Genomic DNA, 144,179 nt, shown 5'->3' on the forward strand with positions numbered 1-144,179 from the left:
CTAAAAATTTGCCTGGTACATCTTTTTAATGTTAGGAGTTACAATTCTGTGTGGGAAAAAAAATTGTTTTTCCAGCCAGAGAAGCAAAGAAAAAGAAGCCAAATCGTTCATTGGTCCTAGTAGCCAAAATACAGCTCCAGCACTGAAATGGAATGATCATTAAATCCATGAGTAGAAGTCATTTTCTACTCCTCCAGAAAGGGTCTGATTAGAGGCCAGAATGTATCATCTGCCTGAATGGAGGTTGTAGAAGGTGAGTTTCAGTCTCTTTTCCCAGGTAACGAGTTACTGGACCAGTGGAAATGGCCTCAAATTATTTAAAGGAGGTCTAGGTTGTATATTAGGAAAAAGTTCTTCACTGAAAGAATGGCCAGGTGTTGGGTCAAACTGCCCAGGGAAGTGCTGGAGTTGCTATCCTTAGAAGTAGATGTGTCGATGTGGCACTAGTGTATATGGTTTAGTGATGAACATGGCAGTGTGGGATTAATGTTTGCATTCTACTGTCTTTGAGGTCTTTTTGCCAGCCAATTGCAAACAATTCTGTGACTCTCTTTAAACCCCTTCCAACAGATGGCAGTCTGCAGTTATATTTTGAGGTTCTTTTTGTCTTTTCTATGGTGAGCAAAACAAGACGATGCTTTGTGCATAAAGTAGTGTATATGTAAGTAGGGTCACTGCTGTGCCTATCAGGGTAACTCTTATGATACATGGAGGTAACAAAATGGAAACTGCAGTTTAGAAATCCCATTTGTCTTGCTGTGAATGGAATTACATCCACTACAGGCAGCAGTTAGTTCTGTTCTGTAACACTCTTACAGAAATGTGACATTGAAAAACTGCAATCTACTAAGCTTGAGATCAGGGAGTTTAGAAAAATGTTAATTCCTGGTATGAAAAGAAGAACAAAGAATTTTTTACCAACTGCAGCCAAAAGGTCAGATTGCAACTGCTGAGGCAATGAAGCAAAAGCTTCCTTCATCTTCAGTTGCTTACACTCTTTATGAAAGCGTATTATTCTGTGGATACCTATTTCTCTCAGCACTGAGTTTCTGTCACAACTGAATTATGGATAGATTTATTTTAAGTCTACACCTTCATACTAGCGTCTATAGTCCTAAGACTGATGAAAAAATGATAAATGAACCTGATGTTGAAGTACTTGAACACTGATTTTTTTTCCCCTATGCTTTTGCAAGCATAAAGTAGACAGTTCCCTCATGAGGTAAATATGTATCACCAGTCCTCTTGAAGCTTTACCGTGTTGATGTTCAGGTAAGAATTTCCTGCCTACATTTAAGACAGTGAATGATGGGATTATGTATCAGGTTTTATAAACTGATTACCTACCATAAAAGGAGATGGGGCTTAATAGTGTAAGAATTTCCTTGTACTCTCATATTCTTGTCTGCATATGAACAAGCAGAGATTAACTTATTTTTTAGAGAATGGGTTTATAAATTTTTCATTTCTTTTCCTAAATTCATGCTCAGTGTAATTCCTGAAGGCAGCCAGAAACGTATCTCACCCATTGTGCTCAGCAGACCTAGGTGATGGGGACTGTAGGAGCTTATATCTTCCACTCATAACATTTAGAAATTGTGCCATTTGTTTTCCCTGGGAAAATTAATTACCAAAAAAACATATTAGTCAGGGCTCCTATACACTTTTACCTTAGATAAACTTGTAATTTGAGAACTTTTTTTTCACTGGAAAGTATTAGATTCAGAACTCATTTTTTTCATGGACAGTGAAATGTTCAGAACCCATATTTAGAGGATTATATATTGTTATTTTCTATTCCTGAATGAAAAAGCAGCTTCATATGAATGACTGAAGGAAGGAATTATATAAATATGGCTTGTATCCATGTCACATGACTCAGAAATGTGCCCTTATCCATCCAATGGTGAGGCAGGTGTACCTTTGCTCCTCATTTCCTTTCAGTTTGAAAGGAAAGAATCTGCCAAGAATCCCTGTTGTAGTGACCCTATTCGAGATTAAAAGGCATTGTAACATGGAGCACAGTGTTTGCCCAAGAAGCTGTGTCAAAATATTTAAACCAGGTCAATTTCTTTGCACAGAGAAAGATGATTACATCCTGTTTTAGTGTGGTTTAATGAGTTACTGCTTGTAATAAGTAAATACTATGAGTCTGAGAAAGTCTGTACAGATACTAACTTTTATGTCCTACATGTATTTTCTAGTCATAAGTCCTAAAGGGGGGGTTGGTAGTTCCTCATTTTGCAAGTAGAGAAACAGTTATTAGAGAAACTGAGAAATGGTGAGGAAGATGGATTGCATCAGGAGCATCACAGTTTATGATCTTTTCCCCCAAGTTCCAAGAGCATAATCTAAATATTTAGAAAAAAAAAAATCAGATTTTTACAAACCTCATCCTGCAAGCATTGAGAGGAATCACATTATCCTTCTTTGCTGTTTGAATGTCACCTAGAAAATACAAAGCACTTGCAGACAATATCAAGTAGTCACTGTGATTTACTTATCCTATTATAAATAGAGAAAGACATGGCATGAATTCCATAGTGGAAAGGTCTGAGCTATTAATTTAAAAATAAGCATTTAATAACTTTTCAGGTAGATACCTTGTTGTACCTGAGAAATATCCATATAAAGCTGGCAGACAACCCCAAACCCAAAAGTTATTCATATTTCTGGCTTTCCAGTTGAGACAGCCTGAGGCATCTGAAGCAGTATTAAAGACCTGTGGATGGGCAACCAAGTGAAGCTGGAAATACTATTCTTCCTAACAAGTAAAGCCTTGTAGATGTCTTAAAAATAATTTCTATGTGACTAAAGATAGATCCAATCCACTCAGAACTCTCACACATCACACAGGTTTGTCGTGTGCTAGCACCTCTGTGCTGCAGTTCATAATTATCATGGAGAAGGCAGCTGCAGATCTGGCTTAACCATTTCGAAAGGGTGGTCCTTGTCTTGCATCCACAGTCCTACAAAACCTTTTGAAAAGTCTAATCCTATACCTTTCCTAAATGAGACAGAAGTGTGCCCATAATTCAGCACATAACAACTGCAATGGCTGAGGCACTGCAGGGGCCTTCAAAACAGGTGTAGAACTTGAGTGATATCATTTTACTTCAATTGGCTCCTTCACCTGACAAGCAGGTAAGAAATCTGACTGCTGATCCTCTCTCAGGACTAAAGCTTTAATTAGTAATGAGATGAGTTAATGTTCTGGAATGTATGTGGTAGTTTGGCCTTAGTTCAAGATGAGCTCAACATTAACCATTTTTCACTGGCTGCCAAAGTAAAAAAACCCAGAAAGCCAAGACCAGAAAGCAGCATTTCAAGAATATGTTTAAAGAAAAAGTGTTTCCCATTCACACCTTGCAGATTATCTACCAAGAAATCAATGGTGCTAAATAACTCGTGTCAATTTTGGACATAGTTTACATTTTATAGGCTTGGATTTTGATTCTTATCTTGATTTCATGTCAATATAAGTCCTTCACTTCAAAGGACCTACTTGATTTAAATCTGTAACAGAACATAATAGGACCTATTTGCTTTTATCAAAGATCTTTTGACTTCACTGCTACCAGCCTTACACAGGAATGGTCAAAGGACTCCACCATAAACTGTAGGAGTACTTAATATCATTTCAAGTACATACCACATAATTGCATTGCTAAGACAAATTCATTCTGCAGGGTATGTTGGTGCTAACTGCAAATAAAAAGAAGGCAAAATAGAAAGCTCAAAAAAGACGTAAATCTTGAGTGTGTGTAAAAACTAATTTGAGGACCTCAGTACGTATATAGAAGAGAAAAAACCAAGTAAATTGGATCAGATATTCAAACCATTCCTTTTATGTCCCTTAGCATAATGGCAGTGCATATTTGTGTGTCTGTGTGCATATAGAAATAGACATAACCTGTGCTTATGTGTGTCTGTAGCCACATCATGTATTTATGTACTGAAGTTAAGAAAGAGGATTAGTGGATCTAAGTAGAAAAAAAAAAAAAGATGAAAGTCTGTCAGGTCTCAATTCCTTAAATTTTTTGCTACATTGAGCACAAAGGTACAAATGAAGCCCAGTCAGTTTACATTTTGGTAATGACATTGGTGTTTCTCTTATGGGAAAGGCCATTTTGCCTAGAGGAACTGAGAATGAAAAATAGCTCAAATTATTGAAAAATTATAATGAAGAATTTTTCGGTCTAAGTCTTTTGAAAGTCAATTTCGGTTTTATGACTTCAGAAGTATTTGAGAACCTCTTTCTTTTGTTTTAGTTTCATAGACCATTTCTCATGCCATAATCAGGTTTCCATGACCTGCTGGTCATCAGGGATGTGCAGCTGTTTGACAGCTTTGCTGTGCACACTTCTCAGGAGCTGTTCTCTTCTTGGTACCTTCTCCCTCTGCCCAGCTCTGGAATGAGGAGAGGAGTCTCTTGTCATCAGTAGATGCCTGTTCATCAAGGGTTTCACAATTTATTCCTTTCTTCCTTTCTTCCATACTCCCAGTGCTTGGGAAATTTTGGACAATGTGATTTCTATATAATTGGAATGAATCAACGTAAAATTATAGAAGAAGACAGAAAAATGGAATATTTAATCTTCTTCTGTCAACTGTTATTGTTAAAATATTGCCTCTCCCATTGTTCCCTCTCCTTTTACCAAGCTCTGCCGTTTTTCCATATTGAATGGCGAAAATGTTTTTCTTTTTTTTTTCTGGTCCGTCAAAAACACAGGTTTATACTCACTACTTGCTCTGAAAGATGGGCCTTGGGTAAAGACATAAATTCCTCATGAGTGAAATTAGTAATAGTTTGTACATCTTGCCTTCAAAATTTGTTTTCACAGATCACCTGATCTCACTGCGCCTGCTTGTGGTTAGATGGCTTGTGCAAAAACCCTGAATAAGTTTCTCTGGCAGAAAAATAATTATTTATAGCTTTGTTCATAAGGAGGAAACAGAGTGAAAAGGGAGAAAGTATAAGAGACATCAAAGATTATTTTAGACATCTTGTGTGCTGCCAATATCATTCTGTGTAACTTTCACTTTACGATTCATTACCATGAGTTCAGGAATTCACAGATGTTTACAATACTAAAAATGAGCTAGCACCAGCTTTGGGGTGCACTGACAGAGCTTAAGAGTTGAGGAGACAGAATATCTTTTGATTCTATAGATTTATTTCAGTAGGAACTTGGCAAATGCTGGAAGAAGGACTGATGGCCTCCATGTTTGTAAGTGCTGCTACTCCGATGTGTTACAGTGTCAACTTACATTTATTTTTCATCATATTTGTTGTTCCTTGGATGAAAATATTACTTGCTGAATAATTAACCGACTATATATCCTGCTACTGTGTTCTCAATGTGGAAATAATGACTATTGCTTGTTATAAGGAGGCATAAAAATTAAAACAGTTTCAGGCCCATCTGTAGTAATAGGAGTGAGAGAGCTGAAGCCTTGTCACACAGGACCTCCTACTTTTCACAGTTTGGGTATTTGCTGGAGGGCATAATGTCATTGTTGATGGCAGTACTCTCAGTGACTGGCAAACAAAAACTAATGTAGCTTTCAATGAACAGTCCTTAGGGTCTTGAAAGATAAAGATGATCAGAACCTTGAAACCACAGCTCAAATGAGAGATAATAACCATATGAGATCTTGGCTGAGAAATTAGGTCAGTTTTTCTAGAAGGCAAGATAAAGGCAGATAAAGCTTTTGCTGGTGCAAAATAGCTGGCACACAACTGGCATGATGACGATGATTCAGGGTCAATTAGCACTTTTTGAGGTATGGCTGGGCAAGGGTTGGGAGATTTTATGAAACAGGGACCATCTCCAAAATTATTATGCATGAGGGTGAATGAGGTTTTGCTTCTCTCCTCTCAGGGCAGGCCTCCAAAACTGTTCCAGGAGTTTCTCAAACAACAATAATATCTTAATCCCTAATTTAGTGGAGTGAGACACAACCCACCTCAAAATCATGGACCATCAGTTTCACACTGCTAACATCCCACTATGAAGGGCTGTAAATTAACCCTTAAAATACTTCAGACCTTTAAACTTAAGAAAACAGCAGGAATGAGAAGTATGATTCTGAAGCACAAGGTTCCAATTGCATGGACTTGGAGGACACCCAGGACTCAGCACTGCACAGAATGACTGTAGCTTTCTAGGCTCTTTTATTTAGCCGTGGGTTAGTGGTCTGGGAAACTTTCACAATGTCTATACCAAAATGTTTATTGAAATGCCCAACTCTTTGGTAGATTTATTTTTTATCTTCTCTTGCTTTCTGGGTAATTACACTATTTTATTACTATTCTTTGAATTTCACTTATTATATACTTATTTATGCAGCCCTAGGTAATCTTTAGGAGCAAGCATCCTTGAAATTTCATTTCACTAGCAAGATATATAAGAACAGATTTTTATATTCCTCCTTTTCCCACCTACATATTCCTTACTCTATTCCCAGTGAACATAATGCTGACATTTTAACTGTATCACTTTCCTCTTTGTACATTGGCAGTAGTTTGCATACCAGCATCACATATTCTAGAAGTCCCTTCTCTGTTTCTGGAGAAAAGACATTGTCATACCTCAAAACTTGTCATTCTACGCCCTTAATTATCTTCAGCCTTTTGCTAAACAACATTAAACATTTCTTCCCAACAGCACTTTCCTTCCTAGAATGAGAGATATAACTAACACTGATTGGACTGGTAGCTTCTCCTAGACTTGACCTTGCAGCTCAGAAAATGCCATTACCAGTGCTTTAAGACACAAATAAAAAAGTCTTTTCATGTGGAAGAACATTTCCTGACTACTATACCCTCATTTGCCAACATGTGATACTTGGGAACCAAGCTGCATTACCATACCTATAAAAACAGCAATCATAGCAGTGAAAGCAGCCTTGACTGCCAATATGTCTTAGTAACCTTTATATTATAGAAATGTTGTTACTGCCACAATAGGTTAGGGTATGTCACCATTTCTATTATGTTTGAAACCACATTTTTCAGAGCTTTATAACTTTCATACGGTGATAAACACTGAACTGAATCTTTATGTGTGGCTTGTCAGATTAAATAGATGAAGACACAGTGGCTGGATCTTGCGTGGTATATTACAACAAAATGGTAAAAAGAAAGACAAGAGCAAGTAGATTTCTTTAATTTTTGAAAGGACGAAATGTAGACATTACTAAAAGGGAAATTTGAAATTAGGCTCTGCATTTTTGATATTGCAAAGAAGATTACTCTGTTGTCTCAGTGAAGTAGAACTAAAGTCCAAGAGCTCCTAAGACTTAGAATGGTATTACATTTTACTTCTCTAAACAAGGAAGTTATTCTCTACTGGGGAATATTCCTTGCAAGAGCTGGCAGAACAACATATTCAGAACTGTGGGCAGGTGTTTCTGAGGGATGTCTGGCAATATTGACTGGAATGCTAACAGGCAGACTGCCAAAGAAATGGGAAAACTGCATATCCAATGAAATAATGTTAATAAGCTCTTTTAAGAGGGTCATGGCATTCCTCCTTCCCATGGGTACCTCTCTGCAGTTTTCTGTGCAGTGCATGAACTGATACAATAAGCCAAGATTACAAATATGTAACCCTCATCATTAAAGATGACAAAGCAAGTGCTTCGAGCTAAAATATTAATTTCAATTCACAAACCCAGGCAATATTTGGAGAAGTGAAAAAAGACATTTAAACAAGGCTATCAGTTTGCAGCAGCATCCTTGGATATCATGTCGCCAAGGTAGTAATCCATATCCAGCCATTAAGAAGGCAAATCCTGCAATCAACAGACTGATAAACAGATGCTTTTTCCTGCCAGAAACTCCTGCCACCTTTCCATCATGTCTTTGTGTATTCATTGGTCCCTATGCTAATTCCCAGCTGAGAGAAGTAGCACTCAGCTTAGCCTCTCTGTGTTTGGATGTACTTATACCCACATCCTGAATATCTGTTGGTATCCCTGAGTACGTTCAGGCAGCAAATTAATTCCAGCACAAAAACAAAGTAAAAAAAATCTCTCTGCTCACAACACCTACATGATACAAATCTTAACATGATACTTCCTTATTTTTCCAAGATTTCGTTTGTTCTTTAAAGTCGAATAGACAACAGCAAGACACAGCTTATTATGAGGACCATTCTTAAAACTGCAACAGTGTCCCAAACAAACTGACAATATTATAAAGGAACAAATTTTTCAAGGGTTTGTGGGAATATGTAAAATAGTAAATAATAATAATAGTAATAGTAAAATATTGTTTGACTATTTGATAGTTAAATTCTGAACTTTCCTGCAAGTCCTTGTCTAAATTTAACTTTACATTTATGAAATGTACAGTGTTTTTAAAAGATGAGTATTTACACCCAGAAATATTGCTTGCTCAGGTGAGAAAAGAAAAAACCTTGAGCAATGACAGCTAAGCAGTAGAGATCACATCTAGCCCAGCAGTGTCTAATGCTTGAATTCTCAGCCCAGCCTTGAGTCCATGCTGGGGCATACACTGTGCTTTCTCTTCTGTAGCTTGGCTTCAGCATGAAAGGTACTTGTGTGGATAAGCCAGGGCGAAATTAAAATAGGACTACATAATGTACTGGAAAGCATATCTACTTTGTTGGTCAGCAGACATACATTTTTCTACTTACCATTTATGTAACCACAGAGAAATCTTTACAAGAAACCTGTAGATTTAAAAGTTGTCAAAAGTAATTTTTTTTCCCCAATAATTAATGAGATTTAGGAAATATAACCTGCTCATAGATATTCCACTGCACAATCATGCTAAGTGCATCCTTATGTGTTTATATATACACTATTTGATTAAACTTGATTTCTATTTTAGTGGAAATTATTTATATAAAATAATTTTTTACTGAAAAATGTGCATTTGTATTGGAAAACCGGATGCAGAAGTGAAATTTATCAAATAACAGAAACTTACCCTATGGGTGGAACAAAACAATAATTTCTATTTTATATTTTAAATAAACTGTTTGCAAGTGAATCAGAAGCAAAAATTATTTGGAGAAACTGGTTATAGAGCTAAAAATAAATATATGTTTTACATACATTTACATATGTTTTTCAGCCTGCTACAGGCAGTGTATAAACTAAGACGTGAACTTTAACTAATATAGATATTGAACATTATTCACCCATTCTAGTAGTAATCTAAATTTGCAGCTGTCTTTGCATTAAAAATTAATCTATTTATGCAGGAATTAAATAGTGTGAAAAAAACACTGATATACTCATAATATAATTTTGCACAACGTATTAATGAGAAATGATCATCAATACAAATCTAATCATTAAGGAAAGAACTCAACAGAGAAATAAAGAGAAAACAGAGCAGGTGAGAAAACTAGTAATGTGGGTTTATAAGATTTGTACAATTATGTTTGTCTCTTTGGTATAATTACAAGGTAAGATATTAGTATACATCATTTTTATTGAGCTGGAAGGAAAGCTTTGCTCAATATATTGTACAAAATCGTCCTTGCATTTCTATGTGTTTGTCATTAAGAAAATGTACTTCTGAGGTTAGGGTTGTGATTTACAGGAAACAAATCTAATCAGATTGTTTCTTAAAAAGTTATATTGTGTCTATTAATAGTGCAGTCACTGTGAAAGCTGGATTGATCACAATAAGGAATGCTTATCTATACTTACTAAATGAGGTAACAACATACAAAAATATTAAATCTGCATTACTGTTCCTCATTTCCCCAACCCTTTCCAGTATAAGTTTAGCATCAAAGGTGGTCCTTTTCTATACTCTTAATGATTAATTCTTCATTTCCAGACCAGTGGTGTATTTGTTTTCAACCTATTAGAAAGTCTTTAATTCCAACCCCACATATTTTATTGCAATAGTATTGATAAACATTATCTGAATAGTGTAGCCCTGAATTATTGAATTTTTTTTTCTTGAACAACAAGCACTAGAAAAATCAGCATATCAGTATTTTTCCAGAGAAAGATTTAGCAAATACATGTTCTCTTTCATGATGGCATTGTTTCTTGGTGAATATGGATCCTGAATCCAAAATAAAAACGTGTAAAATGACATTTTTTTGTATTTCCATTCAGCATCAGCTATAGTTCACTTACATACTCTAGGCACAAAAGTGACATGAGAATTAAAGTGCTAGACAAAATGTATTAATACATTTCATTAAATACTGCCCTCAATTTCATGAGATGTTTTCCCTACACTTCTATTTATCAAAATAATTGGAGACCCAATGGTTTTTTTGTGTTGCATTTTCTAAATAGCACTTTTGCCTTGAAGTTTCATCAATGCCTAAACATTTGAAATTAAATTCCAATAACCTTTTGGGTTTGTTTTAGTGTGAAATATTCCTGGGTGATTTGGCATACCAATGGACAGGAGGTGGGTAATGTTCTATTGGGAATATGTGTGAGCACTCATTTTGGCTGATCTCATTCAGTTTTTGTGCAGCTGTTGGTGTAGGTAGAGCCTGGGTGGAGCATCCTTGGAGATTAGTGGGAGTCCCATGCCAATCTCCTTATCTGAGAGCTGAGAGAGACTTGTCTCTGTGCTTAAATTCTGCACAACAGAATAGCACCATCAGTGGATAAGGAACTCTTTCTAATTCTAGGAAATACTGTGGTTGGATAATTCTTCAAGAAAATTTTCTTCTTTTATGTCACAAGCAATTTTGAAGGAAAATAAAAGGAAAGGTATCTTGGGAAAACTAGAAACCTTTTGAAAATAAAAATTTACCCTACCCCAGGATATTAACACTTATTGAGGCAGGGGCTGTTCCCGTGCTTCTATCTAAAGGGAAATTCTGTGCAAAGTTATATTTGATGATTAATTTAAGAAAGGCCAAATTATTTTTCAGCATGTGTAGTCCAAGCAAGACTGCAAGTGTTTAATAAGTAATTAAAATCTACATAAAAGATGAGAATTTGGAGATACAACTGATTCCTCATAAAATGTTTTATTAATTGAAAGGCTAACCAAATTGTCAGACACTATGAATATCTACATGAAGATCAGAACAGCTGTTTAAGATACTTCCTTTTCCTGTTCCACCACATCAAGGTCAAAGCCATTGTCCTCACCCTTAAGTCCTGTTGCAAATGTTTTATTTCCTTTTACTTTTTGCCTGCCTTATGCCTTCCAATTTAGTTATTTGTCTCTCTGAGGTATCATCTGCTACTTCCTTTTCCCATGGTCAGCAGTAACCCTGGCAAGACATCCATTGCCCTGTAAAGCTGCCTGCCAGCTGCCAGCTGGCCAATCTTCCAAAGTGATGATGAAAGCATATCAACATATGCTTGACTTCTAGTTTTGTGACACATGACTACATCCCTGTACCAGCAGTTGTCTCCTTTTACGTTGTAAACACTTTGGGACTTCTGGGGTAACACATACATTTAACTTCAGACAAGAAACTTCCCAGTAAGAAAATAAATTATTGAGGTCGCAAAGTCAAGGATTCAAAAGATACAAAACTCCTCATTTAGATTAGTTTTCTCAGCAGATTATATACTTCTGGATGTAGTCTTTTATTACATAATCCCTTTTTTTTTTTTTTGCACAGTTGCTCCTTTAATTAGTGCATAGTATGGCTAGAGCTCCAAGGATTATGTAGATTATGTAGTAATTCTCTAAAACATTCCTGTTTCATCTTTAGCAATAACTTATGTTATTTTTATATATTATATATATATATATTTTATATATTAACAAGTATGCAATAAAGCAGGAGTTTTGAAAAGAGTAGCCAGAGGAGGGCAGATATACACTGCCTCGAAGACCTGGGTGTTTTAACTGGCTGCTACAGGGCTCCTATATGACATACAGCAAATTACTAAGGCAGATTAAAAACTCTTATTTTTCCTTATTTTCTGGGTTGTTGGCTTGAGATCCTCACTTGCACGCAGTTAATGCTCACAGCTTTCGGCCAAGTCAGAGCTTTAGCCACGCAGTGACTGTCATTCCCCATTTCCTCTGTGATTCTTGCTCCATTTTTGTCCCACTTTCTGTTCCCAGTTCCTGTCTTCTTTAAAAAATCCCCATTTCAGCCTCCTATTCTTCCAGCCTGATCAATTTCCCTTCAATGCCCAGGTCCCATTTCCTTCCTTCCAATTCTCTCTCCAGTCCCTCCAGTCTCCCTACTTCTTTGTCTTGTGTTTTCCCTCTCTGCTCTCAGACCAGCAGCTTCCTAGGCCACAATGCCTGGATATGAAATTATTTCATGCTGAATTGGAATACTGAAAATGACAGGTGAAACTTGATTAATGTATTAATTGGGTTAAAACTGTCATTCAGGACAGATATCACCCAAAAGAATGAAAAATAGTCCTCCTGACTAGCCCTCATTTGGTTTTGTTAAGGTCAGGATAGTCTGGACAGAGTATTAGAGAGGAAAAAGTTCCTGACTACCTGAGGAATCACCGTATGGGGAATATATCAAGGGCCTGTGCTTATTAAGTACTTATGAAGTACTTTTAATCTGACAGTAAACACTATTACTCATGACAATCAGCAGACTCTAATATAGCCCAAAATTATATGTATATGAATTACATTAATGAAAACGCTTATTCATTGAACAATAACCAACTACACTGTAATGGGAAGAAAACCTTCTCTCTGAATTAACACAAATATGTTATCTTGAAGTTAAATACACATATATGTTTCACACAATATATCAGGATATGACTTGATCTGACCTCCTTACTTTCCAGTATGTGCAGTCCTCCATTTTAAAGCATGTGATGACTCAGAAAATTAGGTTCATCAGCTTCTTAGGCTGTACTTGGGCTAAACTCATTTCTCCTCAGCATATAGAAGGGTAAAAATGAATGTACATTGATTACTAATGAGTCAGCAGTATTGAAAACCCTTACTGTTATGCAGAGTTAAAGTAAGAACTGAGCAGAAAGCTGTATTGGGGTAGGGGGAGTCTAGCTCCTGCCATAGTTAGGAAAGTCTAGCTCCTGACATTTGTTTCTTTAAAATAAGGAGCAAGATGCAGTTGACCTCCCACAAAAGATGGCAAAAGGCAAAAACTTCTCAGTCCACATAGTTTAACCAAATCAGAATCAACGCGGCTTATTGATTTATTAACAACATGTAATTAACCATCAATCAGTGAACTTTGACAGCAAGATCAATACTTGCAGTGCAACAGATAAAGCACAATACAAGACATAAAACATAATATTAGATGCTTATAAAGATTAATATGCACCTATGAATGTCTACTGAAATGTAATCCTTCCCAAAATTCTCTGTTTGCTTTGTGGAGAAGGACCTGGGTATCCTGGTGGACAGCAAGCTCTCCATTTGCTGGCAGTGCCCTTGTGGCCAGGAAGGCCAGTGGAATCCTGAGGTGCATTGGGAAGAGCATTGCCAGCAGGTCCAGGGAGGTGATCCTGCCCCTCCACTCAGTCCTGGTGAGGCCACATCTGGAGCACTGTGTCCAGTTCTGGGCTCCTCAGCACCAGAGAGATATGGAGCTCCTGGAGTGGATCCCACAGAGGCTGACAAGTATGATCAGGAGAATGGAGCATCTCTCTTATGAGGAAAGGCTGAGAGAGCTGTGCCTGTTCAGTCTTGACAAGAGATGACTGAGGGGTGACCTCACCAATGTCTATCAGTATCTGAAGGGAGGGTGTTGAAAGGATGGAGCCAGGTTCTGCTTGGTGGTGCCAAGCAATAAGAGGCAAAGGGCAGAAGCTGATGCACAGGAAGTTCCATCTGAATATGAGGACGAACTTCTTTAGTCTGCAGGTGACCATACACTGGAACAGATTTCCCAGAGAAATTGTGGAGTCTCCCTCACTGGAGATACTCAAGAATTGTCTGGACACAACCCCGTGCAGTGTGCTCTGGAATGACTCTGCTTGAGCAGGGAGGTGAGACCAGATGGTGCTCCTTTCAGCCTTGCCCATCCTTGATTCTCTGATTAATTCTGTGATTCTATTCTAATACCAATAGTCACATTTTTCCTCCCAGCAATATAAGTTGCATGCACATCCCATCGCAGGAGTATGGATTGCACCCTTGCACACCTCTTCAGGGGGAGACCTGGGTGTTCTGGGGCTAAGTGTGCCCCAGTGCTCTCAGCAATTTGTAATGAGTGCAATGGTCCTGCCAAGTCACCCAAGTCTCGCATCCCTGAGGTGTAAGTCCCATGTCCTGCCCCCTGTCTTGTCACCACTATCTGGATGCAGGCTCCTCAGAGTGTCCATATAGCCTTAGTAGAGGTTGTGATGCTGGCAAGGCACCTTCTGACAGGTTCAGACCAGGGAATTTAATCATTCACATTTATGGGAAGAGAGGAACAGTGCAGGCCAAAAACTCCAAAATAAAATAAATAGAAAAACTCCAGTTTGTTTGCTGAGAGAGGAAATAATGAAAATGTGCACTGACATTTTTCATGTCCTGAATCCAAATGATTTTGCCTTCTATGCATATTTTAACATTTGTCTTTTAACAAAAGCATTTGGTTTTCAGTCACAGTCTCAATTATGTAGCTAGGAATGTCATAAAGTAGCAGTAAATGCACCTGTTTAGAGACCATCTAGATAGGGAAGTTGGGATGCAATGAGTTTGAGAATGAATTTACAATGCAATAATAACTTTAATTAGCAGGTACAAGGAAAGGTGCTGTGTGCCTCCATAAAGTACAATAGCAAGCACACTTCATATCTCAGCTTAGCACTGTAAAAGATTCTGTAGTTTCTTAACTCCCCCTGACAACATGTGATTCCTTCATATCTTATTTACTGTGAGGGGGAAGAAAGCAACAGATGTGATGAGATTTTAATTTAGAAGTACTGGGGAAAATGTAGGACTGAAAAACCTCTAGTCTGAATATTGCAAGCAAAACCAAATCTTTGATAGTCTAGGAAAAGAACAGAATTTTCTATGACTGAAGAAGCCTACCACAGTATGTAGCTGTTATTAGCTACTGAGCAAAAAGATGCAATTTTATGACATCCAGTAGGAGATAAAACTCACACTCAGTTTGATGTTTTCATAGTTCTTATTAGCTACCTAGAAAAAGGAATAACTAATGTGGAGGCATCCTGCAGACTAACTGAAGCGAGGGGAGCACCAGAGTCAAAGGTAAGTCCTCATGTAGGTATAATCAATGCTCGTTTATTGCAAAAAGAGTGACACATTTATAGGGTTATCCAGGGTACACGCAGTATGTAATACATAGTGATTGGATATAATCTTCTGTCCACATGGCAATTAACTCATTCTGATTGGTGTATAAGCTCTTAGCATGCTCTCTTGCCTAAGGCATCTCCTCCCAGCCTGTGGTTAGTACACCCTACTTTACTTCTTTTCTTGTTTATTCGTTGGCCTACTTCCCCATATTGACCAGGGGTCAAGGGCAGGGTGTCCTTGCCATCAGGCACATATGCAGGGTTGTGCAAGCAGGCCTCTAATATCACTGAATGTCCTGTATCCTCCAAAATGCTCTCTACAAGTAACTTCCTCCCAAAGCAACTGGTGATTACAAATTTTTAAATGAAAACATGAAACTTCTTCTGAGGATGTATTTGAAATACTTAAATCAAAGCAGTATTAGTTCACAGAAAATTTAAACCATGTATTAAGCGACTGAATGTACTTTATTTACAAAACAAAACTGTGTCAAGACTGCTACTGACAGACTGACTAGACTCTTAATGATGATGACTGCTGTTGCTAATAGCAAGTGGAACCATCATCACCAAGTGGAACCATCATCACCATGCACTACATATATAAACTGTGTACAGATGATATATGTCAGAACCTAGACAACAGATTACCTTCAATCTGGCACAGCAGTCAACAATGCCCACATGCTTTCATCATAACAAACAGTCTTTCATGCGTGGCATCAAGACCAGTCTTGTAAGAAGTTGCAGCAGACTGGGGTAAAAAATAAGTGAAAATCAGTGCAGAAATCTCAGACAACAAATTATACCCTTGGTTCAATCTGTGGATTACAGCATAGAGTTTGCAAAGAATCTATGAATGTTTAATTCATCAGGCAACAAATTGAGTGGTAAAACTGAATTTTCTAGTAAGTGGGAGGAAAAAAACTTTAAGCAACCACATGATATAAATTTTGCTGTTCCTGACATAGCTATTAGAAATGAAGAGGGAGATTCAGAAAGCTTCACTGATATAAGAAATACAATTTCCAACTTTGATATTTAATAGGAAGCTGTAGGAATAAAAATAACTTCAGCTAAAACTGCATGACAAAAAAAGGATCTTGTATTATATGAGAGAGTGATTCATAAAGAACAAAATACAAAGTGCCTACTACTTAAAACGATAATGATAATACTATTTAAAATATAATTATAGTGAATATGAATTTAAAGGTAGCCAAAACAGCACAGAGCACTCCCAATATCATCTCTCAAGTAACAAAAAGACTCACACTCCTCATCCTGGTTATTACAAACCCCGATCTTGTGAATTCAAGGGTGTAAGGGAATTTAGGTATCCTTTAAGGTCAAAGAAGATACAGGAATGGTAGCAGTGAAGAAATAATCCTATACAATTAATCAGAATTACAGGCCTATATATCCCCTTTGCTGAGGAGAAAATCTGTTTTTGCTTTATGACTATGAGGGAAAGGGATTCTGGAAGATCAACTTGACCCATTTTTGAGGCTGTACCATGACTTTTACTCATACACAGGAAAAGTCCATCACTGATTGAAACCTTGGATTACAGACCTTTAGTTCTATGGGCGTGTTTGACAACCAGCAATAGGCGTGTGAAGAGGAAAGAAGGGAGCAAGAGCCGAAATCCTGAGTAAGTGTCCTCAAATCATCTGTCCTGGCATAATAGTAAGGCACAGAAGACAAGTTTTTGTGCATAATCTATTTCATAATTTTTGCTCCTTGCTGATCATGCCCAATCATACATCAAATAAGCTCCCAATTTTACTTCAAGAGGTCTGATGATTTCTTTTCCTCAACTGATCCTTAGCTTTACACCTATAGGTAGCTATTTTCATTTCATTCACCTATAGAAGATAGAAACTGAGTTTAGTGATGTTCAGAACGTCTCTTCATGCTTGCATCTGGCAGCTCATTTTTCACTTTATTTGCACTGACATGTAAAAAACACAAGGGAATTGTAAGTTTTATACTTTCATGAACTGTACAAAATACATGATGGAGACACACCATGTTCTCTGATGCATTGTCAGTTGCCTTCAAGAATGCAACGAAGAAGTGAGTTTGCATGTAACTGTGGTGGCCTCTGTATGCCCATCAAGCTGCTCTATCACTCACCCTTCATCAGCAAAACAGTAAAAGAAAATAAGAAGAAAACCTCGTGGATCAAAAAAAGGTCGTTTAGTAAAGAAAAGCAAAGGGCCACACATAGAAGCAAAGGAAAACAAAATTATTTGTTCTCTACTTCCCATTAGCAGATGATATCCAGTGAATCCCTGGGAAGGAAGGCCTCTCTATGTGTAGTGGTTGCATTGCAAGACTAAAGTCTGCCTCCTCCCTTCTTCTACCTCTCTTAGCTTTTGTTGCTAAGCATGGCATCACAGGGCATGTATTATCCCTTTGGTCATTTTGGGTCAGCTGTCTTGCATCCCCTCCCAGAACCTTGCCCACCCACAGCCTATTGGCCTTTGGGCGTGTCGGTGGGAAAAGACAACCTTGGTGCTTTGTAGCACTGCTCAGCTGTAGCCAAGACATCTGTGTGTTAACCACACTCTCCTAGCTACACATACAAAGCACAACACTGTAAGGATGGATGAACATGCAGTCAGTATATGTCTGAAAAATAAAACCCAAGTTTAAGGTTTACTTGGCATGTTCGCGTAGAAACCATGTCATATGCAGTGACACTACGGTGAAGTGGGTTAATGGAGAGAATAGTGCCCACTCCTGTCCTTTGATATAGAGCTCTAGGTGAGATATTACTGTAAGTCATTCCTGTTTCTTGGATAAAGCACTGCCTGTGGGAGCCAATGCCTAGAGCAATTGAAGGTTTCCTCAAAGATATTTAAGGAGGTGGTTTTAGCATATCAGTTCCACAACGCATCTGCAGAAAAATGCAAGGCTGGTTTATCTGGGGGGATGGAGACATTTTGGGCTTAACTAGATCCCAAGGGATTCTGCCAGTTCTACCAATATCCAGTCTGTGTAAACCTTAAAGAAATCCTAAGAAGTCCTCTGATATCCTCCCTTGGGCTGCAAATAAGCTTGCATAACCAATTCTGTTTTGAGAGAAACATTTCAGAAAGCTTGGATAACTAACATTTTTCAGTGCAGGTTTGTTTTAATGAAAATATTTTGTCATCCTAAAAAGACAAGGCCTGCAGTTGCCTATGTAAAACTTCTTAATGTAAAAGTTTTGCGCAGACTGTCAGCTGTTTTCAGAAAACCAGGGCATATACGGCACAATGGGCTTTTTGCTCTTTTGAGATCAGCTATCCAGCTGTGTGTGTTACATCTCATCCATCTCAAAGCTGCAGATGCTCAGACAGATGAAACACCACCAATCACTCCAGTCAATTGAAGAAAACATCAGCTTTTCTGTTTTGCACGCTCATCTGAAATTCATATCTCTGCTGAGTTTGTAAACACTACCTTGTTGTATTGCACTGTTTGTTTTGTAAATTCCACTGTTCACGGTTTTATATTGCACTGTTACGTCTATATGTTGCACTGAGAAAATGGTTTGTTCTGTATTCCCCCGGAGCTTGTGAAGTTGGTTTAGCCCTCCCTTAGCCCCTCCCCGTTGGCGGCGTCCCATTGGTCGCGGGTCTGTTCCTCCCTTCCCCTTTCCCTGAGTTTAAAAGCGCCCGCCATCTTCTGTCTCTCTTTCTCCTTTTGCCATGTGCATGACACAATAAACTGTGGATCATCTTCCCACGGGAGAAAGCCTTCTTTGGTTTTTTGCCTTTGTCTTTGAGGTTTTCCCACTCCTCTCTGGTTCAGATCTAGTTGGGGAGCCGGAGAGGAAAAAGGGATTTACCTCACTACCTGGAAATCAAGCCAAAGACTTCCCACCAGGAAAAAAAATCCATTGTCAATTAAAAGCTTTTAGTCTAATGGGGCGGTTGATCTTTCAAACTACTATAAAGACACTAAAAATAAATCTTGAGGGAATTAGGTAGTTTTAGAGTGTCTGCAAATTCATCTAATTTAACAATAGATAAGACATTTAACAATCACCACAAGACAAAGGAATTTGGAATAGTATATAGTAATCTGATATGTAAAAATGAAATTAATTTTGCTTTCACACCTCTTCTTTAGCTCAGAAATTATGATCTGTGCCCCAGGCTATCAAGACATCAACATACAAAATTATTCACAAAGGGTTTATGGTTCAAGTGGTAAATCCAGTCATTTGCAAAATGTTGACCCAAGTGAGTCAGCACAGAAAGCTTGATCTTTCACTGTGATGGAAATGTAATTTTATGGATGTCAAGTGGAAGTTCAAAAGTGACATACAGTGTCATACAGATAAATAGTTTTGCTGACAGCAATGCTATACTTCATAAGTACTTGTCTGGACAATATCAACTACTATGATGATTAAGAAAGCTGATAGAAAATGCACATTTTATCTTGTTTTATGTATAATGTCTCTAGAATTAAAAATCAAGACAGGGCTTTTTAAGAATTGCATTTATTTCTCCTACTCAGTATTTCATTTATATGTAATGAAAATCTGTGGAGATTTTTTTTTTTTTAACTTAAAGCTATTATTTTCATTATTTTTTATGTACGGCTTTCATGAGATTAAAGGTAATTTACAGTCACTTCAATTTTTAACCAATGACAAATTGAAACTAAAATGCAGTGCAGAATTATGGCATTAGCTAGATTGTAGTTGCTAACAATAGTTAAAATGAGGGATCATTTTTATATTAAATAAATTTTTTCTTGTGACAACGTTATTGCTTCCAATAATTTATTTGTTCCTCCCTCAAATAGTTTCATATATAATGAAAAATAGTAAGAAAAGTAGTATGTAGAGCTTTCTGTATAGTGTAGAAGAATGCAACTGCTGTGCCATTATTGTATTTATGACAAAGTAATACGCAGAAATTACTTTCTTTAATTCTGTTTCCATTTTAAGCAACTAGATAAAGCCAGTCATCCAGTCAGAATGTAAGCTCTCTTGGCCATTTCTGATGCTTCTTGAATCCACACAGAGAAAACAACGAATGTAGGTGTCCAACTAATAAATAGGACAGAGTTTTATATTTATTGAAACATGTTGAATACCTAAGTCTAATCCTTCCAAGTAAGTGAAGCTAGTGATGAGATTTGCCTCCAGAGGCCTCTGTCTCATTCTCAGTTCCTACACGCTAAACACAGAGACACATAGACCTGTTACCTAATCTTGTCCTTTCTGTACACCTTACATAAATGCCTTGAAAAAGGAATACATTTAGTATCATGTTAATTACTCTTGCTATATTTATTATAAATTGCAGTTTTGCTGAAGCCCAATAGTTGTTGTTCCCGCTGCACAGGATATGGAATCAGACCTGAAAAAACAACATTCCACGTCAGGCACTCCAGTATATGTTATACTAAAAGTGTTTTGAACATTAAAAAAAATGCACACCTTATGTTATTTTGACCAATTCCCTTATTTGAAGGGTAGGGAAGGAGACTACACTGTTTCTGTTTGGAGACTAGATAAGCAAAAGTCTCCTGGGCTATATGCTCAAGAGGAACCAGTGTTAAGAAGATCCAGTGTGAATTCTGACCCAAGTATGATTTTTGGATACATTGGAGTGTGTATGGTCTAGTACTGCCTTTTCCACGGAGCTTCTCTATTTGGTTCATCCTAAACACACTGGAGATTACAAATCCAGGTGTGGGACTTCACGTTGCATTTTGGAAATCATCTGGGGAGAAGGATTGTTATCATCTTTCTATCCACCATCACAATTTGCAAGCTTTCCACACCTAGCAAAAGAAAGCTTTTCTGTCTCCTTCTTTGTTCCTTCCCTCCAAACATAATTCTTGTTCTCTCTTTGGCCTTTGATTTCTCACATAGAAACAAAAAGATAGAATAGGAAAACAAAGGGGGGAAAAGTGGAGGAAAAAACCTAAATCTTTGTGTATCAAGGCAAAACTAGTTTAGTTCTGATGTGTGTGCTAAAAGAAACCTAAATTTAATTGTTATAGTTACAGAAGTAGATAACTAAATATTGCCAACAGAATCCATCAGTTTCCTTATTCTCATGCCCTTGGCAATATATGAATTACCAACAGACCTCAGTGGCAAATCCTGTCTAGGACTATGTTTTCCCTGTGCAAAATTAATGATTTTTAAGAACCATGAAATGTGAACTCCTGCCTATCTCCTCCTCTTCACTCCTAAACTTCTGCCTTCCATACTGACTTCATCTTGATTTCTCTGCAAAGTTTTCAGCTTCCTGTGCTTGCCTGAAACTACAAAAACTTTTTGAGTTACTCCTTCCCAATTTCTGGTCTAAGTAATTTTAATTTCTTAAATAGTTACTATGTAGGCAAAGTAAGATGATGCCAATGCTGCTTGGGATTTTTCGCCAGACCAGCATTCACACTTGGGATAAAGATGTTATTCCACAAACATCCTCTTCTGCAATAAAGATTTTCTAAAGTTTTGTTTCCTAATTTGCCATAAATATTTCCACTTATATTTCAGCAATGTCTTTATTTCATTCATCACTGTATTTTGATATTTTTCAGATATAACCCCTTCAGAAAATTTGAAGGCATTTGTGAGCATGAAAGGTATTAAATTTCATCATAATTTCTTTCTCTTCGCACCTCCTCCATACTAAACCCTCGAGTCCATATGACTTCCTTCCCACGTGTTTGCGTTTTTCCATACCTGTGCTATGTGAACCTATCCTACAAAATGCTCAGCAAAATATAAGATTAAACTAAAGAGCAGAAATTGCAGTGGGGTGCAAACATTGCAACTTACATAACTCTGTAAAGTTTATACACTCATATATCCTTTGGGTATCTTTCAGTCTGTAAATTACATCAGTTCTGCATCAAACATCCTCTGAAATATTTTCAGAGTACTCCAAAACAGCTGGTTTAATATTTCTGAGTGTAATGCACTAGGCTAATGTATTCTTTGGATGTTCCATCTATTAGTGAAGTTTTCTTACTAAAGTATATTTTTAATAGAGAAGTGCTCTGGAAAACTCTGTTTCACTGTGCTAGACAGTTACTCCACATGACCCCAAAACATCAGTGTCAGTTAGAAATTGTCACAGTGATGTGGCTGCCTGTTCCAGCCTGCTCTAGCTTGCCCTGGCTAGCTCCACAGGCAGACGAGCACGGAGAGTGGGCCATTCCCCGGATCTGAGAACCAGGGATGTGGCTAGGGTCAAAACCCTTTGACAATCCACATGTCCGGGGAAGAGCAAAAGATGAGGGAGAGTCCTTTTGTGGATCTAGGAGAGGATTTATTAAGGGAACGGGAGGAAGGAACAGAAGCCAAATGGGACTAAAAGGAGGACACCACAAAAGGCGAGGAGCTGAGGGTGACAGCAACTTAAATAGGGGACCTCCCACAGGGGAGGGTACAATACAGCAAACAATCGCTACAACTGAGGGTTGTAACCTAAGGCGGGACTAATTATACATACAACCAATAGGGGGAAACATAGGCGGGGAGACATATGTAACATCAAATCATATACCAAGAAGGGGATGACCGATACAGAAAATACTGGGAGGACAGGAGGGGCTAGGAGGGGATTGACAACTGTGTGGGTGTGGATTAGGGAGACAGACAGGGAACAGTCTGGAAAGTGGGTTGGGACTAGGGTTGATTGATCAGGGAAAGGCAGGCATTAGGGCACTTGAACTACAACAAGGGGAGGGGTACAAACAAGGGAACAAGCCATCTAACAAAGGAAAACAGCAGTAAAATAACGCAATGCAACATAACAGCATCAGTAGATTTCCAGACCAAGTTTCTTGCTCTTTCGCAGTTAAACATGTAGGGGGGAGGAGTTTCTATAATTTATATGATGTCCATTTTTCCTTCTTTGAAAATTTCAGGAGGAAGCAAATATAAAGCAACACTCATAAGAAGTCTGAGTCTGAAGAAACCCTGTTTTTGTTGAGTGTTTTCAGCTTGTGAAAGAATTGTAGGTTTAAATTAGAACATGGTACAGGTTCTTTGCATCGAAGAGGATCAGTTTTATCACCTTTTAAAGACATTTTAGCAGCAAAATATATTCTTAACTATTTTTCCATCACTGAGGTTGCTAATAGCAATCTTATGATTTTCAGCTTATGAAAAGCATCAGTCTCAAGTGATTATTATTATTATTATCATCATTAGCTGATGCTCTGCTGGGTCGGCCTGTAGCATGAAGCAACAACAGCAGATGCAATAGATTTGACCATGCCTTTCTTATTAATATCTATAGTATTTATAGGATCTATTAAAGGCTAAGGCTCAGAGCATATATATAGTGAGCTGACTATATCCCTAAAACTGATTCACCACTATAGCATAAAATATTTACCTTACCTAAAGCTACAAATATTACTTGTTATTTTTTTGGAGCTCAAGCAAGATGGACTAAGAATTTCTGTTAATTGTTAGGCTGTGATAAAAAATATGGTGTGCCCCCTCCCAGAGATATCATATGCTCATGATCTCTCAGTCCCAGGGAAAACTTCAGTTGATGTGAATATATTCAATTGCTGCAAAGAATCACCTCAAATGGATCAACTAGAAATAATTACCAGCCCAGGAAAGTGATTAAAATAACTTAAAATTAAGATTTCTACTTGCCATGGTTATTTCTATGCAAATATGCTATATTTTTTCAAGCAACATGCAAGCCTTAATTAAAAACAGACTAAAGTCTTGAGTAGCCAGAAAATTTTAAAGTTTATGCTGTAAACATAATTACTTGAACCTCATTTGCAAACGAAAGTCATATTTTTTGCTTGCTCTATTTGTTTTCCCTCCCCTTTTCTAATAAAGGAAGATATCATACAATGCACTACTAAATTGTATGCTGAGGGAGGGCTTCAAATGATCAATTTCCTATATGGTGCCTGGCTGTTACAACTCAGAGTGGTATGCTATATTGCAAATTTATTCTTTCATGAAATACATGTCTTGCAATGTATGAGTTCGGTGATTCAATCCTCAGAATATGACATTAAAATTTGGGCAAAATTTGCAATAGGAAATAAAATTCATGAGAAACACTTTTGTTGACTGTATCTGCTCAGACATATTAGCTTGTCACTTTCAGCTCTTCTGAAAGAAGGGCTAATAACCCTAGAACTCCCTAGGATGCCATTCTTCTCAGTGTACATAGTGCCTTCTCCCGAAATGATGCATTTTCCATATGCCAGATAAGGTAGTCCAAGCTCATCAAAATATGATGTGATACCTGCAAAACTGTCTTTGGATATAGGTTGACTTTGGACCATAAGAGAAAGGCAATCAAAAGTTTAAGGCTCTTCATGAATTGTCTCTTTTTTGAGCCTTGTGTAAAACAGAATTGAATAAGGATCAGGAAATTATTGAGAGTTCAATAAATTTTATTGCTTACTCTCCATGTTTTTATTTACCTGAAACAATATGTTGGTAAGTTTGACTTGATTTGTGAACAATTTCAGATATTCCAAACTCTCAGTTTTCAGTGAACTTGTCATTTGTTCCCTACTTTCCCATTCCTGAGTTATATTAACTTGAAGACAGTGTGATACTACTTAATTATTGGACTGTGAGAAATCTGCAAAAACTTTTGGAAAATTCAAGGCATGGACAGTATTTTGAAACAACTGTGTAAAGCTCTGACACGTAACTAACTCAAATCCTAAAGAAGCACGCAGTAAAATAAAGAACTCCAGTATAGTGAATGTAAAAGTTGGGGTTTTTTGTATTTTGTTGTTTTGGCTTTTTTTTTGTACAGTTCTCGTCCTGCTTCAAATAATATAGTTTGATAGTTAACATTTTATGAATTAGATGAATGAAGTTATAGAAGAAAGAAGTTATATGTGAAGAACAGGCTAACTATCTAGTGCTAAAGAACCAGCTACTTCCAGAAAGTAACCTGTTTTCTGCTTTGTTTTCTTTTGACTGTCTCTCGAGGCTTGGAGATATGGAATGAAACTTTGTTTTAACCTACTTCAGTGGCTTTCAGAGTTCTGGTTCTAGTGTAGCTTCTGAAGTCTCCTTTCCTCTTCTTGAGATATTTTTTAATGCATTCGGAAATTATGAAGCAATCATCCTCTGATTCATTCAGAATAAAACTATATAATAAATTAAAAGTGTTAGTAAGTATGATCTGGCTTTGAGGCCAGCTGTTGCAGAGTGGATTGCATGGAGAAGCTTAAAAATATTTACTGTACCTTTAGATATAAGCATGTATAATTAAACAAAAATAACATGGAAATGTTAGATTGATATAAATGGTAAACAGATGGATATAAAAATAAAATTGTAAACTGTAGGTGGAAGAGATTACAAGTGACCTTGCCCCTGATAAATCACAGTCGTACCAATTACCAAAGAAGAGGAACAGCCTTGCCCTTAATGGGTGACAGCTGTGACTAATAAAGATAAGTGTGATAAAAGGAGTGGGTTGGGTGATGAGAGGCTCTTGGAGGAAGATGACCCTGAGGAGGTAGAGGAGCCCTGAGGAAGAAGGAATGATCCAAAGGGACACGAAGAAGAATAAAACAAGGAAGAGAGTTGCTGCAGTAAAAGATCTGCTGTGAGGTCAGTCTGGCTCTGATGGAGTCAGAGGCTGCTGTTGGAGCCTGCAGTCACAGCTGAGCTGGGTGAAAGCCGTGTTCAGTCTGCAAACTAATACTTGCAGCCATGGTCCACCAGGAAATAGCCACAGCCAGAGTCTGCAGCTGGACCCTGCAGTAGGAACTTGCTGTAGTCAGAGTCAGGATGGCAGAGCTGTAAAGAAGAATAAACCAGGACCCTTTTCATGTTGAATGAGAGTCTGTGTTTCTGCTCTCTAATAAGAGGGTAACTGTAAACAGACAGGCTGGTATTTAGTTTAGGAAATGTTATTGTTCAGTACTCTGTAATGTTGTTTTACTACATGCGATTTCTCACCTTTTCTGTGTGCCTATGCAGTACACTGATGACAAGAATTTGTCAATGCTTTTAGTTTCTCTAGATTGCTATTTCCAGACCAGACTGGGAAGTGTGACAAGTATGAAAGACCCTGAATTGTGCTGACTGAAAATATCTAGCTGGTCAGTGCTATGGGTGTTGAGTAAGTGCATTCTTTCACTCATCCACACAGACACTGTTGCTGCTGCTCAACATTTCTTCTGGGATTAGAGTCTGTGAAAGAGAGACCATAAAGAAAAACATTTCCTTAGCTGCTGTTTACATGTATGCCTGTGTTCAGTGATCCAGAACCCACATCTTCTTAGTGTTCTTAATCCTTTATACAAATTCCTGAGATAGGAATGCAAAAATAAATGGCAATGTTTGCTTAATTATTTTCCCCTCATATTAATAAAAAATTACTTAAGCAGGCAATGTTGAAACATGCCAAAAATACCTCTTCTTGCCCAGCAGGTGTGACGTATTTCAGTGTAAATATTAGAAGCACTAAAGTACTGGCTGAGGAAATGGAGAAGAAAAAGGCATTTGCTAGTAACTTGTATATTGTCACTGCAGAGTACTTGCAAGATTGTTTTCAGTATGAGAAGTAGAAGCTCAGAAAAACGATAAGTAAAATATGATGTAATTTACGGTGAATATAGTGTGTGCTTTTTATTGTTACTTACAACAAAGTGCATGTAAACTTTTATAGGAAGTTATATAAATAAAAAACCTACTCCTAGCCAACCAACTGGCATAGGCCATTTTGTTCATTAAATTAATGAACAAATGAAATTAATGGAAATGGAAAAAACTATTTTGTAATATTTTAAACGTTATTATAAAGTTATTGTAAGTATGTTGCTCCTTAAGTAATTCCAACTCATTCAGTCTAGTTGTCTCAGTAGTGTAGAAGACAACTTGCAGGGTTTTTCCAGATTTAAAATTAAGAATTTATCTTGTTCAGGCTTAAACATCCTATGCTATGTGATGTTTATCTTTGCAATAATGCAGAAGACATAAAATGCTCTTTAATACATGCCTCTAGATTAGATCATCTTACTGAGGATAAAAACAGATATAAATGCTCGTAAGGAAAAAAGCTTACTGTTAGGAAAAACTACTAGCACAGTTTAAAATTCTTTTCTGCAAAACAAAGACAGTGTGGAAGAAGTGGTGAAGTTTTGGCAATGCACTCTCACACGTGTGCACATACAGTTACTATCTAGTTTTATGATCCTTAAATTACTAGGATAAGGTACAGTTTTGTCTTTGCCATTCTTTTCCATACACTGGGTTGTGTAAAAGTTCCTCTAGCAAATCAGTCTCCAGAGTTGAAATAGTTTAAAATAGAAATACACTGAAATAGTTTGAAAATAGAAAATAAATTCAAGTTCCTGGTTAAGATTCTTTCTGGTTTATTCTTCTAACAATTAAATGTACAAATAATGCAATTGAACTTCATTGCAAAGAGTTTATTTTTGTCTTTCCTAAGAAGACATTCCAATCACAAGGTTTCAAAGCTCTGTCCCATGTTCAACACCTCAGAATGACATATTAATTAAGCTTATTCCCCTATTCTAAAAGTGCCAGTGTTAACTACTCAGTCAAATAGAATATTGTAATTTGGGCATTAATAAACTGAGCGCTATGACAGAGAATAAAGAAGTTTTTGGATAATGTAGGAGAAAAGAGAGATATATCTACTATTTATAGAAGGCACACTTCCTCAGCTATTGACAGCTTTTACTGTGGCAGTTGTAGATAGTATGTCGATCACACAAATTTATCGAGACATGCAGTAAAAGAGCATCAGTGGAATTATGAAAGTGATGAACACCAGGAAACATGCGAGGTATAATAAAGGTGGAAAAAGCAGACTTAGGGATTCTATGCATTCAAAAGCTTGCCTTGATAGAGATGTGAAAGCTATATATCTATATATTCCCAAAAGGAGTATATACCCTCAAAGTATGACTAAATGATGAATATCTCCTATTCTGTATTTTTCCTTTAAAAGACAATAAGTTATGTGCTACTCCTCACATGTAGAAGTGATGACACTTGCATATAATTTCATAACACCTGGAAATCCTAATTTCATTTAGGTATTTATCTAGAGAGGTCTAGTTTATTGCCATAAACACATTACCAAGGTACCAACTATATTTCTTGTAAAGTCAGGTGAGGTGATGAATGGTAAAAAATTGATCAGGTTTGTTGGCCAGAAAATCAAACAACAATTATTTAGGCGTAGCTGTTCTTCTTGCCATACTCTGTAGTTTGAGTTGCCTTTCTCTTGCACATGATTTTTAGATCTCGATATATACTCCCTATTTTTGTACTCATTTTAGGACTGCAGCTGAAAGACGAATGTAGTTAACACATTACAAACACTGAAATGGATCAGATTGCTTGTAGATTTCTTTGTTTGCTGGTTCAGTATTTAGATATTACTGGTTATTTCACGTTATATTTTTTTAAATTGTGTGTTGCAATACTGCAAACAGATATACATAGCATCAGGTTTTTATAACATACAGTCAAATAAATTTGCAGCCTCACTTACAAATTGTGATAAAAGCATCAAGAAGGCTTAAGGGACACATAGAGTCCATTGTTAGAACATCCTTTTTTTTACCTTTTATTCTTATAGTCAATCTCTGGACATCTTATCAAACTAAAGAATTTTGTATTTTTGAATTATGTAGAAGGAGTTTTTGATTAAGACACAGCTTTAGAAGAAGCATTGTGATAATGGCAGAATATGTTCTATTTCATAAATAAGCAAGCTAAAAGCATGTGCCTTTCAAAGCACATGTCAAACACTTCTAAGAATCAGCTCTGCAAAAAGAAGTTTGGTATTTTGAACAAGAATGGAGGACACAAGTTTTCTCTAGGATTATCTAAGATACCCCCAGCAATGATTTCTCCTAGAGCTGCTAAATATTAAAGAAGGACTGTGCATTATAAATACAAATTATTTAGATATTAAGACAGTTGATAACCTGCTGGGAAATAGAATTGTCAGATTACAGGAATGGAAGACTTTTTGGGGAAAGTGGCAAGTACTGTGTTAGATAATCCCTCTTATAAATTTGCTAAGCGTTAAGGTAAAAGCAAGCTCTTTGAATAGTAGTCTAGATTCTGCTTCTCTCAGAAGTCTTTTAGAAACAAGACTATATTTATTCCTGTTTTTTTATATCTGATGACATTTTATCAGTTCCATTCTACTCTTATAATTTCTTTGTTCCCTAATGGGTAACTCATACACCATCTGTAGGGTTCACTCAGAACACTCCTTTTCTTTTTTTGTGAAACAAACCAGACTTACCTCTCTGGTCTGCTCTTAACAAAATAAGCACTCCTTACCATCCTAGCAGTCTTTTTGTCTACTTGAGTCAGCTAAATGAATTTTTTCTTTTTAATTTGTGCACTTAAGAGTGCTCATGCTATACTAGGCTAATTTTTACCAATGCTTGCTTCCACAGTCTTCTATACTTCAGTTGCTTCTAGAAATTCAGCCTTGTTTGAATACTTCTTGCTACAAATTGCATCCTTATCACAAAAAGAAAAGCTAAGTAAAGCAAACCAATATAGATCCACAGAATGGCATCTTGCACCATCTAAGACACCGTGGGATGATAAAGTAAGAAACCTTTTTCACCACAGTATTAACACTACATTTTTGAATTATTTGGTAAAATTTCAAGTTTCAATACAATCTATCTAGCCACTGAAGAATATCTGTGAAGAGATGAAACAACCAATATATAATTTAAACAGTATATGATACGTAGTTTTAAAAGATAGAACTCCAACTGAGCTGGGTTGCGTTTCATTGACTCATGATTTAAGCTCTTGAGTTTCATCCTAGAAGACAAATAAGACTGCTGAGTCATACCTAGACAATATTTAATATAAAAACCAGAGAATAAAATATATACAGTGTAGTATATTTGTGTAGTGTCTTGTTTTAAAATTATGTTAAATTGTATTTTAGTTAAAGAGGAAATATTCTAAATACCATTAATTCCTACTTCAAATAAAAATAATCTCTTCAGATTCAAAACCGTATTTAGCTCTAAGAAAATTTGTTACAATGACTGGAATATTATGAGCATCACACTGGACATAAAAAGGCTTTAGCTCATCAAAAAGACAAATTTCATTAATGAAGTTAATTAATGAAAAGATCTCTGAAAAGTTTGGAAGACATTAACAGAAAAAATTGCTTTCAAGCAAAGCATTAAGGTCTTTGAGAACACCGCTGAGATGACATTTAGTGCTAATAGAGAGGTAACAGAGAGCATGAACTGAATACTACAAGTAGGCATGGGTTCAGTTGCTTGGAAGAAGGAAAATTTTTTCGCTCAGTATATGGTTTTATATAATAAAGAATGTATTATTTAATAGATTAATAGATTTTAAATATATATATTAACATATACTTAATATATAAAAATAATAATGTAATAACATAATATTATATAGTAATAAATAATAATATATGGTTTTTATAAACATACACCTAGTAATTCAGATGGATCTGGAGACTTTTTTTAGGTGATGTCTGTACAAATCAGGCATTCTAAAAGTATACAATGCAGATTGGGTAAAAGTTAGGCTGTGCCATGAAGAAGAGATTAGAGACAAGGATTGCTTCCTGGAACAGCAAGCTGTAAAATTCCAATGGAAGAGACACAACAGTCCTACATATAGCTAATGGGTAGGATATGAGATGTAACTATGAGAAAGTAAATAGATGATTTATCTTATATGAGCACAGTCAACACTCACATTCAAGTCTTGTAAGAATGAAAACACAAGAAAAAGATTAGTTGGAAAGGCATTACAGAGATTACTTGAAATTATATTGTCTTTGCTAAACATGAGGTTCCCAGAAAGGTACCAGCTGATGAAAAAGCAACCTCCTAAGGTTTTGGTGAGACCAAGAGGTAGTATAGGGATCACTTGAAAAATACTGGTTTAACAGAGAAATTGAAGTAAATTATTAGCATTGGTGAGGTGAGTAGCAAGGTTCCCAAACTGGAACCTCTCTTTATGAGTTGAATCTGATAAACTGGTAGGAGCACCAGTGGAAGAAGCGTTTTGAGAGTCCTGATACAGTGTCCTGGGATCTGCTCACAGATTCTTGAGAGCTGTAGAGAAATTGCTGATGGTGAAATTACTCATCTGCTACATTCCATGACAACTTGTTGCTTAGTTACTTGTGACACTTAAATGGATAAGAAATTGGTTGGACAGTCACATAGAGAGGGTAGTGGTCAAAAGTTAAGAGCCTTGATGGACATCCATGACACATGGTGTCCCTCAATGGGCCTGTATTGGGACCAGTGTTCTTTAATGCCTTCATTAATCACAGGGATGAAGGGATCAAGCAAGTTTGCAGATGACACTGAGCTGAGTGATGCAGCTGACACATCTGAAGCACAGGATGCCATCCAGAAGGGACCTGGACAGGCTTGAGCAGTGGGCCCATGGGAATCTAATGTGATTTAACAAGGCCAAGTTCAAGGTGCTGCATCTGGATGAGGGCAAAGCCTGGTATCAACACAGGCTGGGGATGAACAGATCAGAGCAGCCCTGCTGAGCAGGACTCGGGGGTGCTGCTGGAGAGGCTGGACATGAGTCAGTTGTGTTCTGAACTGCATCAAAACAGATGTGATCAAAGGGTCAAGGGATGCAGGAGCAAGACAAGGGCATGTAGTGACAGAACAACAGAGAATGGCTTTAAACTGAAATGATTATGATTAGATTAGAAAGAAATTCTTTACTGTGAGGGTGGTGAGACACAAGAACAAGCTGCCCAGAGATGCTGTGGATATCCCATCCCTGGGAGTGCTTAAGGCCAGGTTGGACAGGGCTTAGAGCAACCTGGTCTTGTGGAAATTGTGCCTGCCCATGGTAGAGATTGGAACTAGATGAACTTTAAGGACCCTTCCAACTCAAGCCATTCTCTGATTTCATGATTCATATGTGGCATGGAGGCTGCAGGAACAGAAAAGAAAATCCAACAGTTTTGATGCAGATGTTGGATACCTAAGAAAATTGCAGGCCAAGTCCTGGGCACTATTAGAGAATGAGATGTGAGAGGAATTTGTTCTTTCTGTCCACCCAGTTCTCACAGTGTACAGGTCAACTTTTACAAAGATGAATTTACATTTCTTAATAGTTCTGTATAGAGCTACCCAACATCAGAGAGATTAGTCAGACTTCACTTGTTTAGAACATGGTGTAAGTTCTCCAGAAGACACGCACTCTTGAAGACATAAAACTGTTCAAACTAAGAATCAAAGTATTTTCTTTAAAATTAGGAAAGCAATATTTTAAAAGATGACTGTAAGTCCATCTACTGGAAGCAACTGCACTAACTACATTTACCACTAGATTTGCTTCTTGGAATTAAAAGGTGGAGTGACTTTTTCCTTAACTTGTTAGACTTCTGTATATAAAACATCTATCATTAGTTTTCATTATTATGTCTTTTATTGTGGCTGTGGTTCATATGTAGATGCAGCACATATGCATCTGGTGTCTCCTTATAGACACAGAAATTCTGCACATTTTAAATGCTCAGACTGCTAAATGTAGCTGTTCAAGAATATTGACTTTACAAACTAATACTGTGAAAAATCTGATTTTTTTTTTTAATATAAAGCAGACTTACACTTCCTGTTCAGGTAGCTTCACTTGATTTTGATCCCACTGAATTTATTTTTACTTGCAAGTCAGGGGAAGTTTTTTATTCTGATTTAACTGCAGCTTTTTCATTCAGCAGTTTATCTGAATATTAACAGCTATGCTTAATACTTTTGGAAGCTTCAGAGTTGGCTTTACAGTAGTGTAATACCAAAAAAATTTCCAACAAAAATCATATTCAGATTTCTCTGGAAAAATCACATATGTTCAATGTATGCCTTCATTTTAGAGTTCAAGCAGTTTGTTTCAGAGACAAGAAGTTAAAAACTAAAGCACTACCAAAATGTTAATAACTATATGTCTCTCTCATTCTGTGTCTTTGAGGGTTTTTTTGTTTGTTTGTTTTTAGTTTTTTGTGGTGGTGGTGGTTTTTTGGGGGTTTTCTTTTTGTGATTTTGCACCCTAAGGATGTCAGAGATACTATTTTAATGTGCTTGTGGGGTTTTTTTTGTTTTGTTTTGTTTTTTTAAATTTTAATTAAGCACCACTGGAAATGACTAAATGAAGCCAAGGCAATGGACTGTGAGGCTTCCACAGTGTACACATTTTGCAGGGTGGAGTGCTGACAGCCCAGCACTCCCTCCAGGCATAGGGCAAAGCCAGATAAAGAGGAATAAGGGTGCTAAGCAATAGGAAGAGGGGACAAATGTACTAAAATGTAATATTTGTACTGAGAAACCACTGTGAAGCTACTGATGAGTCTCCAGACAAGAATCTGCTCGAGGGAAGAAGAAAGGTGGAGGCAGCATGCTCCTGTGGCAGGGAAATCTGTAAGTAGCGTTTTCAAAATATAGCACTCTTGTATACTACACCATTGTGGAGCAATCCCTGCAGATCCCTAGATGCCAAGCATGAGCTACTGCACTAACCAGAGACATGCTCTGTATTTCAAAAACATCTTATTTGATTAGCTTCAAAATTCAACAAGCTTCTGGGAGAACAAAGTCACGGTTATGGAGTGACTCCATTACTCTTATAAGAGAAAGATTTTTGCGAACATACAGAGCAAAGCTAATGAGAAATACAGAAAAGGAAGCACAAAAAAAAATCAAGCTCAGAGCATGAATCACTTTTCAACCCCAACAGTATAATCATTACTATAATTAAATCCTCATAATTTAAGTTACGCTTCACTCAACAGAAAATTGATGACTTATGTTTTAATGGGAATTTTACTGTATTCTGGTAATCTCTTTTGTATAAATTAAGTCTCTAGGGTGAAATAATCATTTTGAAGCACACATTTGTTTGGATTTTCTTTCATACTACAACAGCTCTTATTCTAAAAGTGGCTATAGCTGTCATAATTTGGGAACAAGGAAATGATTTACTGTCTGTGGTATTAATTAAATAAGAAACACACTGACAACAGGAGACTTATCAAAAAGGAAAAAAAAATGGAACACTAATCCCCAGAACTTACTGCTTATGCTTGAAGAAGAGTCAATTATTTTAGTCCAAATCCCTTTATTATCCATGCTCAAAAATCTTTTCCCCAACATATACTTGAGTTTCAGTTTGTTTATCTGGTATGCAGAAGAAAGCTGTAGTCCCTGGCTTGTTGCTGAGAATAGCAAGCTGCCATAAGTGGCTCTGGGGTTGTCCATACCTATGAGAGAAAAAAAGGTAAAGTTGTCATTGCAGTCCTGCCAGAGCAGGACAGCAAAGAGTAAGGCCTGCAGAGACAGTAGAGAAAACAGGTTTTCAGTATCCTAGAGTAAATGCTATGTATTTCACCAATTTTTGCCCACTCCCAGAGATATATTAATGGGCTGTACACTTGTGTACCATTGAGATCATCAAGCCTGACTGCAAACCTAACACTGACAAGTTCACCGTTAGCCATGCTCCTAAGAGCCTTGTCTACTCGTCTTCTTGCAATGAGATAACACTGCCTGTGGTACAAGATAGGCACAAGGTAGGGATGACATGGGGTTTGAGGTAGCTGTGATTATCTAGGGACGTGGCTAGAGGAGAGGTGGAATATTCCAGGTTGCTGGAATGGCATTAGATTACTGTATTTGAGAAAAATTAGTTGAGTCACTTTACTCTGAGTCTGAATAGGTCCTTGCTTTTCCCATGCTTCAAGGCCCCTGCTAAGGATACTACTTGTGATGAACGTACCTTAGTGGATCCCTAATTGATCAGGTAGTTGATGGGCTGTAGTCACTGCCAGACTTCATTTATGCAACTCTGAAGCTAAGGCGGCTGGCAGCTTGCCTAATGGTGGGCAACTGCAGAAAGAATGTAGGGAAGTTTCAAATTAAAAAATCATGTTTGTGTTCACTGAAGAGATTATAGAATGGCAAGTAAGAAGACATCTGGATTCAGAAGTCCTTTGCACTTCAAAAGCATTTAGGCAGTTCAGTCCTCTTTAATAACCGCTCTCTGAGCAATATTTGTATGTCATTTAACAGTGGACCTTGCTCCCACATTAAAGAGTCATGACTTAAACGAGATCTTCCTTGAAGATCCAGTCTCAGTGTGAACACTGGCACCTGCAAGTGTTAACTAACAGCAGTTAGTTAACGATTAAGGTCTTCTAACTTTTTTTTTTTAATTTTTGTACTCTGTGGAATTATCTAAGAAGTAAAAAAATTATGGAAATGCGTATGTCTTTCCAGAAGTTGTCAATTCCCAACAAATTTTTTATTAGTCCCCTCTGTGACCCATACATAATTGCTGCTGCACTTATGGAAGACTAAGACAGCATTTCCAGCCCTAGGAAACTGTCTGAATAGGGGGAATAAATGACCTATGATATATAAAGAGAAGATTTTAATTTTTAACCTCAAAAATCTACAGCTGTAATATCTCAAGTCAAAAATCCATCAGTTTGCAGTGGGAAAACCACAAAACCAAAACAACAAACAAACTTAGTTATTCCTCCTAGACACTGCAGAAAGGCATTGAGAAATTTGGAGCATAAAGAAAGAAGAAGAGAAACCGGTGAACTGAGACAGGACAGCAAGGAGAATAGATTTGCCCAAAAGTTTAGTTGGTTCCTCTAATTCTAATTTCCTTCCTTGTGAGTTTTATCCTTCTATATTTTCTGAAATAAAGAAATGCCTGACATTCTGAAGTACAGCAAGATTATAAAAACCTATCTAGTAGGGCCACCTGAGAGTAGCTATCTAGTTCTTCATCTTTATGATGGAAACATTTATATTCAGCATCAGTAATACTGAAGATGTAACACCTGTCTTTAATGGGGAAAGGAGACATATCTCTTCTAAGAGTTACTGCCAAATAGAGCATATTGTAGGATTCAGCTGTCACTAAGCCTGCAGGACTTAGGCTTTTTCATAATAAAATCTGCCTGCAAATTCTCTCTAGGCAAGAAAACCAACTGCTGCTTTACTTTCAAATTGTGAATTTAGTCATTTAAAGTTTCCTTAACTCGATTCTCAAATCTTTCACAGTTTGTAAGTATGTTCAGTTTGAAGTATGACTTCAGTTAGTGTGGCATGCTTCAGGTTGTAATTGGTGGCCAAAGGACAGATATTGACTTCCTTGTTAGTCTTTGCTAGTTAATTGCTTAGGGACATCATTTGAGAAAAATACTGTAAAAGAGATCCTCAGCTTGGATGAACTGCCTTTGGCTGTCACAGAGTATATATTTTTCTCTCAGTTAAGACTCTAATTTGATTTCAATAGCTCAAGAAGCCGTTAAATTTTTCTACCCTTGTGTACTACTAATTTTGCGTTTTCCAATTTAGTTTACTTGGACAGAAAAAGCTATGCTCAAAAACTTAGTTTTATTCTCACATACTGGGAGAAAATCACAGTACTTTTAAGTGTAACTCTATTAGTAAGCATTAATCCCTGCATTTCCCGTGCACAGCTAACTACATGACTAGGAGAAACAATGACTCCCAAATACATGAGGAGTTTCTTAAGCAAGCATAGCATTTTTCTACAGAGATGACAACAATACAGAAAGGTTTCCCAAAAATAAGAATAATCCAGAGCATTTGTCTGGTGTACTATCTCAGTAATGAGCTGTATGACATGAAAAAAATTTATGACTTCATAAAAATAAAAAATGTAGTCTCGGAACCTTTTCCCGGAGTTTGCTATATTGTTTTTTATCTATTTATTTACTTATTTCTGTGATAGGGAAAAGGACCTTTGATAAAAGACAGTTCTGCTTACAGAAGTACTGCTTACACAGTTGTATAATGAATGATTTTTACTCAAAAAAAGTTTAAAAGTCTAAATGCCTTTTTTCTCACTAATCAAGGTATGTCTAAAGCTAATCCATATGACTTTTTCCTTCAAGATTGTTGACCAGTGAATTTCTTTGTGCCGGGTAACACCTAATTGACATACTTTCAAATAATTAGTTCTTCATGGCAAACATGAAGAATATACAAGTAAATCTAAAGCTAAAGTCCTTCAAAAGATTAGAAGTTAATTCTTACTCATGTCACTCTTATAAATGCAAATGTATAAGAAAATATGTCCCCAGGTTTTTGACATAAAAATTTCTTAAGCACAAGTTGCCTCTGTTTAAATGTTCTTGTCTAGACTAAACTTATTTTATTCTATATAAAACTTGGAAAAACTGGGAAATCTGCTCGTCAGTGTTCATCATCTACTGCCTTCTTTTTCAGAAGCACCTACTCTGCCTGAGTGTTGACCATGTTTCAGCTCATCCAAAAAAGTTGTCATCCAAAGGAAGACAACAGCATTAAGTGCCTATTTTATCTGTTATAAGTGAACCTGGTGTGATTACTTCATATATGAATGTCCTGTTGAGATTTTCCAACATTAAGGAAGTGTTCTGTGGAATACAACGAATTAGATGTAGAATCCAAAGGTTTAGAAATTCTCCCGCTGGGGAGTCCCAAGGGAAATACAACATTGGTGGAGATTGGGGTGACTACAGTGATGAAACAGACCATTTGGGTTTCTCCAGGTGCAATCATTTCCAGAACACTACGGGGTGCAACACTCTTACAATAGGGGTACATTCCTTTCTTTCTTGCCCATTGGTAAAAAAAAGTAGCAAAGTCAAAGAATTTGTCTTTCCACATAGCCCATGCAGGAGACAGCTTGACAACGATCTTGAAGGTTAAGGGAAAGCTTCCAGCTGCTAAAAGAACAGACCATTCCCAGAAGCTGACCTGAAGACCGTGGAGTTAGTGAGTGAGGGGCTGACAGGCATCAACCTTTTCTACATGACCATACACCAAAATTTTGAGTTTACTCCGTACAAGCAGGGCAGGACAAAGATGTGGCATTAAAAAAGAGAAAGAGAAATGACATGGAAAAAAGGTACAGAAACATAGTCAAAGTGAAGAATTACCACAGAGAGAGGTTATGGGGGAGTATGTTAATTGTAATTGCCCAGGGTAAGATGCAAAGGTCTAAGGATTCAGAGCTTACGCTTGAGAAAAGCATAAGAACAGCATAATCCTGCCAGGGTCCATGGATGGATGGCAAATAAGGTTCTGGCCCAGTATTTTTATACTTACATATCTGTGTCCATCTAATCTTTTGTTTGTACTTTATCTGACTCAAACGCAGCATAAAGAATCCAATATAGTTTAAATTTTCCCCCTAATATCTTTTTAGGTTTTTTATGTAGACTAATGTGAACATTGCCTTTTTTAGGTGTAGAAAATAATAGTGCTCTGGAGCTTCTTTTTATCTTAAACCAGCAGCTTAAGTGTAAGTATTCAATGCAACATCTCTATATTCCTCTCTGCTACTAAAAAAACACTGTGTTTGACCATTTTATTGCTATTCCTTGTAGTGTGTTAGCAATTTTTTTTTTTTAATAAAAAATCCCATCTCTATTCCTTATAGAAGTTTTAAAGCAATTTCACAGCTGAGTGGAACCCTAAACAGAACTATCTTAGTGTAATGAAGCAGAAAACGATTTCTCCTTAACAAGACTGGTATATAGTGGCAAACAGCTCATAAAAATCCCATCTGCCACAAAATACTTTCATTTTAGTCTCTTTCACAGCTAAATCCTATGTTTCCTGTTTCTTTTTAGAAGGAAAAGAGGATATATAAAGCCTAACCCATCAAACTGTCCTTTGACAAAAGAGAAAGAAAAAAATAAAAAACCCACAAAACAATCATCTCATAAAACACTGGCACTAACTATTCCAAACACTACAAAAGTGTAATGTCACTTTTGGATCTATTTATAGTACGTAATTTCCCCCCCAGCCCCCCCTTTTTTTAATAGTAAAAAGGAAAAGCCAACTACTTGTACTGTAAAGAAAATTTTGATGATTTAACAGCTGACTACATGTTACTGGTTTTGTATTATAAAAATAGTTCTTTAGAGACTGCAATCAAATAGATGGTAATTAATTACCTGTAACTTGATCAGCTGTTACCCTCTTTAGGTATTTGTAATTAGTAGCCTCTTTCCCACTCAAAACAAATTAATACTCACTGACTAAAGTTCTCCATAGTATTTACAGATATTTTCCATCAGAAAGTACTGTAAAATCTCCCTGTTTTCTCAACAGTATCAGGAACTGTTGCAGTTAACTTGTTAACATGCTGTTAGAAACATGCTTTGCTGTGAGCATTGCACCTTTCTGTCAGATGGCAACAGAACCATCTCTTGTGCCTGGTCTTGCCCGAAGGGGTTATGTTTTTGTTTTAAAAAGACAGTAAATCGCCTATCTCTTTGCAGCAAGACACACTGCATCCTCAGAGTAGCAATGAAACCTTTTTGTGATGCTAATGCACAGCCTACTATCCGTGACTAGAAGCTCCTGAATTGTGATCGATCTTATCTGAAATGACATTCATATCTGCTTCTTCAACCTTATGGAAGGAGAAATAATTGTTTAGCCAGGCCTCCCTATACTTAGACATAAACTTCTGCCATTGTCTTCAAATCCACTGGTTTTAATGTGTCTTGGTGATTAATGCATTTTCTGGAAGATTCTAAATTTATCTAGCTAAAGAATCAATTTTTGAACAGCAGCATCAGCTTCTCCAGAGGTGAAATTTCACACTGGATGCATGCAGACTAATCATCAGACCTCGATAAGCATATAAAGTTACAGGATTCAAAGTTAACTTCTAATTCTTTTGAGAAAAGTTGGATAGTACTTGAAGTTGCTCTGAATGTAGCAAAGACATCCAACGAGACAGACCATTGAGACACCTTAAATAAGAGAGGGAAAAATCAATAGCATGTGTTTCATCTGTTGGAAACAGAGCGGAAATTGTTATGATTTGTTTATAACAGTAATGCATGCCACATCTTAGATAAGAAACATCATATTAAGAAGTTGTCAGGTGGCATTTAAAAGATCAAAATACTTGTTGCAATCTTATTTCAGCAATGAATACTAGCTGGGCAATCTGATGGCATTTAATACTCACAGACATCTTCCTACTCACTCAACTGATTTTTTGAGAAATTTAATGTACTCTGTTTCAAGGTGAGTAAAAAAGACATACCCAGAAGGCTTCTTTTTGACTTCCTAACAGCTGTGGAAGTGACATGATGGCAGGAGCTGAGGGTGCCTGGACGTTGTTCAATAAAGTGCCCTGAGGCTAGGAGAAACAGAAAGCTCTAGAAGGTAAAAACAGAGTACTTGATTTACACAGGCATAAATCCAACCAGTGGCACTGAATTAATGTAGATTCATCATTGTGTAAAAGGGCAGAGTCTGGCCTGTGCTTTATGATCTTGCTAAATCTGGTTCACTCTTCTTGATGACAAGTATTGGGAAGTGGTGGAAGGGGCCCATTGGACTGTGCTGCAGCCCCTTTTTTTCCTCATCCAGTTCTCACACCCTGTCCTCAATCCTCCAGCACAAAGTTCAGCAGCAACCTGACTTGCGTAAAAAAAGGAACAAAGAGTAAAAGGAGAAAATATTTGTCTTGTAACAACACAAATGGCTCAGTGAAAAGCTGCAAGCAATTTTGAAATTTGTTGCACTGCTTTTTTTGACATTGCTGCTAGTATATGAGTGGACACTCTGCTAAAGCTGTATGAACTGAGGTTAAAATTTCTTCCTCTTTCTTGCTGCCCTACCATTTTTTCAGCTTTTATGGAATCCTACATTAGTCTGGTCTAGGGGCAATAGTGGATTATTGCCTGTGTACTCACACACTACAAATGCAATTGTGCTGGGAGATGAAAAAAGAAAAAAGCATTGCTACTTAGTGAATTCAAAATCAGTAATGTGAAACACATTGCTAATAACATCGAGTAACTAATAAAGCCAGATCCTTGGCTTTTATTAGGAGTCTTTCATGACAGAGTCAAGTGGACTGTAAGAATTGATGCTCTCTTTTTGCAAAGATGATCAAAAGGCTGAAGGCCATCAATTTTAATTATTTCCAAGAGTGGTTCCAGGGCAGCTGTGACTGTCTAGACAACTGGTAGGATCCTAATTAGCCACAGTTTCCTGACAAAATTATTTTGGCCTTTATTGAGAATGAGTTTGCATCACAGTGCAGAACTGAGTCTCAAATCCAGTTGATGATTTATTGTTCTGGCCCATGTTTAGGTTCCTAGCTGTTTAAATGGGCAATTGAAGAAGTAAGTAAATGCTAGGAGTTAAAATGCCTCACTGGATTTGGACCTCGCCCTAAGATGCCCAGTAACTTACAATGGATTTTTTTTTTTTGCTGGACTTGAGCAAGCTGTGTAAAATGATGTAAATAATTCAAAAAACATTTCACAAACTAGCATGATAAGGAAGAACTTTCCTGATACCAAGGGTATTATGTTCTAGTTTCAATCCAAACAGCTTGATGCCATGATTTTAACAGGACCTCTATAGCTGTTTAACTCAGGAGTGGTAAGAACAGAAATAAGATTTTTAATGTAAGAACATTCATCTATGTCTATATTCCATCTTTGATGTCTGCTGGCAGCAGGTGATTAGAGAAAAAGCAAAATATCAGTATAAACAAAAAAATTACACTTCCATAAGTAGAATTTTCTTTCAATATCTGAAAACCAGAACTATTAAAATCTGCAAAGGTTTATCTTTTATTGCTTGGGATTTAATTAAGTTGGATTTTTTTCCTCTCAAAGAAATGAATTTTTTAAGACTGCTTTAGAGCGAGTCCAGCTCAAAGTTAGTGAATTACATACACATACTTGAATGAATTGTTTCCATTTCATAGCTTTTCCTGATTGCTGCCAACCACCCCAGTTCTACATCCTGCCCCCTCTGGCTGCTGGGACCTAGACCTACTGGAGTTGGACCTTTTCTCCTGTTGCTAGCACTTAGGCTGTAGCAATCAGACGTAGAGGAGACTGGATTACACTGAAAAAAATAAGAACAGGATTCAATCGCAAAATATGACAGTCTGTAGCAGGGCTCTAGGCTCAGGCAGAATAGCACACTGGCCAATTTAAAAGTGTCTTACTCCTTTTATTACCACATCTCCTTCATTCTCCCATGTTTGCTCCTCCATGATCTGCTCTCATATTTTCCTTTGCACACCCTTTGTGCTTCCCCTAAGCACCTCTTAAAAAAGCCTCACAAGTTCCACCTGATATCCCAAAATACTCACAATTATATCCTTGACCCCTTATTTCCAGTGACATATTTTGGACTGACCCTCTGAAAGGCTGTGCCTGAGAAAATCCTTCAGTGACCCATCAGGCAGCAACCAAAGAAGTTCACTGCTGTCTCCAATACCACCTTCTTCATATTACTGCAAAAGCATTTGTGTGCTTTCATTTTCCTTGTTATCTTTTATTTCTTTTATGCAAATACATAAATAGTCTGCAACTGGGTAACTTAAATCCTATGCTCTTTCAATCCATTTAGCCTTACATTAAGGAACTAAAAATTTTGAATTCTAATGTCACATGTCCATGAATAAATATGTTTGAAACAATAGACTCTTTGAAAATAAGTGGAAAATACATTAATTGACTAGCAAGGAAAGTTTCACTTGAATTGTCTGTGGGAGATTAAACACAAATATTAAAATAATTAAATTATTGCTGATAATTCTGTGGAGTAATTATCTAACAGAGCATTATGCTAAGGTTTTTTTGTAGTGTGCTATTAAATTCTACATATGTGACATTCTGAAAAGCCTGTATTCAAACCAACTGTTATAGATAAACAATAAAATAATGTAAAAATATCATGGTGCTCATCAAAGTAGTGATAAGGGAAATTCAAGCAGCCTACAATTCAGAACAGAGAGACTCTCCTCTGCAAAAGGCCAACAGAAAAATATGAACATGTAGATTTTGTGAACCTTGTCTGGGGATATTCAATCCAAAAGAAAGTGATTCTCTTTGTTGGAAATTCTAATCTCTTTTTTCCCTACCCACTGGTTAATGATAAACACAGTGAGAAGGTTCTTGATGCAAAAATCAACGTTTATAAAAGACACATTTTAAAATGCTCATCTTCATGAGTAATGCATTCTCAATTTTTCATTTACTTTTCTACTAGATGTAAAAATTCCATTAAAAAATTAAAGCTCTCAGCCACTGCTAACTAATCCTCTCTCCCTTACTTGATATAATGGAATGAGAATTTAAAATTCAGAGGATTATGAACAAATCCAGATCCTGAAGGTATGAATGCTGTTCCAGTTGACTGCAGTGGAAGATTCACATGTACATCAAAGGGAAAGATACAGCCTTTATCATTTAAAGATTTCTGCTAAAACTCCCTTTTTGCTAATGACATCTTTCTGTATTTCAAGCACTTTCAATTTGCCAGGAAACTTGTGCATAAACAGGATTTAAGTCATTCAGTTGCAACTCTACTTCCCTCTTTCTATCAAAACATAATAGGATTCAAAATAATTATGAGATTTCTCACTAAACTAATGAATTCAGGAAAAGTACTCCTACAAGAGTACACCTGTCTACTCCAATGCCTTCTTTCTATGAAGTAGCTTAATGTTATCTGAATTAAAGCAGAGACTACTTCCAAACATGCAGGACTCATTTTAAGTCAGATCACTCAAGAAGAACATCCCACGAATGCCTGACAACATTGACAAATTTTAGAAGTCATCCATAAGTGAGTGAAAGCCCATTCCCCTTTGTCTCTTCAGTGACTTGTTGAGATGTTGACATTGTGTGTAGCTACACACATGCACAAGTTTTTACTCCAGACAGAAGCTTGCTAGAGAGACTGGAGTGAGAACTAACACATGATTTTAAAAAAACCCAAATGAGATTTTAGTCTCTAACATCTGGAATTTGGTTTATTTTTCCTTTTTCAGTGTCTTCTTTGACTATGTATCTAAATTTAGGTGACCAAAGAGCAGTTGTATATACTTTTAAAGGGTGTCTCAGTTTCCATGATGGTCTCTGGAGCCCCATCATGATTAATATGGTAAGCAGGCTCCTCAGAATTACTCATCTCTACAAAATGTGGAAGTTGCAATTCAGTTTTCTGAACAAAAGCAGTTAAGTTCATTTGAGACGTGATATTCACAGTTGGTCGTGGGTAAACCTCCCTTGACACCAATGTCTGTATTGTCAGTGGTGTAGGTTCACTCACCCATTTAGGATGCCCTGGGATGTAAGACCTGGACTGCAAATGCCCTTTCACAGGAGCATGTGTCTCTACGAAGTCTATGCACAAGGTTGTGTCAAATATTCTTAGGAGTATTACAGGGCACTAAGTTTCTACATCCAGGCAAACCTTTATGCCCTACATCACCTCTGAGAATGTAGGAGTGGAAGTGACTAATTCTAATGAAGACAATATGGACATCAAGATAAAGATGCCTGAATCTCATCCTGAATGCCGTTTTAAAGTTCACCTGTGCAATCACAGATGTCATTATGACACAGAGAGAGAGAGAGAGAGAGAGACTCACACCTGACTCTAAGCAAGTCGAGCAGGAAAAGACCCCTTTATTTACATTACATGTCTATTTATAGAATTCCAACAATGAGCATAGATTGGACAGTGATGATGAGACCTCTTGACTCCACTGGTTCATCACATGTCCCTCAATTCTCTCTTCCTCCAAGGAGGAATGCAAAACATCCACTGTTTACCAGAATGAGTGTGAGAAAGTGTAAAAGAAATCTGTCAACATCAGAAGGCTGAAACACCAGGGCAACACACAGATGCTTAATACAATTTAGAAGTCTCTATAGGCTATCCTGGTGTACCTGCTTATTTTCAATGGCATGCTTTTTCCTAGACCATGTCTATGCAGTCTGGGGCATCTCCCATCACAATGCGTGCCTCACATATCTAAGTGGAAGTTGGTTATCCATACCATGCTACAGTAAAACATAACTGATGGGCATCCATCTTGTCTTAGACTTCCACTTTAGGAAAAGAAAAATTCTACTCTGGAAATGCTCCTGACTTTCACTCAATCACACAGGAATTCTGTACAACTAACTTACTAGCTTTTAGTTGCCTAGAAAGAAGGTTGTGAACATAAGCATAGACATCTAGCACCATTCCAAATATTCTGAATAGCCTGAGATGTGCACAGAGACCTATGAAACGCGGGCTCCCTTCGTGCAGCAGCATCTGCAGTCTAGGTGGAGTATCTCTGGGTTGTCCAGAATTGTATTCACTGTCTGGGTTTATTAATTTGAAAAGATCCATTGATACTAAGTTAAGTATCACACTAAAAAGATCTAGAAAACATTCAGTTTTGGTTTGATTCTTGATTACAAGCAAAAAATGTAAGCTGCTCTGACAGCCAAACCAGAACACCTGTGAGACAACTGCTTCCAAATATTTAAGTAGCTTCAAAAAATTGTGTTAGAAATTGGGTAAAGCACATATAATTAATGAAAAGTTTTCTATTAAAGAGTTAATCAATTTTTCACCAATTTCTTCTACATTCTAAAAGAAGTTGACTGAATTTTATCTTACTGCTGCTGAAAATGATACCTTCTTTCTTACTATGTTGAATAACAACTCATAAAATCTATAAAGCAATTCCTAATATACTGCATCTGGTTGGTTTTTTAGTATAATACATTATTTCTACATTACACATATGAGAGTGATATTTACATGTCAAAAATTCCTGTAACGAGTATGGAAGGGCAATACCTCCATACACAATGCCGTATTTGTCAACTAATGACAACATAACTATAGTGGTGCTCTAAGTGGAATTAATGAGGGAAAGCTGCTGCTTCATAGAATTTCATGCATAACTTTGTATGGGTAATTAGTATTCATGGCTAAACTGTGTCCTTCGATGTGTATTAATAATGTTCTCTGGGACAATATAGAAAAAAATAACTCATATATATGCCTGCAAGGAGTAAGACACCATAATTAAATCATAATAATTAGCATGGATATCAGATTATTTATTTATAAGAACTTATCTGTATAACTCACATTCTGAGAGATACAGATGGACATGTTTAAGTGCAATCCAGTTCTGGCTGTACAGGTAGGTCACCTTTATGTTGCTTAATATCTAGTTACCTTATTAATGAAGCTAATTGAATTGATTTAAAATCTGCATGAAATTTTAAAGTGGGATCATACAGGCTTCAATTTCCGTCATGTTATGTTGCAAAGGAGAGGAACAGACAACCCCAGAGGTGAAGACAGCACCTATGGGCAAAATACTTTCTGAGTTGTGCAGTCTGGGAAATTACCTGGTACTGCATCTGGGTTTTCTGCTCCTCTAGGCTCATGATTGTGTAGAGAAGAGCTAAAAAGGGGGAAGGGAAGAGGCATGACTCCGTTGCTGATAAACATCTGAGGTATCAATACTGCTTGACAAATTTCCTTCTTTTGTATATCAAATATTTATCTGCTTGAAGCTAGTTAGAGTACATTTGTAACATAGCTGTTCAATCAATATATATTCTACTAAGTGCTTTTAAAAAATGTATATGTATATGACATATATGTATATGACGTATATGTATATGTATATGTATATGTATATGTATATGTATATGTATATGTATATGTATATGTATAAAGAATGAGGGGACAACAGAAGAAAGTACAACTAATGTCTGATTTTAAATTTCAGAGAGATTATAATCTGATTAAAGTAGCTCCTTATTATTTCAACAGTAAATATTCTGCACTGCATAAGCACTAGAATTTTCTTGCTAGCACAAATAGTTATTTGCCCAGAAGTGATCATCAGCACTGTTTCAATGAATAACATTCAGCTAATCATAGGCTGGTTTGGGTTGGAAGGGACCTTAAAGATAATCTAGTTAAAATTTCCCTCACATGGGAGGGAACACCTTCCCTTAAACCAGGCTGCACAAAGCCCCATCCAGCCTGGCCTTGACCAGGAATGGGGCATCCACAATTTCTCTGCACAACCTGTTTCGGTACCTCACCACCCTCATAGTAAGAAATTTCTTCCTAATATCTAATCTAAACATATACTCTTTCAGGAGGTCATCTAGGGGGAAATTCTGAGTACTTAAACAATATTTTTTCTTATTACTTTTCCATTTAGAACCCAAGCAGGATCCTGAGGATTCTGCCATTGAGTAATGGTACATGCAAATATCATATTTATCTTCCAATTCCTCATATATATCAGGTTATATTTCTCTTATATTCTTTATTTTCGGTTTATAACAATGGGCAATCATTGCTGAGGGAAAAAAATAAAGAAGTGCATTTTTTTTATTTGGAACTTCTCATTAAAAATCTCTCCAAAACTAGTGACTGTGTCCTTTGTATTAGGTCCAGGACTTAATCCCCTTGAAGTTCCTCAGAGAAATTGGTGGCAGCAAAAACTGCAACACATTTAATTTCCCTTTCAGAGGCACACTTGGAAACCTTGAAGGAGGAAAAATGTTGTCATTTAACTGGAGTCAGTCTGATCTCTGCCAGCTGAATCCCTGCCACCGACCTATCCTCTTGTATTCAAATATTTTTAAGTAGAATTGAGGCTTAACTCATCTTTGCACGAAAAATATCTCCCAACACTATTTTTAACTCTCTCTTTCCCAGGGAAGATCAAGAATGGAGTACATTTTGCCTAACCAATAACCATTCCAACCCATCTTAATTTTCTTTCTTTGATGTAAGTATTTTTAAAAAGCTATTCAGAAGAAGCTAACTGGGCTTTATTTGCTTTACATGATATTTCAATAAATTCTCAGGAAAAGAAGATCGGAAAATGAAGTTTAGCATTTGTTACTTTGTGCAAGCTATACTATAAACCATGTCAGATCATTTAAATATATCTTTTACCTGTGTTATTACAAACCAGCGTCTTCAGTAATTTGCTCACATAAATGTATATGCTGGGAAATACAGACTTGGGGACGGAAAAGCTTTAAGGATGAGTTAGTTTTTTATGAGGAAAATATGCAAATTGCCAAGTGACTGTGACTTAAAGGAAATCACAACACCATACTCCTGTTATCAAGACAAATGTTCCTACTGTGAAGAGCAAGTATCTAACCAGCCACTATTTAAAATGCCACTGAAATTAACCGAGTTATACACCTGTGAACTGGATCAGGGACACCTTACAGTAGTGATTTTCTAATAACACATCTCCAGATGGCTTATCCTATATAGGGTTTTCTGCTTGGGGGCTTCAAAAGACAAAATAGGCATATGGGGTAGTTTGATAACTAACTGGATCTGTTCCAAATGTAATTAATCTTTAATATATCTAACAGAAGAAATACCTCTTTATTGGCACCTTTTGGAAAACTATATTTAGATGTTTGTCTCACAGAGTATGTCCTTGAGACATGCAGAGAATTGCATTTGCACAGTTTGTGCTGCAGTAATGTAAATACATCTTATTACCACTTGTGGAATATTAGCTGCATATCCTTACAAGCATTTCCTAGCTCAATTACTATGTGAATTGCCATGAAATAAGAGTTTTTCAATGACAACAGCATAACACTATGTGCATATATTATTTTCACTTTTCTCCCTTCCTCTGTAGCACTTCTGAATATACTTGGAGCTTATTTAGATCCTAAAATGAAACCTGCTAATTTATGACAACCTTTACAGCAACTTTACATAATTACAGTGATGACCTGCTATGTCAAGCAACCGAAATAGTTAACGATGTACTGCAAAACCTCCTTGAAAAGCACAATTCAGGTTTGTTACCAAAGAGAATGTTTGGTTGCAATGGAAAGCAGGTCAGAAGTTGTCAGTGGTATAGCAGGAGGTAAAGAAAATGAAAGAAGGGTCTGAGGAATCAGCATTTTAAAGAGACAGCATGAATCAGATTCTTACAGATCTCTTCACTGAGTGATTTTGTGCTTTTTTGACACTGTGCACACCTGCAACTGTGCTTTGCCGTGTTTGAATTATACATTGCACTGCAGGGAGGTGCAAAGGGGAGGGACAGCTTTCACAGCCTTCCAGTTATTAAACTCTTATTTTTTGCCCTTTAGTGCTATGAAGGAAGTTCTGCTATGTTGCCCCATTTTGCACTATAAATCAGTTCCCAATAGTAGCACGTCTTATACATACTCATGGGAAAATCAGCAGCTACCAACTGCCCATTGCACAATGGCTTGGAAGCACTGGGGTGCCAGCCCAGACCTAGATGGAAAGATTTTTCACCTTGCCAGGAATGTGTAATTCTCACTGTCAGAAAAAACATCAAATCTCTCTGTTAGTGGAAACTTCTATTTATTCAACATCTGTCCTAATGTTGCTTGTTTACATTAAAACTGTTGTTCAGAAGATCAATATGGTAATGATTTATTTTCCTTTACTTCATTAGCAAAAATTTTAAAAAGCTCTCATGTTAATATAGTGTAAATGCAGCAGGTGTCTTGTCAGATCTGAATTCTGTTTCCATGATGCGGCTGTTCAAGCACTATTTTTTGCCCTAAGATTTCCTTGCTGCTATCCAAAGAAGTGGACTGCTGTGCACAGAAGAGAAATTAAAGTTAGAAACATTTGAGCATACCCATTTCTGAAAGAGACTCAGTGCTTTTGAAATGGAGGTCCTCGGGCTCTTGAGATTTTAAGGACCAGTTCTGAAAAGTTACCACCTAAGAGGAGCCTGTTGAAAGCATACTCAAGTGTGGTGTACAAGGCTCTGAGCTGCTGCCAGGAAAGCAGTGGGAGTCTGGGAAGAACTGGGCACCACTGGTTTCCAGTCCTGTCTCAGAGATTAAATCACCTCTTATCCCATCACTGAACTCAGTATAATCCTCTCCAGACCCTCAATTTCAATTTTCCAGGATTTTATAATTTCTTGAATACTCAGTAAGAATTTGACAAAATACTGGGTTTTTTTTATTTTTGCTTTTGTCATATTGGCATGCAATCACCTCCTTTACAAACTACTCCAACTGATCAATCAGAGCTAAGTTCTGGCAGCCGCAGAGGGTGTTCTGGCACCCACAGCACCTTCCTTTTAAAATTCTTCCCCAGTTTTCTTCAAAGATCACTGTGTGTATATACACACTTGTTCATGAATTTAGGAAAGCTTAAGTATGCCTGTCAGTTTTCTCTTCTTGTCTTGTCTTTATCACTTGATGTATATTAAGTCAACAGGTACATTTATACGAAGTTTTCAGAGGAAATATGTTTTCCTCTCAATATTAGGAAATTAGAATATACCAGATCTTGCCAGATTTTTGCTTATGAGCCAGTTCCTGACTCAAATTCTTTTTCTTCAAAAAATAATTTTTTAAACCCTTGACATCTGATAAAAACTGCATATTTTTCACCTGTCCATTCTGAAGCAGGATGAAAATAATGTCACAGTTTCAACATTTCCAGCAAAATGCATATTCTGTTTTCAGGACAGCTCCACTTAGAACCTGATCTTCCCATTGCTGATCATAGAATTTCAAATGTCATCCCCTCAAGTCATAATTCGGTCACATTTTGTCAACAGGAATCCTCATTTGAAGAGTGAAGTGATGGGAAATACTGCAAGCATATTGGAGGGGCATGTGCTCTGAAGTCAGAGGATTGCACTCTGTAAGATCTGCACAAAATGTTGCCCTGTCTCACACTAGGAGGCCAACAGTTGCTTATTGTTAACAGTAACACATTGTTAAATCTGAATTTTTTAAAAACTGCTTAGGAATTAAACTTTTAGATAAACTATGATTTAAACTGTTGCCAAACACATAATTTTATCACACAGAAAACAATAATATTGCTGACAGAAACTCTATGACTTCCTGTATGAAGGCAGCAAAAAAATAATTTAAATAGAGAAAAAATAATTTAAATAGAAGATCGTATTGAGTATTTCTAGACATAAAAAATGAAAAAAAAAAGGTGCAAAATATATATGATGGACTGCATATGCTGTAAATGCTATATGTCTTCTTCCTGATGAAGTCAGTGGTGAAAATTTCCACCAATTTTTATGGCACATGTACTCAGGCTCCCAGGAAGAGAACATCTAACCACAGGCTTTAATGTAATTTCAAAATTTCAAGCATTATTTTTTTTTTTTTGCCTTTTAGACTCTAAGTAAGATGATTTAGAAACATCATTTTCTACTAACAGAGTTCTGGATTTACTGGAAGAATTAGTTTTCTCAACATAATGTGCTTCTCCACACAAGACAAAATAAAAAACTTATTGAGAGCAACATTTAAATAATTGTTTTTTTCTGTGCAAGAATACCAGTACAATACATCAGTGTTTTCTTTAAAATTTTTAGGCAAAAATTTCCCCTAAAATTTTAAAAAACAAGTGATTGAGTTATCAAAATCCACCAGTATATAACACTTGCTATTTCCAAGAAAGCAGCACAGTGGTGATACTAATTGTATTATGATAATCACTGATGTCCCAATGTGAAAGAACATCCGGTTCTAAGTATAAAGAGAAGCTCTCAGTAGGCCCTTAAGATCATAGTTACAAATTCTATTTTAAAATCCGAGCATCCTCGGACTTCTAACGTTTATTTTATTTTTTTCATCTTTGCTTTCTTCTACAGAGATGTATTCCTTTACAGACTTCAGACATAAATCTCTAGAGATGCTGACTTCCTCTCCTTCATTGCATTCATTGTGAGCTGTGAAGATCTAAGCCACTCTTGAACTGTTACAGAAGAAAAACTGACTTGAATTTAGAAAAAATTGTTTTTGGGATTTCTAATGGATCTTGAAGAAATCTGTGATGGAACACTGCACTATTCTAAGAAGACACATATAAACCTTTAAGAAGGGGAGGATGCTGACTTCTTCAGGTGGAGTCACCACTACATTTCAGAAGGCAGATTGTGCTTTTTCTACATGGATACCCTTGACAAAATATCGATGTACCCTTGTAAAACATACCCAAATGCATGACGAGATGTGAGAACAAAAAAAATGAATTAGATTAATTTCATATGCAGAGAAGTAGCCACAGCTAAAAAGGCCATTAGTCCAAAATTAAATGCAACTGAATAAATAACATCCCTGTTCTCTCTTCTTCCAAGGAAAAAATGGCTCCTAGAATAATCTGTGTCTCTGAGATAAATGAATATACTGAAGTTCTTAACTACTCTTTGATGGACTACAAATGGACACTGTGTGGGACAATATTTGAACAGTAATGACTTGTCCTTTCTTTTTTAAGTGTAAGCTGATTGCAAGGGCTTTAAGGACCATAGATGAAATAGCTAAGGGGGTCATGAATCTTAATAGCTTCTAAATCAGAGAGATCTGCAACTTCCATGCTCTGACTGAAATGTGTATGTAATGTATAAATATTAATAGGTCTGGCAGGGGCTCAGCAGACGAGCTGTCTAAAGTTTCACAGTGGGAAGACTGCAGATTGAGGCTGCTGTGTACAAATCAGATGAGAAGCTCCTACCTGAAAATGAACTGTCAGCATGTGTGTAAATACAGTTTTCCTGGAGTCATATTTAACATTCCAAGCTTCCCTGCTACATAGGCACTGTATGCATCCATGTCAAATGCCATAAAGTTTATTTAGAATGATGAACATGCACACAAGGTCAAATGCCTGTGCTGAGGAAAGGAAGGATAATTTGTGCTATGTGTCTGAAGCTTGTTCTGATGAGTATTCTGCTAATGCTGCGAGAACTTACTAGTAAGAACCTTGAGGAAGTTCAAATTACTATATTTTTACTGAAATTGTAGATTATTTTCAGTGTCATTGCTGGACACTGATGCATATGAATTTGCATGAAAGTTGGGAGAATGAGGACAGGGTCTGAAAAATACATGGATAAGGAATACAATTCAGAATCACCCTAGGATCAGTAAGATCAAGGTGGAAGGACAAGAAACTTAAACCAAGCCCACTGCAAATGCAAGGGAATTCCTTGATTTCTCAGTTCCTGCTCCTATTTATCCCCTTCCTTTTCTCATTTTTATTTCTAAGAACCCTTCAAACTGCCTCATTCTAAGGACTTGATTATTGGTTTCAGCTGCAGTGGTCCAAGCTGCTCTCCCAGATCAGCTCATGACATCCATAAGCATCTGCTCCCAGTTTCTAGGTGATCTGATAGCATCTGACTTTGTCCTTCCATGTGTCCTGTGTACCTTGTAATTGCTTCACTTTCCTAGGGATTCTCAGAGCCTTTGCCTTGTGCGGAGTAAGGACGCAATATTCTCACCCCTTCTGTGAACTTAAAGTTCTGTATTAAAAGCACCAGCTAATAATAAGTGAAAGACATTAATTTAATTAATTGAATGAAAACTCGTATTTTGTTTTGAGCCTTCTTCCCAGGAAAAGCTGCTGTATTCCTCCAAAATTATGTAGTGAGGGCAAAACAGCATATTCTGACTGAAAATTTCCATAATAGGTTTCCATCTGCCTAGTTTTAAGCGTATTTTTCTATCATCTTTCCTGTCTGTCCATAACTTTACAGCTAGAAGAAGGCAATCTGTCCTTCTATTTACTGTATTAGTAGGCCACTGTGGTAAAAAAGTTTATCCATGCCCCAATGTACTGGCATAAAATGGGCAAATAACATTATGCCTTACTAAATGTAGATTACAGCACTTTAACTGTGTGTCTTGAATCAAATACTTTGCACTGGGGCATATTTCAATCAAGCAGTTTGTAACACTACTAAAAGACTAGTAATAATGATTCAGTAATCTGAAAGTGCTCAGATCACGTCTCTATATAGGCACTACCTCATAAACACCCCATAAAGCAGGTTTTTTCTGTTTGATTATGTGTAATAAAACAAATCTCTGTGAGGTCTTTCCTTTTTTTGAAAGGAAGAGATGGCATTTTCATTATGAAATTTACGAAAAGAATATAGGACACGTTCCAAATAAACACCTGAACTGCCAGTCATCTTTGAGTCTTGTCTCAGGAGAGATGAAAATAAAAAAAATTACTTTTCTCTCTAAGTTCACGTGCTATCAGACACTTCTGCGTGCCAAGAAAAATTTTCATAAAATGTGATTATTTTTCTAAGTTGGAACATGATCCTGATAGGTATCTTTGAAACAGCTGTATGATCAAAAGAGAGAATTGGAGTAACCAATATTTGCTCTATGTGTTGACATGGCTGTTCTACAGTGGATAGTTCTCAAGGTCATGAAGTTACTATATCATCTTCTTGCTATTGCTCCTTGACTCTTCAGTCTTCACTTTTGTCATTAGCTTTTCTCATTCATTGTTCATTACATTCAGCTCTACAAGCCTCCACCTTACTCCTTTCTGTTTCCTGTATGCTTTTCAATTCATACTCCATTCTGATGGGGTTTATTTTATCCTGCCATCAATTTCTCAGTATTCACAAGTAGAGGACAAAAAAAGCCCCTACTTTCCCTGTTGCTAACCTATCTCTGTCCAGGTAGGAATAATAACATTTCTATTGTGGCCATTCTCTCTGAGGTTATCAATAGGTAAAAGATAAAAGGGCAGCTGGTGGCTTCAATCTAAATTCCCAGAAATTCAGAAAAAAATAGTCAGAAATTGGTGAGTTACTGAATGAGGGCAGAAGTCATTTAGAGATGAAAAAGTCAACGGTACACTGCATCAGAAAATCACTAAATTCAAAAGTTTCCAAAAGAAATGGGTTATTTTTCAAGCCACAGGAGGAATCTTACGAAGACAGCTAACAGGGATGCTCCACTAACGAAAAAATAAGCAAGAACCACTCAGGAAATCTTGTAAGTGGTAAAAGACTTTTTATTATGAATGTGGAAAATTATGAGATGAGTTACAGGGAGGTCATAGAAGAAGGGAACTACTGTCACCACTTCAGTCTGGATAGTATTATGTTCCAAAAGCACAAAGGAAAATATGCACTCCCAGGAAGTCACAGATGGTGGACACCAGTATACAGCTTAGATGCTCTCACTATTAGCTCTGATCCTCATTTTTCGGATCGGAAATGTAGTAAGTATATTCCTTTCATTACACTGTCACTTTCATTACTAAAAATTTTCGATAACACGAATCTTGTTTTTCAAATACTTTTGTTTTCTTCATCTCTTTTTGACGCGGCCCACCCTCTGTCCACACCTGCAGGACACCCCGACTAGCTCCGGGCGAGCCTGTGCCGAGAGTGGCCCCTCTTTGGGATCTCTACGGAGAACCCAGAGTAGGGGTGTGTAGCCCACGCTGCTGTGCTGGCAGCTGGTCTGGGAAAGAATAAAGAGCGTGAGGGAGTCCTTCTGTGGATCCAGTTAAAGGTTTATTGGGAAGAGACGGGATAGAGAACTGCAGACGGGAACGAGGAACCACAAAACGAACAAAACACACCTGTGCAGTAACTTAAATACGGGGGAGGTTTCAAGGGCGGGTCTGATGCATCAGCCAATTAGGATATTCTGAGGGAGGTTCACAAGGTGGGGAAGAACACACAATTAACCAGTGAGGGAGCACGTAGGTGGGGAGTAACATGTAACAGCAAATAGAGTCTCAAGAAGGGGATAACTGACACCGAAGTCTCTGGAAGGCTGGGAGGAGTTGGGGAGGATTGACAAAGGTGTAGGAGGGGATTCAGGAGACTGACGAAGAAGGCTCTGGAAAACTGGGAGGGGCTTGGGATAACTGACAAGGGTTATGGTGGGAAGGGGAAAAACCAAGGTACATCGAAACAGGGGCTGCAACATGGGGCAAACCATTTAAACAGAAGGGGATAACAAAGTCATAAAACAATAAACCAAACCACAACATCTTTTTTTTTTCTTTTTGAAGTCCCTCATTACAGCTATTGAGAAAGAAAACCTGTCAAGGGACAACTAATTGCATTTCAAATTAACTCAGAAAGCTATACACAAGTGTCAGTAAGTCTAAGGTTATTTGTTATTTAGATGTTTTTGTAGCTTTGATGTTTGTTTTAAGGTGTATAACGTCTTTCTTAAATAGAACTGAAAAATATGTTTCTTGAAACCTGAAACTGGTGTTTATTTGTGTAGATAATGCATTCATTCTATATGTATTTGTATAGGTTATTCTTAAGCATCATCTTACATTAACGTGTCAAGCATTTTTCTCTCAAAAGGCTTTAATCTTCAAATTGAATAAATTCAATCAACCAAGCATGCATAGATCACTTAGTAAGATGAAATTCAAAGAATGGTCAATTCCATCAAGAAGGGAGAAATGTGTGTATATTTAAAGCATATATTTTTTTTTAAAGTATATTTAAAATATATTTATATTTTTAAAATATGTGTTTTCATTGTTGAAAGATTTAAAATGCTTATTTTGTATTTTGAGAATTCTCTTTTAGCATTTTGTGAGAGATTCACTTAACTTTTTTTCTATTTTAGTTTTAAGTAATTTCCTAATGGTAATTGTGGGTAGTGTGTTAGTATTTGTCCAACAATTTCCTTTATTCTTCTGTGGCATCATAATAATGCCAATTATAATAGATAATCCAAATCATAGCAGAGAGATAGGTTTTTCTCTTGTTCAAGTGAATAGGTAACCAGAAACATATTGTGTGTTGTAACAAAGAAAGCTTTAGTGTTGTAAGAAGGAAGAGAGATTCAGAATTAAAGATCCAGTTTTCCGTTTGACCACGTAGCTCCTCTGCACAAATATACTTCGTTAATCCCCTGTAATCTGAATGAACCTTTTCCCTAACTACCAAAAATCATTAGCCAGATAAAAATCTTTGCTACCTTAATTTTATTACCTGCAATGACATTTGTTTAAATGTAAAGCTACGGAATGCAATAATCAAATGTAAAGTTAGGCTTGAACTACTCCAAAGGAAACAGTTGAATTTAATTAGAAATCCTTCTGTAGGTTAAGTGGGGATTTGGATAGTGGAGAGACTTTCTTTAGAAAAAAAATGTCGTGCCAGTACTAAGAAAGAGCATGAAATATAGAAGGTTATATCTTATTTAGTAACTCAGGATGCTTCTGAATTAGAAGCAACAGGAGAACTCAATCCTCTTCACACTAACAATAGTCTGAGTCAACATAATAGAACTGCGGGATATTTCTGACACATCCTTTAGAAAGGACAAAGTTTATCAATTACTTCACTTCTCTTGTTTATAACAACAACATTGCTGTTCTTAAGAAAGAATACAAAGCCTGTACATGTGTACCTTGCCTTCACAGTTGTCCTCACTACTAGAAGTAGATGAGCTGCAGATGAATGTTAATAACTAACAGAGGGTGCACAATGCTGGCAATCAGGAACAGAAATTGTACACCAGAGACAGGCCTATTCTGCACACCACAGTCCCAAAAAGTCATTGCATATTTCCTCTCTACATTTACTAAGATTGAGATTCAATACATGGAAATTAAATGGCTATTTTTTTACTTTTTACTTTTTTTTTAATAGGATATAAACTTATGCACCAAGGAATGGACTACTTTTGAAATAAACATAAATACGTGCGAAGAAGATTACTTAGGAGTAGTTGCTGACAGTGCACAGAATGTCCTAGGTGCTGTACTGAGTTAGACTAAGCAATATTACCTTTCCTGAAAACAAATTATAATGGCAAGAAAAGCTGAATAAACATTAAGAATCACATTAAGAATTCTGTGTTCAGAAATAATTTTTCAGGTCTGTGGCAGGCTTACATTTGTCAATATTTAGCAGCTTCTGAATAATTAGGAGTTTATTAATGACAACATTTGCAAAACTTGTTAAATTAAAAGCATCTACAAAAAATAACAACCTATGGGAAGATTCGAACAGACTTTGTTTTATTATCCTTTCTCTCTTTTGCAAAACTAATTGTGGATAGGATGAGGCTTTTTTATCTAAATTAAGGAAAATTTAAAAAAATCTTTCACCAAAAGTGCTAGACTTTCTTTTTTCCTCAGAGCTGGCAGGTACAGAAACACGGTAGCCTAAGTGACCATGTTGGCCATCTACAGTTGTATATTATCTGTATCCCAAAATTTTCACTGCTAAGTAACACTAGAAATCATGATAATTTAGTGTTCTTGACTTTTGTATCTGAAAGAGTAATTACCTGAACTGATCTCCAGTGTCAGAACTGAATTTGATGAGTGGGAGGAAGCACTGAAGAGATGCTAAAGTTCACTCTGAATTTACAATGACTTTTGTCATGGCATTTGGAGTAAGAAGTAAGTTCCTGAATGTAGGCAAATAGCTTGCAAATGTGTGTAATGGAATATGATACTGAGATCCCTGGATTAAATCAAGCAAGGTGGGCTAGGGACCAGAAATTGCACTCTGATGCTATTATGAGACCAAGTAATCTCCACTGGGGTTTTTTGTGGTCAAATAATATATCACTGCACACTGTTCTAGCCATCAAAGTGTCCACAGGTGTTGTACTTTATGTGATTTTATTTCTGTGTCTGCTCCCTCCAGGATCTTTGTTCTTTGAGTTTTGTTTTGTGACTACAGCTTTGGACTCACAGCAAGCTAAGGGGAGTCTTTGGGAAAAGAAGCCCTGTTTTCATGAAGATGTGGATCAGGAATGTGAGACTTGCTAGTTGTTTTTCAAGGAACTGACAGTCACAAGCCACAGCAAAATCCATCAGAAACACCATGCCTCTGGTTTGAGTATTTCCAGTCCTTGTAAACCCAAATATATGAAGAAGCGAGGTAATTGTGATTTGTAGCTAGGTTGTTTTGTTTTCAGTAGCAGAGATTATCCACATTGTGCTCAGAGATTAGCCCTCTTTGTCTGATTTAAATTTCCTGGTAATTTGGCTTTCCTCCCTTAACTGTTGGACATGTCTCTGAATATACACCTCTTTCTTTTGCTTCCTGGCTTGGAGAGAGAGTTTATTACCTGCATACTTTTTAAATCCTTTTATTTACCAGATCAGCTTTCCCCCAAAATGTTTGTTCTCACAATTTCAGCAAACAATATTGTATTTGGAATTGTCCATAAAATCTATAGTGTCACTATATTTGAAAAAGCTTCTGGACCATGTGAGTCTGAGTCATTCTTAACCAAGCTCCACCTGAAACTGAATAATCACAGAAAATTTTTAAAAATATTGTTCGATTGAAGACTAACAATTCTCTGGCTCATGTAAAGGCAATGAATTCAGCCTTCAGAGGACTTTGAGGTCTACGACCATCTGGTAAACATTAAATGGATTTTTCTTTAAAGGATATTTTAACAAAAGTCTCAGTGAGTAGGAAATCTTCCTTCTTTTGAGATTCCTAGGGAGTGCTCACTTACACTTCATTTGCCTGAAAAGTTTGAGAGGAGGAAGGGGAAAGAAGAATAGGTGTTTTGTTGCCCCAAAGTTAAAATGTGGATATTTCAATGAAGAAGTTGCCTCATCTTATTTAATAAAAATTGTAAAGAGAAAAGGTAACAGTGGAGGAATTAATTTCATTTTCAATAGCATGGAAACTTGGCAAGGGAGTCTAAGTATTTTTATTATTTTTATTTTACAGTTTCATGTTTGTGTAGGTCAAGAAAGTTGTTAGCAAGAAAAGTGCCCTCAGAAGAAAGAAAACCTTAAAGAAATAAAATAAAGCACTTTAAAATAGTTGCTCCCCCAAAATAATCCAGTGTAAATATAAGTCTACAGTACTGCGTTGGAAAAATAGGGATTGATTAGTGCAATATGATGCAGCATAACTGGTTTATTCAAAATTATGGAGAGATTCAGGTCTTGCAGCTGAGAGCTGCAAGGAGTAAACTGGAGATTTAGAATTGCTTCAGCATGATCTCTTTCCATCTCCAGAACCATGAATTCTGCATGAGCAGGAGACATAAGCCATAACTTCTATGCATGAGTTTGTAACTTTGCATCTCTCTGGGATGAGGAATCCCACTTCCTGAGCAAGTCTATTAACCATGGTGAAATTGACTGCCGTGAGCCACCTTCTTAGAGCTAAGGATGAACTTTTCCTCTCTGTCCACAATGATGTTGCAGGTGGCCAGCTTCAGGAGAAGCCTGAAGATTAGCCTGTAGATCCCAGTTCCCCAGGATATCTAAATTCAACCCTCAGTGACACTGATTCGGAAACCATTGAATTGCAGATGCAGTTTGTCCTTCCATTTTCTTTACAAACTTACTTAGATGCCATTCAGTAACATCCTGGGTGAATCTCTCATCATCATTAATGAAAACCTGCCCTCAGTATGTCTGAAACACTGGCCTCAAAATTCTAATACTAATTTCTCGGTTGGATATTCACCCAATGTCTGTGTGCTGCTGAGCATCACAGTGTGTAAATGCCACAATCTGGAAAACTGTAATTATGATAAGACATGTAATTTCCAAAACTGAAGAAGTGTCTTCCAGAATTCAGGCAAAACTGCCAATTGTCTCTGCAAGCACTACTGACCTGTATCTTACCCGAGAAGTCTCCCCTTCCTGCTCTCTCCACCTTCACAAACCAGAGAAGTCACACAAGATTAAATTCTTGTGGAAAATTTACACTCTGAAATATATAAATTCTTTTTCTGCCATTGAATAATGTGATAAATGTGATTCGTGCTAATTAAGTTGTAACTATATTAACAAAATTGTATTTAGATCAATAGAAGACAATTGTTACAGAGTGAAAGGGGGGGAGATGGGTGAGACAGGATAAAAGACATCTTCCAGATGTTAGGAGTCGAAGAAGGAGGTTGAAAGACAGTCAGATAAGAATAGTAGAAGGACGGAGGTCTGATAAGCAGCATCTAGAAATACAGCTTCAACCTTGAAGCTGTCAAAAATGGAATGATTCCAAGCATGGGACTTAATTAGAGTCATGTTATGGAAAACATCTGCTCAGTCACACAGGGCGCCTGCGCTACCTGCAGGTCACACCTCGGTCACTGATGAAGATGATGAGCCTTCACCGGAAATAAGACCCTAAAAAGGATAAGAGACCCCCTAACCCATTAGTAGAGCATGCGCCGTGCAGTATAGTTACGTAAATTTTAGGAATAGAAACTAGGAGGAGCTTTCTAGAAACTTCTGTAGCCTACAGTATATAAGTGGGATTGTTAGCCTGGATGCTTTGGTACGTGAGGAATGGGAGCCACTCCCCGTATCCCCGGTCGGAGGGGGGCCCCTCCCCGGTCGGTTTTGCTTATGCTTTATACGAACCTCAATTATACTAAATTACTTACTGCCAAATTTTGTATACTCTTAAATATATGCACTTTGATTGTTTCATCTCCAATACTTTAATTGTCATCTCCAATACTTTGATTGTATTCATTTTGTTACTATTAAAAACTTACTATTAAATTTAATCTTGTTGCTTGATAAATTGGAAAAAATAGAACATCATTCATAACAAATAACATATCCCTAATCCAAACCAATGCAATTTAGCACTGCTCAACTCTGCCTAACTTAACCTAAGCTAACCTAAGCAAACCTAACCTAATTTAACCTAACCTAACCTAACCTAACCTAACCTAACCTAACCTAACCTAACCTAACCTTCTTGGTTTTTTGCAACCTGAGGTTTGGGCTTAAATAAAAAGCCTTTTGAAGGATTCAATGATGCTGGAATGAAGACATTTCTGATAAAGCTAAAAGCTTAGGCCAGAATATATGCTAAATTCTGCTTGCAGTGCTGTGGCTGAGGGACAAAACCAGTCTAAGAAATAATTTCTTAAAAGACTGAAAATTGTGTGACTTGAACTCCTTTGCCATTACTCTTAGAGAAGGATTTAAGATTTATTGACAATTGCCCTGAAAGTTTCCTAGAAGGCCAAAACTTGTCAAGGAAGACAGGATTGAATTTCAGACTGTGGGAAGATGTGGTGTTCTGTGGGAAGGTTCTTCAAGTATTACTCACTTCACTTCAAGACAGTCAAAAAATATACCTCAGACCACATAATAGTCTATAAACAATTAATAAAGTCCAAACCACAGACAAACTCCAGAATGCAAAATAAAGGATTATGGATAATTTGGAAAGTTGAGAAAATGTTTAGAGGGAAAGAACAAATGCAATTGCTGGTTAGATTTAAAATTAGCTCTGTGATGAATACAAAACTATGTTTAAGTAATATCCTTAATATTATCTAAATCAATAAAGACTAGGACATTTTAATTGGGTTCATAAGGAAAAAGCTAATGACCCTTTAATTTCAGTCAGAACTTGCCAAGATAAAATATTTAAGTGTAAACATAAGATTCCTTGCTATGCATCAGCTTTTTTTCCTCAATTTTTCTTAAACCGGCAGAAATTTGAAAACTCTCAGAGAGGTTTCTTTATTTCTGAAGCATGCTAGCAACATTTTCAGAAAGTTCTGTAGGAATTAGAGAGTTCCATCTAAAATGTAGCCATGCAGAATCCAAACATTAGTCTGACATCTGCCTGGGAAAATTTATATGGCAGTCATGTAATGGCAAGTACAAGGACTTGCATGAAATACGAGCAGGCAGGGATCTATAAGCATATGTGTGCACAGGTTCTCAGTGAAAGATTACAATACTATTTCAGTGAAAAAGATGATAAAAAGGTCATGTTTACCTTAGTTGTATGTTCCGATCTTAGATAGCAGTCTTAATTGTATCTAGATAGTCTTGTAAACAAATAATTGTACATTAGCCAGAACAAAGAAGGACTTGAAAATAACTTGAAGTTTCTGCTTGTAGACTCTTACTTTCAGTAGCAGGCAATACTAAGATTTGTACTATTTGAACTGTTACTGTGTCTAGTTTGTTTTTCTATCTCAACTTTGCATAAATTTAGATTTTTAACTATCTTTTTGTTTTATGCAAAGTATTAATTAATTCTTTCTGCCATCATCTATTATTCTTTATGTCTTTTCCAATTTTTTCTCACTTCTATATAGCTTTCCTCTATTTTGCCTAGAAAAGTCTTGGAAACCTGTCTTTGAAGTTATTTAGCACATCACCAGATATGACCCAGAGGAACCTGCTCTCACTATGTTGTTTGATTTAATTTTGAAACTGTCCTGTGATGATCAGGGGGTTGGATTAAGTGGCCTCTAGGCTCTCTCTGCTAAAGGTTTCCTCAGGTTTGTGATGGTCAAGATTGAAGAGGCATCAGGCGTGACAGCTCCTCTCCAGAGGGTCTGTTGGTGTGGTCCCTTCACTGAAATAGAGGACACTAATAATTATTCACAGCCATGACACAATGATCACATTTGGACTACTAGTTTATATGAAAATTAATCCACATTTATTGGTACATTTACATTCCTGTAATATTGCTGGCTGTTTACAATTAACACTTTTTATTGGAAAGTAAGAAAAGGATTTTTTTTTTCAGTATAGTATGCTTCAGTGTTCTTTTGTGTAGTTTAGAAAAGTTAGCAATGTAACACTGTTTACAGGATATATTTAAAACTGCATAAATTGAATTTCATTTTATGATGTAGCATAAATATGAATTATGCAACTGGAGGCTCTTCTTAAAAATTCTAATTTAGCATTAGGAAATTAGCTGTAAATTCTTATTTCCCATCTGCTCACCATGTATCTACCACTTCTGGAGAAGATAAATGGAATTATTTGCTTTACCTAATGAAATAAACTATCATTCAAAGACTCAGTTACACTTATTAGGAAAGATTTGCTAACTCTTTAGAAAAGACTCATAAGTAACTTTTAAGTATTAGTACAATGTATATAGAAGCATATTAAAAACTGTTCTAACTTATGACAAAAAATGAAATATCTTCTTGTTTCCATAGCAAAGCCAAACAACTTACAAATACTGAACTTTAATTCTAGTTAGTGATGGGATGAAAATAGAAAAAATATAAGAAATTAGAAAATGAAAAAACCCACATAAATTTCATTAAAAAAAACACTAGTAAGCCAGAAGAAAGCCTATTGAGTGATAAACATGAGTAAGTCAGAAGAAAGAATCTAGATTAAGTAATGGAAACTACTGTTTTTGCAAAATTATTTGTCTCAGACAGAAAAATATGTAAGAAAGGGCTAAAAAGGTTTTAACTCAAAATGTCCCTACTTTATAGCATAATAGAGAGCTATGGAGACCACCTCATGCAAATTCTTTAAAATATCAGCAAACTTTGGCAAAAGCCAGACTGTCACAATGCTCTGTCTAGTAAATCTCAGGGGCCTCCACTCCTGCACACTTTACTTACAGGTGACTAGACACAAACTAGAACTGAAAACTAAGAAGCAGGAAGGCAGTAGAGCTGAGTGCCACATGAATGAAATTGGAAGTCTGCAGCCTCCACTGGGCTGCTACAACCTCTTGCAAACTCTTCCCACTCAATTTTGATGTTCCACAAGACTTCATGAGGGCTTTAAAGCCTTGACTTGAGGCTCTCATCAACTCTCCATAGTATTTGCCTTCAGAAATGCACACACAATTTAATTTAACATGATATGGATATCTTCCTTGGAGAAAACCCCAAATACACGCTAGAGTGTACCCAATAGCACACAACAATATGCAGAGGGCTTTCACTCTGACCAACCCAATCTATCCCATCTGCCTTTAAAGAATTGGATGATCAGTGTAAAACAAACACAGCAACCATTTGTTGGTTTTTTTTCCCCCTAGAGGCCCTGATTTTGCTAGAACATAATATGTTATCATGAAGCTTTCTGCATGGCTATTTAAAAAAAATCTAGATCTGAGAAGTCAGGGCGATTCCAGCCTTACCCCAGGCAATGTAGAACATGGGCTTAGACTTGGGGTTCTGTGCCTAGTTTCACTGCACACTGTGTGTGCTGAAAGACTGAGCCTTCCAGCACACACATACTATCAAAGTCTGATGGGACCCAGGAAAAGGACTTCGTCTATCTAACTCTCCTTGTGGGTTACACCTCCGGGACTGGAAGCTGCTGGCAATGCCCATTTCTCAGATCCTAACCTTTTGTCTTGTGTACCCATTCAATATGTAGAAGAGCTGAATGAAACTTTCCTCATGGGAATGCTCAACATGTCACTTACTACCTCCTGGGGAAATGTATTAACTTTTTGCCTTATGGTTAATGGCTGAAGAAGTTAATCGCTACGTTGAAGAAAAAAAACCTGCATAAATTCGTTATTTATTTTGGTTTTTAGACATGTTACTGACTTGTCAATTAGAACTTGTAATATCAATTACCTCCTGGCCTTTCCCTGTCCTATAATGGTGCAATCATTGGGAAGCGCAAGGAGGGTTGTGAGGACTGCTGTCTCCACCCTTTTCTTTCTTGTATTCACAGCAAAATAAGATACAGATCTAGCTTCAAAAAAAAGTCAATACGAACTAGCTAGGTATAAAACAAGAGCCTGCAAAATGGGGGTAGGAAGAAGTGGTGCATTGTGCACTGGGAAATTTGGAAATATTGCCAGTCTTATGACTTCTTAGTTTCTAATTTCTTTATTCTCTTTCAAAAGACTTTATTTTGAGAAAGCTAGTTAGACTGAGAAGGCAGAGAAAGGGGAAGAAAGGGACCAATTTTAATGATAGAAGGAGAGAACATGTCCCAGTAGAATTATGAAAGGCTTTCACACCTTGGCAACTTTGTCACTAGGCATGTGAGGGATTTTTTAAGCAGAAATCAATTTAATAAGAAAATGTCAATTTATTGGACAAGAAATCTTCTTCGTATCTGTTTTTTTTTTCTTTTACAGTAGTTCAATGGACCTTAGTTTGAACAGTCTAGTAGGGTTCTTGGCAACCTAAGGACATTTGGCTCCAATGCAGGACCAGCAGCTGGTCCTGTCTTTGAGCAGTCAGTTTATCAGGGCAGTCTTTCTGTTGAGACGTGTTGGGTGAGCAGCAATGCTTGTAAGTTCTTGGCAGAGCTTATTTGATTGTTCTCATGTTTTCTACTTCACATCACTGAAAGATGGTAGGAAGACTTGGAATACTATTAAGCTTTGCCCAGTTCTGTTGTAAATAAGTGTGTACAGATGAAAGTCACCAGTGCCCTCTTTTGTGAGCACAGTTCCTGGGCACTCCTCCCAAGTGTTACTACTCAGTTTTGCATGTCATGACACACATCAGTGAGACCTGTGCTTGTAAAATTTCTGGTCCTTTGCCAAGTGAAACAAAAAAGCTGACATGCATCATCCTCTATCAAATTGAGTAAAGTCTGTGGTTTTCCTTCCTTCTCACTTCATCATTTTGCAGACTGTCTTTTTCCTGCAAATTCACTCCATCTTATGTATACACGTTTGTGTGCATGTATATGTATACATACATATATAAAAAATATATGATTCAGCTTGATCATCATACAAATAGCTTTTCTGTTTGAGGGCTAAGCTAGGTGAAATTAAATTCCTGTACCATTTGAATAATCTACTTGCTATTAAAACTAAATCAATTTCTTGATAAAACCAGCACTTTTTAATACGGTGAGATTTTAGCACAATCCATATTTTCTGGGAAGTGTATTGTTCTCTGTAAATTCACAACACTATTTCAATGCAGGTATCAACCTTCACTTTATATGGGATAAAATATTCTTTGACCACTAGGGGACAATGTTGCTCTTCACTTAATTTGTTTATTCTGGTGACAGTGGTAAAGCATTTTACACTACTTTTAGCAGACTTGAGTGTTAAAAATGGTTTCTTTAATACAAAAGAACTCTTTGCTTCAGTATCTATAGTATTTCCACAATGCATGCTCTCATTTGAAACAATCAAAATATTTCTATTTTAAAAAGATATCAAAACCAGGCTTATTACTGTGAAACTCACTTTATTAGCATACGATTAAATGTGAAATTATATTAAGTAGCCAATTCTATTTCACAAGGAAACCAGTTTGCTTTATTTCTCTGTTCTGTTATTTTTGGGGTTTTGGGGGATTGTTTGTTTGTTTGTTTCCTTTGGGATAAAAAGGTATTTGGTTGAAGAGCTGATCAGTAAAGAAGAATTAGGATCAATTAATAACGTAGTCAGATGTGTACATGCACTGCATGACCCATCCTCTCTATGCCCTGCTCTGAGCTCTAATTTGTTTTTGAAGCTCCAACTTGCCCAGTCATTGAAATGCATAGTTTCTAGTATGTGAGAAGCAGGAGAATTTGAAAAGAATACACGATGATTCTAAGAAAAAAAATCTGAGAAACACAGTCGGAACTTAGAATGATTTTGCTTTCATAAGAAAATTATTAATAATTTTCCAAATATGTGTAATTATCAAAGCAAGCAGCTTTGCTACAATAGAGAAAAATATGAAATCTCAACAGATAATGCACATCTACCCATGCATGAATTAAAAAGAAAATTAATAAAAAAAAGGAAATTAGTCCAAAGTATTAACTCTCTTTTTTATTCTGCTACCTTGATTGACTCTTTTACTATTATGTTTAACATAAAGCACATCCACAGTTTTCAGCTAGCTCAACTGCACAGAAAGAGACTGTTCAGTGTAATTGAGGCACATAATAACAATTTCAATAATGGGAAATGTTTTATGTGTCATAATTATTGGCTGTTTTATTATTCCTTATGCCAATAATACAATCTGAGTATTTTTTTCACCATCATTTTTTAAAAGTTTAGTTGTCATATATTTACCTGTTTTCCCTGATTGCATTGATGTATACACTAATGCAGTTCAGATCTTAAGCAAGTCATTAGGGGTACAGATTCATTCAGCTCATCTTTGAAATGTACCTCATCAGCAGAATTCTTTTATTTTCTCTGCATTTTCCCTCAAGATTGCTGAGACTCTGAGCAGACAATCTCCACTTAACTGCAGTGGAGGGAACTAGCACATGTTTCAGAGGATGCTCAGCTACACAGATGCCCAATCACTTAAAGAGTCTGGATCTAAAAGGTATCCAAAATCAGTAGAGCTGGCCAAAGTCTTCAAACAAAAGTCTAATTCGCAGCAGATATTAACCAAGTCAAAGGTAACAAAGGGTTCTGCTGGTTTTAGTGGAAAATTTTATCTTAAGATTTGAATAAAAAGCAGGCATTGAAACCCAGGATAACCCTCAACTCAGTTGTTACGTAGGGACGCATGAAACAGAAATATGAGGCCTTAAAATAAAACAGACACCACAGCGATTAAAGCCAGGCCATTATATAATGTTTGTTAGTACCTCATCTGTGTGTGCTTATCTTTTCTTATCAAAGTCTTTGAGAGCTTTTGCTTCTAGTTGTACTTAGCTATTTTACTGAATAGAGAAAAACCCCTCACTATCTTAGCTTTAAATGAGGACAAAAGAAGCAAGATGAAATAGTTTCTGAAACACACTCAGAAATTGTGCAACAGAGCTTGAAAATAATGCAAAAGACTGAAATAAACAACCTGCTCCCACATCCACTAATCCAAAAGACAGTGAACCCACAACTTTTTCAAAAAGCTGCCTGATGTAATTCAGACGTTGCACACACATAGAGCCCAGTCCTCTGTGTGAATGGATCTGTGTGAATGGATGCATGATGCCCTCAATAGTTAAATTCTATTGCTTTGCACTGTCTTTCCACAGCACTTTCTGAATCTGACTGTAGGATTATTAACGTAACAGTCATGTGGTATACCTACATAGTAATTCAGAATCACTTGTATACCATGAAACTTGTAATTGAGGTAATGTAATGTAATTGAGTTAATCCCTTCAAAAACATCACTACTTCCCAGTAGCTGATTTTGCTTTCTATTTATGAAATGCCGCTTTCAGGGTCACCAGCACAAGGAGCTGATCCTTACTTATATTAATGACTACACCCTTTAGTTACAGAAAATGTTCTATATTACTCTTGAGGAATAAGACACTAATGGTTTAATGAACAAATAAACCAGAGGGGTTTAGCTTAGTGTCATTAGGTAATGCTAATTCTAAGCTTTTAATTATCCCCCGTTTAAAATAAAATGATCCTTGATGACAGAAATTTTAATTTTGAAGGAAGAAAGGGTCTTCTACTCAAACACTAATACCAGAGTGCAGACTGTAAGACATGACATTGATCAAATAACTTGAGAAGGAATAATTTTAGAAGCTGATCATCACAAGCCAGTGTATTTTAAAAGGAGGAGCAGACAGCAATCTTGCAGTCTGTAGCCTATGAGGAAGCAGCTGGTGTTTTGGGGCTCAGTTGTGGAAGATGTTTTACACTGGAACTCTATCATACTGTCTGGAAAGCTGTGATAGAGCAGGGATATCAAATGTGGGCAGAAGTTTTGGCAGGGGGAATTCATGGTGCTACAAGCTCAGTGAGAATCTAAGCAATGTTTTTTGTGTCTTTCAGAACAGAAATAAGTTAATACAACCTTGTGTCTGGCAATGAGAAAGAATGTCAATGTATGAGCATAACTCAGTATCATCTATTTAAGTCTCATGAGATGCATTCAGAACAGCCTGAAATGCAAGACAATGAAAATTAGTAAGGAAACAAGATACAAAGCACAGTCAATTATATGGAGGATATTAGAGTATGAATGATTTGCCTTACTTGTATTATCTGCATATAAAAGCAAAACTGCAATGTGCCTCTTTAGAATCTAATATTAGTTGGAGTTACATCTATTCCTGTCTTTTGATCTTTTCCTATCTGTTTTGCCAGCTATGAAAATAACAGAGGATGTAGTTGTCTTCTCCAAATTAAATCATAAATTGACCTCTAGCAAGCTCTGCCTATGAGCTGTAGATAACAGCACCAGTTCATTCTGACTGCTGTGAAAGGGATGTGATAGAAAAATCACTAGTTGGCCTATTGCAATCTTCTTAGTCAAGATTCTTTCTAGGTCTTTTTTGAAAAAGAGATGCATATTTTGGGCTGCTTGTAATAGAAGTACATTCAGAGGTAAGTAAACTGGCAGTTGCTAAATACATTACCCAAATGTTGACAAAACTGCCAGAGAGGAGAGTGGAGAGTCTAGTACTGATGTTTAGAAATATCTTCTAAACAAAGAAAAATCTAATTTACATGAAAATGTGAATCCAAAGGCTAGTGTCATAAAGGTTTGCATTCTGAAAGGAGAAAGTTTCATTTTTCAAAGGCCTGATTGATGATCTGAAAACCATACTTGCTGTTGCCTAATCCTAGAGGTACTTCAGTTTACTAACTTCATCTGTTTTAAAAAGCAAAAGGCCTTTCAAACTGTTTATCAAAGTGCCTGAAACCAGGGGCTCCAATTCTGAGCAACTCAGGACTTGACTCTTGTCTGATCATGGTCAAAGTAGGGATAAAATTCATGTCCTCTAAGTTTAGATGTCTCTAATATTCAGACATCTATGTCTGTGCAAACCAGTGGAAAGAATGCTTTATAAAGAGACAGATTTTCTAATCTCTTCAGAATCAATGGGAAGAAATAGGTATTTCTGCTGCAGTATTCAACTGGTCTGTTTTCAATGTCTGTATCAGAAGATGAACCACAACCTTGATGTGCCCAAGTGGCTGTCTGCACTGTAGACATATAAAATAGATTAGATTAATCTTGCCAAAGACTTGCTGAAGTCCCCTAAGGATTTTGATCTGATAAATGAGCTCTCAGTGTGTCTTATGCACATCTAAAGAATCAAGGATACCCAAAACATTTTCAGGTGTCTGCTTTTTATGTAATAGCCTAATTGGTTATTTATTTATTCAGGAAGCTGGAGACCAGCCAAAATTGCCCAAACTTCAGCTCTGTGTGGTTTAGTCATCTGTGGGTTCTTCCAAGAAAGTGTACATTTTCATGGTATAAGTAGTGCTGACTGATGGAAACACTCTCAGTTCCCATTTTCAAGGAAAGTCTCAATGCAAACAAGAATTTTAACTTCATTTAGGCAAAACTAGCAGAAATCTGTAACGTGGTTGGTGTAATTTCTGTGTTGTGATACCTTTCATGTTTTCTATACTATATGGCCAGGCCGCTTCCCATTTATTCTGTTTTTTGCTGCCAAGAATGCTTCTGTATTTAATACTAAAAGAATCATTACATGAAAGGCAGTCTGTCGGTCCCATGTCCCACCTGTTCCTGTGCTTTCATTGTAAGGTAGACATGTGTCAGAGGTGGGATCCATCCCACAAGCTTCCAAAAGCTGCATGTTGTAAGAAGAGGCGGGACTTTTCAAAAGCCCATCTCAAGTTATTAGTATAATTTCACTGTATTACCAGTGACTAGGAGGTACCTTGGCTTCAGTCTGCTTCCCTGCTTGGCCATGGGAAAAGCAGCCTTTAGCAGTAAAAAGGAAACACGCGTGGCTTTTTCCTCTGAAGGAATGGATGGGTTAGTTACAGCTGGTCCTGACTCTGCCCCAGCAAGGAACCACTTGGCAGATTTTTACATAAAGGCAAAAGTAAAACCAAGAAATTATTTCTTACCTGTCCTTTCCCTTATTTTACCACCCAAAATTCAATTTTTCATCTGTCACAAGGAAGTGCATACTGCTGAAATATTAAAATAAAATCAGTCATTTGTGTGAATAATTGTGAAGATTGTTATCTTTAATTATTAAGAGTTATTCGTTCAGTTTGGTCTTTAAATTCACACTGTTTGGACAAGAAGGATAGCTTAGGCATAGTATTTTCCATTTTGTTATTTCTCTTTCACTTCCTAAAGCAATTGAATATACACACATCTTAGAATACCAAGGAAAGTGATTACATGATTAAAAATATAAAGATCATCTGTTTAAGGCTAAGACTTTTGCCAGAAAGAAGAGGTTTTAATGAATATTAAAATATACACTGTTGGAATAACAAAAGTAACAACAGAACTATCACTAATAATGGCAATGAACAATTTTTTCTACTGCAAAGGCTTTTGGAAATTACCAAATTTTTAAAAAATATTCATTCCAAAATGCTGTTCTTTAGGAAATATTTAACCATGAAATTCTAGAGAAAATCTGAGTTTGGGAGTGGGAGTGCATTTTATATGGGAAAGGAGAGTTAAAAATTTATGCATTAATGGGTTTTTTTAGCCTTTATTTTCCTCCTAAACATGCAGAAATATTTAAGGTTGCTAAGTGGAGTTTTGTGCTTTCTCTTCCCTTCCTTCCTTCCTTCCTTCCTTCCTTCCTTCCTTCCTTCCTTCCTTCCTTCCTTCCTTCCTTCCTTCCTTCCTTCCTTCCTTCCTTCCTTCCTTCCTTCCTTCCTTCCTTCCTTCCTTCCTTCCTTCCTTCCTTCCTTCCTTCCTTCCTTCCTTCCTTCCTTCCTTCCTTCCTTCCTTCCTTCCTTCCTTCCTTCCTTCCTTCCTTCCTTCCTTCCTTCCTTCCTTCCTTCCTTCTCTTTTTTCTCCCTTAATTCTTCACTGTGCCATCTTTATTCAATTTTCACCTTATAAAAAGGTGAATCTTAAAAAAAACCCAAAATCGTTTTACTAGAAAATAAATTATCATTTTGTGTAAAAATGTTTTATTCCAAAATATTTAAGATAACGTGACCAATTTCAGTGAATTCATGTCATAACTTTCCTAATATAGTGACATACACATGACTATCCTGTCCTGTTATATTCTAATTCCTAATTCAATTCACTGACGGTACCTTTCCACTGCTACCTCAAAACTTGGAGCTTAGCTAAATTTCAAATCCTGAGAAACATGCATTATTTAGATGTATAATATATTTGCCCTCTACACTGCAGTATAAAGTTCATATGACTTATTGCTGAATGTGTTTCTTTAAGGATATGATTGGTATTCTTACAGTAACCTCATCTTTTATTGAACACCGGGGTGAATAACTATATTAAACCTGCATGATTTGTTGGCATTAAAGCTAAGGCTGCCTCCAGGCACTGTTAAGTTATGCATCATCCTTTACTTGATTTCTTTGTTTTGTTTTAATTTGTAAACTGTCTCTGATCTGGAATGTACATTTTTCAAGTAGATTTTCTCCACTGGTATTTTCTTACTCTCCTGAGTATATAGCTTACTTTATAATAGGTACAGAGGAACAGAGTTTATTAAATTGTAGTAATACTCTTTGCATGTTTCATAAGTGTGCATTACATTCCATTTAAATGAGGGGTTTAATTCTGTGTCTCTCATGCCTAAAATTGCATTCATGCTGACTTACTAAATACAAAATTATCAGTCTGCTGGTCAAATTTCCTAATTGTGTCCTTTTCTATTTTAATACTCTTGTAGAGAATCAGACCATAATTTAAGTCCATGAACTCTCCTCAGAACATCTGATTTCATTGGTATTTTTTTTAGCTCTACTAATCTGTCAGATGTCTTCTCTTTTTTTCTTTCAGATTACAGGTGTTACCAAGGATTTTTCTTTTGCCCACCAGGCCTAACTCCAGTTCTAATTTGCAAATGAGAAAATCTAGACAGAGTCTATCATTTTCAGAGCAGGGGATGCTGAAAGTCAGTCTGGATTTGTCCACATGAAAATTTAGGCTACATTAGGGGATAGCTGTATCTGCCTTCTTGATAAGGACTGAAAGGTTCTTGCTGAGGGAGGCAGTAGATTTGAATCAAGTCTTAGTGCTGCCAGTCCACAGAAACAATATACAACTCTGAGAGGTCTTGACATCAGTGGAAATTTCACACTGACCTCAAATGGTCATTACAGCATACTTAAATGAGCTCTAGAACTGTTAGAACCTGCACCACTGGCAGAAACTTATTACAGCAAGCATAATTTTTAGCAAGCTGAAGTACCTTCCCTACTTTTTATGCCCACAAATTGGTGACTGTTGGCAACAGAACTGTCAATCTGTCCAAATAATTTTTCACTAGGAGTAAATTCGTATAAATGGTCTGGTCTCCACAAAACAATAGGTTTCACTTGAAAACAATTAAAGAAACAAACAACAAAATAACACCTAAGTCAGCTGTTAATTTGGGTTTGATTTGTTTTCAGTGAGATCAAGTACATGCAGTCATTTGGTACTTGGTATGAGAGATATCTTCTTTGGCAAGAGAGAAACATACCTTTCTGGGAGAAGTAGGTGATGCCTTCTCTGATGTTCTGTGTTACAGACTGAGCAGCTGAATGACAGAGTTACAAAATATGTCTTATCACAAATATTCTGAGACATTTGATGCAGTATCACCACATTAGTTTAATAACTAGAGACAGAAGAACAGTGAGATGCAAGTGAAAGAAGCAGGTTTACATTATTAGAAGTCTAGTGATATTTCATTAGACATAAGAAGGGTATGAATGTCTTTTTCTAGAATAAGTTCCTTCTAATTTACAGATATAAAGTGGTCAGTTTTCTGGTCACCATACATTAATCCTGTGATTTTGTTTCCTTTTAAGATTTTATTGTGCATTCTTGGTAAGAACCATAGAAACCCATGAGCATCACTAGAAAATAAGCTGGCTGACTGGTGCTTTGAGGTGTTTTTTCAAAACTATGGCATTTCAGCAAGAGTAATTTACTAAGTGAGGCTATAACTTTGAACTGAAGATCAGAGCATTAAATTCAGCCCTGCCCAAAACATCAATTAAGCAAATTTTATTCTTCATCGATTGTTTGGTAGGCTGTCCAATCAGTTTAAGAAGGAAAATTTCAAAATTGAGAGAAATTACAAGTGAAGTTGACCAAGGCAGATTTAGGAAAAAATAGTAGGAGTAAGAACTAGAAATCTTTATTAACGTTAGTAAAGAAACTTAAGATTTTATAGTTAAAAAGGGGGCAATTTCCCCACATCTAACCAAGTAAACAAACAACTCGGAAAAAAATGATATTTTAAAAGGAGGAAAGCATAATCAGTATAAGCTAGTCTGTCTGAAGAATAAATCTTGATAGAAGAAGCTGAAATTATACTGAGAAATTTGTACTGGGTAAGGAAACTTAAAAGACATGTCTTCAAACAAAATTCAGTGCTATGTGCCAACTATTATATGGAAATAATAAAAATATTAATGTTGATTTTGTTTTCAGGAAAATAAGGAAAACGTATTCATATCCTAATAATAAGGAATTTGTTCTCCAGTGATAAATTCAGATGATGCCAAACAACACCACCTAGAATATTTTTTTTTTTTAAGATTAGTAGAGCTGTCTTGTACCCTGGAGTTGTAGAAGAGACAATTGAAACCACTGTCTTCGTAATATGAAGATTTTCTGGATAAAATTTAGTGTATCAGAAAACTCTGGAAATTTTTTGCTAATATTCATGAGGTAAGTGTAATGATTCATGTAACTGTAGAATACTTAATAATTATAACTAAGATATAATAATGCTTCAGATAACAGTTTGAGTTAGTAAGAACTGCTGCTAACAATGTCATAGTTTTCTAAATAAACTTATCTTAGCAACTATTTAATTTTCTGACAGGGGTACAAGTTTGCTTACTAAATGTAACTCCACAATCATAACAGATTTCATATGTACTGCCTATATTCTGATTAATTAATGCTATATAGCATCAATAAAATGTGTTAAAATTGATTTAACATTGATGGCTCACACATCTCTAGAAATTGTTCTTAATGGGGAATTGCTGTTGGAAATAGAATTTCCAATGAGGTACCTCAGTGATTGACAGTGTGTCTGGGTTTTCATCATTTTTTCTTCATATGGAAGTAAACATATAAATAAGTGCTGAGGGAATTGTAGGGTCCTTGAATGAATCTCCTTGGCTCTAAATCAGCTCTCCATACTCCCAGCTTCAAACAGCCATGTTACGTATTTCTGCTCATGTGGCATTTCTTGTCTGCTATTCCATCTGAAGTTTTCATCACCATTAAGGGTTTGGGGTGTTTTGTCAAATATCTTTGCTGTTTGAAAGCCTGATCACTATTTGTTCCATATGTTAATTGAATCCCAGGCTTTAAATCTTCTTGAATTTTATTAAGGCCACAGAGTTGTACACCAATGTTACACTATATGCTTCATAAACATGTATATCAATTTCTTATCTTTAAGCACCTTTATCAAAGCTCAAGGAATAATATCTATACAACCTTATATTTAATTAAAAATCTGTACCTAGATGCATTGATTTGGGATCTTAATAACTTGTAAATAATATGCTCCTAGTTTTTGACACAGTACAATTTATATCTAAATTTAGTATTGTTTAGTTCAATGTCACTGTTTTTTTATCTCCGATTCAAACTCTAAATACATGTTATCATGCTTTTTCCACCTCAATAGGTAAGCTTATATTTTTCATAATAGTTTTAAACAAAAAATAATAAATTGCTTTTTTCATCAGGTACATCTTATTTGCAAATCTACATTCCACTTCTTGAAGTGCAAGGAAATATCAGTGCCTAAAAATGCAGTATTACAATCTTTAAATAATAATTATCTTATCACTGAAAAATATGAACTTTAAGTTGTGTTTCTTTTTGATGTATTGTGCATGTAATTTTTTTAAGAGGGGTTTTGTGAGCATATCCACAGGAGAATCATTCTCTTTTTGTTATTTGAGTCCATCTTAAGTCATTCTCCAATGTTTACTTTACCAGTGTTTCCCATTTTGTCTTCATCTACAAATGAACTCTTTCCAGTTGTAGCTCAGATAGATCATTCCTGCTGCAGCAGGCACAGGTTACAGTTAATTGACTGCAACTTTGGTGGAGATCTCAGGAGTGAATTAATTACGCAATCCTTAATGCATCAAGGGAGTGGCTGCTCTGTTTCCATCATTTGGATGATTAACACAAAGGAATGGTCTCTACTGCTCTGCAGTAACCCTTCAGTATTTAATTTAGTTTCTATTTTGAAATTTCCCCTTTACCTTTAGATGCTACTCATTTCCATGCTGTTGACGGGCTTGTGAGAACAACAGTCTAAGTATGATCCTAAGCTCTCTGCAACTTGCAAGTTTTTGCCTCATACAAGACTTTTGCAATCTTCAATACAATGACGACAACATTTTTCTTTTCAGAGCAGAGAGAAGCTGAACTCCTCATCGTTCATGTGTGGATCTGAACAGCACCAATTAAAATTCCAAATTTTAACAGTTTTATAATACATCCATACACTGTAAAATAAAATAACATTCAACTAGGGATAGACTCATGAGAGAGGGAGCAGAGGAACCTTCCCTTCATCATTTCCACTGTTTAGTGTGAAAATGTTCACATGAGAGAGAAACACGACTCAATCATCCCCACCCCTGCCTTGCTCAGCACCTCAGTGTGTCAATATGGATGCAAAAGTAATTTTTATTTAACATACAGTAAAAACTCAGGGACATTTTCTTAGTATCTGAAAGGGCCTAATTGGTCCTGAATTTCTGATTTACTAAAATATTAAACCTCCTGAAAGGATAATACATAAGGCATATTGTCAATAGATGTGCTTCCAGCTAACAGGCAGCAGGTAAGATGTGTATTCCTTGCATTGCTCGTTATCCTCTATGTTTTCTTATTTCAGCAACTTAAAACTTGCAGATATAATCTTTAGGGAAATTTGATGCAACATAATCAATGTAATAATTAATAGAAGAATGCTTTACAAAGAAGTAAGAAATTCTAACTGAAGATAAGTTGCTGATTTTGTTACAATTTTGGACTGACAAATGACTTGACAGTGAGTCTATGCAGTTTACCATTACTCTAATTATAGCTTCCAAGTGGTGGCAAGTTCTCACTGCTGGACAGGTTTGGGAAACAAGGAATGTATTGCTTTGTCTATAAGGACAATCTGATTTCCATGTGTCACAATCCGTTGTTAATACAGGTGGGAATCGTGGTGGTTCGTTTGCTCTCAGAGGTGCAAACAACACAGCAGGGGACAAAATCTGTTTACTCACAGCAATGCATTTTTATTGAATGCTAACAACTCAGTTGTGATAGAGGGGCGAGATATAGGAAAAAAAGTATAGAGAGAAAAAGAGGGGGAATGGGAAAATAGCTGCCAGCAGATGAGATGGACATCCTTGTGGTCATCTGCCAATAGATGGGTCTTCATCCGTGGGGAGATCTCAAAAGCTTCTCCAGAGGGTCGCTCTTTTATAATCCTTTTCCAAAGTGAGTGGCTTCTGGCCAAGAGGTGGGAAGATTTATGGACCATTGTGAGGTGCTCCAAGAAGCAGGTGTAGGTGTACAGAACATGCAGTTTTCAGTTAGTGCCTGCTCGAAATTGTACTGGGGACAGCACACACACAATCACTTGGCAAGCTTCCACCTCGACCAGGCCAGAACTCCTGTCCAGAAGTGGATGGGGGGCTCTTGGGGTCTTAGCCTCTACCCTTGCAATGGCTGTGAGGCAAATGAAGGGAAAATGCCGGACCGTCTCTTACACCATGCCTCAGTAAAAAGGCTCTGTTAAACTAGTTTCAAGGCTAGACTGTAAAACCTGGAGCATTAGATAGAAAGAATGCTTTGTAAAGAACTGCTGTAAAATCATGAAACTTATATGTATTTATTCAGTCAGAAAAGGCATATAAAAACTTAAGAAGTTTCTCCAGTCAAGTACATCACTTTCCATTACTGCTTCTCTCAGTAACTACTTAGTACCTCACACTCTTTCTGTGAAGTCATCATTATTATTATTATTATTATTATTATTATTTCTCTCCTAAGAGCAGTACTGGTTCACAAGGAATTTTAGATTGTGTCTTCAGTATATTTTGGGGATAGAGGAAATAACAAACCTTGTTTCAACTGCAGAAAGTAGCTAGTCTGACAGCTAGCCAGCCATCTTACCTGCAGGCCAAATTTTAAACTTCTTCAAAAACTGCAAAAAAATTCGAAATTTTTTTGAAAAATAATCTTCTGGTACATGATATATGCCTTGTTTATTTTTTTCCTTTTAGATTACTTAAATCAACTCCAATCAAATGTACACAAAAATTGCATGTATATATACAAACACAGATTTGAAACTGAATCTGCCATGTGGATAGAGAATAAATAAAGTCTACTACTGAATTGAGTTTTTATGTTTCTTTAATTAGAAAGAAGCTCAGTAACATTTTATTTTCATCTGGGAATGGAACAGGAAACACTGAAAGTAGAAAAGCTTTGTGATAAAGGCAAGCATTTCTTGATGAGTTCTCCATATGCCGCTTTCATCTCTCCAGATGCCTTTGTCTGTTTGTACTGTGCTCTTTACAAGAATACCTGGCTGAATTTTAATAGCCGTTAAATCAGCATTGTCTTCAAGAGCAGACTAGATGAATTGTCTTTTTTCTCACAAATTGAAGCAAAATATTTTAAATTTCATCGTTTTCTGCTATGTAAATTCTGGCACATCTTAGAAAAGCATAACAAGCATGATAAATTATACTTTGAGCAGATTTCATTCACCCTCTGTTGAGCTGGTATACTATCTCCCTCCTTTCCAGCTCCAGTCTCCTTGCCTACACACACATCATATTTTGTCTGTCTGTCCTCTGCCAGCATCCTTGGCATGGGAATCTTTTTCATCTCTTACCCTTTTTCTTCTCTGACTCACTTCGACCTTTCCAGTTTCTCTTCAGTTACAGTCACCCATAAATTTTAATTCAAGCTACTCCTGTCTTTTTCTTTTTCTTTCTTTTTCTTTTTCTTTTTCTTTTTCTTTTTCTTTTTCTTTTTCTTTTTCTTTTTCTTTTTCTTTTTCTTTTTCTTTTTCTTTTTCTTTTTCTTTTTCTTTTTCTTTTTCTTTTTCTTTTTCTTTTTCTTTTTCTTTTTCTTTTTCTTTTTCTTTTCTTTTTCTTTTTCTTTTTCTTTTTCTTTTTCTTTTTCTTTTTCTTTTTCTTTTTCTTTTTCTCTTTATATGTTTTAGTGTGCTTTAGTCCCTGATATGATGCCCCTTATTTTTCAGCAGCTGCTGCTTTCCTCTGGCCATCACATGCTACCTTTTCCTTACCCTTCACCTGCTACCTGCCTCAGATGCTCTGGCTCTCTCTGTGTTCTGCTGCCCCTCAGATCCCTCTATAGCTCCCTGCTATTTCCACTCCACTGAAACAACCCTTACCAAGGTCAGCTGTGACCTCCTTTCTACTCTCATCCATCTCAGTCTATTGTCTACATTCAGCAAGACCTATCATTTTCTCTGCCTTAATCCTGCATGGCACTTCAGTTTTGTAGCTCCTCTTTAAATGCCCTTCAACTTTCTTAAAATTGCCTTATCTTCCCCTCCCTTCCACTTAACACTGAAGCCTCATGAGGCTCTACTTACATTAGTTTTATTTCTCTTTCCCTTTGATACATTATTCCTGATCCTGGATGATATTATTTAAAAAATCCGACTCTTATTTTCAGCATTTTGTACTTGAGTTCATGTCAACATATACAGCTTTTCCAGTGTTGTTCTTACATTGAAAAGTAAGATCTCCCACTCTCTCTGAATTCATTCCTCACTCTCATTTACTTTCTCCATTATCATATGGGGTTTCAAAAAGTCATAATTATTTCTAGGCCTCATTATTCCCCTCTAGGTTTTAAACAGGATCTCTTTCATCTTTTCTTATGTTTCCTAACAAAAGGGTATCTGGGTGTCCCAGCAGTTAGTTCTTGCTTAAACTGCCACAATGTCCTTTCATCCTGCACCTTCATCTAGATTGCTGCTGCAACATTTCTGTTGTTGCCAATTTTCATTTTGTCCATTCCTTCCACTTTCCCCTGCTTTTCATGCCATATTCTCTTTAGACCTGTTGATATCATGCTGATTCCAGGTCAACATTTCATAATCTACATACAAAGTAACAAAACTGATTGTGTATTTTATTCTCCATATGTTCTTTTCTTTGTAAAACTTGACCTCTCTTAAATGGTTAGGATGCCTGCACATCCTTATGCCTTTAATGTGCCTCTGGTATACATCTGTGCTTTCAAGAAAAGCACAGGAGGGCGTCAGGACTGAACCTTTACAACTTCTCATTGAGAGCAGTGGGCTCTGTAAAATAGCAGCTGAATTACTTAGTATTTATGCACATCTGATTTCCCTAGGACAGCAGGGATTTCTTCCTCAGCCTTGTAAAAAGCCAAGCTTGTTGACAGAACTTGACAAATAAAAATAAGACAATAAAATGCAAAATGGAATTCAATTGTAATCCCTAGTTTTTCTTAAAGTGTACAGTGATAAAGGAAAGGTCTGTGTCAGGGGTTTTTTCCTAATATGAGAATAACAGGCAGCTTGATTATTTCCTCAATTATTAACAAAAGCAATGGAAGAATGTATTTCACTTTGTGCAGGGTGACAGAGGAACAGTCAGAATCACTGCTTCTTGGGGGAGTCATGTTGCAGTGAGCAAATGTCGTATTTCAGCTGAACTGGAGAGAACACCAGGGAAAAAAGAGCACTGCAAAACCAGTGATAATGAGTAAAGCTGAGTATGCAAATCAGTAAAATTCCCTTTCCTAGTTACCTGCAGAGGTATGTGACCCTTTCCTACTTTAGTTTTTCAGATTCCTTAGATTTATTAGTAAACATAGCACGATGGTAGCCATGGGAACACTATTAAAGTTATATCTAGTTTTCCAGGCAAGCAGGACTTTGTAATCCCACAGGATGTTATTCAGAGTATTTTATAGACTTTTTTGTCCACATTTCAGTGTTGTGAACATATGTACTGTAGCATAATTGACAGAGGTTAGTTTGAGACATCTTAAAGGTTTTCACCAAACTTTTTGCAAAATCACATAATGTAGTTTTTAAAGAAAAGTTGTAATACAACCGGAATACAACACACTTTACCAAATTTATTCCCCAGGCAATATCTTCAATTTAATTTTTTTTTTTTACATTCCCTTTCCCCAAACTCTTAGAAGTGTAAAATGCCTTACAACCATAAAAGCATATAAAGCCAAGGGTGAGACCAACACACACATTTCTTAGCATAAGCATATTCTGCAGTCCAGAGCAGAATATGAATCATTTTCCCTCTGAGACTGGTATGTGTCATTGAACGAACTGGCAAACTCAACTTGCCCTGCTAATCCCAGCACAATTGGATTACTTCTTGCTAAGGATGCTGAGAAAGGAGAAGAGGAAAAGTATGGACAGGATGCAGACATTTGCAGATAAACCATGTTCTACCCTCACTCAATCCCAGCTCAGAGTGGTTGTGCAGCAGATGTTATCCAAAATGCCAATGCTGTGGGATGTGAGAAACCATGGTCTCCTCTCATCCATTGCATTCTGGTTGCTTACATATTGCCTGGAGATACAATTCCCTCCCCAGTTTGGGCCTCAGTGTAAGAATGAGATATCTTTCAGGGCAATTTGGTTTAATTTCTTTCACATTTGTTTTTATGACAAGAATTCCGTGAGGACAACAGCTTTTCTTAAAGAAGTTAGCAAGTCCTTCTTAAGTCTTACTATCAGCTATTGAAATGGGAACACAAACAAAGCAGTCCCTATCTCATTTTGCTGGGATATTATTGGGGAAAAAACATCACCTCTCAGTATCTAGTTACATTTCTTATTTCCTGAATCATGACAAATGAGTGATTTTCATTTTAACCTGTACTAAACTAAGCCACTCTTTCCAGAACACATAATAACAATTAGAAATTATTTTGTATTTTGTAAGATTGTTATACCAGATATTGATGCCTGACAAAGTTACAAAAATTAAGGGTTTAGCTGTAAGCATTGCTACTATCTTGGAAATATCCTTTGATGCTTTTTCTACCTTTGAAATACAAAACTATAAAAACACTAGAAAGTGAATGCCTATGTGCCAATGCTTAGCAGCACCATGAAGAAGTGGTATTACTGAATATAGGAAAACTTTGGGACCTGTCTTCAGACAAGGACTTTTTATTTCAAGTAGCAGAAACCTTTCTGATACTCATTCTGACTGTTTTCCTGTGGCTGTCTTGGTTCTCAGAAAACACACAGATAGTGTTTTATAGCTCGGGAAGGAATTGCCACATCAAGCTTTAATTACTTGGCCTTATAGTCATCCAATAAAGCACACCAGTCAGAAATTCTGAGACTGGGCTTGGGTTTTTTGTAGCATTGGGGGGAAGAGAAAGATGAGAAACAAAAGTGTCCAGTCTGATGTCAGTAATTCGTAGGGAAACAGAAGAGAAAAAGAAAATAAAATGCTGTGGTAAAATAATTCTGATGAAAATAGTTAGAAGGAATATTATGGTTGTGTCAAGCAACCATATGGAATACTGGAACACATGAGGAATATTGGAACACAAATGGTTTCAGGTTGAGTAACAGTCACAGCAGAGGGCTTCCTTCAGAAGAAAGGCCTGGAAACATTCATTTGCTATTGAAGGCCACACATATAGAAGTGTAACTCTGAATGCTCTGTAGAAAAAGGAAAGATGGCCACAAAAAACCCCAGTACTACTATAAACAGAGCCTGTGGCAGTTATTAAGAGCATGGTCAGGTGTGAAGAAACAGAATTGGAGGGACAGGAAGTCAAACCCCACAGTTCAGAGCCACTAGGAGAGGTTACTCAGGACTGTGTCCATTTGGAGTTTGGATATCTTCAAGAATGGAAACTCCACAACCTATTCGAGCAATCAGCTTCTGTCTGAGGACTACTCTTACAGTAAAAAAGATTTTTCATTTGTTTGAATGAATTTTCTGTATTTCAGGTAGCATCCATCATCTGTTGTTCTTTCCCTGGTCACCAACAGAGAAGAGTCTGAGGGGGATGTTTAATTCCCACATCAGATATTTATATACATTGGTAAGGCACCCCATGAGACTTCTCCAGGCTGAACAGTTTCAGCTTTCTCAGCCTCTCCTGAAATGACAAATGTTCCAATCATATTCAGCAGTCCAGCCTCGCTGCTGAACTGTGTACACTGTGTCTATACCTCTCCTATGCTGGGGAGTCCAGCACCGGTCTGAGCACTACAGATGTGTCACACCAGTGCTGAGAGGAGCAGCACCACTTCATTTGGCTTGCTGTCAGTGTGGTACTACAGTTAACATTCTAGTTGTCTTTTTATTAGGTGGTAATTTAAATAGTAAGTTCTTTCTCCTCCTTGGCAATGACACTGACAACTTCAGAGCACTCAGTAAAAGATTGCTTTTTCTGAATTTTTAAATTGATATTCTTTTGACATTGCACAGCATATCTTCTGGAGAGGTGATCATCACTTAGAACTATTTAAGCTTATATTTAAAGCTTAGAACTATTTAAGCTTGTATTGTCTAATAAGTGCAGGTAAAGATTATGGAAACCAATAATCAAGCACTGCGTGTAATGAGAGAACATTTTAAATCCGTTGGAAAATGCCTTGTTATGTCTATAATATTGATCAAACATCCATTTTCTGAGCATCTGATAAGCAAGAGCACTTCCCATGATCAAGATAACTAACAATGCAGCTTTTGATCTTCATGTCAGTGAGGCTTAAGGCTGAGGTCCCCTGCACGTGACAGAGATCCAAGAGCTGTGGCAATAGCTGGATACTTCTGTTCTTCAACAGCAGACTCTCTTAAACAGAGTTTAAGATAGTATTTAACACCACTTTTCCACCATTTTGAAAGACTGTCAAGTGTAAATCTTATTTATTCTTTGTGACCCAGGAGCTTTATTAATCCTTTAAATTGCAGTTATACATTGCTGATATAAAGAAATACAAAAATGATGGTTTCGTCCATTATTTTAAATTTGGCATATACTAGAAATATGTTTTTCTCTTTTAATTTACTCTTCAGCAGAAAAGAATAGAAAAATACATATTTCAATTGGTGATGAACAGTAAGTTTGAATATAAATTTTGTACTTGAATTGGAAATACTCTTTCTATGCTCTCCCTGACAGACACTATAGCAACCATTATTCCTCATGGTGAACTGGTCGTTTACCTTTATGGGACCTGTATCTCAGTAAAAATCTTTACAGATCACTAGAGAAACAGCTAACATGTGTACATAATCAAAAAAGAAAATAGCATTTTGAGAAGATATCTGCCAAACACCAGATGCTGCAATAATTAAAAGCAGTGATAACTGATTTTAAATGTTATTTTGACCAGCAAAGAGTTAACACTGTAGCAGAAATAAGCTGACAGTGAGCATAAAGAAAACCTCTTCCTAATGCAGCTCTATGCATCTTTTCTGAATCTTGCCCTTCCAGGTTAATAGTAAATTGTACTAAATATTAATTTACAATAAATATTGTTTTAAAATTAATAGAAAATATTCATTATAGCAAGAAGTATATTTGTTGAAAATAAGATGTACACTACCAGCAGCATTTATGTTTCTTTCATTCAATCAATTTTGAAGTATAATCCCAAACATAGTAAAATAATGACAGAAAATAAGAAAAATCATTATTCTTTCTGGTTTTCATCTCTTTTGATACAATTTTAGAAGAAATGGGAGCTGTCTAAAATCATGGGATGCATAAAGTAGAGAAGTTCAGTAAGAGACAAATCTTTTTAAAGGCATTTCCATAAATAGCAGTGAATGTAAGAAAACATGCTTAAAATTTTGAGATATGTTACGACAGGGCTGAATATGAATATTTGCTTTTTCATGCATTTCACTTAAATTGTCCCAGAAGACTGAAATGCTGAAGGTACACTTCATTTCAAGATGAACATATCTGAACAAAGGTGTCTGAATACAGGTTTATTTTATTATGTGGGAGAGGGTTCCTTGATCTCCTACTGCAGTCAGTGGAGATGTAGGGTTAAGAACTTAGGTGCCACATAAAAGGGGCTGTCTGGTGACATCTGAAACAGTTTCATGTGTTCCTGACACAGGGAAGGTGGATGATCTGTGAGGGACCTGTGCTTTTGTTGGAGGCCAGATGGGCAACTTCTCAGCCCATGCAGATGATACCAGGCAGATGAGTGTGGGTGGATGAACTGAGCTCCTTGTCTCCCCAGACTGTAGTGGGAGTTTAGACACCTAGCACATATGGACACCTCTATCTAGATAATTTAAATCAGAGCCAAATACCATCCAAAAGGCCAGAGAAAAGCTGCATGCATAAATTTCCACAAAATAAACACCTGTATATTTTCCACCTTTTAAATGCCATATGTCATGACAAATACAGACATCATATTTGTGCCCACTCCAGAAGTTAAATAGTGCAGTAATTCTGTACGATATGATGGAAGACTGTATGGTATAAATGCATTTCAACAGTGCTAGACAAAGCAGAATATCTGTGATTACTGAAAAGCAACCTAATTTATGTCTGATGTGCTCAGTGACGCATGCTTGCGCAAACTCCATCATGATCAAAGTAATTTTTCAAATCCATTTGCATGTTTAAAATAGTTCACATCTGCCTATAATGACAGCTCCCAGTATTAGTGGTTTCAGTAACTATATGCAAGTCAACTCACTGAGCACATCTTCAGCTCAAGGCCTAAAAGGCTGTGTTTTCTATCTATATTGAATATATGCAAGACACTGTATTAAACTTTACCAGGCTATGATAGTGCTTACACAAGAAATTACTGAAATTATTTATGGGAAAGAAAATATGTGTGCTAAATCCAAAACTCATCTTCATACCAGGGTTAAATACCAGGTGTGCAAATCATACTCAAAAAAGTCCCAAACACAACAAACCACACGTTTTGCAAAGCTTTATTGCATTCTGTGAAACCATCAGCATTTCTGGGAATTCAACAGTGAATCTACATACTGATTTCTCAATATACTGTTTTTGTATAAAAAATGGTTTGCAAAATCCAGGAATGTTTAACCACACACATCCACCTCTAGAATCTAAACAGATAACATGCAGCTAAAACCTCCATAGTTAGCAGAGTCCCTGCTTACAATCCAAAGTTTTCAGGACAGGAAAGGGAGGGGGTTCATAGAGTCAGAACTCTGTCACATATTGGCATCAAATGTTGATTTTCAGGACTGTTACACACATTTAGACTGGTTTGTATTGTCACTAAGGTTTTGTCTTTCAGTATGCTCGTGTAATATCATAAATGCATGAAATATCTATGTCATGCATTACACAAAGGTACATATATATTTCTATCATTAATAAAGGAAATTAGTAACAGCAGATTACCCTAATGATTTGATGGGGGAAATAAACTTACTGAGATCTTCATGGCCACCTGAAATTTCTGTCCCCAAACTGCTATAAAAGCTCCTCTTCCTAAGTAAAGTATGCACAATTCCTCAGTCCTGTAGAAAGATGATGGCAATTTGTCTGTGCTTTTCAACTGCACCAGCAAAAGGTAGAAAATATTCTGCTCTGCCCTGAGAATCGCAGTTTACTGAAAGTCCTGATTACCAGAAGAAAACACAGCATCCTACCCAAAACAGAATGAAAATGACTGTGATTTTAAACTGTCTACATTGACATTTATTTAATTAAATAAATAATTTTCTGATGTTTCACTACCATACACTCTTCCAGAATATTTTGTTCTCCTAGTGTATGAAATATTATCAGTTCCAACAGTCAAATTGACATTCAGTTTTCACATCTCACACCTGCTTTGCAATTTAGTCTTACTTAGTTGACCTCTCTCTCTTTGATTTACTATATAATTTGGGTAATGAGGGTAAAGCAAACGCAGAGGTTGAGGTACTTGACTTAGTAACAGAGCAGCAAATTTTGAGTTGAGTTTTAGGTATATTCTAGGTCAGCTCCTTTTTACAGCCTTGGCAAAAAAGCAAGACTAACTTGTATTCACTAGTTGTTTAGCAAAAAAAGGAAACATTTTTGCCAGTAATTAGCAGTTTGGATTGCCTGCCAGATGAGAAAATATATTTTTTATGCCTCAATGGGAAGCGACTTTCAGCATTTCAGTGCGTCAATAGCTTGCTGTCGCCAGTCCCTGTGATACACAGCAGGGGTGTAAATCTGCCTAGGTGAGCTCTCTACACCACTCTGTGCTGCCCCAGGGGTGACGGTCAAACTCATCACCATGGAGACCGACATGAAAAAAATCTTGTGTATGACACAGGAGAATAAATCAGTGATCAAACCTATGGCAGCCTCCCTTGAGTTACGATCTCCTTGAGCATTCTTGTCTTGCTGGCCTGCTGGGTTGTGCTGGGTGAGTCAGCTTCCCTCTGCAGAAAACAGCTTATGGCATCCAAGCAGGCATGACTCAGTGGCACTAGCAGCCAAAGTACAGCTAACAGGGCTTTTGCACATTGTCTTGAGGGTCTGTACCCTTACTAAACACAGAGCACATTGCTTTGTTTTCCTTCCGGGAATCCTAGAGTTACTTATTCCCAATATACAAAAGACAGATTTACTCAGCCTGTTTGTGAGACTAAAGATCACTTTCTTCTTGACACAGTTTCCATAGCTTCCTCATAAATGCAAGACACATTTCAAAACCTTGATTTTCTTCTGCATTTCAACTCCCTTCTTTCTATGTTAAGGATTTAAAGCTTAGTTTCACTCAGATCCAACTGAACTGAAATTCCAAGGCCATTCATCTCCTATGGAGGATGCCCTTTTTAAAGAAAAAGGAATTCACAACTTGAAAAATGAGAATAGAGATACTGCTAGCATATAAATTTATTCTGTGGTTCAAAAGCTGGGGGAAAACTGTCTTTACAACTTCAGTGTGGAACACCTGACACTAATGTGTGTTATGTTCACCTGAGAACAACGACACATAAAAATGAATAAATAAATAGTCCTAGTTCCTCAATCTTCATTCTGTCTCCTTTCCCTGAATAAGACAGGCCATACATATACATAAAATAACATTCCTAGTTACCAGCTCTTCAGTTTCTTTTCTCAGCCTGGATTTTAAGGCTGTATTTGGGGAAGAGAGGGAGTTTGCCTTTTTCTTGGAGTGCCTGAGGCAATCGTGGGCTGAGGGCATGCAGTGAGAGTTAATTATTTCCTTTGCTTTTTGTTGTATTGCATTAAGAAATTGTTTTATATTTGCACTGGTTTATCCCGTTCTTCCCCCACAAGTTGTGGTGTGGTAGAGTCCTTCCTTTCGCCCCTCCCTGTCAGCGGTGTCCCATTGTTCGTGGGTCTGTTCCTCCTCTCCCCTTTCCCCAAATTTACAAGTGCCCGCCATCTTCCCTCTCCATCTCTTTCTCCTCTCACCATGTGGACAGAATAAACTGTGGACAATATTTTCCCATGGGAGAAAAGAGCCTCCTTTGGTTTCTTACCTTTGTCTATGAGGATTTCCCATCCACCTCTGGTCCAGAGCTAGCCAGAGGGACCAGAGAGAAAAGAGAATTACCTCAGCTTTTCAAGATGAGATTCCATCTCCACAGCTATGCTCAATGTGGATCTGAGTCATAATGATTCAATAAAAAAAGTCACCTTAAAAGCCTAAGTATTGCAGTGACTACCTTTCTGAGTCTGAAACATTCCAGACTCCCAAAGAAGTCCCAGTTTTATTATTGAACACTATAGCTTGAGTACAGCAGTACAATTTCTGCACTCAGATTTTCTCATTTGCGCTATTATATTCTCAGAATATTAATCCAGTTTACCCGACAGGGTAAGCATTTTTTAAAGTAGTGATATTTGCTGAGACAGTTGATATTCCCTTATCCCATTACTTATTCTTAATAACTTCCAGGGATCTATTCTGATATGAAACACCTAATTTTCAAAAGCATTTTAGAAGTGGAAGAAGCAATCTCATGTAGCAGAAGAGTTTAGTTCAGGTCTTGGTGAAGAATTTCCAGACTTCTAGTAATTTTCTTCTAATAGAGAAGAAAACCACTTCTGTCTTCCCATAGCACACAAACCATATTCTTTTATTTTATTTTATGTGTGCTGGAATAAATAAATGCATTAAATGATGTGGCCATATTCCTCCTCTATCCCATCACATTATTCCTAGCAAGATTTAGTAACGGTGAAAAAGACTTTGTTATTCTAGGAATTTCTGAGGTTTTTAACAAAACAATAAATTTATCCCACCAAGCTCTCTTTGAATCAGATTAAATTTATAAACTCATGTTATTATATCAAACACCTATACTTGAAAAAATACAGGAAATTTACCGGAAACTAGTACAATTTAGAAGAATATTAAAAAGTTCCACGGTTAAAATTAAACCACTCTTTTATTTTAATTCGGTATGTAGATAGAGCTCTTTTTTTCCTTCTACAAAAGAGCAAAAAGTTTACATTTTGCTCCATTCTGGAACAAGATCCCTCTCTCTTTACAAGATTTCTGTGCTATTAAGAATGGAATTAGGTGCCTGTTGTTTTGTTTGGATGAATGTAAAAGAACTTAACTCATATTGTCTATGTGAAAGAAAAATATATACTCCAGGAAATAAAAATTGAGCTTCTTTTAGGAATAAGGAATGAAGGGCTGGAATAATTTAAAATTCTTGCAAAAGTCAGAACCTAGAGAAAAAGAAATCAATCTCATTCTCCTTGATATCCTACCTACTGGACTCTCAGTCTTTCTGTATCTGTCTTCGTTCTATCTCTGTAGTGCTGGATTTATTCTTAGTTAAGAATCTCAATTTCTTTGTTGTTCTAGCTTCAAAGATTTATTTAATACTCTCTGAATAGCAGTACCTCTGACAAGCTAATTATTGTGTATAGTGATCTGACTGTTGTTTCCAATTCTTGAGTTTATGTCTATATCAGAAATTAAAATTGTGCCATTCTTTGCACCTAAGAAAAGTGTCATTGGTTACATGTTTATCGTTATGCTCATAGTGCCTTTCACCCTTCCTATAACAGTATAGCCTGGGAAAGCTCCAGATCACCATCTATCCTTTTTGTACAGTCAGCCAAGAAAAGGTGCAAGAGCCACTGTGTTTTCCCTGTGGCCTGAGATGGAGTGCTGGCTGTAGCAGAACACAGAGGCCACCACTCCACCACTCTCTTACTCTGATGGGCCAGGAGATCAGGACAAGGCAGTAAGAGGACTCTACACATTCTTCACTCCCACTGCTTTATCTGTTTGGCAGTTTCTTTATTTAATTAAAAGATGTTGACAATTCATTAGACTGTCCTCCATTTTTTCCTGAGAAGAAAAGTTCCCTGGAGTATTCCAATGGGACTCTTCACTCAAGGCAAGGTGGTTCAGGCCTCTCTGAACCACTAATCAGGGCTACTGCGCAGTAAAAGGCATTGCCTAAAAAAATCTCAGAGGAAATTCAGCTCAGACAAAATATAGACGAATGTAAGTTATTTGGAACTCAAACCAGCTTTTGTCTTCTTGTTTTTCTTTTTCATGCATATTTGAAGAACAGTGTCTTTCAGCTAAATGTAACACTATGATTCAATAAAAATAAAATAAAATTAAAATGTCCACAAATTTGAGCATACTACTGTATGAGTACTGTATATAATGATAATGATAACTTACTGTTGGTTTATGTGATATCCTAGCTGCAAAAGAATCTGTTTCAACCTATATAAGAATATTAGAAGGTAATTCTAGCACAATGAATTTCTGAGGCAGAGAAGGGGGTCAGAATCTCCATCCTCAACTTGCTGCTTTTGATTCAGAGAGATGTGTATAAATGGGATTTTCCTTATTTGCTTTAAGTCATGCAGATGCCCATTCATAGAATAGCAATGAAAGATCACTTTCATACCGTTCTCAAGTGCTGATGGAAGTCTCAAGTTCACGGATATATTCAATATCTTGTCAAGTATAAGAAAGAAAACGGCAGTATATTTCTCAGTTCATTTCTCTTTCATGTCATCTGCTCTAGCACATCTTGTTAATGTACAGAATGAAGCATTTCCTTGTAATAGAAGGAAGAAAGAGGTACTCCAAAGAGACTTTTGAAGTCACTGTCAAACAGGGAAGCTGCACATTCATACAAAAAAGCTGCTGTTAACCTGTAAAAGGAAGTCCCACTGGGGCTACTTAATTGTGTAAGGAAGTCAGAATAATTTTACTACAGTACCTCAAAATGCAACTGAGAATAAAGGAATATGACTCAACCACACATCTTGTAATAGAAAATAATTGCAATAAAAATATGCAGTAAGAAATATCGAATCAGATGCTTTTTTAAGAACGCATCATTCCATAAGAATCTGGCCAACTCCCTTTACCTACAAAAGTAACATAATTTCAACCTAATTTCCAAACAAAGGGAGGAAGGAAGTAAAATTATAAATCCATAGTCAAAATATTACACAATTTGAAAGCATTAAATTTTAGTCCTGAGAGAGTCCAGAGAAAATTAAAAAGGTAATCTTTAAGATATTTCTGTGTTTCTGAATCTGGATTAAAGTCAGCATATACAATATGAGATCTTCATGTGGCAGAGTTTAGTGGCACCAGTGAACAAATTCATCTGTGGAAAGATCATGCTTTTATAGTAGCATTCTAGATTGCTCTCTTACTGTCATTTTCTACCGTAGACATAAACACTGTGTATCACAGATTAAATTATGGGTTTATAAATGTCTTTTCAAAGTTTTCTTCTGATTTTACATTTCAAGAGAATTACAGGAAAGCATAATTTTTGACAAACAATAAAACATTGCTTTCACAGAAGAAATGAGCATCCTTTCTAGTGCCTGATTTGAAAGTCCACAAAAGTCAGTAAAGCGACTCCCTTAGACATCAGTGAACTTTAAATCAAGCCTTCAGTTAATCATAGTAAGACATGCATTTAAATTTATTTCATAGGCATTTGCTAAATAATTACCTCTTTCTGTTTCTTTTTTTTTTATTCACATGCATTTTATTCTGTCCTCATACTGCCATTCACATTAGTGGGAGTTCTCTACATAAATCTAGCAGGACATGAGCTATTTTTTGATGTTGCTGTTCATCAGACAAGGTTTCAAGTATGTTTTTCTGTCTCAAATCACAAGCACCAGCCTATAGCTTAGTTCAGTACATATCTAGCTTTATACCCTGAAGTAATCCACACCTTGCTCTCCTCCCACTCATGTCTTGGTGTCTGGACAATGCTCACATGTAATAAGGCTGTTCCTTTGGCAGCCGAAGTGCATAGGAGACCAGTACAGCATATTCAGAAGAGACTGGAAATACAATCTCATAGGTTTGTCTTGCCATCACTTTCCTTTTCCAGGAAAGCTTAGTCTGTTCCCAAATCTTGTGTGATTAGCATCTCTTTTAGGTTAAGTGTCCTGCTTAAGACAAGACGGTCATAGCCGGTGGTCACTCAACAATTTCTGCTTTGTGATGCTATTAGCCACATTTTATTTATGGTATTTATGCATGTAGAACACTTTCTTGAATCCGTTGAATAAAGAATTGAGGTATAAAGACATGGGAAAAGGATATAAAGTGGTCTCTCCAGGGTTGGATATCCAGGTAGAACAGGTATCACTAAATATATGACACATACAAAATTATTGTAATAACAACTTGTCCTATTCTTTGATACAACAGAAATAAATGTCCCTAGACATGCTGAAATTCCAGCGGGGATTTGGTCTGCATGCAAGTCCTTATCCACTCATGCCTAGACCTACTCCTGATCTCAGTGGCATCTTTGTCTAAATCAAGATCTCCTATGGTCTAGGTCTGCAGGTTCTGAGGGGTGGCATTCCTTCTTCTCCAGCTTGCTGGGACTGAAGTTTACACAACTTTGTGCACACTGTGCACAGAGCAGTATCTGCAGCACTGGGGCACAAGAGACCATTCCACGAAGGCTATTTCAGTGTGAGTTGATAAAGGAAACAGAAAAGGCCCTTGTCACAGATCTGGTTATAAGGAGAAAAAGCCTTTGTAAGCTAGCAAGAGCATATAGTTAAGGCAGAAAATCAGTCAGCCAATCTCAAAGTAAATAAGGTTCATTTTTCACATTTGTACTAACACTCCTCTGCAGCTTCTTCCTTACCTTCCATTTCTGACCTACTCTCACCTCCCTACAGTTTGAGAGTTTGGGGCTACTGGATAATTGAAATTGTAGACTTCCAAATTGGTGAGCATGAAAGTGAACTGAGCGTTGTCTTTCATTCTCTTTATGTTTGAATTTAAAAATAGAGTTTCAGAAAAAAACAAAACAAAAACCAAAACCAAACAAACAAACAAACACCCAACCATTTTTCTGCCCTAAAAAACAACTTTATTTTTGTTGCTCAAAAGGTATTCTTAGTTAACACCTGCATGAATTACAAGCTGTTATATGAACACTTTTTGAGAGATTTTAATTTTAGCTTTTCAAAACAAAAGTTCACATTAGAATGTAGGAAGATGCAAAGTAAACTCAGAGGCCATGACTGGTTTTATCTCAATGGGTATACATTTTCCATGGGTTTTTTTTGCTGTTGCTACCAAATTCCTTTTTTTCTTTTTTCTTTCTTTAATAGACTTTTCTTACCATATTATTATGATATTTTTCTGTTTCTGCCTTCCTTTATTTTTTTTAGTTTAAACTTAAGAGATCAAGAAAGTAAAAAAACCCCAGAGCATACATATATACAAACACAAATATATATGCACATATACATACATATATACAGATATATATATAACAGTATTTTCATTATTCATGAAACACATCAGGAAACAAAAAGCTTTTTCTCTTCTGAAACCATCCACCATGTGATGGACGTTTTTTTCATAAAAAGACTGAAAAATTAACAATCTGAAAATACAGCATTGGATGTAAGAATAAACTTCTCACACTTAATGTTACTGGATATCTATGCTTTTTCATTATATTAAATATCTCCAGTTTAACTTATGGCCCCAGAAATAGAGAACAAACTCAGGGCAGGTGCATCACAGCATGTCAAAAACCTTTGAGTTTCTAAAAGTTCCAGACAGCTTTCGCATAGCACACAATCCTTGAGTAGGCTTCTGAATTAATTATTTTTATTTTTACCATGAGGCCACTACTGAAAAAGTGGAAAGAAAATTCAGAAGTTCGGTGTATAATAAGTATGCAACAATCAGTAGTTAGAGGTTACATAGGTTTAGTGGACTGAATGATGCCAGTTGTCTATCTAGACAGAAATGACCAAAACACTATTTGGACTGGAACAGCATTTGATGCTCTTCCTGAGTGGCCAAACCCATGAAAAAATTTCTGCTTGGAAATTGGTCCCTAAACTGTCTCTTGCAGAAATCACATATTTTGTCTCCCATGGGCTGCAAGATCTATTGCAGTCCTGTATATTCTTAAAAAATTGATCCCAGAGGCATCAAAGCCACACAATTTTCTGTGGCGCAGGGAACTCGCTATTTGTTTCCTTGCATAATAAACCATGCTGTTAGGATTTCTGCAGATGTTCCAAGCAAAAAGGGTAAGATTTCACTCCTTAGCCTTGGTACGAGGGTCTTTACTCAACTGCTCTGTGTCAATTGATTCTGCACACAAAAGTTCACTAATCAAGTGAGTAGAGGTATTTTGCTCTTCCAAGCATCATCTCTTTGTGCTTGACTAGATCCCAGAATCAGAAGCAGCTATGGTCATGCCATCTCATCTAAAAAAGTTGTCACAGTAAATTTGAAAGTCAAGTAGTAGAACAAGGCTGACAAAGTTCCTGGCAACAAATTGATTTCATGACCCTTGGGGAGAAAAAGATTGAGACGTCAGCAGGATACAAGGGACCTCATGGGAAAAGCCATTGGAGTCTGTAGGAGGTGTCTGCCACTCTGACTTATCTTGCAGCTCATCATCGTCTCTGAATGCTATAAATAATGTTAATGAAAGTGAACTCATTTATGGAATGGTTATCTTGATCACAGCTTGGACAGAATGTAAAACTTCATGTGAGTGACAATATTGTGAAATGCAAGGAAAAGTAACTCACATTTACTTCAGTGAAGGATTGGAGTATCCCAGCAGGCTAACAGGAGAAAGAAGAGGAGAAAAAAAATAAAGCTGATGGATTTGTTTTAACCTTAAGCTCTGATTTTGCTATAATAAAAGAAAACAACTTCTTTAATTTGATATGTAATTATCTATCTGCTTTCTAACATGACTAAATTACATTCCAAGTTCCAGCACAAATGGCATCATGAAGGTAGCCTGGGACAAAGCAGGCATCTCATTGGGAGACACTGTGGAATTAAAATGTCTGTCTCTTGCCCATGACATTTAGCAGTGTTCCCAAAGTTCCTCACAGTTTCTTCATTGTCCTTACCCTGAATTGCCTTGCTCTCAGCAAATCTCATAACACTTTTTGCTCTGCCTTGCCAGGCACTGAACGCTATGCGTACATCTCTTACAAGGCATCATTTTTTCCTCTTCTTTTTTCCCAGCTTACTACCAAAATGTAATGAAAATATCTAAATTAATTTATGCTTGCTTTGGTCACCTGCTGTTTCTGCCCACTCTCTCCCCACAGTGTAACGCATTGCACAGACGTAATTGCAGCCACAGCTCTGTGAGTGAAATGATGAAGGTGAGCCCAGGGGATTCACGAGGCTGCTCTCTGAATGTGTTGCAAACCTAAAGCAAGTATCTCTGTTAGAAACCACAACTTTCTCTCTGTAATATCTAATTGTCTCTTATACCCTTTTATATTGTAACAAAAATTTGAAATATATCCCAAGAGATTTTTTTTTCCCAGCTCTATAATACATGTATTTTTTTCTTCTGGATAATGCACATTTTATTTTCTCCTGGTAGTTAATATAAAAATAAAGCACTGGAGAATTAACTGCCATTCCAAGAGAATATTACATTGGAGGCAAAGACATTGAAAGAAGGAGTTCAGCACAGCAGCTGGGATTTTCAGATCTGCCTAAGGATTAATCTCTGAAAGTGACAGAGAGTCTTAGACATAGAACTAGGGTTCAGAATTAAAACTCACATCCAAAATATCCCCAGCACAATCCCACCTCAAAGGAAGGTCCATACAACTCTTTCTCTAGGCACCTGAAGCTCTGTTTCTGAGCCAAATCCACTTGGCCTGCACAGTGAGGTGGGCAGCTCCTCCTTGAGTCCTATTGTAAGCCCAAAACCATTGGAGAGGAGTCTGGTCTCATAGGGGCTCACAGAGTAAGCTCAACACAAAGTAGTGCTTGCAGTGGTCTTCTTTATAAAATAACTGGTGGAGCGGCAATTAAGCAGTAAAAGTACTGATGTCATTAAGAATGGTTAGAAGTTTATTCAGAAACTGGGAGACTTCCACGTTCAGACCAGCCTGTATCTCCCATGTTACAGCAGCCTCGTCTGAGGAGGGCAACATGCTCCCCAGTGCCAGAAAGAGCAGTGCCTCCTCAAAGACAAGGAAATAAAAATTCTGGAGTAGAATAAATAAGTAAACATAAATAGAGGCAACAGGTGATACCCTAACTTCTCCAGCTGAGCGCATGGTTGGAAGGCAAGGAGCTTATCTCTGGTTCATCCTCTCAGGATTACTTCTGCATATTTAATGTAATATTTTTTGTCTCACGTTTATTATTACAATGCCAACAAATCCATACAGACCAATATCTTCTTTTAAAGTTGTGTTTTCCAAAGCCTGTTAAACCAATTTCTGTTTATTGCACCAGCTCTAGTTAGCTAGTGGGGAATTTCCAGAGAAGGGAAAAGACACAAGAAACTTGTAATGGAGGGAACCTTTCTTTGCGAGCTTCTGACTGTCTTCTACAAACTTTATCAAGAGGATTACTTTAGTTCCCCAACTAAATTTAGGACATTTATGTAGTAATTTCAGTGTTCTGATTAGGAGCAAATTCTTGACTTACTAGGTTTACTGTTTAGTAGTATAATTCTGTTAGCACCTGGCAGAAAATACTAAACATAAAACAACAACAACAACAATAATACTAATATTAATATTAATAATAATAATGGTGAAAAAAGCAGATTAGTGCAGGAAAAAGAGCACCAGAATCACTCAGAAAAACTTCTGTGTCTATGAAACATCTCCTAAAACCACATTTCAGTAGCAGCCCCAGAAAAAGGTACATGGATTGTTATATAGTAGAATTTCTGATAGCATCACCAAATGATACAAATGATCACCATTCAGATATGAAGAGCTTTTAGAGAAACTCATTCAGTTTATGAGCATTCAGACAACACATAACTATCCACACATACCTCCACATTTCCGTTATTAATCTTTAGACTGAAAGAAAATAAATTAGTCAAAGAAATAGAGAATAATTTTTCCCTCCCTTGGAACAGAAAACATAAGTAAGAGAGAAGTATAGCTTCAGATGAGAGCATTGGCTCTCTACTCTGTAATTGGGTTGTGTGGGAAAAAACTACTTTGAATAAAAGAGGATCTGGGTCACTGCATCTGAAAAGTTTGTAACCTGACTTGGGAACCACACAGAGGTAGCAGACAGCTCAACATCACTAATGAAAACAGGTGTCTTTAAATATGAGAGATCAACAGATGCAGTGCTATGTTTCAACCTGTAGAGAAAATATGTCACCATTCCTGAGAAAAAGGGCTTCTTGATTCTTCGACAGTGTTATTTGTTATGGGAATATCAGGTCTTCCTGTTAGCTTGCTCAGAGTGTCCATGTCCAGGTGTTAGCAGCAGCAGAGGGGCTGCACAGGAGGTCTCTGTGAGAAGAGACCAGGGGCTGTCCCATGTTGGACAAAACCAGTTTCAGGTGAAGTGCTGATGCTGCTCAAAAACCTGAGCTCATCAGCAGTGTTTGTGCTGTGTCTGTGACAGCATATTCAGGAAAGGGTAAAAACTCTGCATGGCAGCTGAGAGAGAGTTGTTCCCCTGCAGCCCATGGAGGACCAGAATGGAGAGAATAATCACACTGCAGCCCATGGAGGACCCCTCAAGGGAGCAGGGTCTGTCAGACCCTGTTATGATTGTTGCGTCCCCTATTCATTGCTCCTGGCCAGGCATGACAATGTCTGACAGGTTCTGCTCCTGAAGATCTTATTTTTTGTGTTTCCATGAAGAAAATTTAAATAATAATTATATTAACATTCCTCTGTAGTGTGTTTTTTACTTCCTATTCTGAATCACTGAGATTAAATAGGTGATCTACTAATGTTTTGACTACTTCACAATGAACTGCAGAATGATAATTTGATTCTTAATTTAAATAGGCATCTGTGTAAGAATATTTTCTCTGAATTGTGAAAGAAAATTCACCATAATATTCCTTAATAATATTTTACATCAAGAAACAGAAGTATGCTGTTATTATCTCTCTCTAGATCAGTTCCATTTTACTTGATGCAATTTTTCCTGCATAGTTATTCAGACTGCTTTATTTCACCCTATAGCTAGAAAGATGTCATTTGCATGCCACTATTAACTTTTCCACACTGAGCTCTTCCTTTAAAATTTCACATTAATTTATTTTCAAAGTTGACCATTGCTAAAAATTATGTCTGTTTAAGAATAAAAATCTATTAGGACGATGTGGGAATTAGGACATAAAGAAAACCCCAAGATACCCACCTCTCTACACGTTTTATTTCTTCCACAGGATTTGGGTACTGAAGGGAGAGCAGAAGTATACAGCTTCTATATGTAGTTTGTATTTCCTATATGGTATAGAGCAAAGATCTTGAATTCTGTGCTCAAATCATGTGGTTGGATAATAATGTTAAACTTAATGGAAACCTGAAGAATAATACTTATTATAGAGCATAAGTATTTCCTTGTGTCACAAGATAACAGATTATTGGTTGTTGTTTGGTTTGTTGGTTTTTTCAGTGATCACAATCCTTTAAAATTAGAATTTTTTTAGAAGACTTCTTAGCTAACAGTTGGTTTTTATGTCAGGATGGGTGCAGTCAACATTAAATGAATGGAGAGAACTGTAAAACTGTGATGTTTGGCACAGATCCTTCTAACTGATTCCAGTGTAAGGTTGTCTTAGCAATGTGAGCTATCTTATGCTCTGCATAACAGCTGCAAGGATTTCTCATTTTCTTTTCACATCCTATAATCTACCCCCAAATCTCTTAAGTGTTTTTAAAGATTCTGAAACATTTTTTAAAGGCATTTACCCAATGTTCAGAAAAAATTAATTCCAATCACCATCTGATTCAATGTCAGTGTCCCCAAATCAGTGCCCTCAAATGTCTCAGGAGAATGTCAATCATTAAAATGTAATGTCATCTTCACTGTAGCTTAGTAAGTGTGTATTTACAGAAAATAGATTGGTTTCAACAAAACATACAAACTCTCCCCCCCTCCCCTTTTATATTTGGGGATGTGGAAAGCTGCACCTCAAGTCCCTGGAATGATCTAGGCACAGCGGGCTCTTGAATTATAGCTGCATATATCCTTAGCATATGTCAAAACCACTTGGCTATGGAGTAGCTGCATGGATGGTTTCATAATCTTGGCTTTCCATCCTGGTCTTGATACAGGACCACCCTGCCTGAGTGTTCAAATAGCTGTAGCAATCTCCTACCTGCTGTCATAAATGTCAATAAACCATATCCAGCCCATCATGCACAGCTGAATGACTTCTTGTTCTCACAGCACTCATAGCTAAGAAGCTCAGATAGGCAGATACCACATTTTAGGTAAACATCTTTTGTACATAACTTCAAAGAATCTCAGTTATAATTCTCAAGACCTCCCAAAAGCAGCAATATTAAAAGCTTAACACCTGTCTCTTAAACATTACCAGAGTCAGCAGAAAAGGATCTGAAAATTTTGTGAACAGATGTTGAGGCTAAGTCCGTTGAAAATTCCTGAGAACGGAATCAGGAAAGAACACATGTGAAAATATCAAATAAACTAGGAATGCAAGCATATCCTTAGAAAAACAGGCTGCAGAAAAAAATTACCATGAAAACCCCTACACAACAGGAAGAGATGAAGCACAGTATGTAATGACTAAAGAGTAAAATATGTGTCATACAGTCAGTTAAAACTCTTAAAATAAAACTTCTCCTAGAACCACGTAAATCTGAGTACCATACCATACAAGATTACTTCTCATTACAGCCTGTTAAATGCAGGAAAGAACCAGAATATGGGAATTGAAAACTTCATATAGACATATATATATCTAAAAAGCAGGCAGATTATCAGTAAGACCTCAGCCACCTGTCACTAATTATTTTAGCTTCAGGTTCTTAAGTAAACACAGATGCAGCAAAACTAATCACTTGAGAAAAAGCAATGCTCAAGCAGAATGTGGAAAAAAACCCCTTATCTATTACCCTTCCCTTATAGTATCTATCCTGAGAGATAATCGGTTTTGAATGCAAGAATTAATGAGGTCTTTTCATACCAAGGGAAATTACACCATAATGAGGTTTAATGTGTTAGAAATTAGGTGGAATTTATTAAAAATAAATAAAAGCCTTATCTAAGGTGAAAGGTAGTATGCTGCTTTGTTAGGGATGCTGCATTTGGAAGGGCATTCACACCACAAATTGTTAGTACACAGGCAAAACAAATGGAATCTGGTGGAATGTACATAGAAAAAGAAAAAGAAAGCTGACAAAAACATCCTCACCCCAAACCATAGGTTTTTAACACTAAAACAACTGCCTTATAGACCCTAATATGCTTTAAAATGCTATGTGATGACTCAGGCTTATGCACCAGCCTACTGGGAAAAACAAGAGCTTTGGCCCTGTGTATCACTCATTTGAGCTGTGCCACGTCAGGAACATTTTCACTCTGACTAAAATTTTAAGCAAGCCAAGTGTGGACACTTTGCCATGAGGGAAGGCATGATATTAACAATGTGTAGAATGTTAATTATGGACCGTCTCCTTTTCCATGCCATCTCCATGAGCAACGTGAAGTACCACCACCCTCCAGCAGAGAGGAAAGTTTTGCTAGATCCTCTATTTTGCTGCTCCAGAGCAATTCCCAACAGTTACTTTGTACTACATATATCTCATTATGAGTATCAGATCTTTGTGAAGGGCAAAGAAAAGTCATCATGAAAGAACAAAGTACAGGGATGATCAATGAAAATGCAAGGTTAAGTAAAACCAAACCAAACCCATACAAATGATATTTCATTACAAACCAGAATAGTAGAATCTCATAATAATGCTCTCAGGGAAATAAAAGAAGACACACAGTCAATGAAATAGATTTGAAATGGTAAAGATCTGAACACAGTGTCTGAAATCCACTTTTGTGCACAGCAACCAGGAAAAACTGATGCTCCAGCAAGCACAGCAGAAGTGAGGTTTAGCTGGTGCTGCAGAGGGGTGAATTTTATTCAGAATGGTTTGAGCTTGGGAGCAGAGCCAAGACCACCAGTGCATATCTTGATAGAATAATTTTTTTACTTCTCTACTGGTGTTCAGCCTCAGCTACCCAGGAAATGAAGAATGTATAGTCTACTCATTTGACTTTAAAAAAATGTATTTTAACAGCTTGAAAAAATTCTGAAGTAATTTTAATGTCAGAATATCTAAAAAAGTCATGAGAGGGAACATCAAAGTTTAATTCCTATTGGTAAACATAAAAATCAATGACTGTCAATTTTATTTATCTTAAAAGAATGGCTTCAGGAATCAGCATAAAATAATATTTAAATCTAGATAAAGGTAATTCTTTGCACTTCTATGATTCTTAACCACCCTCACACATCAGTTGGGAAATGTAAAAAAGCTTTCAAGCAGAAGGAAATAATTGAAATGCAGCTGTTTATAGCATGGTCTCCGATCATAGCCCCAGCACTGATGCTCCAGAAGCTTTGTGCTGGGGCTGAGGGGAGAAGTGAAATCAGCTGAACAAAAATCACAGAAGAAATTATCATAGATAACAATAGCCAAAATCCCTAATTAAAATGTATCCATGGACACTAGACCTTATACTTATATGACCTTAAAGAGGAACCTGGAATACCCAGTAAGCAAAAGTCTTCAGTTTCTTAAATGTGTATTTTGTATGGATACACAAATCTGCAAAGGGGAATTTAAAGTAAGATAAATTCATTGTGGTGGATGTACACAATATTTTAATATTTGTTGGAAGTTTTATAGTAAAAACTGATCAAAAGTGTATACAGCCTTAATCTAGGGAGACCTGCAATTAAGTAGTGTCAATTCCCTGTCTTTATGCCCTACATAGTTGAATCTTTCACCAGCTCGTAAGAAGTTTAAATTCTTCTTTTCTTATTATCAGAGGAAACTGAAATCAAGTTTGAAATGCTTGGGATATTTAAAAGCCTAAGTAGAAATCTGACAAATATTTATTGAACACAGAATTATCTGTCAGAACTGACTTATTTCATTAGGACTGCAGAGTGAAATAAAAGTATGTCCACATTTTGTTTAGACAGATTTTTATTATGAAGTGTCTTGTGTCTTGCTCTTGCAACATTCAAGCATTGACAGACACAAAGGAAGAAGAAAGCCTGCTGGTAGGAAAAAAAATCCCTCCACATTAAAGAATTAAAAATTGCAAAACAAAGCATTAGGTACCATAGTAAACCAAAGAAGGGTAAAAAAATTTCATCAGCTTTACTTCAGCTCACATGAAAATGCAGAAAGTTCAAATAAATAATTTTTCATACTACATTGCAGAAGCAGAAGGGAGTTATAATTTCTCTCTGCAAATTGATAAACTTTCCACTTAGCTCAGCTAAAGTTCATCTCACATAAGGATTAAACAGAAAATATTGGAATTCCTTTGAAACATGAAGCATCAAAAATTAACAAAGCATATCGAGGGAGCAAACATTCTCACTTCAAAAGTGAAAAATGGGGAATAGCAGTATTAGATCTCTAAATTATTAGAATTGGTTAATGGGGTTTTCTTCCCTGGTCATTTTCCAAAACTGACTTTCTTCTAGATATCAGATGCTAAGTTGGTTGCTGTCTTTCAGAGAATCATGTAGAAATTCAGAATGACTAAGAAAGAAGGCCCAGCATTAGACAAGACCAGGTATTAGGCTATTTTCTGATTTGTTTTGACCCCTCAATAATAATTGTCTTCTACATTGCACTTAGAGGTCTTTTCTTTCTGCAGTAATACTAAAGCCTAAATGAAATACTGTTGAATAAATAAACTAGCAACATAAAAAGACTAAGAGATAGTAAATTAGAAGTTGTCTAGGCTTCATTTAAAAGCCAGGAGACTAAAATTAAGTGAATTTATGCAAAAAAATCCCAGAAAACAAACAAACAAACAAACAAAAAAACCCAAACAAATCCTACCAAACCAGAAAACCTGTATCAAAACTGGATTCTGCATTCACATCTTCCAAGGTATTTTTACTGTAGGTGAGTACCCTCTATCATTACTGTTACACAGCTTGTTACAGGATTAATTTTTTCTGCAGTTTACAAGTAAAAAATCAGCCTTTGCATATTAGTTACTCTCGCAGACTGTACTTTCACCCAGGTGCAGGAAAAAACAAAAACAACAGGCATCAATTCTGCATGCTTTTGCTAATGAAAGACATAAAACAGAAAGACAGATGAGTATGTCCCTTTTATTTAACTTTTGTTTCTCCCTGGAAAGTAGATACATTTCTTCACTGGGACACTTCTTTAAAAGTAATTTAAGTGGAGAAAAAATACTTAGGCTTCAGAGAAGCACAGTGTGAGAGCAATATATCAGCAACATCAAACAAAAGGAAATCAGCCTGCAGAACCCGAGATCAAATACTCCCGATTTTCCTTTCACCCTTTTGGGGTCGCTTTTCTGATAAATAATTCACAGACTGCAGTGCAAAGTAGTTTGCATACTTACAAGATTGAAAACAATGCTTTGTCTGGGTTAAATTTACAATCTGAAACCTTCCTTTAAAATGTCAGGCAGGTAATTAATTTAAGATGGTTTGCCAAGCAGAATCTCTGACCCTGTCAGAATAATTTCATTTCTTGAGGGTGAAGAGGATATTACATTTATCTTTGCAGAGTGTCTGGTTTGTTTTCTTCTTCCCTTCTCTTGCCATTTATTACCTCTTTCATAACATCACACTGAAAGAAAAATTAGTGCTGCAATCTTTCCCTCATTCATTTGTGGCGATAAAGAAAACATTGGCTGGAAATTGCCAAAGAATCGGGAATAGAGTACAAGTCAGACCTCTTGACTCAAACTGAAGATGTGTATTTTCCACGGAGAGAGAGCTCCCTGGCATGAGTATTCAGAATACTATTTTGAGTAGCAGTGGGAAATACAGCAATCCAATACCATGAAGATTCACTTTTGGCATAGCAAAAAATCATGTCCTACATATGCACAATAGTGGGCTTCCTTATAAATGAATGTGTGACAATCAGCAGGACCTTTACATCTGCTCTTCAAGGCAAGTTTAATGGTATAAAATTTTATTACAATTTCTGTCACCTCAGCTAATCCCTGCACACAGCATTAAAGAGACCAAACAATGCACTAATACTATTTGGAGTTTTGCGTGGTCAGGTAGGAAAAAGGGGATTCGGACAACAGAAGATGTCATAAAAGGAAATATAATTAACTTTTCTGAATACATACTGAATTTTCTCTTAGAAACAGAATGTGATATTGTACTCTAAGTGGTTAGAACAACTGCCATTCCAAGTGGCTAATCCAGACAAATTAGGACGATCTTGATCTGTTCAAGAGGAAGAAGTCACACCAAGATTGGTTTCTTCTGAAATCAAAGGAGATTGTAAATCATACATTAATAAATTGCAAATATAAATCCCAAGGTATTTATTATAAAATTGCATCAATTTTATGCAAATTCAAATTAGATACATTGAATGAATTGAAATTGTCTGGACTGGCTGAACTTTTGAACTTGATTATTATTTATTTTTCATGTAGCTACCTGGGAAACACCCACATTTTTCTCTTCTAGACCTTCCCTGCATCCAACAAAGTCACAAATCCATCTCTTCTTTCAGTAATAAATGTGGAAAAATCAAAGTAAAACAGGAAATTTCTGTGCTGTGTACAGGAAATTTGAACTGAATAGCATGAACGAAAGTTTGAAAGTGTCCATGTTGAAAGGTGACAATTTTCAGTGGCATCTGAGAAGGGACACCGTGACCCCTCAAATGCTGTTTCTCGGCATTTCAACTATTTTCCTGAATACTCTCTAAAAAACATACTGGCTCAGTGGGGCTTCTGAGACTCTTCATTGATGAACAGACCATATCAGGTTAATAAAGGTAAAACCTGTTTTATTTTTCAAATATTTTATTTCTATTTTGCAAACAACGTTAACCCTCAGTTCCTAGATTGCACAGAAACAGAAGACAGCTTTCTGAGAATCCATGTTGCTGGCCATCCCCTGAAAAGCTCTCTTTAGTTATTAACTTGCAGGAAGTAACTCAACCAAGTTTCCATTAGCCCAGATTTCATTCCTGCAGTTGAAAATGTAGTAATTTCCTTCCTGGCCAGACATTATCTATATGGGGAAAAAAAGAACGGAGCTGGAGGCAAGGCCAGAACATGATATGCTGATGAGAGTTTTTATTTGATTTCAGGCAAGTGAAGACAAAAGTATCCAGAGCACCCTTTTTCAGCCTGTTTCATTTGGATCTCCCTTATGACTATAAACTTTACATGTAAAATGTGGTCTAAAGATGGGTAAAGGATAAATGTTGTATTGCTAACTCCCTAGCAATCAAAATGCTTATTGTTCCCTTAGAATGAGTGTAGCTTTTTCTAGTGCTTCAATCTTTCTGGTTCACTATTTAGTAGAAAGTGATTTTTTTCTTGTCCAGTGCTGTAATCAGGCTAACATAAAATAGCTCTCTAAGTCTTCTATTCTTCAACTTTAGAGATTTTTGAATGAAACAAAACCATATATTTTTCGCTGCACTTTCAAAGTAAATATATATCTTACCACAGAAACAGATGTGATTTGTCTTAATACTCCTTAGTAAACACAGTACTTGGACACTCCCAAATCAGACAGGTATCAATTATCTGTGTCTTTTTTGTGGATTCAGGCCTTGGTTAAGTGAGATAAAACTCCATAAATTAGGTTGTAAACCATGAATAATAGTCCATTTTTAGGGGAATCTCTGATAAGAAAGGTTTTAAGAAAATTTTGAAATAACCTTATTTAAAGAAAGTGCCTCTCCCCAAAGGTGTTCCAAATTAATCTGATGGGCCACTATAAAAAGTGATCATTTTCCTTTTAATTAGTAAGAATTACAATAACAGATTAACAGAAATTCACCTTTTTCAGTAGCAGTCATGAAGGCATTCACTCATTTCTGAGACTGTGAAATTATATGCCTGTTCCAAATATCTATACTACACACATGCACCCCTTTGAAGATAACCACAACTGTTTAAATCTCCATTCCAATGGCACAAATGTCTTGCATTAAGAAGCTAAATTTGGAAATTACAGTTTGTAAAATTAGATCTGCAATAGTCTGAGCTTGAACCATACCAGTGTGGGTGTTTCCAGAAACAGTAAGAAGTGATTAAGAAAAAAAAGCCTTTTCTGCTGTGTAAATGGCCACATTGACAGTTTAAACTCATTCACGGGCAACTGATGATAACTAATCCAGAAGACAAATGCAGTTAATCAAAAACCATACTGCAAATATTAGTGTATTAGTATGTTCTGTGAATAGGGAGAATCTACCTAGTCCAGTATGTAATTATTGTTTACAGAATATTTAATATTTTTATGCAAAAGCAGGTGAATTATTTTTATGTCAAAACATCTAGGATAAAATGAGACAGTTTTCCCCATGAGTGAAAAGGTAGAGACTCTCTGAATTTTAATAAGTTTTCAAATATCCTGACAACAAATTATGAACAGAATTTTTACAGTGTTATAAAAGAACAGTTCCTGAGGGACTGGAAACTAGAAATTCTATTCACATATGAAAGACAGTAAATATATTAATACTATTGCAAATATATTCTCAAATATTTCATTTTTTTACTTTAGAATTGCTTTTCTAGTTTTCAGACTTTTAGACTTTTCTAAAAGTAGTCTTGGAAATGCCTGAAACCACTGTCTAGCAACTTTGATGTGGTGAACAATTTTCTTATCATACAATTTCATTTGCAATACATCCTTTCAATAAAGATCTCCAAAAATATCTCTTTTCTCCAATGGTAATGGGTTTTGCAAGTAGATCTGTCTTGGGGTGACTGTATGATGCCTGTATCCCCAAATCGTCTGTTCTGTTGATGTTGAATATTAAATTCTGCAACTTTAAGACGGTTCCAGGAGTGAAGAGGGGGAAAGAAGAAGTGCAGAGTTTGTTATCAGAGACTGCACTGGCTGCCCTGCATTCCTGCACACTGACTGTGTTGTCTGCGGTGGACAGAGAGAGAGAGAGAGAGCTCTCCTTTGCTCTTGGTTAGTTTTCTGGCTAGCTGAGGCAGAGAAGGCCCCTGGATTGGTTTTTTTCCCTTTTTTCTGTTTTCCTGGAACTGTTTGAACCTGCTGTGGACTGAAAACCCAGAAGAGCACCGGGAGCTCACACCTGTGGCCCAGCGGGCCTGGCCTGGGCCGCGGCATTCCCCAGCACAGGAGGGACTGAGAACAGACTGAGTGAGCCGGGCAGCCACGGAAAGAACTCTTCTAAATCTGCCATCTCCTTGGAACGGCGAGAGGTTTTGCTGTTTGATATTGTTCACTTTGTGCTGGGAGGTGTGTTGCCTGTTGAATAAACAGTTTTTCTTTTTTCCACTTCTCTCAGAAGAAGTTTTGGGTTTTTTTTCCCAAGCCGACTGGGGGAGGGACTGCTTGGATCTTTTTTTATCCTAGAGGGACCCCATTCAGAGGTTTCCTCCCAAATTTGCCCTAAACCAGGACAAGATAACAACACAGTTAAAGAGCTGAAGACAGGCATTCTGTTTTAACATGTTTAATGTTTTTCAGGAACCTTAAGTGAGGTTTTTCTGGAAAAGGAAAGGGAAAGGGACTTTTCACAGGGAACTCTGTCTTTGGACAAGAAGGAATTCCTGCAGAAGTGCTCCAGTATACAGCTTTTATCTTTCCTTTTTCTGCCAAAATGCACAGAACACTGTAAAACAAGAGTTTATTAAGGTGGATAACTATACAGTGGAACATTGTATTGAATTTGAACCTGAGCTGACTTGCTGAGTTTGGCCAGGCTGGCAAAGCCAGTCCCTTTAGCCAGGAATGCCTTATGTCTGTCCTGTTTTCTCTTTTGGGCTTGTTTTGTTTTGTTTTTCATATCAAGTGCAATCAGGCCATGTAGCATGCTATTCACATGTTTATGTGGAAGAAGAGTTAGCTGCTCTTTTAGATTTCCCCTCATTTTACCAGTTATCCTAGAATGAATAAATAGGCCAGATCCTTCTCTCTGGTAATGGTGTATCCAGCTTATTATCCATGCAGTTCTCACTGGCTTCAGTGTGCTATATTTCTACACCGAGTGAGACCACATTTGCCTCTAAAAGCACTGCAAGCCTTATCTAAAAGACTGTGGATCCTGTTTCAAAGAATCCCTTATTCTCTGTACTTACACCACACAATATAACAGCTTCCTCAAATTTTAGGAAGGCTTCCACTGATATTAGTGAGTGGCAGCTCTAATACAAAGAACAATTACACAACTATAAGACAGATGAATTCTCCAATTTATTAATGTAATGCATGTGGCTTTTCTTGGAGTTGAGATGACAGACCATAAGTTTTAACTGCTGTTTTCCTGGTCTTTTTGCTGAGACAAGGTGAGGGTTTACTGGTTTTCATTACAGTGTTTTAAGTACTGCAGCTGCTCTCCCACTATGAACTAGGCTGAAATAATTAAATTCTGTCACTGAGACCAATGAATGAGAGTAAATTAGTAACAGTGACCTTCTACTGCAGCTAAATGGATCACTGAATTTAAAGCAAAAATATGCTGTGAAAATACAAGTGATAAACATGTATGTAGTCTTTTTAGCCCCCAGCCCCATAGTAAATAAACAAAGCAATTCTCTTGGCAATTGAAATTTAGAGGAAACCTACAATCCTTGAAAAGCCTATTCTGCATCTTAATAGCAATATTGCCAGATTTAAAATGAAAGAGATAGAGACACTAACTGCAAATTAGTATCAGATACGTGAGGAACAAAGCTATTTTGTTAGTTGCATTGATTTGCTAAGAATATTGTTCTGAGAACAGATTTTCAGAAGGTGTTTCTCTGGGTAGTCACTAAATTCTGCCAGCTCCTGCAATGACAGAAGTCTTTAGTATTGTGAGTATGACTAGATGCACAGAAATCTAAGGAAACCACTAGGAACAACTCAGCTTTGTTCATGCCCTTGCAATGCTGCAGCTATAAAGAAGTTATATTCTAACACCTAATTTCATACAGTTTTACCGAAAACAGGATCTATCTCTCCTCTTAGGAGTATAAAATCCCTGATCTTTGCTTCTTTTACTTCCTTTGTTTTTGATTTAAAAAATTGGAAACAATTTAAAAAATAAAATCTTCTCAAATGCATTGGAAAAATCATATAGAAGAAAATAAAGGTCTTCTGTTTAGCACATAAATAGACAATCCACCCTAAGGCAGATTATCTGAAAACCTTCAGCCCCTTGCAATTTGTTCTCTTTATGGGAAGAGAGGTTCTTATACATGACAAAGTTTCAGCTTCCACGTGAATATGATTTTTCTGTCATTTATTATGTTTGTATTATTATTGCCACCATTGTTGTTACTATTTTCCTTCCTGTCATAGATATGTTCTTCAAATATTCCATCCTTAAGAACTTTAATATTTAGACAGTAAGTGGTGATAACTGACAGCACCCAAGGCTGCAGGTTAAAGATAACAGCCTTTTACGTATGTCAATAGAATTTGCACTTGTCCTCAAAATCATGGAATACTGGCGTATCTATCACTCTCCTGTGTTGTTTGCTTTGGCAAGTGAACTAGGATGCACTCTCTGTGTGAGGCTTAAGCTGCATATTATTCAGGGTTTATTGTGAGTTTCATGTTTGCATCTTTTCATGGAATTGTGCCACAATTAGAGATCTGTCATTTAAAAAGCTTGAGGTTTTGTTTTGGCGCACAATAGCTTAAGATTCAACCATCTAGAACACTGTCCTTGTGTGATGCAGACAGTAATTTTCAGTGTATTTTCCACTGCCTGTCAATAATATTTATATCGATAGAGGCATATAGTAGACAGCAGTAGTTCATAGGACTTGCAAAATGAGGCTGGTAGAACTTCTCCCAGTATTCACATTACAATTTAAAGCACTTAGTCTAAAGAGAAGAGAAGCACTTCAGGTACATGTGTATACATACATACCAATGCAGCTTGTTTACCTCAAAAGTCCTGAAATGACAGAGTACAACTCTGGGAAAGGAACCTGGAAGATCAGGACCCTTTGTGACATATAACAGGATATAATGGAATGGGAATACATAAGCAAGGCTAGAGTTGTAACTTTAGCATTGCATTAAGCCACCCTGCACCTTCTGTCATTGTCACTCCTGCTGAGTCTACTCAACAGGTTGGTCTGAAGCTGCTAAGGAATAACTTAGAAAAAAACTACTATGAAGAAAGATCTGCTCTGCTAAAAAGGAAGGAAGAAAGAAAGAACTAGAACAGAATCTCGGTGCTGACACTGGTACTTTACATTTAACTTTTCAGAAAGAAACCTAAAAAATAGAGCTTAGGGAAAACACAGACAGGAGAGGATGCTGTGGACTGGAGGAAAAGCAAATGTCCTTCAAAAATGGCGGGGAGGAGGATACAGGAAACTACAGGGTGGACAGCTGTTTTTCAGGCCCTAGAGAGGTGATAGAGCAAATAATCTTGGGACCAGTTTACCAGCACATTGAGGATGTGAAGGTGGTTGCAAGTAGTCAGCAGGAATTTATGAACAGAAAGTCACCTGTGACTTGGCAACCTCCGACAATGATTTGCTTGGTGGAGGAGAAAAGAGGACTGACTGGGTGGTGTTTGTCTCAACTTTAGCAAAATTTTATCCAATGTTTTGGGACATCCTCAAGTGTAGTAATATATATTGAATAGAGTGTATTCACTGAACTTCCAGGCTCAGATGGTTGTGATCTGCAGTACAATGTCTGTTTGGAGGCTGATTTGGTTTGTTCTTCTTTTGCCAGGGATGGAGTGTCGATACTAGGGCCATAGTTACTTATCATCTACATTAATCACCTGAATGAGACTCTGTTTTAATGTAAGCACTTCAGAGCAAGGACAATAATATCCTTGTTGGGTTTGAATTTGCTATTTTAGCACAAACAAGCTTCAGTCCTCTGGGATATACAGAGGTGAGGAAGGCAGGTGTCTGTACCATTCTTTAGACCCATCCCAGGGAGATGTATGGCTCCTAAGAACCTCCAGATATAGGTGTCATGACTGATACATGATTTTTCAGCAATCTCCTGCCTTCGTAATCTGAAAGCAGTTTATTGTACACAGGTTTTAATGAGACAGCACATCAGCGGTTAGAGAGGGACTTATAACTAGAGAAAAGGAGGAATGTAAAACTATCATGCTGTTTGTGGTTTGCCAGACCACAAAGGCAGCTGCTGTTGAAGCAGTAGAAACAATGACATCAAAACCAGCATGTAAGTTATAGTTTCATTTGTTACCCAGCCTTTTCCTTTGCTTCTATAGGTCTTAATCACATTAACTATGTTTTAAAAATAAATGCTTTTCATTTTCAAGCAGTAACACCACATTAAATAAATACTGGCAAGACATGGCACAGCTATTCCCCAGCATGACTTTGTGCAGCTCAGCAAGTTGTTTCACCCGGTGAGGGAACTCAGGCAAGCAAGCAGGCAATCTCATAAGGCCACTAAATCAGTGTAAACAAAGTCTATTTTGACTGGACCAGAGCACAATCTCAAGTTCATAAGCAGAGGAATTTTCAGCTTATATTTCTTAATAGCAAGCTTAATACTGAGTTTGGCAGAAATCACAGAAGCCTTGTCAAGCCATTCTGGCTTTTTGTCTGTTTGTATGTTTGTTTGTTTGTTTGTGATGAGATACTAAGAGCTTGCAGGAATATTCATTTCCTGAGAAATGCTGAACAAAGAATGTAAGACATATTTCACAGGAATAATTTATGATTGGTCATTCTTTCTCAGAGGTGTTATCTTCCTTTTCAAACATGTAGCTTGAAAACGGGTAAAAACCCTTTACATTTCAAAAAGTAAATAATAGCAAATAAAATAAAAAAATCCAAACAGTTTAGATTTCAGCAGTGTTTTCCTGATGTGACTGAGCTGCCCATTTCAATCCCTCTTGCCATCAGGTCCAGGTACATTACCCAGGTGTGCCTGGGGCTGGCACATCCTGCTGTGGGGCAGGGCTGGGAGACAAGCAGAGCAGTTATCACAGAACTGCCCTGACCACTGTTTAACAAATTGATGGCTATTTTATTTCATTATTGTGCACTGAAATAGGTATTTTTGGAACCAGGATAAGCACTGATGAAACTGTTAAAAAAAACCCCAAAAAACAGGGCACTTTATTCAGTGTGTGATTTCTCGGTATAGGATTGATGTCAGATTTGCAGTACCTGCAAATATAATATAATATAAATATAAACAGTGAGCTCTGAAGGACCAACCCATGTCCTGCAATAAAATCTCAACAGGCTCCAGCAGTCATGTTTTGAAAAACTGAAAAAGAGTTCAAGCTAAAAGCTTTTGCTGAACATACATTTCAAATATTCTCCTGGCTGCACATAGACAAAAGGTTTAGTACATTTCAAGAACACAGTAAATACTTTTTCAACAATTCCTAGGTGCATTTTTTCTAATAGTGGCTTTCTGGAATTTGTTTATTTGAGGTGGATCAGGAAAATTGTAACACTAAGTCCAGACTGAGTAAAAAGGAGAAAGATAACAGACAAAGATACAGTAATTAATGTACAAAAATGGCTTGATAGCTTACCACATAAAAATGTTTGTCCTGTTTATATGTTGGAAGTATATTTGTCCTTTTCATTTATTTTTTTCCTTTGTAAGTGTGGAATGATATCTGTATTTATCATGATATGGTGTTGCCTTGATTTTCCACTGGATCTGAGCTTTACTTTGTTTTCTGTGATAAAGAGAGGTGGAAAAGAGCTGTTTGCAATTCCCTGCTCCATGACCCATGACTGATCAATCTAAGTACATGTTAAAACAGAGATGGTTCATATCTAATATATATTACTCAACTAAGGACTCTATCACACTCCTATTACTCTTAAACAGCCACTCTGACCCAGCACATGTTCCTTCTCTTTCTGTGTCCTGGGGGTAAAAAGATGAGATTGAAAAAATTACAATTTTGGTACATATTTACAATTACAAATTGCAATTCACTCCAAAGCTTCTATGCAATGAAATACCCTTCAGCAAGGATTTTCAGAGGATGTACTGCCACTTTACACAGTGTTAAGTGGGATTACCAGAGCAGAAAATGTGTATATGCTTACTTTTTGAATAGTTATATATTTACAGATGCCCACATAGACAGAAATTGTCTTTCAGCATTAAAGTCTACAGGGCCCACATAGAGTTTAAAACTTTTGATGTTTAGCATGAGTAAAATGACATAAAACAGAAAAAAAGAAATACACTCCTTGCTGTTGTCCTTTGGCTGGTGCTATATTTTTATATGTTAGATCATCAGGGCAGCAAAACATAAACTTGTTGATATAGTGCAGAAAAAAACCCCAACTGTGTCAATATGTCGACACAGCAAAGCAATATTTCTCAAACCTCTTAATATAGAACTGTGAGTCAAAGTGACAATTGACAAGCGCTCAATTAGAGGTCAAAAACAACCATGCACACAGATTTGTTGAGGGCTTATGTTACCTATTTTTGATAAGTGAAACAACTGGCCTAGGTCATGTCACCTGAGGCTCTTCATATCTGAGGGAAGAGCATTCATAGAGTTGAAAAAGATTATAATGATTTTTTTTCCCTTATGCCCTTCCAGGAGAACTTGATGCATAGTTTCAAAGGCAAATACAGTATCAAAAGACAGTTGGCTTGAAAGAAAGGTAAAATCTCTTTTTGGTTTACTTAGGTTTAAATACATTAATCCAAGAGCTAATACGATTGTGTAAAAAATGCAGTTATGTCACCCAATTAATTATCAATTACCAATTATCTTATCAAGGGCAAGAGGAGACAGCTTCTTAAACAGAGCTTAAAGTGACAGTGTGAAACAAAATGAAGCACAAATTGTTGACTACTTATGCTAAACAAGTGTCAGGGAAATAGGCAAAATGCTTTTAAAATATCTTCTCTCTTAAGGATATTTAAGACACTTGTGAGGAATTCCTTAATTTTCAGCCCATTCATGTATGAGAGATGTAAAGAAGACATGCTTTTCTTTTACCTAGAAGAGTTTTCCTTATTTCAGTTGAATGCAGCCAAAATCCTCAGGGGATTTCTCATTTCTGATGTGATTTTTGTGGGAGTTAGGTAGTTGGGTATTCTTCTAGTCTAAAATTCAAGTTCAGAGAGAAGAGGTCAGTAATGCTGAATTGTGAGAAATTGCCCTAGGAGGTCTGACTGCTGCATTGAGAAGGATGGAGGCAGGGAAAAAGGGAGGGAGCCAGCAGCCAAGTCCCATGCAGCCACTCGCTTACTCCCCCACCAACTGGATCAGGGAGAGAATCAGGAAGGTAAAAGCCAGAAAGTTGTGGGTTGAGATAAAGACACTTTAATAGGGAATGCAAAAGCTGAGCACACTCAAGCAAAGCAAAACCAGGGGTTAATTCACTGCTTTGCAATGGCAGGCAGGTGTTCAGCCATCTCCAGGAGAGCAGGGCGCCATCACATGTAATGGTTACTGAGGAATACAAATGCCATCACTCCAAACATCCCCCTCTTCCTCCTCTTTCCAACCACTGTATGCACGGAGCATGATGTTACATGGTCTGGAATCTCTCTGTGGTCAGTTTGGGTCACCTGTCCAGGTTTTATCTCCTCTCCAAGCACCCCCAGTCTCCTCTCCAGTGTGGCAGTATGAAGAGTAGAAAAGGCTTCGGCTTGGTGTAAGCCCTGCTCAGCAATAACAAAAAATCTCTGTGTTATCAACCCTCTGTTCAGCATAAATCCAAAACACAGCCTTACACCAGCCACTGAAAAGAAAATTAACTTACTTTGGCCAAAACCAGCACACTACAACAAACACAGAACAGAGAATGTTAACTGTGAGGATTGCCTAACCATACTCAATTCACAGTGAGAGTGTACCCCTGCTTTTGGTCTCTGGGCTGAATGAACACATCAGCCAAGGTAGGGGCAGAGAGAACCTCCTCCTCCTCCTCTTTCACTGGCATCAAATGACAAGGAACAAATGAAAAGTTCATAAACTAAATATTCTTCACTTTATCTTTCCTTTAAACTAAGGCTCTTTCTCTCAGTTGCCCTAGAAATAAAGGCAAAATAATGGATCTTTCTTTGTCTCACAAAAATAGCATGAATTAAAATGTAGAAGAGTATGCCTTGTGTACTCACCATATATGTGGGGCAAGTCACTCCTTGTCTTTAACTTTCTAATTTTATGTCCTCACTCAAAGGATATGTATTTTTAAGTGTACTTAGTGTATGGTTAAATCTTCACCTCAAAGTTCTCAACAATTTTTTTTCTGTAATAAGTTTTCTCAAAAACCAATTCAGGCATTGTTGATTTGTTTGGGTTTGTGTTTTCTCCAACTAAATTAATGAAATATTTCTTATGTTAAAAAGATGCTGGAAGTGCAATGGTAATACAGACACGATGGATTTAAGGGAGAAAAATGCTTTTATATAATCCCCCATCTTTACCTCAGAGAGTAATAACAGCTTAACTTTGGGGATTTAACTTTGAGACTTGGTAGGGAATGCAAAGCAGAGTAATGAAAGGATTGCAGCTATGCAAACTGAGCAGGATCTACTTGAATTACTAACAGATGGGAAATAATTAAATCATTTATTATCCCTTCACAATTAGTTAACTCACAAATATATCTCAGACAATAAAAAGGTTTTATCCAACCTTCTGCTAGGGATTTAAACTTTTTATCATCTTGTCTTCTCTGGATCTGTTACTTCATGGCTCAGCTTAATCAACAACTATCATGTCAACATGAAATTAACTTTCCGGTTACTTAAAAAACAAAAATACAAGTACAAACAAATTGCTTGAGTGTCATACACAGGTGTCTACTTTCATCTGACATTTAAAAATGTCTAAGTGATACAACTTAAATGGTTTGTGATCTTATGCAAACTATTATAGCACAAAGAACAATTTTCACATGAGGAAATGGTTTGACTTTGGGAGACCATTTCAGCCAACTGCATCTGCTATGACTTCTTACTTTCCTTTCTATATTGCCCAAAGGCTCAATTCACAGAAGAATTTGGTCACTGGACTGCTAAAGCAGCAATTTGTCCCCATCAGGCAACTAAATGTCTGGTGGACATGACTCAAGCTCTGGATAACAGTGAGGATCAGGTAGTCATGTCACAGCAGGATGAAAAGTCAACGCACAGCACAATAATTCTTCAGTTATGGCAGTGCCAAGGAAAGACATGCAGTTGAAGTGAGGTGTGCTTTTGTGACTCAAGCTTGGCTCCCTGATCAGGGAGGCAGCCTGCACTAGAGAACAGGTGTAGAACACATAGAGGATCATCAGCCTCACCATCTTGCCAACGGTCTGCACCATGTGCTGGTCAAGTCCTTAAAGCTGAATCTGAGTCAGTATATTTTCTTCTGATAACAGCCGGAGACAGCCTTATGGACTGACGATCTGCTATGTTCCTGATATTAAAAATTCCAAGTCCAAAATACAGAGAAGAGGATGGTTCCAGTTTTAAAGAAAACTGAAATGTACAAGGAAATAAAAATTAGAGACTGAATGTACAGCCATATGAGAAAATATCTTGCTTAGCCCAAAAGGCTTACCTGTCTGAATAGACACTGTTAAATATGAAAACATTGAACTTGTCATGTCAAATTACTGTTTTCTTATTAGGGCTTCATGATAAACATGAAGCCAACAAACTTGGTTTCCATCAACTCCTTGAGCAAAATATACCATCTCAGAGGCAATATTTTCACAAATAAGCAAATTCCTACTAAGCGCCTCATAAAGGCTTCATGGTAATCATTAATTTGTATCTTTTCAAAGTGTAAGGGAGAGACCCTCTGGCAACAGTATAATGTTTTTCCTTTTCGGTTTGCAAAAAATTTTGCAAAATTGAAGACAATTATCACCTTTGGGAAAAAGTAGCCCAGGAAAAATTTTGAAAGCTGTTTCCTTTAAGAGGATCAATATTAATGAATGTGTCAGTGATTTTTTTTTTCAGTTTTAAACAACACTACAAGTATTTCATTCATCTAAGAAGAAAAAAATAAATTAATTCATACATTTTTAATATTATTTTAATTAATTTTTCAATTCTTTAGACACCAAAGCCCCTTTTATACATTAATAAAAGGTAAATCTGCAAAGAAAGTTTTCACTTTTTTTTTAACTGTAGGAGCTACAAAGCTGAAGATCTTTTTAGAGTTCTTTTGACAGTAATTCTCAGAACAATTTTTTTTGACTGAATCTCAGAACTCAAATTAGAAATTAGACTCATCTTCTCAATCTGAGCTATCAAGACTCTTATAACTGATAAAATTTCAAATTCTAAAGGGTATTCCTGGGAAATGGGAGTGCGTATAAAATTTCTTCACATTATAAACCATGTTCCTACACCATCCAGCTCCTCAATACTCTAGATTTCATAATTTCTGAGCCTGATCAGTATTCAGATGATCAAACTCCAAGACTCAGAATCTCAAACAAGGAAAACAAAGGAAAACACATATCCACAACAATAAAACTAAAGGGAAAAAAAACTATTATCTCTATGGATGCTCTCAATGTTCTCTCATGTTTTCAGATGGATCAGATCCTAGAAACCCTCTTTTTTTCTCTTATAAGTGGTCTGTTTCAGATCCTAAGAAAGACACCCCAGTTTCATTTCAAACAATGAAAGTCATTGATAAATCATAGAATCATAGAATGGTTTGGGTTGGAAGGGACCTTAAAGATCATCTCATTCCAGCTCCCCCTGCCATGGGCAGGGACACCTTCCCCTAGACCAGGTTGCTCAAGACCCCATCCAGCCTGGCCTTGAATACTTGCCGGAATGGGGCATCCACAGTTTCTCTGGGCCACCTGTTCCTGTGCCTCCCCATTCTCCCCATACTCACAAGTAAAGAATTGCTTCCAATCCAGACCCATTCTCTTTCAGTTTGAAAGTGTCCCCCTTTGTCCCATCACTGCATGCTCTTGTAAAAAGTGCCTCTCTATCTCTCTTGTACCCTTCAGGTACTGGAAAGATGCAATGAGATCGCTGTCCAGCCTTCTCTTCTCCAGACTCAAAAATCCCATCTCTCTCAGCCTTTCCTCATAGGAGTAGAGTTTCACCCCTCTAATTATCTATGTAGCCCTGTTCTGGACTCCCTCCAACAAGTCCATGTCCTTCTTGTGCTGTGGACCCCAGAGAAGGATGCAGAACTCCAGGTATGGAGCAATCACCTGATGCTTTTACAGATATTTTGATAAATTCCCAATTCCAGTCACACTCCTTATCAGAGTTATTGTCCATAAATATCTAACAAAGAATGTGATTTTTTAACCCCACAATTATCTAGTAGAACATGCATATGATTTCAGTTTTATTCGAATAATAAATGGGCATTTCTTTGGATGATTTAACCTTATTAATCTTATCTTTTCTCAAATATTAGCATAAAAATGCGGTTTTAGTTCACTTGTACAGATCATAAAGCACTGAGAAATTTTTAAACTTTAGTTATGATTTTCGTTTTGCTTCTAATCTTACAATTCTGTGTGATCGCAGTGCTGGACATATTGAGGCTCAAATCAGTACACTGATGAGTAGTTTTTTGTTCTCTCTTCACCCAACATGTTCTCACTAAATAACCACATTCTATCATTCTGCCAGTCCCACAGAGAGTTTGAAGTACCTCATCAACATATTATCCTCTTCTGTGAAGAGGATGGGAAACCAAACTTTAATAATTTTATTCATGTTGGAAGGCTTTTTTCAGGGGTGAAATCCAGATTCTGCACATAGAAAGTGTTCTGGTCTTGGAAAAGAGCACTTTGCTAGGAGAAAGTGACAGTTCACAGAGCTTACCTGTCCTAGTAGAACAGCTCTTTGTTTATTTAAGGTAAAAAAATTTGCCTATGAACAGACGAAGAACTTTAAGATACATATACACACATGATGAAAGGCTGAGCAGTAGATGTTAGAGCAGAATAACATCATACCCACCACATTGAAAGGCTGGCAGGGCTGCTAATTGCACAGAGGTAATATGATTTTCTGAGACACTCAGAAAAGATTTCATAATGTTAGGGGGAAAGAAGACTGAAAGTCAGATGCCCTAGCAACCCCAGTGGAATGAAATATTGAATAAGGAGAATAACAATTTTGTTGGTAAAAATTTATTTTTTATTCTACTTGATACAGCCAGAAAAAATAGACATATTCTTCTTTTTAGTCCCCACACGAGGTCTGTCATTGGAAGTTTTTTCTTTCTTATTCAGATGCAACAGTTTATTTAAGGCCATTTAACCTCTGCCTTCAAACTGTACTTCTGTATTTGAGGCTGTGGACACTCAGTCTTCCAGGCTGGAGCTTCTCAGCTCTGTTCCCAGGCTGATAAGCTGGTCCAGCTGAAGGCTAGGGAGAATCTCTTCCAGAATGATAACTTGGTCAAAATAGAGAGGAATTAACAACAAAGATAGAACACCTGTTGTGGTGCGTGACCAGGCCCTGGAAAAGAGGTGTCTTCTCTCTGAACCAATCATCTTTGTTCTGCCCTTGGAGTTGCAAGTCGTTCTATTTAAGCAAGTGTGTTTCTGAATAAAACTTGTCTCTTTCCTATCATGAAAGACGACCACATAGCTGTGTCTTATTTCTGCCGCATCTAAAGGGTTAATACCCCTTTCCAGGCTACAGAGGCCCCCATGCATACAAAAGCTATGAGTGATTAAGACTAATTACAATGTAAGGAAGGGACAAGTATAGTGTTTAGATCTCTAGAAAAGGGTGTGGATGACAGATTAAAATCACCCTTAGTAGGCATTCTTTGAATCCAGATATATGTGGCTTCAGATCTCCTTCTTGCTTCCCAAAATAACAACGAATCCAGGAAAGGTGAAAAAGGAGACCAGTTTGTTACCAAGTTTATAATTCAGCCTGTCAAACATTACATCTAGTAATACTGCATTTAAAAGTGAAGCTGTAGACTCGTGTGATGTGATCCATTGGCTAAACAGGAGCCATGACATTTTGCAAAAGCCAAAAGAGGTAATTATGCTAAGAGCTTTTAGATTGGAAGCTGGAAGGCAATAATGAAACTGAAGAAAGGATGAACCATTACAGCCTCTATTGTTTACCATTTAAGGAATGACAAGAGATTTTGTTTTTATTGGAAAAACTCTAGTTTTAGGACTTTCTTGAAAGCAGGATCAATTCTCCATTAATCCATAGAACTAGAGACATTTTTCTTAGGTTTCTTTTATTATGCATTTATAAACTTAAAAATTCTGTGGTGGGAAAATCCTGTTTTATTCATCCTCTGTGTCAAAACAAATAGGATATAAAATTATCTGTAGAGACACACATCAATGCTATTTCTCAGATGTTTTAACTTCAGTTTAGCAAAAGAAGAAGGAGGAAGCTTTATTGCTACATTTAGGAGTATTCTTCGACAGAATATTCACCATATTGTGAAATTAATGCCTATGTCATCATTTGATTATACATCTTGCTAGAAGGCTATAGTCATTTCGGCAAAGGAAAAAGGAAAATAAAATATCATCTTTGGTAATAAATAGCTATACTACTGCTAGAAGGCAGAGATTTCATTCTCCCATTCAATACATCATGGTACCCCTGGGGTTTTACTTTATTCAGAGAATTTTATTTATGTAAGCAAGATTAATACATCAACCCTTTGAAGTAATGAGAAGAATTCTTGATTCATCCATGTCCCTTTTACAGGTATTCAGTTCCAAACTGTAGAGTCCAATATATCAAAATCATCATGTTCTTGTTTTTCTCACAAAGTAGAAGAACCATGTCTAGAAATGGCTAGGCCTTGTATTTATTTCCCCAGAAAGAAGGAAGTTTTAATTTCTATCTGTGTGTATGTGTTGTAAATTAATTGAACTCCTCCAGTAGATAAATTTAGGAATTATTTAAAATTCTTTTTGCAAACATCTTATTCATGATTTCCCAATCAATTCTACAATAACTGTTAAAGAAAAAAAAAAAAAGAATAAACCTCTGTAATTTTTATTAAGCTTGTTGAAGGTCCAAACGTTTTTTGTTGTGAGTTATAATTGGAAAATATATGTTCACTTAAGTAGGAACAGACTGAAATGTTCTATGAACACATCCCTATTTTGTCTTCTCTGAGGCTAAAACAGAATGAACTAAGAAGTATGAGGTAAGGGGAAATCAGATCTTAAACAGAGTAGAGGACATGTTTTCATGCTCAACTTGGGTTAATATTTTTCTGAATCTCTCTTCTGTCTAAAACTGTCTAAACAAAGCACAAGAGGCTTCCTTGAATTATAACAGTGAAACAAAGTTCTGTGCTGGGGAAGAGAATAGCCCATAATAATATGAAACCATTACTAAGACTTCTTAAACTGAGAACTGCACTCTCAGCAGCAAAGAGTGCACTTCAGAGAGGAATCAGCCAGCTCTTAGCTAGCAGTATTCTGAAAGTTACTCAGAAATTATAATTTTTGTCTTTTTTCTGCCTCAGATTTCCCATGTACCATTCTATATAACCTATGCTTTCCAGTTGTTGTGACTCGGGTGGGTGCTGACATTCCTCAGTACCAATACATTACCTAAACAAATTAGCATGTCTACTCCCTTTACAGGTCATGAACTGTACAAATTTGAATTGTTTCCTTGAGGAAGACAAAATACATGAGATTCCCTTCCTCTTCCTAGTTAATAAGAAAAAAATTAATATATAACTTGATTTAAAAATAAATTTGTTGGATGCTACCAACAAATGGTACTATCTCTAGTTTCTTGTACCTTGTGTTGGCTGGAGGCAGGAAATAAAAGGAACCTGTGTTGTACAGAAAGCCGAAGTCCTTAATCAATATGACAGTAAATTTCCATAGCCTCTCAGTATGACAAAAATCAGGAAATGAATTACTTTTTCATAAGCTTGGCGTGTTGCAAGCATGATTAAAATATTCCTGAAAAATTGCTGTGTACTGATCAGAAATTGCATAAGGCTTTTTCAAGCTGAAAAACAGAAATCCTTGTTAAAATAATAAAACCCTATCACACATACACCAAAAAAAAGCACATTAGAGCTAAGGGGAATGTGTTAATCAAAGAATAACAAAATGAAAGGTGATTTTACTCTGCCTTTAACGCATCCTTCAGTATGTGTACTGAATCATTGTTGGTTATAATCTTTCAGCTGGAAGGGGGATTGTTCTTTTAATTATGTTTCTAATCCAGAATAAACATGTGATTAAAAATATGCTAATGGAAATTACAGTGTTGCAAAATGAGATATTCTGTGAAAATTGCTCCATTAACTCCTTTGTTTACAGGCTGCTTCTGCTACTTCATTCAAAATCAACAGAAGTTACAGATGTAGCTTAAACTGCAGATAGAAAACTAGAGTTTCTATACCATAGGTTAAAAGCCAGATTGCCTAAGACATTCCTTTTAAAAGTCTCTTAAAAAGGATAAAATAAGAAAAGAAAGCATTAGATGATTTGAAGAGCTAGATTTGCTTCACAGGAAGTCTGAATTCAGATCCATTTAACTGTATTTTATTGGTCTTCAGAAGTGTAATGACTTTTAAAGAACAAGGCTTAAGGTAATAGCACGGAAAACAGGAAAGATGAGTTGAGAAAGGACTGTGTATCATGGAAGAGGAAGCTGAGGTGGCAGGAAAGATCAAAAATATGTTAAAAGTGGTTGCAATAAAATTCCACCTACAAACCAGAAAAAGAGCAGGTAAAACTCTCCACAGAAGGTATTAACTCACTCCATGAATACAAAACACACTTTAAAAGTGTTCTGTCACCAGTTCCTGCAGGCTAAAGCATGCAGTTCAGCTCCTGAAAAGTGAAGTTCTTGTGCTGATATAAAAACGGGTGTAAAAAAAGGACTTGGAGAACCTTTTGAATGGACCAAGTTTTCTTTCTTTTATATAGATCTGGCCTCGCTCATCAATGCTCAACTCCCTTCACATTCAGAGGAAACATCATCTATGTCCTCCTTCAGGCAAATTGCTCACCGATGACTCATTTGTGACTTTCTTCCTTTCCCAGTGAGGGTTTGACTTAATAGTTGTTCCCTTCTGATAGAGCACGCTTCCCACAGATGTTAATGGAGATTTAGAAAAGTACTAAAATTAACATTTCTTTCCTGATCCTACATAAAGATGATTACATTAGAGAACCATTTAATTTTCACCATCCTTGTTCTCCACTGGAAAAGAAGGGGCCTCATAGAGATATTTGTGGGGCTCACCTGTTCTCTTCCTACCCTGTTTTGTCCTAGAATTCTAGTGAACTATTCTCTTTACCTCATGACGCTGAGATGTGATAACATTGGTCCTGGCAGTAGAGAAGGAATTAAAAGATCACAATCCAAATATTTCATATTTACACACATTATCATACTTTTGTAAAGTCTGAGAGATGCAGAGCACTAACTGCAGGTTAGAGTACTCTCAGACATCTCAAACAAGAAGTTAAAAGGTGATCTTCCTAACTCCTCCCTAGGGCTCACAGCATTTTGTCCTCTTGGAGATCCTGAGGGATGCTTCTCTTCACTTAATAGCTAATGTATGGCCATCTGCTCTTTTTAGTTTTGCTTAATTTGTGTCATACATATCAGCATCACAGGGGACAGTTGAGCTGCATTCTTGATGAAAATTTCAGTTTTCATGTAACCAATTGGAAGAAAATCCATCACATACACCCTGAATAAAATTACATTTAGTGCCTACAAACTGCACTTAAAATATTTGCCGGACATTAATAGACCATTCAAATCTATGTCAAATAATACTACCTGGTCTCAGAAATTATTCCTGGATACAGATAGCACAAAGTGATGAAATTTCAGAACCAGCACAAATATGCTGCTCTGTCTTGGTTTGAAAGACAGGTATTTGCTAAGGAAAGGCGAGAACCCCTTTTTCTGAGATGAAGAGTGCAACCCTTTCCCTTCTAATTATTATAGTTTCAAATCAGAGGCTTTCAGGCAGAAGATATGGGGATAGGAATAACAGTTCTTTACTAATATATCTAACAAGGCAAAACAGCAGAAACAACAACAGCTATAAAAATTGACAACAGAACAGAACAGTGTAGCTCAGTTCCAGTCCCTTTTGGCCAAGGCCCTCTCCCTGCGCTCAGTTCCCAGTGCTGTGGGCAGGGCAGGGCCTGCGCAGCTGAAGGGGCTGGGTGATGGCGGCAGCGGCCCAGGGTTGAGAGGGGTGGAGGAGCCGCTCCCCCCTCACGGTGTCGGTCGTGGTGCTCGGCAGAGTGTCCGGAGGAAGTAGGATGAAGCGGGAAGGCAGCAGAGCGATGTCTGACAGCAGGGAACGTGGCTCCCAGGGCTGGGATTGCGGGGAGGACACTAGGTAGGAGCCCCAGCCATATCCCTTTAACTCCACGAGTGAGCAAGAGAACAAGAGCAATTGCCCAGGCCCCTGTCCCACCTCTCCTTTTCCGGTATTCCCCCTATCCCCCACAACCCTGTGAGAGAAAACTATTGCTACTAAGATGTAGCCACATATATTTAACATAAAAATGGGAAAAATTCTACAGAAAGAGAAAGCGAACAATTCAACCCCCAACATTATACACTCCTGAATTTTTCCCATACTAATATGCTATATCAAATTAAAACCGTTACATTATATACATGCATGCACTTACAGATACAGAGTACCATAGGTATTTCACCGTAAAACAAGGTCTCCTTGGGGTATGCATTGGGTCTCTCCATCCCTTTGCATCACCCACCAGGTGCAGCCTGGTCCCTGAGTGAATACAACTACCCGGATGGGATTGTCTTTGCTGGAGGCAGGATTCACCCAAACAGTTTTTCCTAGCATACCTCTCATGTGTACCGCTGGAAACTTATCTCCATCTGGTATTCCCAAGGACTCATATTGGGCCTGCAAGGTTACTGAAATCTCGGGTGTTCACTAACCATGTGGCCTTTGGTAGATTAATCTCATAGTTCTTGGGAGTCCCTCCACCCAGAGCCTTCAAGGTGGTTTTAAGCAGGCCATTGCACCATTCAACTTTCCCTGCAGCTGGTGCATGGTAGGGGATATGGTACACCCATTCAATGCCGTGTTCTCTAGCCCATGTGCTTATAGGGCTATTCTTGAAATGATTCCCACTATCTGATTCAATTCTCTCAGGGGTACCATGTCTCCAAAGAAATCGTTTTTCAAGGCCCAAGATGGTGCTCTGAGCAGTGTCATGAGGCACAGGGTAGGTCTCCAACCATCCAGTGGTGGCTTCCACCATGGTCAGTACATAGCGCTTGCCCTGGCGAGTTTGAGGCAGTGTGATGTAGTCAATCTGCCAGGCCTCCCCATACTTATATTTGGACCACCATCCCCCATACTTGAGGGCCTTCACCCACTTGGCTTGTTCGATGGCAGCACACGTCTCACAGTCATGGATAACTTGAGAAATACTGTCCATGGTTAGATCCACCCCTCAGTCTCGTGCCCACTTATAGGTAGTGTCTCTGCCCTGATGACCTGAGGCATCATGGGCCCATCGAGCCAGGAACAACTCTCCCTTGTGTTGCCAATCTAAGTCTATCTTTGACACCTCTATCTGTGCAGCCTGATCTACCTGCTCATTGTGTCGATGTTCCTCATTAGCCCGACTCTTGGGGACATGGGCATCTACGTGACGGACTTTCACAGGCAGCTTCATTACCCAGGTGGCAATGTCTTTCCACTCATCAGCAGCCTAGATTTCCACTACGTTGCCAGTTATCTTTTTTCCTCCTTTCCAGCCAACCTCACAGAGCATTGGCTACCATCCATGAGTCAGTGTAAAGGTAGAGTTTTGGCCACTTCTCTCTTTCAGCAATGTCCAGGGCCAGCTGAACAGCTTTGAGTTCAGCAAGTTGACTCGATCCACCTTTTCCTTTGGTAGCCTGTGTAACCGTCTTGTGGGGCTCCATGTGGCTGCTTTTCACTTCCAGTTCATCCCCATGATGCAGCAAGAACCATCAGTGAAAAGAGCATAGCGTGTTTCATCTGTTGGCATTTGGTTGTATGGTGGGGCTTCTTCACCCCATGTCACTTCTTCCTGTTCCTCTTCATTGGTGAGAGCAAAATATTCACCTTCCAGCCAGTTGGTAATGATCTCCAAAATCCCAGGGCGATTCAGGATTCCAATACGGGCACGTTGCATGATGAGGGCAATCCATTTACTCCATGTGGCATCAGTGGCATGGTAGGTCGAGGGAACCTTTCCTTTAAACATCCACCCCAGCGCTGGTAGTTGGGGTGCCAGGAGGAGTTGTGTTTCGGTGCCAACCACCTCTGAGGCAGCTTAGACCCCTTCATAGGCAGCCAAGATCTCCTTCTCTGTTGGAGTATAGTTGGCCTCAGACTCTCTGTAACTTCGGCTCCAGAATCCCAGTGGTAGGCCTCATGTCTCACCAGGCACCTTCTGCCACAGGCTCCAGGACAGACCATGGTTCCCGGCTGCAGAGTAAATCACGTTCCTCACTTCTGGTCCCGTCCTGACTGGGCCAAGGGCTACCGCATGAGCAATCTCCTGCTTGCTCTGGGCAAAGGCTTGCTGCTGCTCAGGGCCCCAGTGGAAATTGTTCTTCTTGCAGGTGACCAGGTAAAGAGGGCTCACAATCTGGCTGTACTCAGGAATGTGCATTCTCCAAAAGCCTATAGCACCTAGGAAAGCTTGCGTTTCCTTCTTGCTGGTTGGTGGAGACATTGCAGTGATCTTATTTATGACCTCACTGGGAATCTGGCACTGTCCATCTTGCCACTTTACTCCCAGGAACTGGATCTCTTGGGCAGGCCCTTTGACTTTGCTCTTTTTAATGGCGAAGCCAACTCCCAGGAGAATCTGAATGATCTTTTCTCCTTTCTGAAATACCTCCATTGCTGTGTCCCCCCACACAATAATGTTGTCAATGTACTGCAGATGTTCTGGAGCTCCACCCTTCTCCAGTGTAGCCTGTACCAGTCCATGACAGATGGTGGGGCTGTGTTTCCACCCCTGGGGCAGTCAGTTCCACGTGTACCGCACATCCCTCCAGGTGAAAGCAAACTGAGGCCTGCACTGTGCTGCCAGAGGAATGGAGAAAAATGCATTGGAGATATCAATGGCGGCATACCACTTGGCTGCCTTGGACTCCAGCTCGTACTGGAGTTCCAGCATGTCCAGCAGGGCAGCACTCAGTGGTGGAATCACTTCATTCAATGCACGATAATCCACAGTCAATCTCCATTCTCCATCAGACTTGCACACAGGCCAGATGGGTCTGTTGAAGGGTGAGTGGGTTTTGTTGACCACCCCTTGGCTCTCCAGCTCACGGATCATCTTGTAGGTGGGGATCACGGCATCTCTATTCGTCCAGTACCGCTGGTGGTGCGCTCTCAAGATAGCAATTGGCACCTGTTGCTCTTCCACATTCAGGAGTCTTACTGCAGATGGGTTTTCTGATAGCCCAGGCAGGGTGTTTAACTGCTTAATGCCCTCTGCCGCTACAGCAGCTATTCCAAAAGCCCACCTGAGTCCCTTTGGGTCTTTGTAATAGCCGTTCCTGAGGAAGTCTATGCCTAGAATACATGGCGCCACTGGGCCAGTCACAATTGGATGTTTTTGCCACTCTTTCCCAGTCAGGCTGTCTTCGTTTTGAGTTGCCAATTTAAATAAACTTATTTTTCCTCTTGTGAGCAAAAGAGCAAGGCAGGCCTAAAACTTTAGAGAGTATAAAAGAAAATTTATTAACTATACAAACAAAGAGAAAGAAAAAAAAATTCAGAATAAGATTTTTCAGACCACTCCTGCCCTCCCTCTTCCAATCTTCATAACAACAAAAGAAACATATATCAAATACTTTGGTCAGTCCCCAGTTTAGTCTTTCTCAGTTCACTTCTGGAGAGAAAAGCCTCTTCTTGTTGAAGCTGTAGGGATTTTTCCCACAAGAAGGAAGAAGACAGTTCTCTTGTGGTTTTATCTTTCATGATTTGCATCCGCCCGGAACCTGCAACCATGACGGTCCTCCCAACTCCACAGCCTTCCCAAAGCTGTAGATGTGGGCCATGTCTGTCTCATGGGCTATTACTTTTAAGAATGAAATGTTTGACAGCAAAGATTCTCTTTGTCTCTTTTCTTTCTGCTCAGGCTTCATCTTTAGAAAACTAAAATCCCCTTCTTTTCTCAGGGCAGAAATTCTCAACACAGGTGCTCCTTGGTCAAATCATCTATTAAATGGAACATTTCCATCCCCCCATGTCTCTTTCCATGCTTTATTTATTTATTGCACCAGTTTATTTATTATTTTATTTATTTTATTGCATCCCAGGTGAAGCTGAGGTATCTGTGTTCTGGGCTATGCTTGCACAGAACTGGAGATGAAACTGCCATATGTATTCTTCATTTAAATTCTAAATCTTACCAAATAGAATACAGTTAAACAAATCCAGTGTGGACAAACAGTCTCTGAACATATGTCTATTTATGAATAAATTGCTCACACTGAAGGACCCCATATATTTAACTTTGATTTTCTTTTGCTTTGTCTAAACAATTAATTTTTCTTCTCATTGTTACGACTTCCTCAAATGAACCGTTTCTTCTCAAAATGTTTTTGTATGGAAAAATATATTTTCAGTGTCTCTCTAATTTAATTCTCCAGGCACCACATTCTTTCTAAGTCATTTCCTATGTTAATTTTTTTCACAGTCTAAAAGACTTTGCCTGAGCATGTTTTTTCATCATTGTTGTTTCTTGTTTTTTGGCTCAAAGTATTAGATTCTAGGCAGAGCCAACTATAAATGGTTTGGACAAAAGTTTGGGAGGGAATGGTGGGTCACAGCAAAAAAAGAGTCAACACAATCTAAGGAAAATATTTTTATCTATGTCTATTCAGTCTTAAAGGCATAAACTTCTTACTAGCTAAAAATCATCCCCCTATGAATACATTAATATCCTAAATAAATTAAATTGGTATAAAGTTTGTTGTATCAACAAACTGCCAAAATTAAGATTTGTGGGAGGCTGCTGTACCTGAAATTTCAAAGTAGTGAATGGAAGTCTGTGAAAATAAGGACTCAGCTGCCCCTCTAAGAATTGTTGTCATTTTTTGACTTAGGAGAGTTAAAAGTACTGTCTGTAGCAGAAAATCACTTGTCTATGAGAAAAATGCCCTTCAAAGCTCTGGAGGCCACCCAGAAAAATAACATCTGGAAAACAAAAGTAGTTCTCCCATTTAGTTCTAAGCTCATAAGTTTCATCTTTATCTGTACATGACCTTGTTCCTGGGTGAAATACATGAAGTATGTTGCCTGCCTCTTAGTTTCTGCAATCACAAGCTTTCTCATTAGGCTCTAATGATAAGGACAAAAGAAAAAACAACTTGCATAACCTAACAGTGATTCTTTGAAGACCATGAGAAGAGTTAGCAAGCGCCTCAGAGACCACCTGGGGGATGCACAGTCTTCCTTCTTTCTTTTCATTAAATTTCTCAAACTGTTCAGCTGCTGCCTAATATCCTTGGCATCTGCCCTTTGTTTACAAAGCTGCTGCTGACAAATCTTTGCAATCTTGTCCAGCAGAAGAAAGACAAGGGTGGATATCTAATCTGAGATATGCACTAGTACAATGCTTCCACAGAGATTGAATTTAGGTTGAACTTCTAATGTGGAGGATGAACATAAGCTCAGAATTTGCTTTCTTTCTCCTCTCTGAGAGATCTGAGTTTCTGTTCAATTGTTGTTATCACTGATGCTATCATGACTCATTCAGGGAAGAAGGAAATAGAAAACTTCTAGATATTGTAAGGATGAGGGGTAGGGACTGATCTGAAAAGCCGTTATACTTTTTATGAAAAGAAGCAAGATTTAGACTCTCATAAAAAGCTTGTCTCAGAGAAGCCAACTCACCCCAGGCAAGAGTCTGGGACCCTCCTCTTTATCCACAAATATCAGAGAGAGCTGGCAGCTATTCAACACTGGCAGAAGTGCAGAATCAGGCTGGGCATAGACCACACCCATGTATTATTTTGTCTAAGAAGTCTGCTAGTGCATTTGGTCCCCAAAATTCCTTTAGAGAATGCAGATTGTTAACAGACAGATCTGGCCTTCCTCATGGCCAGATATACTCATGGTCTTCCTCATTTTTCGCTATGCAAAATGAAACTTTGCATATGTTGTTCAGAAACCTTGAGCAGGACCTGCTAGTAACTTCCAGCTTACTCTTTTTTGTGATGTAACATTATTTTCTCTTTATTCCATTGAAAAATATTAAATTTCTTGTACCTAAATACGTTTCTCTTTACCAAGAAATAAGCATCTGATCAGGAATATAATTTTTGTCCTCTGGAGGGCTGAGCAGGGAATCCTGTGATGAAGTCATTGGTCCTCAGATTAGTTTTCTCCCATGCACTGTAGAGCACTCATGCTTTGGTAGGTGTTGCACTGCTATTCATGCTTTACTTGCACTCTACTCACCTTATGATTGAAAAGGATGATCATAGTGTGAGACTGTATTTTTTCCTATGTGTGTATGAATTGTAGCTGGCAGACCTCTCTGGCACTTAAGATATTTACAAACATCCAGCTTCCAAAAATACAGTCCAAAATATTTATCCAAGTAACTCACTCTGTGGCTGCTTTCCCTACCTTCACTGTGAATAGATATCTTTTCCTTCTCCAAGTCAAAGGGCGATTTTTACAGCAGTAAGATTAGGATGTAAGCCAGGTTTACCTAATTGCAGTAAATGGCGATCTGGAAGGTCTTTTTCTGCTTTATTTTTGTTTACTTTTGGATGACCTAAGTGATGATGTTCTTATGAGACTGTGGTGGTGTGACCCTGGCTGGAGGCCAAGTACCTATGAAAGCCACTCTATCACTCCCCTCCTCAACTGAACAGGGGAGGAAAAAATAAAATGAAGGGCTCATAAGAGCAGGGAGAGATCACTCACCAATTACTATTGCGGGCAAAACTGTCACAACTTAGGGAACTTATTACCAATTAAAATCACAGCTGCAAAATGAGAAGTAAAAAAAAAAAATCTTAAAAAATCTTTCCCTACCCCTCCTTCCTTCTCAGCTCTACCTCTTCTCTGACAGTGGTACAGGAAGCCAGGGAATGGGGAATGGGGTAAGTTCATCATGTGTTGTTTCTGCCACTACTTCCTCAGGGAGAGGAGTCCTTCCCCTGCTCCTGCATGGGGTCCCTCTCACAAGAGACACTCCACAAACTTCTCCAGAGTGTGTCCCCTGCCATGGGGTACAGTCCTTCAGGAACAGGTTGCTCCAGTGTGGGTCCTCCACACGGTCACAAGTCTTATCAACAAACCTACTGCAGTGTGGGCTCCTCTCTCCAAGGGTCCATGGGTCTCTTCCAGGAGCCTGGTCCTGTGCAGGCTTCTCATGGGGTAGTAGACTACTTTTGTTCATCCACCTGCTCCAGTGTGAGTCTTTATGATCTGCAGATGGATCTCTGCACCTCCATGGACCCCCATGGGCTGCAGGGCACTGCTGCCTCACCATGGTCTGCACCACAGACACGGGCTGCAGGGGAATCTCAGCTCCAGCCCTGGAGCACCTCCTCCTTTTCCACTGACTGGTATCTACAGAGTTGTTCCTTTCACATGTTCTCACGCCACTCTTTTCTGTCCACAATTACATATGCGCAATAATTTGAGTAAGTTGGGATTGGGTTATTTCCCCCTTTCTAAACACATTGTCCAAGAGATGTTACCAGCTGTCACTGGCTTGCACTTGGCCACTGGTGGGTTGTTCTAGGAGTCTCCTGGCATTGTCTGTCAGACATGGGGGAAGCTTCTGGCAGCTTCTCACAGAAGTCACTCCTGTACCTGTAGCGTCTCCTCACCACCCCCCCACCCCAAAACTTGCCACACAAACTCAGTACATTAACAGATACTAAAAAACTAACTCTTACATCTCTGTGTTTCACTCAAAGCAGAGTCAAGTATTAGGAAACTAATGGACTAGGTTTGTTGTGTCTTTTACAGTAGACTTTAATCCTTTGATATGCCTTCTTTTTTTCTACTTTTTTTCTCCTCTTATTTTGTTAAGTGACAACCAGTGATTAGGTGAGAATGTATTTGAAAAGAGTGTCCCATAAAATGCCAGAGCAAAAATAACGAGAAAAACTTTTAAAACACTTCTAAGGAGCTGTGTCCTCTTGAATAACACTCACTGTCAAATATTCTGGGTCATTTGTGCTTAATCACTCTGTCCATTACTGTGCCAAGATAGGGCAACTTCTCTGTCATTGCAAAAGAGATTGTTGTTTGGATGATGACATACCAACTACCCACACACTCAGACAATATAAAAATAAAATGTGCTCTGTGATTAAAGGAGGTGATCCTTGAGAATTTCAATTATGTGCTACTATTAGACTGAACAGTTGATAATCTGAAAGCTTAATATTAAAAAAATGTTATTACCCTAATCTTCTCTGGAAAATGGACCACAGTATGAGGTCAGACAGATATGTTGAAACTTATTAAGATGGATTTAATTACAGCTCTTAGTGCCTGGAGTCTCAAATTCAAGGAGGAACCTAGAAACCTAATCATAATTTAGGATCATAGCAAAATTTCACTCTGTTCATAACATCTAACTTATAGCCACTCTATTGGAGAAATCACTGATATTTCCAAAAGCCACATGATTCCTTCACAAAACATTTACTAACTTGCATTATTCTTCAAAGCCATTTTTAAGTGTTTTTTCTGTTCAAGTCAATGGGAAGTTACTTGGACAAGGACTGAATTAAAATGTCCAGTTGTCAACATATTTTCCCAAATAGTGCCAAGCACGGCAAATATTTTGAGAGAAATCTGACTGATAATAAGATGTCTCTTTTAAGTTTATGTATGTCTTCCTGGGCATGTCTGTGTCCAGTAGCATAATGCATCTTGATCACATCCTTGCTGAAATGGGAGGTAAGGCTCTCATTTACCTTAAGGTTACAGAATCATGTCCCTAAAGAATTCCAGCTAACAAAACAACAGAGATACACTTTAGTCATGATTGTCACAGGTGTTTATCTGAGTCCCTACCTGCAGGACCTGTAAAATAAAAGGCCAGATGTTACATAATCTCAGACAACAATAAAAATATGGAATTCTTTAAAAATAGGCTGTCTCACACAATTTATGAAATGGCAAAGTATTCTCCATATTGTTCTCAGTTTGAGCAAAGTAACATGGTCCTATCACATCTGAATGAATCCCTGCATTCAGCATTAAATACAGAACTGTCTGGATATGTTAACGACAAAAAATGGCTTTGATGGTTTGCTGCTACTTGTCTGAACTCAAAGTGTCATGCTCTGAAATTGTCAAAGGGCTTTTCTGAATCTGCTGAGGGCCTAAGCGGCTGTTTGGCAGACAAGTTTGAGAAAGCGGGTCCACTTGAACCTCATGAACTTGAAGTTCAACAGGGCCAAGAGCAATTTGCTGCACCTAAGTTGGGATATCAACATCAACACAGGATGAGAGCAGTCCTGCTGAGCAGGACTCGAGGTTGCTGGTGGGTGAGTGCTGGACATGACCCAACCATGTGCGCTCACAGTATAGAGAGCCAAATGTGTCCTCGGCTGCATCCAAAGCAGCGTGGCCAGCAAGGCCAGGGAGGGGATTCTGCCCCTCTGCTCTGCCCTGTGAGACCCCCCTGGAGTGCTGCATCCAGCTTTGCAGCCCCAAAGGACATGGGCCTGCTGGAGCAAGCCCAGAGGAGAGGTGATCGAAGGCTGGAGAGCTCTCCTGTGAAGACATACTGAGAGTTGGGATGGTTCATCCTGGCAACAGGACAAGGGGTAGTGGCTTTAAAATAAAAGAGGATTGATTTAGATTAAATATGAGGAAGATTGTGTTTTACAGTGAGGGTGGTGTGGGACTGGAACAGGTAGCCCCAAGAAATGGAAGATGCCTCATCCCTGGAAACATTCAAGGTCAGGCTAGATAGGGCTCTGAGCCTTACCTAGTTGAAGATGTCCCTGCTTATGGCAGGAAATTTGGACTAGAACATCTTTAAAGGACCCTTCCAACATATACAATTCTATGATTTTATGATTCTATGTTAAGTAAGATAAAAAAGCAAGGATAAAATAATTAGCTGAAGAAGTAGTTACTAGATGAAGGTCTCCAAAGAGAAACACATGCATATAGCACAGAGTTATGAAAACCTGAGACCAAAAAACAAGACAGAGCTGGGAGATGTCAATTCAGCAAGGTAGAAGATCAGACCAAATGCTGTGGAGACTGACACTTCCTCGTCTAAGGAGTGCCTGATGCCTGGCCATCAGAGGTTCATCAGAGATCTGTCTTACAAGTGCTAAGAATATCAATGACAAGCCTATGACTGCAGTCCAGCTATTTGTTGGGTGTGTTAACCAATAAATAAGATCATTTTATGCACTCATGGATTATGTATGAATCTCTTTGTGGATGTCCACCCAGAGTAAAATGCCCAGTAGATCCTGGAAAGTCTCATTGGGTTGTAATATTTGTTACTTCCATAAGAATGTTTTAAATATCTGGGAAGTCTCAAAAGGCATTTTCAATAGGAAACTAAATCAAGATACAAATTTCTGTTCCTAACATGAAGGTAAATAGTATTTTGTAGCACTGTGGATATGAAAGAAAACTAAGCTTTTGTCCTAAATGAAGTCAGTATGAAGTGCCTCTAAATATCCTTAACCAGGGACTGGCATCCTTACCAGACAGAATTTATTTTTTTCTTCACTTTAGATTAATTTGATTAGTAGTTTTTAATCAAATAATTGGCAGGTTGTGCAGGTTCTAGGATGTATGTACCTGGATGGGAGCAGTCAGATGCTATCTCATTTTGTCAGTATTTAAATTGATGAGAGATGTGTCAGATTTGACCCAGGACTCATTTGGCCGTAGAACCATGTCTCAATCCATAAACCTTCTAGACTATGAGGCGGAACCCCCTGCTTCTTACATCATTCACTGTAGACTTATCCTACATATAATGTGAATACATTTGTACATCAGAAAATACAGAAATCTAAGATGGTGGCCTTTGCTTCTTTTTACCGTCTGAGACCCTGAAAAATACCTCTAAACCAAAGCAGAAGCCATTCAAGAAAGAACACTTGCACCTTCTTTTCCCATCTACATCAACAGGTACTAACATTGTGTTTGTTGTTAATTTCATACATACCTGTACTTAATGTCTGAAATTCTGTAATAAATATTTATTTAGAGGCATAGGAATCCACCCCAGAGAAATCTTTTGAGTCAAATAAATAGCCCCATGCAAGCCACTAGCTATATGTTCATTAGGTTGGACTTCTAAATTCAAAGACATCTATAAATACAGTGTAAAAGGAAAATTTCATGATGCTCTGTGCCACTGAAAGAATAAATAATTAATTGCATTGAAGTTTTTTTCTGAACATTATTTTAGCTTTTCCTACCCCATTTCATATTAGTATGCAGTAGAATTGAGAGGGGAAAAAAGAAAGTAAAGTGAACAAAAATTAAGAATTGGTGATATTAACATTTGATTTTCTTTGGTATTCAATAATATAATATTTCTGAAATATTTCTTTTTTAAAAGTTCCATTAAAAACAATGATTTTGTCTGGCAGCAATAGCGCTTGAAAATCTGCAGTACAAAATAGTAATAAAAAAGTATCACTCAACCCTTGTCAGCAGAGCAAACCCCAAAGGCCAGATGATGAAGAAGTTATGAAAACATTTCACACACAAACTCATGCCTTTATATAATATGAGTGAAAGAATGGAATCTGAAGTGATTTTCTTGGTTTCCTTTTCTTATAACTAATTCCTGTCACTGATAAGAGACAGAACTATCAATTGTTTGTGACAGTATAATTTCACCTACAGACATCATATTTTGGATTACTGGAAAAAAAGACTTTTGTAACATTGTTCTTTCATGTTATTGTTGAAATTCACTTCCAATGAAATGAATTGTGTTACTGCAAAGTGTGTAAATCTAAGCATGAACATGAAGAAGGTTCTCCTTTTGGTATGACTGGATGCAGTCTGTTGCTATTAAACCTGTAAATAATTAAATTAAAGGGACTATATTAAAATCATATTTAGGTCCTTGACTTAAACTTCAGGAAAAAAATAACCAAAAATAAATGAAGCAATAAAGGCATGTGCACAGACCTTTTCTCAGATCTAATATTATTGCTTATTAACGAACTCTCAGAAAAATGGATGACTGATTAAAATTTTATCTGCATTATTTGGATTAGCAGGATGTATTATAGAAGAGAAGTCTTCATGGACGTTGAATTTCTTTCTCTTTTCCTGCATATTGTCTTATTTTGTTCTGCTTTGTTTTCATTTTGTTTATCTGAAATGAAGAATCAGGTGGGGGAAAAGACATATACATCTGCTTACACCTGAACATGTGTGGGTGGTATTTGTAGACAATCACACGCTGGTACTCAGGCCTTGCTGGTGGCATTGCTACTTCTAAAAGCAGTCTAATCTTTTGTATGAATCACCTGATTCCCAAAGTGAACTCAGAAGCCTGCTGCTGATCTGCATGTGAGGTCGACATGGATCTGTAGGACAACATTGAGTCAGACTTTTGGAAGGGTTCTCAGGAAAATTTTGAGGATGATGGTGCAAAGTAATCCTGCAAATGATGGATAGTGGTCTGATTACACCAGCTCTGTTGGCTGCAGAAGACTCAGAAGCAATAAACAAAAACCTCTGACTCCTGCTCCTCTCTTGAAGTCAGTATCTTCAGAAAGGGGCATCTGCAAAGAACAGACCTCTGAATGGTGTTAATTGTAGAAATATTTTTGTTGGGTCAGAGTGCTGATGTGTAGAAATGGGAAGCCCTTGCCTTGTTGAAAAAGAGATCTGTCCTTTGGCCTACAACACAGGTACGTATTATAACTTGGTGTTTCTACTGATAAAGAAAATATAAGTCACTGTTTGGGCCATGACATCTTGTGAGGGCTTCCAGGAGTTATATCCCCTCAAGAGAGATGACATGTTATGATACACTGACAGAAATGTCCAACAAAATACAGTTTTTACAGACTTTGAACTCTCACCACATAACTAGTATTTTATTTTTTCCTTCTTCTTGAGTTGTCTCTGCAGAGCTGATAAATGTACAAGTCTGTCTGAACACCTCATCTAGAGAGTAATCCAGACACAAACAACACTATATAGGATGGATGTCTAATCCAAGTTGCTGACTGGAGTTGCAATAAAATACTCACAACCCTCTGCAATTCTGTACAGCTTAAAAATAGCTTGGGTTAGCTTTCAGATACTTGCTAAGTATTCATCAGACATTTAAGCCTGCAGATCTCTCCAAACAACTTCAAGCCTTCTTAATGCTAACTTATTTTTTAAGGTCAGCATTTTTTAGAGTAGTTTGGATTACTGAAACATCTTTCAGTACTGCCTGTGCCTTTTCAGTTGCTTGCAATATCATTATTAGTAAGGTGGGGGTTATTAAAATGATATCTCATTATCATCTACAGCAAATAAAAGAATACTATTTGCATATCATTTTTTTCTTGATAATAACTTAGATCAGATTTGCAGTTGTCTCAAAATATTTGAGACCTGAGACAAAGTGCAAGCACCTGTCAAAGCTTAATGCTCTCACCAATCAGAAATATCAGCAATGGTGTCACTTTCCTAGATGAATTCAGGATAGTAAGAAAATATACTCCTAAAGTTGTATAGTTATCCTGTGCAACTCAGCACCATGTAGCACAGCTGGTAAACAAGTTTAAGATATTTCCGTGCATAATAGAAGAAATCTGCAATGGAGTCAATGGGAATCTAAGCTTTCAAAGTATTATTAAATAACTAAAATGCTATCTTAAGCAAGAATTTGGAAGAATTATAGCCTCATCAGAACTTTTCGATGGAGATGAGTAGAGAACAAAGCAATAAAGAGGATTTTGATCTTGTTTTCTCAGCTTATTTAAAATAGTTCTCTGATAAAACTAGTGAGTTCAGCAATATGGGTGACCTACAGAGATCAGAATTTCAATTCAGTTAGTGAATGCACACAAGACTTGAGATTTAAGCACTGAACTTCATCCAAGTATTTTTAAAAATAAGTCTGAAGGAACAGTATGGAAAATCAAATAATTCAAGTTTTCTCTAGAGATTTCAAGGCCATTCTCTTTCTGTTAAACTAAGAGCTTCTCCCCAAATACTATCAGGAAGAGGACCAGGAAGTATGAGGATATGTGAAATTGAAAGTAAATGGGAAGCAAAAGTTTTAATAGAATCATCCCTCTCTTTATCTGGCTGGTGAGCCACTATCTCTATTAATGGCAACTGTATCTGATGTGTTCCTGGTGTGATCTTTAGAAGGATCTCCTAGAAATAACAGCATTTACGACCTGGCTATTGCAATAGCTGTGCTTAGACAGATTGAAACCAATCTTGTTTTTACCACAACATGCTGCCAGGACAGATGCAAACTTGTTTAACCTCAGGTCTTTTGGGTTAATACAGCTTTGAATGAATTTTCTTACAACTTATCAATTCTGATACTGAATATTTTTTCCTACAGGATTTCTATTGCATATTTTTTAAATTAAGTTACACCCTATTTTTAATCTCTTCATATCCTTGTCAAAAATTGGAGGTGTTCAGAAAAAAAAGCTGAAAAATATCAAAGCAATAGGGGGAGTAGCCTTTTGGAATGGAATTGCAAACATATTTATTTTCTGTTAATATAAATTCTGACTAGAAGCTTCTGTAATGTCTGCTGGGTTTTTTGAAGGTATTACTCTATGCAGTCTCCTCATAAGGCCATACTTTTGAGAAGCAAGATACCTGAGGTGAATATCAGGAAGAATTTCCTGGACACTGAGCTAGAACTGTGGTCTTGCAAAATCTTTATTTGATTTTCTGTACAATCTACATAGTATGTACATCCACCTATACATATACTTAGCATCTCTAAGTTATTAATGTTCTTGATGTATAGTTCTGCTGTGGTACATGATTTTCAAAGTCTGTCCTGGTTTTGTGGAAGGAAGACTCCCTACAATCCCAAAGGCAATCTGGGGATACTGGCTTGATGAAGTGTTAGTGACCTGGAGATGAGGTTAAATTCTGTCAGTGCAAATGAGATCTTCCTTATCTCACACACTAGAGAAAATAAATGCTGTATTTTGAGTCATAGGTAGAGATAGGTAGTTAAGTAGAGGAAGAGAATAAACAGGGCCAAATGTATGTATCTCTCCCAGCTGAGGTGCCAATTAGAGCTGTCTGAAGAAGAAAGATCTGCAGGGTTTACTTCTGTTCCTATGAAGAAAAATCAAAGAGGCAGTTTCATGGGGTTTCAACAGAGCACTGTCCTGCCCTTTCCCAGCAGAGCTTTAAGGGTCAGCATAACTATCCCTTTATTAGTGACTTATATCATTGTGCGATTTGACAAGGGAGTGAAAACATTGTTTTCAGTGAAAAAATAAGGGGTTTTTTTGGAAGAGGCTGGCTGAAGAAACATGAAGAGAAATGAGGAAGGGGACTAGAAGTCTCCTTAAATTTACATAGCGGTAAGGATGGAAAAGAGGTGAGAAAATGAGCAAGAACAAGTCCAAGCCCTCATTTCTTGACATATAGGACAATTTGACCTCCCTCTCTAAATGGAAGCATATGAAACTATCCACAAGTACTAACAAAACAACACAGTCAGGTTTAACTTAGGATTTACCATGTGCTAAGCAAAAAAGTATGGCTTTTAAATAAGATCATTAAAAATAAAAAAATAAAAAATATATCATGTTTAGAACTTTTTGAAATAAGATGGAGTACTTATTTAATAAACCTGAAAACATACAATGGGCAATATAAAATGCATACAAAATTAAATCAAGCAGATACATTCATCACTGACAATAGAATAAATGGACCCCAGTACAAAACATTTATTTTAATGACCTAAGGCAGCATAAGGGTAATGACATAAGATAAAGAACACTGTGAATAGTTTTTGTATCTTTTTCTGTGGCCCATAGCACAAGGGCAAATAGGAGCTGGAGTATAGTAGCACTTAACTTGACATCTTTTTGACTGTGATGGAGGACTAGGGTAGGAGAATGGTTATCCTCTTAACAGGTTAATTGCAAATCCATCTATTTTAGGTGGCCAGTCTGGTTTTATTTTGTCAGTTTTGGCAGTGTGAAATGTTGTTTTGACTTCAGCTTTTTAGTACCCTCCATTATATGACACAGTTAGTATTAAAAAAATACAAAATATTGAATTGAAAAGTCATTCTAAATTGTGAAGCATTTAACACAAAAACTGTTAAGACAGGTCACTGTGGTGTTTTTTTTAAAATCTTCTCCTAAGCAAAAAGCTTAGCAAAATCAGCACACAGCGTATTTTCATGCAGTTCTTTTTTTCAGTCTGAAGTTTTCTACTGAAAATTTTCCAAGTGTCTCTAGATAAAGATCAGCCTATGTGAGAGACTGATCCTCCAGAACTACATTTTCTTTAAATACTCTGCCTCTTAAAATACTATTTTTAAATGCCCCAGTAAATTAAATAGGAAAGACCTGGTCCAGGGAAGGGATTCTACTCTGCATTCTTTCTGCTGCTTTGCTCTCTGTTCACAGGGTCCTGAAACACTTACACAGACTCTGTGCAAAAACAAACTCAAGGAAGGGAAAGCATTAGAAAAGCCTCCAGACAAATAACTGAACAGCAACAGAAGAGCATGAAAGCAAGTACTTTCATAGTATCCCACAACATCCTTCTCTTCAAATTGGAGAGTGATGGATTTGACTGATGAACTGCTAGGTGGATTGGGAATTGGTTGGATGGTCACATGCAAAGGGCATCAGTGATGAGTGGTGTCCTTCAAGAGTATGTACTGGGACCCGTGTTAATTAATATTTTCATTAATGACAGGGATGAAGTGATTGAATGCACTCTCAGCAAGTTTGCAGATGACACTGAGCTGAGTGATGCAGCTGACACATCTGAAGCACAGGATACCATCCAGAAGGGACCTGGACAGGCTTGAGCAGTGGGCCCATGGGAATCTAATGTGATTTAACAAGGCCAAGTTCAAGGTGCTGCACCTGGATGAGGGCAAAGCCTGGTATCAACACAGGCTGGGGATGAACAGATCAGAGCAGCCCTGCTGAGCAGGACTCGGGGGTGCTGCTGGAGGAGAGGCTGGACATGACCCAGACATGTACACTCACAGCACAGAGAGCCAAACGTGTCCTGGGCTGCACCCAAAGCAGCGTGGCCAGCAGGGCCAGGGAGGGGATTCTGCCCCTCTGCTCCACTCTGGTGACACCCCAGCTGGAGTGCTGCATCCAGCTCTGGGGTCCCCAGCATGAGAAGGACATGGACTTCTTGGAGCAAGCTCAGAGGAGGGCTAGCAGGCTGATCAGAGGAGTGGGATGCCTCTCTGTGAGGAAAGGCTGACAGAATTGAGATTGTTCAGCCTGGAAAAAAAGAATGTTGTCGGATGACCTAATTGCAGCTTTCCAGTACCTGAAAGGAACTTAAAGAAAAGAAGGGGCAAGACTGTTTCCAAGGACATGTAGTGACAGGGCAAGGGGGAATGGGTTTAAGTTGAAAGAGAGTGGGTTTAGATTAGATGTCAGAAAAAACTTCTTACTGTGACGTACTGGAATAGGATGCCCAGAGAAGTCATGGATGTTGCATCTCTGGTGGTGCTCAAGGCCAAGCTGGACAGGGCTCTGGGCAATCTATCTAGGTGATGGTGTCCCTGCCCATAGCCAGGGACCATTACATGATCTCCAAGGTCTCCTTTCTATGCAAACCATTCTATGATTTTATTCCTGTGGGATACTAACATCCAGAAACTGAGAGAAATATAGAAGCTGAATACATGATAAAGCATTTGTTTAGAGTCAAAAAGACATATTAAATTAATTTTAGCTTTTTTCCCAATAAAACATATTTTAGAAGTCGTATATAGCAAATAAATCTGGCTCACATAGTGTTATTTATGTTCCAAAAAGACTTAAGAAGCTTAAGAGCCTAAATGTTAATCTCACGGACTGCTTCTCAGATAAGTGGCATTATTTCTAGCTTTCAATTTATGTTAATTTCTTATTTTTTTTGCCTCATTGGTTGATGTATTGCTTCATCAATTCATAGAATTCCTTAAATTCTATGTAGCAGCCACAATAAATTAAGGGTGAGCTTTAAAAAAAACCCCAAACCTGGTGTTTAAATATATTTTCCTCAGTACATTTGTAATGGACACGCATTCAAGAATAAAAATTCTATACCATCATCAGACTTAAGTTATTACTTAAATCAGAATTTCCTCTAATGTTTTAGGTTCACTGAGTGGTTTGAGTTAGAAAGAACTTTTAGAGGTCATCTAAGTCACTCCACCTGACACAAGCAGGGACATCTTTCACTAGATCAGGTTGCAAAAAAAGCTGCATCCAACTTGCAGTACTTCTAAAATCTTCTTTGCTCTCAATCAGTTTGCCCCATGATGATGTCTATGCTGATGCTGGGGACTGCCCCAACCCAAGTGCAGAACGTGGGACTTGGCCCTGCTGAACTTCATGAAATTTTTAGAAGCCCACTCCTGGAGCCTTCATACTTCATACTACTGACTTAAGCTCTGATTTGGGGAGTTTAATGTATTCTCTGAATGACTTTTCTGAAGGTAAAGGCATTAATCACTGGTTATGGTCCTCAGCTATTCTGGCAGTAGTTCTATACTAGAGCTACTTAACTGCCTAACTCGTATAAATTTAGAGCAGCTAATCCTGCAGTGCCTCTCTGGAAAAAAAACTGGTGCAGGTTTTACAAAACTGAACTTAGCCTCATGGATGAGATCAATTTTGGCCTTGAAATAACGGCCAAATATAACTGCTCAAACTCAAAACTTAAGCAGAAAACATGCAGAGATAAAAATGTACCCAGAACAGCATAAATAACTTCCTTGACCAACTTTTCTAACCTACCAGAACTGTGCAAGTGATATGAGAGAAACTGGAAGCTCCCTAAGGAGAGCTTAGGAAGCTGGAGCTGTTTTTGTCCCCCTAAGTCCTAATTCCCAGTTTCTTCTTTTTACTACAGATTTTATTTTTTCCATAGGTGCTAATAAGAAGGCTGACAAGTCTATTCAGATTGATCAAGCCATTGGCCTTTGTGTGTCAATACTATGCTAGTTTGTTCAGTTACGTATATGATACATATATGCAAATATATGTATTAAAAGGGCAAAATCATCTATTGTATATAGCCTTATTCTCTTTCCTGGGTCTGAGTGGTCAGCAGGTATTCACTCCTGACTGGTTGGACTGCATGTGACCTTCAGCATGTATGCAGAAGGCTCAGAGGCATGTCTTCCCCTGTCACTGC

Source organism: Sturnus vulgaris, chromosome 5 (genome assembly GCF_052056855.1).
Source record: "Sturnus vulgaris isolate bStuVul1 chromosome 5, bStuVul1.hap1, whole genome shotgun sequence".
In the NCBI taxonomy this organism is placed as follows: domain Eukaryota; kingdom Metazoa; phylum Chordata; class Aves; order Passeriformes; family Sturnidae; genus Sturnus; species Sturnus vulgaris.